A 144,179-nucleotide genomic window follows, 5' to 3' on the forward strand; every position below is an offset into this window, starting at 1 on the left:
TGCTCTTGGTACGCTACTTGATTAATTCTTGCTAAAAGTCAATACAACACTCTAGTGAAGCATCCCCCAAATTAAGCAATACGACCAATGCTGCCATTCAACCACTGTATTTTCTGTGGTGCTAAAGCCATAGATTCCTTGAAGAGAAGAGGGCAGTGAGGAAGCGTAGTGCCCTCCCACAGCTCGAGCACTTTGCCATGGGTTTCTTAGTCACACACTATAGTTGCAGCAGCAAGGCTGCCCACTTCCCACAGCATCTTCTTCTCTCTCTGCACCACTTTTTTCTTGTATCTAGTATTAATTCTTCAGCACAGAAGCCATCGTTTTAATGTGTTAGATCTATTACTTGTTCACAGTAGTATAGATTGTAAATGTGAGCAAATCTGAGTACTTCCCTCATTACGTACTCCTCAGCACACAGGTGGATAATAAGATCATAACAATCTGCAACTTCTTATTAACAAGATTAAATTTAATTAACAAGAATAAATCTGTGGAAGAAATGCATGTGACAAGAGCCTGGTGTGAGAAGGCCCTGCAGCCTCCACAGATCCCTTTCCTATTTCTCTTTCTGATGCTCAAAAATCAATGTACAATAAAGTTTCAACAGCCTTCACATGTAAATGCCAGGTAACAAGGGAAGATCTTGGCCAAATCAAAGGCTTCTTTTACTTTGTGGAGCACTGATTTTAACAAGGTCATTTATCTTTCTCTTTCTGTTCAATCACAGAATGAAAAATTGCAGAATTTACAGAAAATAGAGAGTCATCAGCACATCATCTTGTCAGACTATGATTTGTCTGGAGACAAATAACAGGTTTTAGGCTGAGGTTTCCTCAGCCTAAGAAACTAATCTGAACACTGTCTGCAGTCTAGTAATTTTGCTAAACTTCCCAGCGCTCACACCAAGCCAAATGTTCAGATTACTAAAATGAAGATATTTAAACATGTGATTTTAATTAAAAAATATTCCAGAGCAAGTGCTTGGATTCTCAGATCCATCTTCTTTAAAGGTATTATTTGGAACTGTTTTGCAATTTTTTCTATAATATGAACTAAATCTTTGTGGTACACCATAGGCTTGTCTAGTATGTAACTGTCCCCCCCCTACACTGCATTTTCCTTGGTCAAGATTATTACTCCCCTGAGTACCTTACTTAGCCTTTTGCCATCTGACAAGCCAATTAAAAAGTTATTTGAAGTTGTAAATAGAGATGTAGAAGATTTAGAATTTTTTTGTAAAAACTAATCCATATACTTCTGTAAAAGCACCTATCTGGGGAATATTAAATGACTGCAATGTATAGTTAGGAATAATAAGTACCACAGCAAATTGGAGCTGTCGCTTCATCTCCCAATAAGAGATTAATTAATTTTCCTTTGACAGTGATAGCAGTTGAGCTTCAACATAACGACACATGATACAAAAGCATAAAAGCTTCTTTTAGAAGAGTGTATTGATAGTTATCTGCCTGAGATCCTACAAAGTACAGCAGGAGGTTTTTTCCTCACATTTGACCCAGCAGGACCATTAGGTGGTTCGTCAGAGGCTGCAGAAAGGCTCAGGAGCTCCTGAAATCCGACTGAATCCCTATTTCCAGGGTGGGTTTTGTTTTTCAAGATGTTGAAGATCTTACTGTTCCTAAAACGCCTGCTTGCTTAAGGGCATTTTAAATGTGAGACTTCTCACTTGTGTTTGGGATTGATTAACCCTTGGGAGAAAAAAGTCTTCTTGCATGTCTAACAAAATGACCTGAAAAGATCTGTATTTAAAAGGAAGCCTACCAATGGCATGAAAACCTAGTTTTGTGCAATAATCCTGTCACAGCTGCATGGTGGCTGGTTTTGGGGTTCCCCCAATGCCCCCAAAGATTCCACTTCGCTGCAGCAAGCCCCAGCTCACAGCTCAGTCACCTAGTTTAAGGGGCCTGATGACTTCCAGGAACTGGAATGAGTTTCTTGGGAATTCCAGCCTGGTTTTCCAGCAGATGGCAATAACCCATAAAGGGAGAGTGGGAGCAGCCCTGCGAAATCCTGGTCGGCAGGGAGAGGGGAAAAGCAGGGAAGAGAGAGCAAGCCGATGAATAATAGATTACTAAAATCTAACCAGCTAGAAAGTGCATACACAGGAGAGGGGAAGAGTGCATAATTCATCCATAATTGCTCGAGGAGGGGATTTTAAATAAAGAAGAGTTGGGTTGCACATTCCCTTTGTTTCTTTTTTAAGTTTTCCAGTGGTGGAAATGTGTTTTTATTCATCCATCTTGGCCCTAGGGCTCAAAGGTGACCTAGCTACCATCCTGCCATCTGTCAGGTGACACTGCTGGTCACACACAGGGTGCCAAGGCATGACTGAAGCATGACCTAAAAATGACTGTTGTCTGTAATACTGCAGGCAAAAAGCGGCGAGCATAGAGGATGCACCTTTAAAAAGACAGGGACAAAACCATGGAACTATCTTGTTGACGGCTATTTGATAGCTCCTGAAAATACACATGAGGAATTTCTATCTCGTGATTCACTGTGAATCATCCTGCTCACTTTTCAAACCATCACATTTATGTGAAGTTGGATTTTGTCAGAGCAAATGGAAACCATTTAACTTTCTTGCGCTTCTCCAGAATAAACAAGGAAACAGGAGAGAACAACACAAGTTGGCTAACCAGGAGTCTAAAAAAGGATATTTCCTTGGGAATTGAGCATGTGTGTGCCTAGGAGTGATGATTTTATGCAATAAACTTGCTTACATTTGTCAATGTTAAAAGTTTCAAAAATTGCCGTTACAGAAAGCAATATGCAGACCCATGCTCTCAGCTCAGAGGTTTGTTTGTGCCAACATCCCGTCCCTGAAAGTCAAAAAAATCAAGCTCTTCTGGAGGAATAGCAACTGAGACAACCTGCCCTGGTTTCCTATTCACTGGAGGGAAGCACAAAAGGCTGGTCCATGCTGTAAAACCTGAGCGTTTATAACTGCTGCCATTCCACAGCTACCTGCGTAAAGCTCCTTTTGTCTTCTCATCTCACTACACTCTTGGCCTGAGTGAAAGACTTTGGCAACAAGTTCCATGTTCTAGTTTGTGTGAAAACCTTTCTCAGTTTCTACTCGGTAACATTTCAGTATCACTGAATGTTCCCTTCTTTTTTCTTTTCTTTTTATAAAAGAAACTTTAGAAACTTTTAATCTGCTTTCTCCTTGCTGGGATGTTATATTTATTTTACAGTGTTTCCTTGTGCTGGTCTCTTCCAAAGATAATTTATTTTCAATCTCACAAAAAAAGGCATAATAAAGTGGAAAGAATGGGTAATGCCCATCCATAAAACATGCAGAAAAATACTGAGCTACTGCGATAAGAAAAGTCGATTCTTTCATTTTAATGTCTCCCTTGCCCTTTTCTAAGAAGCAAACTAAAAGGGATGAGGTAGATAACTGTTTTGGGTGGGTATGTGGCTGAGATCCTAATAATGTAGTTGCAAGAGCAATAGTTGAAGGCTTTATCTGTTAAAAACTCGTAACTATTTATTATTTATCCACTAGTGTATCAGTGGACCTGTTCTAACTTCTGCTGGCAAGACAGCTTCTTGGTCTCCACCACAAGAACCTGTTTAATGCCTATTTTTGGATTATTGTGTGTTCAGCACCTAGTGAGACATTCAGTTTGTGGCTTGCATGGAGTATGTGGTCCAGATTTACCAGCTCTGTGTTGATTTTACTGTTCTGCTATGACAAAGCTCACGCAGGGAGGTGAGCGCTAGCATTATCATTCAGTGCCAGACGGACTGGCACAGAAAACTGCAGTTTGAGACCTGCTCAGAAGTAATTGTCTTGTGCTTTATTTTCCGACCAAGAGACAAGATGCCTATAGAAACTGTGTTTCTTTCAGTGCTAACTTGTGGTTATTAATGCACTAAACAATTTCCATCAACCAAGAGCAGGAATGGATGATGTGTTTCCCAGTGAATAGTAAAATCACAATAAATACAGTCTCATTCATTCAAAAACTTCATAGATTTGATCTGAATCTATTTGAACGATGCTGCCTAGGGAGAGTAAAGGAAGAGCAATGTCACTGTATTCCCATCACGGAGCTGGGGGAGGGGGCCGTCTCTCTTTGAACATTCACTCTCAGCATGAAAAACGCAGGTTCAGTGTCTGCTTGAGGGGATTTAAGCCCCTCAAGCTTAGTTCTTCATAGCTAACTGCCACACCATTGAATATTCTAGGGTGCCTACAATCCTGTTGCTGCTGTTCCGTTTAGCATTAATAATTAAATCTGGACTGAGCTTCAGATATCTTCCATCCTCGAGGAGTGCTCCAGGCTGAGAAACATTCACATCCTTTGTTGAAATGACTGCTCATATATTTTCCACACACCAAGACTGTGCCAGGCAGAGGGACTGAAAGTGGCCCACTTTAGAGTGACTGTCTCATGGTAAGGATGCTAATCTAGAAGAGATGGTAAACATGACTTTAAATCCAGTTTCTGCTTCATTTGCACTAAACTACAAGCTCTTTGTTTTACTCTAAAACCTCTCACATTTAAATTTGTTTTGACCCAAGTCAGGCCCTGGTTTTAATTCCACCCCCCCCCTTTGTTTTTTTGTCTCAGCAGGAAGCCTGAGAACTCTCACTCCCTTTTCATTAGTTGCAAACATAATGATAACAGAACTCTGAGCCAACGAACACCTCTAACTTGGCTTTGGAGTTTATTCATCCCTAAGGTATAGCTATTATTTTGTAATTAGAAGCACCTTCTAGGTATTCTTTTATCAGCAGTATAATAGATACTTACAGCTCTGCTACTACTTCCTTGTGAAGCTGCCTTGCTGTTAACAGCTTTTATCTTGGCTCAGCTGTTTGCAGCAGCTCTGGGGCTCCTCCCTTGCAGGACACAGTTTCATCCTGACCGAAACCAACATCCTACACAGCGTTCACTCTGTCACTAGGGCAGACAGGTGCTGCACCATTTTTCTTCCCACTCTGCAGGAAGAGATCATGATCTCAGTTATGTAGAACAGTGGATGAAGCATACATATTATGTACTGCTGAAGCCATGACCTAGTATGGACAAGGCTTCTAGACTTTATAATTAGGAAATGAGCTAATTAGAACTGGCTAATATGCATGGTTCTATTTCACAGGCTTCCAAAGAGACTTTCCCCATTTCAAAAATATTTGTATTTGCCATCAATATTTTCATTTAAATGTTTAGCATTTATTAAATTGAAGCCTGACTTTCCAAACGAAGCCTGTGATTACACGAATCAATGATTTTGATGAAAATAAGAGCGTCTGGGGACTGGCTTAATGACAGTGGTACACCTAAGAAGTTTACCTGAACGCTTTAGGGTGTGCCAGCGCAGTGAATGGCTGAGGCTAGGGGAAAAGGCATTAGGTGACAGCTATGGTGAAGAGGTGCAATGCAGAGTCACAGCTAACACGATCTTTCTTGCCCCCTTTTTCTAACACGGAGCAATTATAAAGTCAAGCTATGATCTACCCAAAATGCGCCACAGGATCCTTCACATCAGCTTGGGGTGTAAACCCATGCTGGTCCAGCTAAAATAGTGCAAATTTCCATTCTTTCTGATGACACATCACTTTCACTATTTAAAAAACACATACAAATAATGAAAACCCAGCCAACTGCTTTTGATTAGTTTTTCTCCTGGTTTGCTCTCTAGTGAAAAACTTGAATGACTCCTTTCTGGCTAGAAGCAGCTGAGGCAGCAGAACTAACGGCAGCATTGACGGCGTCACCTACAGCGTTATTGCTACACCAGCCCTAGAGCAATGAAATACTTTGTAAGGTTTTCTTCTCCTTTTTCAATGGAAAACGATTAGGCAAACAGAAAGGGCAAGGAAAACAGCAGAGAAACTTGCAGGAAAGTAAACATAAGACCAAATGTGGACTTGAGTTTCTGAAGATATCTCTATTTGAAGAAGGAGCAACAGGATTGGAAAGGGTTTGGTCCCTGAACTCCAGTGACTCCTTGGGAATGGCTATGATATGCCGAAATTACTAAGAACTCTGAGCCAGCACATAGTTTCCTTCATACCAGCCCACTCAGGGACTTGAAATAATGTTTTTGTCAGAAGCAAAGCACAGGACTGAAAGAAAGAAAGATACAGCATGTCATGGAAATGTCATAACCTTCTACCTGATTCTTTCTGCAGCAGCTATTGGCATGGTTTTGTTTTCTCTCCTATGAAGCAGATAAATAGAGAAGAGTCAGTGCAGGGGGTATAATCAACAGAGGAATCGGAGTAGGAAGAATAAAAGGTGGCATCTGCGCTAGTAAATTAAACATGGTCACAGGCACTGAACTTGATCATTGATACTGTGAAATTGTTAGAACAGTCCTCCCCATGGTTTTGGGCAGAGGCTAGCTTGCCGTCTCCCACGCGCATCCTGCAATGAGACCTTCCCCAACAGGTAGCCTAGATGCAAACTCCAGATTTTGAACAGTAAGAGCTCTGTGACCTTGTGGGCCAGTTGGCTTACTATCTGAGAGCTTAACCCACTGGTGCAGGCACAGGCCCCTTCACATCCTTCTTCCTTTGGCATAAGCAATCAAGTCACGCCTTTTCTCGAAACGTATCTAACAGCATCTTGAAATGAGTTATGGTTTTCCTGATTCTAGTGCTCTCTCTGAGCACCCTCCTGATGACAAATAGTTTTTAAAGAAAATGATAATAATAAAAAAAGCCAATATGCATCCATTTTGTTTAGACAGAATAGCTTTTGCTGGTGTTTCCCCTGACATACTTACCAGAGAGGAATCAAAATCCCCCTTCACCTTTGTTGTGTTCAACTAAATAAGAGAGCATGGAAATGGTTAGAGACCTCACAGAAGATGGAGTGTACTGTTCGTATATTTCAAATAGTCTCTTCCATGCTAAATGATAGAAAAGTATTTTTTACCTTCCTACTACTGACTATTCTAGTTTTCATTTCTGTTACGGGAAGAAAGAACCTCGTAATTTCCAACTCACATCTCTTCACAGCTCAAACAGGAAAGACACTCTGCACATACAGCATTTCATGCAGCAGAAGTTTGCCCAGTCACACAGACAACCCTGGACTCTACAGCTGTGTCTGTACTAGTAATAAAACAGGCTAAGGCTGTCCTTTGGCCCTGGCAAGCTGGCAGCATCCACCAGCTAAACTCTTTCACTCTCAAAAACAGACTGGGTGCGTCCAAAGTGCCTAATTCCCATTCCACAGTCTCTGGTCTGTGCTAATTCTCAAACTGCTTGAACATGGAAAGATGTAGTTTGGCCAAAACCATGCCGGGGAGCATGCTAACAATTTAACACGGTGGGTGGCCTCATTTGTTTACCAGCACAGCCATAGCCTTGGACTGTGATCTGCAAGAATGTTTATTGAGTTGAACATCACAGTTACCAGATGAAGTATTTTTCTGAATCACTGGGATCCCTAGAGTGAAACCTCTTCCATTAGGAAGTGCTCTCCTGCTCTAACAGTCTTCTTCAAGACCAACCCCATGGTGACCAAGCAACATCTTTAAGAGAAAATATCATGGTTATAGAACAAAAGATTTCAGAGAAAATTGGAAATATAACACATAAATGTCTATTTTTCTGAGGATAGGTAGGGCTAAATTCACTTCAGGCAGCTGAAATTTAAAATTCTAATTAATTTTTTTCTCTGTGTAAGTATTTTTGAACATGCAAACTTTTTCCATTCACCAGTTCCAGCAGCAATGATTCCCACTGTTCAACTACATCAACAGACTCTAGAATGCAATTGTTCTGATCACACATAGGCACCTATTTTAGGACGAGACTAATTATTCTCCAGACTCTTTTGACTGTAACAAATAGAACTCCACTGATTCTCAAGGGAGTTTAGACACCTAACTTTGTTGTAGATACATACTAGTAGACACCCAAAACACTTGGGTGAACCTCTCCCCTGACTTTACGCTATGCCTGTTAAGCTGAGATTGAATCCCATCTGGTCTATCAATTTCTGCTGTTCCTCAGAAACAGCATTCAGTATAAACTGGACAGCCTCATATAACTCCACTTTGACCATCCACTGGGAACGTCACTGGACCTTGAGAAGCCTCTGTGGGATTAGCAACGCGCAGTACGAGTTTGAACTTCCAGTTTCAGAGCACCTGGAAGCAAGTGTGCTGCTTGCTGGGCCGTGCCAGGCCCTTGCACTGGAGCGAGTTCTGAACTCGTGTGATTTGGGGAACCAGAAACTCCCTTGTGTATCTTCTCTAAGTCTGAATTTCTTGCAATAATAAAAAGAACTTCAATACAAATAAGACGTTTAACATACAAGGTTTTATTTCATTGTTTTGCACAGCTCTGTAATATCTATATATTTATTTTGATTCTGCTTATCGGTGGTTCATAAATGCAATTCCCCCCTTTCCACTAGACAAAAAGTAACCAACTTAGAAATAAAAGACACTGGTGCCGGACTCTCCTAATTCTCCAAGGTATAAATGCACATTTACATTGTGCTTTTGCAATATCAATGCCTTTCATTATGGGTTTATCCCAGGAAAGTGATATTACTATTTAAAGGATTGATTGTGCCTTCTCTATGTTTTGCTTGTTAGCTCAAACCATGTCTAGATCAAGACATGATTAGTGCAGAGTTGACCAAGATTTAGCTTAGGTAAAGGTCTTAAGTCAAGGTAGAACAAAGAAACATCCTCCTTCACCCGTTGTCTGCTTTGGCAATCCTGTCAGAAAATTATTCAATACCTTTCTCCACTTTTAATTCTGTGCTGTGGCTCAGAGGCGTATTTTCACGCTCAACACAGAAGCAACACAGTTTGGAATGCTATGCTTAAGAAGAGAAAAGTGATAAACAGTTTAACTTCACAGGTAAGTAGTGAGCCTGGTCTTGGCAAGAGCAGAATTACAGGATCAGTTTGGCCAAAACAGATCTCGCTTTGTTCTTTAGTAATGCTGACAATCAGATAGTTGTAAAAAATTGTTCTTCACCTGCAAACTGAGACTGCTCATACAAACAATAAGCACATTTGAATTTTTGTCACAGCTTCTGTTGGATGATGTCAGGGAGAGATAAATACTGAACACCACCACAGTGACCATGTGGCAAATGAACAGAGCAAAGTAAAAAAGCACACACTGATGCCAGGCCATTCTGGCTAATAGGATTTATAAAAATAATCTGCTGGCAAGATGGAAGAATCTTACAAATTCCTCTCTGCTTTTTTCACAGTAAACCAAATAATCTTCTCAGAACTGTGAATAAAAGTTCCTCCTTAAGGCAGAGAACATTCCTTTGCAGTGTCATGGTGAAAGACGTTCTTCGCTGAACTTCTGAGAAATCTGGGTTCCTTTTTCTCTGTTCTTTATTTTTTTTGTTCCTTTGTCAATTGACTTTCCTTGTAACACACAGTTATATAAATAAAGGTGGCTCATCTGTTAGTTGAGTCAGGAGATGGGGAGTAAATTGACAAGTTCATGCAAAAAGCCCACAGTATCTGCACTTTGTTAAAAAGTGTTTTTCTAGTAGCGAGAAAGAACAGAAAGGAGGAATTGATTGTGTGTAGATATGTAGGTGGGAAAAGTATTTTTAGACAGAGGTGAGAGGCTAGAAGCTGTCAAAGACTGAGAGTAGGAGCAGATTAGACAGGAGATATACCAGGTATCAAGGCAAGTTGAACCAATTTATAAAATACACTTGTAAGTAGTATTTGAAGTAAAATAAAAATATTTTCTATTTCTACCAGAACCATTTGCTTATTGAAGTGCATTTCTTTGACTAAATTTAGGTTTCTCTAGTGCATATCACTACTGAGGTTATAAGACCAAACACAGAGAAAAAGCCTCTGGAAAAATGGAGTGAAAACCCAAGGAAACAGCAAAATGAGCAAGGTGGGTATCTGAGCATCTGTCTGTTAGATGTGAGAGAGCTTTTTGTATTTGCCTTCTCACTCATTTCCAAAAGAAAGAATCAACATAGTTCATAATGAGATTAGTCTGCTTGGTAAGGGGGGTGGCAAACAATGAATAAACAACGCGGATTTAATGCCAATCCTGTTTTAAGCAGCACATTTCTGTTGGTTACCTAACATCAGTTCTGGTATTCTGAGTAACAGGACAGCAATGTCCAAGCTCAGATACACATTTCAAATTAAATTAAAACATGACGTGCATCTAGAATTACTGCAACTGAGGCACAAAACAAGGGACAGCTGAACTTGTAGAGGTTTGAAATATAGGACTCGGAAGAAAAAAAAAATCAAAAAAGTAAAATGGGAGTTTGCCCTTCAAATTTAATAGTCTCAGATCTTATACTCATGACTCTGGTAATTCAGAACTCTGTATCTAAGGAGAGAAAGCATCCTTTCTATGTGTAATTCAAACAGCAAAAATGGATTCTTCCAAGACTAGATTTTCAGAACTATGAAACATGTTCTCCATGGATTTGTATTTTCTGACAGTTGGGTCAACCTTTTCTCCACAACTGTGGCATTTATACTGTCAGTTTCTTAAGTGGCTTCTCCTGCCCCTCTATACAGCTGCCTGCTTTCAGAAAACTTGTGGGAGCTTAATTACTTGGAGACAACTCCCTTTTGGCAAACATAGTTAAATCTGGACAAAGGTTTTGAGTTAGGCGTAACAGGACAGACGGACACAGTCCAAACACTGACTTTTCATAAGGAATCAGCTTACAGAGATTGATGTGTGTGTGCGTGTGAATTACGATATAAAACATTCAAACACAATAGATAGATACACGAATTAAGAGTCCTGTAGTTTCTACCATAGCTCACAAATACCACATAAAGCAATTGTAGTTGGCAATTCTTTCAACTTGAGATTTGTGGTTACTACATCTACTAGATCTTTCCACACAACATATGGTCCCATCTGAGTTGTCAGTGTGACAGCTGTCCTACATCTCCAGGAAAATCAAGTCATGGTGAGTAAGGGTTGTGAACTCTAGCGCTTTCTACTCCAGTGAAATGGTAGAGAAATCCTTCACAGGCAGAATATGCAACAGATGCTAAAATTGGAACTTGGGCTGGACAGTTTATTTGTAATGAGGAATCTTTCATGACTGCATTTGGGCAGGGACTCAAAATTACATATCTTCTGGCACCTTTGTCTCTATTATGCATGTTGATATTATGTGGGACCATTGGTTCAACACTGACTCAGAAGGAAGAGTGCCTCAGTCTGAATCACTAATGCCATATCCTGCAGCACTCCAGTGAAGCCTTGGCAGCAGCGAAGGATAATTACAGTGTGGTTACTATGACTGATTTTTAAGATGCTTTTATGTATACCTCAGGCATGTCAGTAGGTAAAATGCAGTCAGCTTGCTTAGAAATACCCAAGTGTCCCAAATATACTATTTTCTACCACAAAATTGGGCATAGAGCTAGAATCTTGTTAGACAAAAACCATACCTTCAATTTATCTCTTTTCCCCATACATATAATTTACAAAAGAATAAGTATGACTACAACACTACTGTCCTTTTACATGTTTCTTTTGCCTTTCAATGATAAATAATGGACAGCTACATACAAGCTGTTGTTTCCTTTACAACAGAAATACTAGCCTCTGGTCTGTTTTTCCTGACTGTGAATAGCTGCTGAACGCAAAGGTGTGACAGCAGTATCAGCCTCACAACATCAACAGAATTTTAATAATGATGTTTTGCAGAGAGGCAGGCGAAGGTCAAACGATCCTTGGTGTCGAGGGGACATTTTCACAATATATTCAGGCTAAGACACACTGAAGCAAAGCTTTAAGATATTTGCAGTGTTTACTACTTGTCTTGCATGTTGTCACATGCCTCCTAATACATCAAGGAAATACTGATAATGGAAATATCATTCAATATGAATGTGTCCACGTGTTCAGCATCTATTTTTATCTTTTCCTCAAATAGAGACTCAGTTTCGCTTCTTTCTTTCTGTTCCTTGCACGCCTCAGGTCTCTTCCATTGCCTTTCTTTCCCTTCAGAAAACCTGTTCTTCCAACCTTTTGAGGATTTTACTGTCTTCTTCCTTCTTCTCTGTGTTAAAATAATCAAAGAAAGAGTTAAGGCCAACATTAGTCTTGATCAGATTAATGGAGCACGGACAGTTTACACATCTCAGTGCCATTGTTTCAGGATGTTTGCGGATTCCTTCAGCTACCACTGTATCAGTTACAGTCAGTTCATGCTTTCAAGGTTATCTTTGCAGCCATGAGGACTAGATGCCATTTTTTAAAAAAAAGATAAGATTCTTACAATTTGAAAACGCCGTGAAGGCCACATAAGTATGCCCAAACTGGATGCTTGACAACTTTTACTAATATGAGATAGCAAGCAAGTCAACTCGGAATAGCTGAATAGGACTATTTCTTACCGTTTCTTTCTGGTCAGCCTATTTAGGAATTGTGGTTTCTTCAGTTTTCAACTATTAAACACTCAGACAAAGCCCCGGTTGCAACGAAGAAGGGTTGTGGTTTTTGCTTTCCATCTGTTCTTTTTATTACGGGCAGAAAGGCCTAGATATTCCACATTACCATGTGAATTAGAAAGCGATCTTATCACTCTGGCACTGGATTACTTTAGCAGGCTCTAACAGAGACAGCACAGCGGACGGCTAACCCGGGTCATGCTCACCGACCCCAAATTACGAGCAACCCGCTCTCCGGGGGCCAGGACCCGCACTGGCCGCCCCTTGAGCTCTTGTTCCGGTGGGAGGGTGGCCGCGCCAGCCCCCGGCCCCAGCCGTGCCCAGCGCTGCCCGGGGCCCCGGAGCTCAACTCTGGAGCACGCAGCGGGCGAGGGGCCGGGGCTCAGCCACTCGCGGGCGCTCTACCCGGAGCAGCCTCAGCGGCCGATAACCAACACCAGGCCCGGGCGCGGGTCCGTCGCCCCCCGCGGCGGCAGCGGCGGCGCTGCGCGAGGCGGGCGGCGGCAGCAGCACCGCGGGGCCGGCCCGGCGGGGCTCGGTGTGCGCTGCGCCCGCTGCGCCCGCCCCCCCCGCCACACCCCCCCCACCTCCGCCGCGCCCCGCCCCCGGCACGTGACGGGGGAGCGGTGACGCCGCCGTGCCCCGGAGCTGACACTGGGCGCGAGGTGGGCGCGGAGCGGGAGCTGCCGCAGCAACAAGCCGCAAACCGGAGCAGGGCCCCGGGTCTGGCCGCGCCGCCGGAGCAGGTGAAGGGCCGCGCCGTGCCGCTTGGCTCCGCGGCGGGGAGGAGGAGGGCGGCGGGCGCGGGGAGGAGCGTGGCGGCGGCGGCGCTGGGACAATCGGGCAGCTCAGGGCAGGGTGTCCCCGCGGAGGGCACGTCCGTGCCGGTTCTCGGCGCCCCGGCCCCCCCCCGGTGCCGCCCGCCCTCCCTCTCCCGGGGAGCGCCGACCGCGCGGCCGGCGGGGGCTCTGGGCGGCGCCGCCCCGCGGTGCCCCCCGCGGCGGTTTCGCTCCGCAGGCGCCGCCGGGAGCGTCGGGTTGGCGGCGGCGCCCGGAGGCAGGTCCGCACCTGGGCGCTGCCGGGCCGGGCCGGGCCGGGCCGCGCCGCCCAGCCCGCCGTGTGCGCAGCGCCGCTCACCTGTGGGGCCGGCGGGGAACAAAGCGGGGCGGCGGCGGCGCGGCCTTCCCCGGGCGCCCCCGGTGACCGGCGGGGGGGCGGCCGTGGGGTGAGCTGGGGAGGTTTGGCTGCGGTGGGTCGGCGCGGGTTTGCTGCGGTGTGTGGAGCCCAGGACTCGAGGAAAGCCCGCGGCGGGGAGCGGGGGGGCCGGTGATGTGCCGGGAGCGCGGCAAGGTGCGGGAGCTCGGCGTGGCTTGAGAAGTTGTCCTGACAGCTGTGTTTGAAAGGCATCGCTTGTTCAGGGCTCTGAGTCATAGACGATTATGAAGTGGTTACTTATTGTGCCTTTAATTTTTAAAGGACGTGTGATCCGGGGGAAGCCAGTTTATTTGGAAGTGGTGCTCGATTTCTAACCTGTGTTAGTAATCTCTGAGGAAGCTGTAAAGGATTAAGCTTGTTTTCATAAAGCTGAGAAGTTGCGTTTTGTTTCTGACTGTTGTTTGCATTTGCATCTATTTTTACACAACTTTTGCATGCTTCAGATGCACGGTTTGCAGGCAGTCGTGAAGGCTGGTTGTCTGTGTGAAAGCATTAGCTGAGGAGTTAGTCGTGCTGGATAAAGAGGGGTGCCCCTCGGGAAGGAAGGTAGGAACAGGGTCGAATTCTGGCAAGGTTATGGCGGGATCAGTCTCTCAATTAGTGGTTATGCAGTATAGCTTGAACCCCTAAAAAACCGCCCAGGGAGAAGCAGCATCACAGAATACAGTGAGCTGCAGTCAGAGTGTTTCATCTGGTCTGAACTGTTAAGAATTTGTCCTCATTTAGCTTCAGTAATTGGGTTTATTTCTGTATCAGCGCTGCGGAAGGGTTCATTTCAGTAGTGGGAGAAGTTTGATGCTGAAAATGGAAAAAGATTACACAAGTCAACTGCTGCTGCTTTGTAGGACACCGTGAACAAGGTCACATGAAGAATTTTAAGGTGATTGGTTGATGTCCTCAGTGGCATTTTTAATAGCTTATCATCTGTTTGTGTTATAAAATAAGTAACAATTTCATAGCCTTGGTAAGGATTTTTCCAAGAAGAAAATAAAAGAAATAGCAAGAAGTCTTTTTAGTACATCTTGAGTCTCAATTACTTGGTTCTATACTCTGTGCCTGATAATTTCAAAAGAGAGATACAAAACACCTATTGTGTACGTACCCTCTGATTTGTATTTTTGGTCTTGAGTTCTAGGATAATGTTGAAGTTAGGGGAGATTGTATCTAATATTACACGTATGTATTAGATTAGATATTAGGAAGAAGTTCTTTACAATGAGGGTGGTGAGACACTGGCACAGGTTGCCCAGAGAAGCTGTGGCTGCCCCATCCCTGGCAGTGCTCAAGGCCAGGTTGAGTGGGGCTTTGAGCAACCCGGTCTGGTGGAAGGTGTCCTTGCCCATGGCAGGGGGGGTTGGGACTAGATGATCTTAAGGTCCCTTCCGACCCAAACTATTCTGTGGTTCTATATCACCTATGACCATACTTGTGATTCGATGCCTGTGCATATTAGGGACATGCTTTTTGAAGACCATTTCAGGGTCGGTTCAGAGCACATGGCTGTGCAGTTCAGGTGAGTGCTGCCAGGCGGTGACAGTGCTGCCGGAGGACATCACAATTGGCTGTCCCCTGGGCTGTGTTTAAGGTACAGGCAGTCTACCTTCTGCGGCACAATGGCTGCATTACAACAATTCAAACCAACTAAAACTTAATGCATTTGGATCTGTGAAATCAAGGCCATGGTAGCCGTTTGCAGACCTACAGGGCTAATGTTGACTTGCTGAGAAAGGTTCCCCACCTATACGATAGGTATCTCATGCTTCTTTCTGCTGAGGGGGAAAATCAGAGCTCTGCTTGATCCTGATGATGTGCTCTGTTTATAAAACTGTTTTAGTGTTCAGGCCAAAGACAGAACGCAGCCTGTCTCTTTTTGATCGTATGCTCAACATTACCAAATGTTTGCTATTGACTTGATAATTTTGCAGCTTGGATGGAAGAACAAAAATCGGGCTGCTTATTTTTGTTGTTTCATTCTTTTGTTTTGTTTTGGAAAGGGATGAGGTTGCAAAACTGACTTCAAAAGCGGATAGAGCTATTTTTGTAGCTACTGTATTTTATTTGACTTGTATTTCTCAAAATTCTGTTGTTGTTTTTTTTTTAAAGCATAAAATGCAACTTAGTGAATCTGTCTTGAAGACATGTTAAACATGCATTCTCCATAAATAGTTATGTGGAATTGGCAAAAGAGAAATGAAAAAGCCGAGCTTTTAAACACTTGGTAGCCCTTTGGGAAACCATAGGCTTTTGTTCTCTTTCTGATTTCTGTATGGGAGAAGGAGAAAGAATGTGAATGGGTCCTTGTCCGACATTTCAGCTTCCAAGGTAGCAAACCTTTAGAGGTAGACTGGAACTCAGAAACGCTTACATTTTTCTGGTATATGACCTTGAAGCTGTGAAAGGGGCTGGTAGCAGCTTTTGAAGAAGTGCTGGGAGGAGTCGGGTTTAGTAACAAGTAAAAAAATAACACTTCTGTGGCAGAGCTTCCAAAACTAGGAAGAGAGTGGGAATAGCTGCTGTTTGTTCATGTTTACCTTCTGTGACAGTTGCTAAACAACTACAGAGCTGCGCTTAAAATACCTATTTATGTAGAACAGTAGGTAAGCAAGTTGTTTTGTACTGAGGCTGTAAATAGACTGTAATGCTGTGAATTTTGATGTGCCATTTTGTGATAGAGAGAGTAAACACCAGAATCCTGGCATTCTTTGCTGCTGCTTTGTCTTCCTAATGTCAGCTTTGCTGAATGTGGTACCATCATTCCTCCTGCAAAGTCCTTGATAAAATTGTAAGTCTGACCTTGTGATTCCTTTTGAAGTCTTGTAAATGAGGGTAGCTTTCAAGTTACCTGGAGGAAATGCTTCCTGGAAGGAAAAGAAGATGAGACTGGGGGAGAGAGAGACACAGTTTTAAGATGAGAACTTCTGTCTTGGCATCATACTTGAGCTTTTTAGCTTCTTTTTCTAATGAGTTAAGTGGGAAACGCATTTTCAGTAAAGGCTCAGACCAAATAGCAGAAATAGTGAAGGAAAAATTGAAGAACTGTTAGGCTTTCTGCTTCAGCTCTCCCCAGAAGTCCTTTTTTGTTGTGGTTTCTGTCCATAGCCCTGTTGAGGGTAGCTGAGTTCACTTGCATGTGTGTGCCTGCATGGAATTGCATTAGTTCCACTCTGGCAGGGTAAACACTACAGATCTCATCACAAAGTCTTAACTTGCAGCTCTGCAAGTTTCTACATATTTTTTCTCATTCATGAAACATGCATTTTTAAAGAAAGATTTATTTGTTAATCTTTATAAGATTAAATGTGGCAGTATTTTGCTTGAATTCTCTCAGGTTCTGTTTGAATGCTAGATATTTTCCCCTTTATTTGCATGCTTTTTCAAGATGAAGAAATCATACCTTTCATGATAATGTACTGTGTTGTGTTTAGTGTAAGTTGGCAAGACTGATGTTTGCCCACTCATGGATTGTGACATTGATGCTATATGATTAGGGAGAACTTGTAGTTCATGGGTGCAGATACAATGGTGGTTGTCTGGACTATAAGATGCTGAAATTCTTTTTCAAAACTTTCACATATTATTTATTAATCACTTTTGGTTTTGGTTCATAGTCTTGTTTCATTATTAGTTGGGGGTTTTTTGTGTTTTCTGTTGTAACCCTTAAAGTTTTGGTTAGTACGGGTTTTCTGTAAGGTAAATACTACAAAAAGCTCACTTAAGAGCTAAGTAAATATGCAGAATTTAAGCCACTGAAACTAAAGTGTCTTGGAAGCATTGAGTGCTTTTATCTCATGCTGCTATGGTTATAGATAAAATTCTATGTTGTAGTTATACTAGCAATTTAAAGAAATAAATTAGAAAGTGATTATTCCACCTGTTTTGCAGACAACAGCTAGATGCAGAGGCAACATGATCTGCAGCCTCAGACAGCGAGGGTCACGTAGCTCCCTAGTCAGCTCCTTCTGTGGCTTGGTGAAGGTTAGCGGGCTCTGTAGAGCGTGCAGCACATGCACCGGAGCCAAAGATTGTCAGCCCATACTAAACCTGATGGCTGCGGTGTAGCATTGGAGGAAGGTTTAAAGGATTTTGTGTGGAATTTTGAACACTCTGAAGGGACTCCTTAACTGAAAGAAGAATCAAAATAAGCAAATAGTAATGTGCTCCTTGTGAATATTTTGATTAAAACCAATGTAGTAACACAGTTCCATGAGGAAGTTAAGCCTGTGTGTATGCAGGAGACTGACTCAGACTAGCCCCCTTCTTCCCTCCTCCCCCAAGCCCCTGATGATCAATCGACATTTTTGGTAATAGAAACAACAGGCTTAATGAGCCACTTGATAGCAGGAAAAATGTGTGAATAGGAGGGTTAAATCAGTGACTAAGTTGTTCTCCTGACTTTCTGTTTTATCAATGAGAGAAGTATCTGAAAATCTTGCATTTTCCATCGGTTGATTAGTCTGAGGTTGGTGTAAATTGAATAGGCGAGGTTGCAAGGTTATTCTTGAAATTTTCATCTCAAGTGCTCTTAAATGATTACTTTATTACATATATATATGATTTTTTTTTCCTTACAGTTCTGATTATTAACAGGAAGATAACGCTTCCAAAACAGAATGTGGCTTACCTTTTGCCTGAGAAGGTGAAATTTTTTCAAATAGAAATGGCTGATAAAGGTGGGAAGATCCTGCCAGGACAGTTGTACATTGAAGTGGAGTACGACTATGAGTATGAGGCCAAGGACAAGAAAATTGTGATTAAGCAAGGGGAGAAATACATCTTAGTGAAAAAGACTAATGATGATTGGTGGCAAGTCAAAAGAGACGAAAACTCCAAACCCTTTTATGTGCCAGCACAGTACGTGAAGGAAATACCACGGAAAGCGCTGATGCCACCAGTTAAACAGGCAAGCATTCTGCCAAATAACGCTTTGAAGTTGACACATGGATTACAGAGATCAACAGAGAATGTGAATAAGTCACCAGAGCTTTCTAGTTTTGGAAAATCTTCTCCAGTTCAAGTGTCTTGCTTAGTTCGAGATGCCAATCAAAATCTGGGACCAAACAATAGCCCCGGTCAAACTCTTGGTTTGAGTCTGGACCTTACCCAGAACAATGGAAAACTTAACAATGAGTTGCAATCTCCCAAGGTTTCTAATCAGTTTAGAACCATCTCCATGGGTCATTTCCCTTGTCCAGAGTTCTTGGAAATAGAGAAGACCAGCTTTTTGCATGAACAATCTTGTGATTCAGCAGGAGAAGGCTCAGAAAAAATTCACCAAGATTCAGAGTCTGGGGATGAACTCAGTAGTAGCTCCACAGAACAAGTGCAGGTAAGCTAAAACCCCAAAATAGTCCCTGTAGATTTGTGTGTGTGGCTTTTTTTTTTTTTTTTTCCCCTTTTGTTTCCTTATTGCCATAATTGCTCACTACTGTTTTGAGAATTATTCCTAATAAATCCAGCTTGTTTAAGTAGAAATGTGTTATCAGCATAAACTGCTTATTAAAGTCTAAATAGTTGATGCTTATAACTCTATTTCTTGCAGAAATACTTTGCTTTGGGAATTAATTCCATTTATGTTATCCTGTGATTGAATGTTACAGAAATGCTTTTGTGCGTTCTTTAAGATTTTTTTGAGATGGCACTGAATTTGGGTTGTATTTTCTTCCAGAGGAAGGGAGCCTACTGCAGTAGCTCCTCACTTCCTGCTTGTTGAGATAATAGTGCTGGTTACTGTCAGCTTTTCCTAAGTACGTGTATAGATAGTTTAAGAGTTTTAAATTGATGTATTGGTGGGTTTAATAGTTAAAAAATGGTACTTAAGATTTATATAGAGTTTAATTTCTGGCTTGAGTATTTTATTCATAAACTCTTGTTGTAATGAGTCAGCCTTGCCAGTGCTGCTTCTCATGACTTTACTCTGGATTAAAACTCAAAACATGTGAGTTTGTTAATTAGTATGGAAGAATCTCAGGAATGATGTACTCTCACTTCAGGCTCAAACTGAGCATTGATGGCCTTTTTCCTTAGTAAGGAGATTTCTCTCACTTTTTTATTTTTAATCTTTTTTTTTAAATTCTTTAACAGGCCTCCCCCACCCCCAATGCAAGATTAACACTCTGCCTTAGATAATCAGGTCATTTCTGGTAATTAGTTTATTGTAATCCAGGTTGGTTCTTGAACCAATAATGTATGTGTACATACACATAATATTGTGTGTGTGTATATAGATAATGCCCCCCACTCAGACACCACCCAACCCCCATAAATTCTAAGGTTAAAAGCTCCCTAGTCTTGAATTTTTTTACTCTCTAATGTGACACTGTTGTTGCTTGGGTATGAACTGATCCCTAAAGTAAAATCCCACTTGTCAACATGTATTCAGAGTGCCAAAGGCACTCACTTGAGTGTGCTATTCAAATAAAAGTTGATGCTAACTTTAGAAATAAAACTCTTATGGAGAGCTGTGAATCAGTACTTTGCTTATAAGACACAATTAAGACAAAACTGCTTAGTTAATGAGTGAGTGTGGGAAGATCTTAAAGATACAATATTGTTTGGGTGATTTATGTAGTCTTGAACCGTATGAGATCATATATATATATATAGAAATACTCAAAATTGGTAGTTTTTTCAATATTCTGCTCTACTCTTGGCCTCATCCTGGAAATTCAGTTTCTCTAGTTACAGGACTTCATATGTCTAATATTTGTATTTTTATGTAAATTTTATTTTAACACTCCCCCCCAAATAATAAGGAATAAATAGGATTGCTGAATTTATTTCTTTTCATAATTTCTCGCTAATGCAATGTGAAGATTGATCAGTTTGCTTGCACTTTCTGTACAGCAGGATCCTATCTCACTGTAGTAGATATGAGCCACTTGAGACTTGGAAGGATAAAATCATTATTAGGTATTTGTTTTAGTAGCATGGATAGTAGCCCGTCTATGCCATACTAATCAATTGCCACACAAATTATGAAAATACTAAGAAATGTTTAGAATGTATCCTTTAAATAGTTTACCACACTAGAGCTTATATTGTATGTTAAGATGGTTCTTTCTACTGTGTTGACTATAGGTCAGTGCATCTCCTTCTGTAAAGATGAAATTAATGTTACATGGGTGTCTTTTGCCAAACAATAAATGGCCTGCTGCTCAGTTCCCACTGGACTTTGTGACTGTTGTCGCAATGTCTTTTCACCTTTCTCCTTGCTCCCACCCTCCCAAATATACTTGACTCAATGCTACAACTTGGAAGTTTGTATTTGTGTGGGGCAGCCATGCACATACCTGTAGGCTTCACTGGGTTACAGAAGGTCTGAAGGTGGGAGTTTTCACAGTGCTTAAAAACTACACATCCTAAAAATGCTACATTTTGGCTGTGGAAAAAGCATGGCAGTTTGATGTCGCTGAAGAACTTGCCGTTATTGTGGTCTTGGGTGACAAGAGTGCGAGTGCTCACTGTGCCTTGCAGTTGTTTTATTTTAAAACTGAAGTAACTTAATGTCATTGCGCGCAATCACAGGAATTTTTAAATACAATGAAAATGTTTGACATTTAGTAACCATAGGGATTAGAACCGTAGTAGCACTGATGTCACCGTTAGCTCAGTCTAGATATTTGGAGTGCCAGCCTTCTCACTGGAACAGCCTTGTGGTTTTTTTAGAATTCTTTCAATAATGAGCATTGTTTAGTAGAAATCAGCTGTGCAGAAATTAATGGCTCAAAAAGCTGTTTTTATTGCTCTTAGTCTGTAGTGAGAACATCAAGTTCCTGGCTTTCACGCATAAACCGGATTTCACTTCACAAGGCTGACTGTGGTTCTCCCTCCCCTGCCTGCTGTGGAGTTCAGTTTTATGCACTCTGCATTATAATAAACTCCAAGCTACAGGTGTTTACCCTTAAATTTGTAAGATTAGAAGCTAGAATAACCCTAATAATAATATCTTTGTGTATGTGATTTTTTTCTGGGGGGATTAGAGGTGCTAGTGTTCAGCCTTAGCCCAACCTTCAGTGTATTTTCAGTATCCCGAGCACAAATGTATGAGATGCGAAGGAATGCTTCTGTTATGAGGTTCTTCTAAGAGGAGGTTACGTTATTATTTATTCTCTGAAGATTATCTTCTTTCTCCTTTCCAGTAATGAAATGCAGGTTCTGCAGCTGTACAGTCTCAAGCTTGGGCTCACTGGCTGTGGAAATACTGGAAGACCCAGAGTCTCCAAAGTACAGTGTAAAAGAAGGATTTTTTTAGCAGCCAAAATATTATATAAAATGAGGGATAGAGAGGTGAAGAATTTGCTAGTGAGGATGTAAGCAAATGATCTGGTCAGGGGAAAAAGTCAGGGCTGGGTGATGAGTATTGCTGACATTTTGTGCAAAAATATTCCAACTATTGGGTGCAACTCTGGTGCATAAGGCATTGTAAGAATCAGGTGACAGTTTGTGGCCTTGAGCTGTGGGAAGGTTGGAGGTAATTAGAGGAAGTAAGGCTTGAGAGGAAACAAGCTCCAATTTAACTAAATTTCGGCCTCTGGTGGAGACAGTAACTGCATGTAGAATTGGAATTGAATGTTCAGGAGTGCACAGCTAGGCATAAGAATTACTGATAGGGTGGTGGTGGCACTTGAAGCCATGAGAATCAGTGAAATTCAATAAAATTTTAGGAAAATGGTGTCAGGTGTGATGTCCTGATCCCACAGGAAAAGCAGAAAATACTCCTCAGAGAGGGCAAAGATGGGGGTAAAGGGAAAATTTTGAAAGAGGAGAATTCTGTGGCAGAAGATGGACAACATTTGAAAGAAGCAGATGGGAGGTCCCAGTGTTATGCAGTAGGACCCTGAGTAATTGTTCTGCAGAAAAAAAAAAATTACATGTTGAGGCATGCCTGAACAGGAAAGAAAAGTTGAAACAGAAGTGGAAGACATTAAAAGTGGTCTTGAAAAGGAGCTTTGGGCAGTGTTTGTACGTAAAATCTACTAATGAGTTTTGAGAAAGAAGGTGTGCAGATGGGGGAAGAGTTGGGTAAGTTTAGAGATCATGTCAAGAATGGTTGGGTGTTATCTTTACGAATATGATGTTTTGGAATGAAGTGTTTACAGACAGAAATTAATATCTGCTTTCAGCAATGCTAATGCATAACCTATGTGAAATAACTTTGTTTCTGATGAGTAACTTCTGTCATTGTAGACATGGAATGTATTTAAGAGTAAAATACATGCACTGTCTTAATGTTACTTTTTATGCTTATTAGAAGTTACTTTTAGCAGCAGGCTAGTTTTAATCATTATAAATATAGACAGTGACCTATTTGCAAAGATTGTTCTGTCTTTCATCCTCTTTAGTAATTGACTATTGCATAAACTGTGAAGCACTAAAGGGGATTATCAGTGGGATGGCCATTTTGCTTTGATTAATTCTGAGTGGTAAAGATCTTGCAAAGAGATCTTTCTGCATTACCTCTGCAGTTTCTGTGGGATTGCCATAACTTTCTTTAACTGAGTAAACACTTTTTTCTTTGTGTTTCTGTAGAAGATGTGAGAGCGTGTCTTCTGGAGATCTTGGTGTTCTTGAAACTGTCACTCAGGTGAAGGACTGGTAGCAAATCATTAGTGTTAGACTACCTTGCTGTTCAAACATTAAACCTCTAAAATAAATGGCTTCTGCAGGTTTTGTGGGGCCCAGAATAAATTTGCTTCTATTATAAGAATTTTGTTTCTTTTTCATTCGTTTGCACAGGGAATAAATAATTCAACAGTATGAAGGAAGCACGCTATATACAAGAGGTTTTTTTTCCGTCATGAAACTGAGCATGTTTGCAGATTCATGGTGGCATGTATAATGTAATATTTTGAATTAGGTTTTAAGTACCATCTTTTTAACATCTTAACTCCTGAAAATCAGCGTTTATTATCCTAATGATGTTAAATGCTGATATATGACAATTTAATGAGGTAAAGAATAACTTTCAATGACAAGGAACTAAAAGCTCTATAATTTAAGGAATTTTGCAAGACTTCCTGTAACTGCTGCTGGAACTTTGTAAGCAGCTTGAAATGTTTTCTAAATTACATCAGTTGTCTGTCCAGAACTTTAAGGAATACTTTTTCTGGCTCTTTTTTTCTTCCTCTACGCAGTGACAGCAGGTCTGGATAGTTCACATTACCATGGTGCTCTTTGTGATCAGCAGTATTTTTAACATGCAAGTCAGGTAGCAGATGGTTGTACCTCTCGGTCAAGTAATTCTGGATTTAGGCGCCCCAAAGTGGGAAGGAGCTGTGTCCTGCTAACACTACCTACAGCCAGTATGTTCCTCTGAACTTCCCTGCTGCAAATCAGATTGATCTTTAAAAACACCCAAAAAGCAGAAGTATTATCTATATGAGGCAATTATCAAAAAAAAACAAACCAAAAACAAACCTGGAAGACAAGTTGGTTTTAGTTGGCTGGCTTGTTCTCATACTGGTGTCTGAATGCTCAGCTGAGTAAGCTACAGATCTACTTAGTACATACAATTTCATGATGTGCTTTCAGAATTGAAACAAACAACTAGAGCACTTTTAAATTTTTTCAAGTGCCAACACAGTCTTCAGATGTTTCATCCCTATTTACCTTAATTTCAGGCAGAAAATGATAAAATGCCACTTCCAGCACATCAACTTCCGTTTACAAACCTGTGCCTTTCATCCTGGTAGAACGTCGTATTAGCTCAAGTGAAGCTCAAGCTCAGTGCTTAAGGAATAACAGTCATAGTATGGAATTGTTTTTTCTTTCTTTTCATCTAGAAAAATATAATTTCTAGAGTGCAGTATGAGTTTTGGTGTCTGCTGTCCCACCTGCCTTTTCTTCTGAAGTAGTATAAAATACCACCCTCAGCAGAATCTTTAGTTATGGTGGAGTAAATGCTTAAACAGAAAAGCAGCCGTAGGAAAAGGAACGGGTGTTTTGTCTGCCTGCTGCCTAAACTGAAAGCAGCTGGAGATACTGGGGACTTGCTTGTGCTCTGTTGGCAGTGCTTCTGTCGGTTTTAAGTCTGGAACCTCCAGACACAGAACAAGCTTAAATTGCTTTGTAATAATAAGTTTGAGAATATTTGATCATATCTTGTTCTCTCACATAGCTCTGAATATAAACAATTGCGTTTGGTATGTCTTTACCTAGTTACTATCTAGGCAGTTTAACACTGCAGTGCTTGCCTATGGAATAAACGTGCTGTTCTTTCGTAGAATTCTAAAGAAAGTATCATTTGTTTCACAGCAGTGTGACAAAACAGTAGGGAACATATGACTCGGTAGAATAAAATGCAGAACACTTTCTTTTTTTTAGGCAGCTCTCTCTGGAATAGTAGACGTTTGTTCTTAAAAAAAGAAAGCAAAATCTATGCGTATCTAGCACCCAGACAGCTGATATTTCTCTGACGGGCCTCACCAGATATGTTTGATTTAAAAACCTGAGAGAAATGGGTTTTGCCTTTATGTGGGGTTTGTTCCAATGCTAAAGAACAGTAATTTTTGGACAAAACAATCTTTCAGGATAATAAGAATTGATGATTTTCAAAAGACTTTCTTGATGGTGAGTAATTGGGCAACGTAGTGTTAGATTATGTTAATCAAATTTGAATTTACCTTAATATGGCTTCTGAGCTAGTTCTTGGGATAGACAGTAACTTTTTAGTTGATTGTTTTAGGAAAGTGCTAGTTTAATGCAGAGAAGCAATCAAGAATAAAGAATATCAGTAATAGGAAATGGAGCAAAACAAAAATGCAGAACTCCAAGTCCATTGTATTTCTGTATTTTAAGTAGTGTGCAGTTGCCGGCCTCTCATCTAGAAAAGGAAGTGATAGTGCTCAAAGTAGCATAGAAAAGATGAAAAGTGTGAGCAGAGACATGGAATAAATAGTTCCCCTGTGAAGGCTTTGCACAAACTTTACATGCTAGTGGGTGCACATTTAGTAGGTAGTGGGTGCATGCAGAAGACTCCTGATTTTTAAGTTAGTGTTCTAATTATTGATGCTGAAATGGCTGATTGTTGAGAAGTAAAGCAACCTTAATTCCTCTCCCAGTTTTTATCTGCTTCTCCTGTCTTTTCTTTTGTAAAGTCTTTTGACAGAGACTTAGAGCTTGTGTACAGTGATGCTCTGAAGACTGGCATAGATGTTTGGAGTCTATATTTCAATTAATTCTAGTTCTGTCTGCTAAAAGTTTTGTAAATGAAAGCTAAAACTTAAGGAGCTGTCTGAATGAATTGAGCTTATTGCCTATGTTGGGTTTTGATGTTACATTATATGGCTTCAAGTTCTATTTGTAATCAAATTCATCATTAGAATTTACTGGCTCCTATCTTAAATCTCAAATTACATATTCCATTCTGAATTTAATTAACATAATAGTAATTGTTCCCCTTTTTTAATGGTTTGCTTGAGGCTTGTGGATAATCTTTGGATCATCCAGTTAATTTAAGTAACTTCCCTGTGTTCTGTTTCAATGCAGTGCTGAAGAGCAGAGTTTTATGTATGTTTTCTGGCCATATCTAGCATATGTAGTTGCCATCTTTCTTATGCTTCTGTGGATAATCATTCAGTTGAATCACTTTGCTCTAGTTAACACTTGGCTTGAAAAATTTATTGTCAGTACAGCACTGAGATGGAATGGTGCTGGCTTAAGTGGTATTGGGATCAAGTATGTCAATAGCCAGTATATATGCCTTTATTGCAACTTGAGTAGTCACAAATAGTCTAGTACGAAGTCTGCAAATTGATGGATTAGAGGACATGCTTGCCTTTTTAGTGTTATTGGTGTGATGGGACTCCTGCAACAAATTTGTGAATGTAAAGAAGTGTTGTAATAAAATATTATGTCTGATAAAACCAAAAATACTGTTAACAAACTTTCTGGACTCTCAACTGGTTGTTAACATATCTAATAGTGTTGTGTACGCATTTCTTTTCTAGCCAGCTTGACAGATTGGCAGGATATTGCTTAGAAATGATTCATGCTATGACAGAAGCTTTATGTCATGTTGCACATAATCATTGTTTGTTCTTTGAGTATTTAGAAGAAACTTTGCCCTGTGGTACAGTGTTGTAACACTAAATATAAGCTTCTTGAGCGACTTTGGTTTGACTGCTTTTCCTGTTGAAATTGGATAAAGGTGCTTTCCTGCCCTGCTGATGGTCTGTCAACATGCTTGACACTCTCCATATCATAGAATGGTTTGACTTTGGAAGGGACCTTAAAGATCATCTAGTGGGTCTTTTGTGTGGGTTGTGTGTTGGGTTTTTTTGTGGTGTTTTTTCTGTGGTTTTTTTGGTGCATTTTGATTTGTTTGTTTGTTTGTTTTGGGGTTTTTTTTGTGTGTTTTGTGGTTTTTTTTTTTTTTTTTTTTTTTTATTTTATTTATGTGTGTGTTAAATCCTCCAAAAAAGTCCCCTTATCCTGGCTGTGACTTTGTTCTTATCATCCCTCCCAGGTGCTGCACTCTAACTTTTAATGGCATCTTCATGCTACCCCAGGGCCCTGTACTTTCCATACCATGATGTGTGTTACTCGTTTGTGCTCACACCCAGAAGCTATGCCAGAGGACTTCACTGCTTCCTCCCAGGCGTGGTTTCACAGCTGGGCTCTGTGGCTGGCTTGCTTTAGGTAGGGAGCTGGAGCCAGAGCTCTTGTAGAAGGGGCAGTGTGGCCCTCCTTGTCTTTCAGACCCTTCACTCATTGCTCATTCACTTGCTGAGCTCAGCTGCTCACTTGTGCTAGTGCCCTTGGCAGATCCTAATCTGCCGTCCACTGTGGCCTTCACAGTAACAAGCTACAGCCTTCAGCTTTGCTTGCCTTTGCCAGCATGAAGGGTTATGTTCTTCATGTGACTGCCGGAGAAGAGAGGACGTTTAGGGTGAGGGAAGTAAAGTTTTAAGCTGTATTTTTGCTTGTTGTTCTTCCATGCTGCTCTCACAAGGAGAGACCTGTCTCAATTCCTTCTTTTTCCAAGTTTGAGATGACTTGTTCCTTGAGCAGGTTGTGGGTTGTGATGCACCAAGATGCAAATTTTCCTTTAAGCTTGTTTACTTTTTGTTTAACAGTATGTGTAAAACTATTGCATCCTTTTTTCCTTCTCCTGCTCATGAGTTGCTATAGTAACCAAAACTTGGGTATGTGCTTGTGCTCAATTATATTTATTTATTTATTTCTCATGCCCCTGTATGGAAAACCTTAAACTAATTGTTGTCTTAACAGTCATCTAAAAAACCCCAAACTTGTTTAATATCTATTTTTATTGAAGTACAGTGGTAGTTACAAACTTACTTGATTTTAACATCTGTTTTAATGTTAAAACACAACATTAAGCGACAAAAGTATACCTGTTAACTCTGGATACTGAATTGCAGAAATAGTGTTCTTAAAAATGAAAGCAATTCTTGCTGGTGTAAGGAAAATAAAGGGGAAGAAAGGGTGCAGAAATGCATGGCTGAGTGTTTCGTGCTTTCTGCCCTGAAACTGAGTGCCAACAAACTGTCTCCAAGTAGAGAGAAACAGGCTAGAAATACAGTCAGAGGACAAATATATCTATTTTTAGTTGGGAGGAGAGAAAAGGGGGAGAGAGGGAGAGAAGGGAAAGATGCAACCTGTTTGAGGTTCCCCTGAGAATTTTATTGCTTTGCTTAGTTCTGCTCTAAGCAATATATATAGTCTATTGCTGAGTATTTCCTGGTTTTTGAGATAGTCTTTAACAGTACAGTTGTGTACTTTTAGCATTAAAAAAAAAAAGTTGGTGGTTTTTTTTTTTGGTTTTTTTTTTTTCCCCAAGATCACTTTTGGGCATGGGGATTTGGATCTATTTCTAAAAACATTCATCCTGGTTTTTGGTATGCTTCTGCAAAATGGAATCACGATGCTAAAACTGGAGTGATTGCAGCCTGTTGTAGCTCAGTTAAAAGTTGAGAATTAAAAAAGGTCTTAAAAGCACCATGGCATAATTACTTACAGGGTTTTTTTACTTTGGTCTTAAACAACTACTAAAGGAAATATTTCTACTTTGCTCAAATGTTGATATAACTTATGTATATACGCAAACTACTAACGTTTACTGTTCATCTTATTATGTCTTTTAAACCAGAATTTAAAACCAAAGTCTTGAGGTAAACTCCTGTGTGTGTATCTTGTCTGGCATGAGACTTGGCTTTCTCCTTTCTCCTTCATTACCAGGAAAAAAAAGATGATGCATGATGTAATAGTAGATGTTCTTTGTCTTAAGTCATTAAAATACATGAGTTTGAGGGGGTTCAAGCAGCCCTAACAAAACTTCCAAGTTTTGATTGTGTGCTGGAGCATGTATATAGTGAGAGGCAGTGTCTTCTGAATTTAGAAGTACTTGTGACATTTTGTCTTAATTCCTCACGTCTCTCTCCCTCCAATATAAGTGATGGATGCTGATGTATGTGGAATTTTTATGGTTTATTTGGAAACTAACATGCAAACTGAACAGCTGAGTAGATATAAATACTGGAGATGACAATATATAAACAGACAGTTTTCTTGTCCTCTTAAGAGCCCAACTTATAATGGGAATTTTATTTTAAAATACCTTTCCAATGAAGCTGTGAACTTCATTTCCCTAAGTGCCAGAATTGGAAGTATTCTTCCTAGTCGAAGGGGTTTTAAGCACAAAACACATCAAAAGTATTGAAAAAACAAGAAATGTATTCATTTTAATGCCAAACATTTGTTTTTCCCTCTTTTGCTTTTTGCTGTAAGGTTTGTTTGCTCCAGTCAGGCTGGTGAATATCCCATTCCAACATACTGGGAGACAGCAAGGATGTCAGAGAAGTGCAGTATTGTGAAATAGCAAAGAGTCCTGTCAAAATTAAATTGCAGTCTCTGCTCTAAGTTGTTGTAGAGTGACTTTGTCTTGCACCTTGTACAAAATCTTGCTGTCTGTCATGGAACCCACTAATTACATTCAGTGTTACACAGTAAACATGTGAGAAAATACTGGATCTGAATGCAGATTTAGTAAAGGATAATCCAGTACAGGGAGTGGTGGTTTTTGAAGATAGGAAAGTCTAATCTGTTCACCACTCTGTTTGAAACTTGCCAGGTGAATATGAGTTTTTGTTGTTAAAATAACAAAATTCTAGATCATCTATTTTAATGATGAACAAATAAATGAGAGCTTAACACATAATTTTAATTTAACCATTTAAAAGATTACTTGTTAGTTGAAATTATGTTTATGTATGTGAAAATGGTACTGGTGATGCTTGATGCTTACATGGAGAAAGAAGCCCACAGAAACAATCTATCAAAACATATCAAACAGCTTCTTGTTCCAAATCCTTTTCAAGCTGCAGGATCTTTTCATATTAATTTATTACCCTAAGCATCTCAATAAAGGCATGCTTTAGGACAAGTGACTTTTTTTTTTTTTTAGTTGATATTTGTAACTTCCAGCGACTAGATCCATTTTATTATGGTATGCCAACATGGCCAAAAGCTTTGTGCTGCCTTTTGCAAAAGGTGGTCTAAAACGTCAGTTTCTGCTCAATATACATGACTCTGTGTGCTAAAATGTCAAGTACGCACATGTGGTTTTAGCAGAGTTTATCAGTTTAATATCTTCCTGTAACTCTTGACTTGTATTCCTTCTGAGAGGAATGATGGCTGTGAGGCTCGTTGTACCTTGCGGCTTTGTTGCAGGTTTTGTTATGATTGCTGTACTGTCGCAGTGCCAGATTTCTTGCCCATCCTCTAATCCCCCATTTCAATGGCAATCCAAAAAGCACAGCTCTTAATACTTCCACTAAGTGTTACTTAGAAGATGTAGCTAATCACCCTACATACTCAATTGCTGCTCTTGTGAAGACAAAAGCATTTTGAATAATGTTATTAGTCTAAAGCCTGTGCAGGTATTCAATTTTTTCCAGTAAGTGTTATGTTTTTAATACAGCCATTGTACTAGATGTGACTGAACAGCAGTGTCTGAACAGTCATCAAGCAGAATAAGCTATTTATTTACAGCAGTGTTGCAGAAAGCTCTCTGGGCAGTGGGCTGGTCAGCTTTCAGCACTGTTACTTTACAGACCATGTGGGACCTGGAACCTGGAGCTCCTACAATGCCTGCACCTTTTTAGAGGAGCTCAATGGAAATGTCTCTAGAAAACAGCATAGAAATTGATGGCAAAGTATTCTTGTATACAGTAATTTTAAATACACTTGCTTTTCTGCTTGCTTTATTCATGGCAAATTATTGTTTTTTCAGAAATAGTAGTGCTTTAAATGTCACTAGTTCATGGTGGTCTGCTTTAGCTAAATAGTCAAACAAATGCAACTGACATCTAAAGGTGCATCATTTACTGATAACCATAGTAGAAAAATAACACACCCTTTACCCTAGTATATTTTTTTTCTTGGAGACTCCTAGAAAGTTCACCTTCCAGTCAACCTGTTCTGTGCAGCTGAACAGCTGCTTTCTGTCAGCTTTCAAGAACAGATTTGTGTGCTGAGCTTTGCTGTATACTTCAGCATAGAGATTTTTAATGTCTACATGTCCTTAAAAGCATTTTTGTATTTTCCCCCTCCCCAATAGCTTGGCAGATAGTGCTGCAGTACTTTATTATACTTGTAGTTTGAATGAGAATGTTCTCTAAAGGCTGGTGGCTCCAGCTGATCCACGGAGTGCTGAGCACGGAATTGTAATTCAGCTGCATGGGGGAGGGCCATAGCGAGCTCAGGGCACTGCTTACTGCATGTTGCTTAATCAGCATGAAACTATTAGCAAATTCTTGCTGTCTCAGCTATAACCTACTGTTAATAGGTTTGCTTTATTGCATAGGATTGTCAAAAAAGCCTGGAATGTTTTAGTAATTTTTAAGTAGCATAACATTCCTCTTAATGAAGTATGACAGCATTTTCAAAACTCCCTCACACTGTATAACGAGTAGCATAAATGCATGCCTGTGTACTAAATGCTGGTACTTACCTGTGTATTTTCCTAATGAAAGTTTTCTTATGGGAAAACGTTTGCTATAATTTTAAATTCTAATGTATTATTTAAAATAGATTTCTGGCAACAAAAGTATCCATATAATTGGTCCATTTTAATGCACTCTCTTAATTTTGTAGAAGTCTCATATCTGTCAGATGACGATGTAAAACTTCAGTCAAAAAAGAAAAAAACCCTAACAACTGTTGTGATATTTATTTATTTATTTATTTATTTCCCCTTATATTACCCCTTAACCCCAGTATTTTAGAATGTGCTTGTAGTCTGAGGAACACAGTGCACGGGGGTTAGTGTGGCCTCCTTCATTCCAACCATCAGCAGTAAGTTTCAGAGAGGGCTGGTGGCAGACCTGAATCTGTCTTTTTCTTTTTCCTCTCTGCCTTTTGCTTTAGAGGCAGTATTAATTTAATTTTTTCAGTGGCAGTTAAATAACTTCTTCATTTTACTGATCAATCGGGATGGATCTCTGACATCTAGGGATTGCAGCAATTTTAATTTTTGGTTGTCGGCAGTGAAAAATGGTGTTGCATGGCAGAAAACCAATTGAAGCATGTCAGTTTATTTTACATCTTTTAATAATCTGTGAATGTCTTACAATCATGGGAGAACTGGGAAGGGTCACTGTGTTTCCTCACTTCCCACCTTGGTACGAGACAGACAGCATGGGCAGTCTGTGTGGTGGGCAGGCATCTAGAGAACGCAGCTTCCTATGTTTATTGCAGGGTCTGGTTCATTTCCAGCCATGTTCACTCATTTCTCTCTTACATCTAAGAGCCTTATCTCACTTCTGGAGCCTGACTTTGAGAGTGGTTTTTACAGTCTTAATCCAGCAGCACTGCTCGTAGTCAGAGTGGCTCTAGTTTGAATGTAGTACCATATGTGGGAGGACCAGATGCCATCTTTACGTTCAGTGCATCTTTAGCAGACCCTGTCTGGAACTGTGACAGCAGGCTTTTGGAGATGGAGCCTGTGCTTGAAATACCAAAATACTTGATCTCCCCCCTTATTTGTGGCAGGCTGTACCTTTTTGTTTTAACTCCTCATATAAGAGGTCTTTCATCCTAGGAAAACTATGTTTGAGAAGGACCTGCAAACAAACAGGAGGATTTCTGTTAAACATGTAATTACGATTTGTTGTTGATGCTTGTCTGAAAGAATGAAATCATCACAGAAAGCTGAAATAAGATAGTTTGTGTGTGTGGGCGCTGTTACTTACACAGTTGGCTTCTACAGCAAACACAGCATTTTATGTCGAACAGATCTTTCTAAGCCTTTAATTGAGAATTTTCAACTTAGGATGTCAAATGTTCCGTAGCAGGAAAAGTTTATTTTCTTTTCTTTTTTAGTTATCAAAGGAGTTGGCTGCAGCAGTCAGGGGTAATTGTCGTGACTTTGTAGTCTGATATATACTAAAACTTGTAGAAAAAGTATAGTGAAACAGAGGAAATATACCTGTGTACCATGTTATCTGTCAGTCCAATCTATAATTATCAATCCAATCCATAAATGTTTTCACCTCAACATACCTGCCTAAAATGGGTGCTTAAAAAAAAAAACCAACCAATATCGTGAACTGTGTTATGGGGAGCTTGGCTGACATGCTGTACTGTTTAACATTCCTTTGTTTCAGTTTTCCTACCACTGTACAGTTGGAAGTGCTGAAGTGAAGCTGCTTCCTATTAAGCAGATTGGAGGAGTTAGAAAATAAAATATGTATTTTGATTTGGTAACTGAGAAGTTGATGAGATGCTAATTCTTGAAACACCTAATTTCTTATTTAAAATCGGGTAGTTTTTCTACGGAGTGGGCCTGTAATCTCTTGTTTCTGATGGTGCTTGATCACTAATCTATATGGCTGCCTATCCAACAGTAGTCATACAAGCCTGGCAGGGGAGTTACTTTCAGTGGGTTTTTTATTTATTTTTTCCCTTTGTCATATAGTTGAATCCTTTGTCTTCAGTTGAATATTAAGGTTAGATTTGGTTTTATTTATTTATTTATTTTATTTGAATTGCTTAGTAGTTCATGTATGGCATAAGAGACAATTGTAACCTGTTCTGACACTTCTTTTGTAACACATAACAGCAAACATAGTACAATAATTTTTTGTGTGACACCTGTAGCTGTTACATTTAAGGAAGATTGTTGGAGGGGGGAAGATGCTCAGATTTAGTTTTGGCTGTTGAGGGTGGGTGGCTGTGCCAAGCTTCTGGGGATAGGCTTAGTCTGTTGCTGAGGAACAGATTATCATTTGAATATCCTAGCATACACTTAAAAGTAAGTTTCTAGAGCATGTGACACTTCCATAGTTCCTTCATCAGTTCTTTTATTTAAGATATGATAGATATACTAGAGGCTGTATGCACTGGTGCTGTTTTGTGGTTCTCTATCAGTGATGGTAGCATGCAATCTACAGAACTTCTTTTTTTATCCTAATGGCCACATTGAGGTTATATTTGAACTGCAACAGTTGCAACTAACTGCTTTCAAACAGATAAATATTGAAGCTTAGATTACACTGCAGTTACTCAGAAGTTTAGTGCTGAGCAAAAGCCCCTATGCCCAGTACACTTAGTTTGCAAGACCTCTACTTTGTATTACAAAGCGCAACTTGTTTCGTCATTTGCTTATTTGCAACTTCTCAGGCAAGAGAAGTGACTTGAAGTTTCCTGTCGGTGCTGCAGCTGTGAAAGCAGACCAGGGGAAATGGCCACAGGTCTCAGTAAAACTGTTCTTCATTAAATGTGTGGGGTTTGCGTTCCAACTTGTAACATTTTGTGGGTTGGTTTTTTTTTTTTCCCTACAAGTTATAGCTGGGAATTGACCTGCCCACTCCATTTCTGAGGGCTGTGAAGTGATAATTCACTGTCAAGGAAGACTTTCCAGTTGTTCGGCTCATTTCAGGATATTGTTTTGGATGACTTAAATTCTGTGCTGCAAAGCTGCTTAGTATAGAGATGATTTCATTGCTTTTGTGGTTATCTCTAAACACAGAAGTGGGTTTGTCCATTGTTGAACTTGTATAAATTTTTCGGGGCAGGTATTAATCCCACAAAGTATAGCACTGTGTATGCTCTTCCTGTGTGGTTTGGTTTGCATCTTACTAAAACTTTGGGCTAACCATATAAGTGAACAGGACAGGAGCCACTATGGGGTTGACGTGACTGTGAATGAATGGGGGCACATCCTTATTTTTCTGAAATCCGAGATGCTTGATTCTCCAAAACTCATATCTGTGGGAATGTCTGAAATCAGAAGCATGACTAGATCTGGTGGAAACTTCTTTATCCATGTAATTTTTGCTACAGGCTGAAGAAAATCGTCCTCAGCTGCCTTTTTTATCCTTAGTAGTGGGGTGTTGGTGTTTCTCCTCTTTTGTTCCTGGTGCATTTCTGAATGTTTTATGACTCTTCTGGGCTGTAACTTATTTTAGGTATTGATATACCCTGAAGGTTTGCAGAGGAGAGGAAAATATAGCATCTTTTCTTGCTTAAATTGATTAAGATATTCCCATCATACCTGACCCAGGTTTTTCTATTTAAAAATTAGTATTAGTAACTTTTTTTTTTTTAATTTTGCAAGAAGTGACTGACTATAAGCACTCTGAACAATGTACTGTTCCTGTACTTCTTGAAGAAAAATAAAACAAAAATTGACAGACATAGCAGTCTGGCATCGTTAAGACTATATATTAGTTCTTTGCTTCACTACACTTTCCATTCCATTCCATCTCATTTGATGATAGCTGTGGTGAGAGAATCCCTTTGCTGTCTAATTCTGTGAGGTAGTTTATTAGATGGCAGTGTGATAGGCATTTTGTTGTGCTTGTCCACGCAGACTGGTGGAAGACCTTCAGCATTGCCAGAATGGGTGAATGCCTCACTGGTCGGTGGGCAATTCACACCCTAGTATGTGCAAGTACCTTGGTTTACCTGTTGCCTGAGATAGTAGTAACAAGTAAAGCTTATCATCAGGTTTAATCTTGTAGGCACATGAGTCATCAGTATGATACCCTTTTTCCTGTGGTTGGACGGGCTTGTTTGGGTGGCTGCGAGAAAAATACTTTATTTTATGCTGCATGTATGAAGTACTGCGTATGTGATATTTTCTGTTAAAATAGTTTTTCTCAAAATACTAACAAAACCACTTTCTTCAGAGATTCCGCCCGCCCCCCCCCCCAAGTGGAGGACTTAAGCTGGTGAGCAGAACTGTATTTCTGCCTTCATTCTTCTTATTCATACTACTACTGTGTTCTGTACTCTGAGGTGACAGGAAGAGCTGTCCTTAATCAGCTTAAAAATCTTTGTTATTCTTTGTCTGAGCTACTTTGGATCCTTGTTTCTTCCTTTGATGGCATGAGGCCTCTTCTACTTTAGGTATGTTCTTTAATGCTGGGATCACTGTGGTACTATATTAATTGTTTTTATAGGCTCTTGATTTTTCTAGGGGAAAAAAAAGACTTAAGTTGAACATTCCAGGTATTCATTCATACTAGTACGATAAAACAACTTCTGACTGTACATTTTTAATAGCTTGCTCCATTTGTTTCTAACTTCAGATGTGAATGTGCTGCCTTTCAGGATGAGGGTTACAAATGTGTGCAGCTATATAAAACCTTGTGAGAGTAATAAAACCAGAGAGGAATCCCAATGTGGTTGTTTCTCACTGCACAGGGGCAGAAGCAAGAATACCAAAAGTGCCATTGAAAGTTCTTGACTAACCTGCACTTAAGCCTTCTAGCTGAGTTCCCTATTTTCTCGATTCTGTTTTAGATTTTCCAACTTAACCACTCTATGATTCTATGTTTGAAGATAATTCCTTCCTACTAGCCACCTACAGGGTTTAATGAAGTAGCTAAACCTCCTTAAGAGCTAACAGATCTTGAGGTCCGGCTCTCTTAAGTCAAACACTTTAAAGGCATCTCTGACTGACCTTGCAATGACCTGCAAACACCTAAAGGGTCTAAATATGGTGGGGTTTGTTGTTGTTGTTTGTTTTCTGTTTTACAGTCTCAGTGGGGTTAATTTACTGACCTTCTAGTTTTTCCCATTAGCTGCTGCAGGGTCATACAGCATCAGCGGGGGGGAGGAGATGGAAGATGGGGTTGCTCCTGTTGGTAGTGGGTGGCCAGCAGACCAGCTTAGTTACATCTTAAAACTGTATCAGTAGTCTTTTATTTTCTGAAATAAATAAATTTGTGGTGGTTCTTGTTTTCTAAACATTGTGAGTGTTGGCTGAGTCCTTTGAACTGTGTGCTTTATTAATTTGGTGATACGAATGAATTAGCTAAAGCATTTGCTGAACTTCTGGTGTAAGCAGAAGTGTCAGTGTAACTTTGCCTTTCTGCACAAAGGAAATTCTTTGCTTATGTGCATGGGGAGTTAGGGTAACTAACTCGTTTAATATGGCAAATTACTTTAGGTTTTCCTTTCTGCTAAGATGAGCAAATCAGTTTTTCCAAAAGGAAAAAAGAGCAAAAGAGATATTTTTTTTTAATTTTTTTTTTTTTAATTCTGATGTGTTAAAAAGGATAGCTATTGAAAAATGTTTCTGAAATTTGAAATATGGAAACAATCAGACTTAAGAACATTTGCGTCTTGACATTTGTGTTTCCTTACCTTAGGTCTGTTTTGTGTTAACATATGGATAAATTATTTGATGGACAGATTTAGTAATAATTTTTTCTAGACTTTGGATATATAATTTGATTCTTGATTTGTAGAGGTATAGAGCTAGCATGACACTATGTAAAATGTGGTTCGTCAAATCACGTATTTTGAGTTGTGTGGCCAGTCAGGATCCCTAGAATGTGCTTTTCAGATATTGCTTTCAGTTTATAAACTGGGCAGTATTGAGACTCATTTCTCAGGTTTTTAATATAATGTTTATGGAAGGTTATGTCAAAAGCTACACTGGCTGTTTTCTGAAGGGGTTGCCTGTTTATTCCCAAGTGGGACATTCTAATCAAGGGAACTGCCCACTAAAGATTTGGGGCACATGAATAGCGCAGTACCTTGGGAATAGTAGTTACAAGTAATAAACACGGGGAAAGCTCTGAGAAGCAGATGTGGAGGGGAGCAGCTGCCTGGGTGGGTGTTCAGGAAAGGATAGACCCTACCGGTTGCACAGCAGTATATATGCTTGCTAATAAATTAGTAAGGCAAGCCAACAGAAATTATTCTAATATCTGATTTCATACTATACCGTGGTTTCTTCCTAGGCCACTTAGCTGTGTTATTCACAGGAGTTTGCCACCTTTATTTATTCCCATAATATATTTCCAGTATACCAGTAAGTGTGATGATGCTTTAGCATTGCTCATACTGTTAGAATATTGGTGACGTTCTGCAGCTGTATGTGTTGTTAAAATCTTTCAAGTGCTGCAGTTCATAGGCTCAAGAAGATATTTTGGAATTATTCTGTCACCTAACAAAGAAATACTAGCATAACAAATGCTTGCAGAATTGCTGCCGCAAGCAACATTTAGTGAAGCAGAGTTTCACACAAGTGAAATTTGCTTTTACAGCAGACTAAAAGGACAACAGCTGTAAATGGTGTGGGAGGTCTGCATTTTCTTGTCGAGTGTTTGGAATTAAATAGCCTTTCTGACAGAATGCAGATTCGATGACTGCTGTGTTTTGGAACTTTCTCTTGCAAATTGTTCTTTTCTCTATTTATCCCCTCCAACTTAATATTTGTAAAGTGAGCCACTAATATGCACATATATAGTTTTTAAATTCTTAATGGCTCTGCATTTTTCCTTCTCTTTCAAAGACTAGAATATTACAATTTCTGTTCTACTGAGTATCATTTTTTGGTAACTTGCATGGTAGTAGTTAGATTACATTCTGTTTGATCAAATGGTGCTCAAGCTGGGTTTTTTTAGGCTTTTGAGCTTGCCCAGTAATACAACTTTAGTAACTTTTGAGTAACTTGGCAATCTTATCAGAAGTGATGTTTACTTTCCCATCTGCACTTTCCATGGTTGCCCAGATTTACACTGCTTTGTGTAAGCACTGGACTCTCACCAAGTATGCTTTAAATGCTATGGGATCTGTACTTCTGAAAGTGTAAAGTGTAGGAAAAATTGCTGTTCAGTTTGAAGTGACTTATACTAATGGAAACTTCTTCTTGACCCTTAAGTTATTAGGAGTTCAGATAATACCGTTCTGCCCCCTACTTACGTTTCATAGGAGCTAGGTTTTAGATGTGCTATGGTACTGTAATGGTGAGAGCATAGAAGTGTTCCATGAAGATGCTAATAATCTGTCTTAAAAACTTTGTCCTTTCTGAGGCAAATGACATGTATAGCTATACATTAAAATAGCGAATGGGTTATTAAGCGAGGGCTCTCCAGCCCTCCTATATTGGTTATTCTGCTGTAACACTTCTAAAATGACTTGTGCTTTTGTGATACTGCTCTTCTGAAAAGCAGTAATTGTTGGCATGTTACAGGACAGTTTCCTACTGGAGAAAGCAGCCTAGGTTTTTCTGATGTTTTCTTAGTGTACTTAGTTTTTTATAGAAAATAATCGCTGAGAGACATCACAAATTATTCCCAACAGCTTTATTCTTCATAAATCTGCATTTGAACAGGTACTGTGGGTTCCCCAGAGGTCAAGAATTGACAACAGTTAAACTAAAATACAGAATAAACTTGGTGTTTCTACTAGTATTGTTGAAACAACCTTTATTACAGAATCAACTTCATACCACTTCCATGAAGGTGGAGAAAAATATAGATGTGTAAATCTACTACTCCATGACATGTCCACATTGTTCAAGATATTGGCTAAATTTCTGTATGTTGAATGTATCAGTGTTTTTTGTGGTGAAGTGGACAGGACTAAAAAGGAGTGAAGGATATTTACTGGCTGACTTTTCAATATTGTTAGATTTGGCCACTTTTACCTTATTGAAGTAAGCTTGCTGTGTGAGCATGTATGAAGTGAAGTGTTTCATACGGTATTTAGATTTTCTACTATAGGAAAAGCAGCTTTGTCTATATCCTTGGACAAAAGCTTTTTTATGGAAGGGAGAAACTAGATTGTGCAAGTAGCAAAGTACAAGTACGGTAAACACTGTCATCTTTGTGCATGTTTTACAAAGGATCCCATTGTAAGATCTTATTTCCACTTTTTAAAATATTTGACATCACTGTTGCAATCCTTCAATCAATCATATACTTTCTTTTCTTGCTATAAACTGCCTAAATTCATATGTAATAGTTTTACTCACTGAGATGGTTATGAGCACTGCGGAAGTGTGAATGGGAAATCTGTAGCCTGTACGGGGGAAAAAAGGTTTTCCATCAGTTTTGTTTGATCGGTCTCTTATGATGGATGATCTCTGCTCCTCAGAGACCCAGGCAGCTGCTCCCCTCTGCAGCAGGCAAAGGCGTAACAGAGAGCCCTGCTGTCACAAGCCGCTTTCCACTTCTGTTCATAAGAGCTTGTGAATGTGATCAGAGAAGCCACCTCTTGGCTTTCTATGCTGCAGGATTTTTGTAGTGTCATTTAGTAAATCACTGTCTTGATGAGTATGAAAATAATTAAAGTAACTTCTTTTGGGCTGCCAAGAATAGGGAATGTATTTAGTTTCAGAGGCTTTTTGCTACACATCTAGCTTCTTTTTTTAATTTTATTTTTTTTTTTAATTGATAGGGTTTACAATATCACCAGATAAACATTTATATTTTTGGCAACTCTGGGAATTTTATTTTTTGCCCGTGTTACAGGAGAGCTAAAGCAGAAGGGAACTTAAATGGCTGAAATAACACAAGCGCATTCTGGCAGAACATGATGTCCTATGTACTAAGACTCTTTGTTTCATAAAACAAAGTATTAATAGATGTATTTATATTAAAATGAATTATATGTAAATGTGTCCAGAAATAGAAGTAATAGCTCAGCCTGTAATGCAGTCTAAGTAAAATGCAAAATTGACTAAAGACAGAACTAGCAAACTAGATCAGATGCTTAATTTTACTGTTTTCAATATAACAGAAAGTTAGTAGCTAGCCATTTGAAAAAGCTACCTTGAATGTATCTGCTTAATTTTTAAATGAGGCATTTAAAATATTTAACTGGTGAATAGCCTTTACAAAGCCGTATTTGAATGATTTGTACAGGATGATTTTAATTCTGCATTGCTTCGCAATGCCATTTATTTTTAGTTCTACACCTGGGTCGGGGCAATCCCAGGCACTGCTACAGGTTGGGCGGAGAAGAGATTCAGAGCAGCCCTGCAGAGAAGGACTTGGGGGTGTTGGTTGACGAGAAGCTTAACATGAGCCGGCTTCAGTGTGCGCTTGCAGCCCAGAAAGCCAACCGTATCTTGGGCTGCATCAAAAGAAGCGTGACCAGCAGGTCGAAGGAGGTGATCCTGCCCCTCTACTCTGCTCTTGTGAGACCTCACTTGGAGTACTGTGTACAGTTCTGGTGTCCTCAACATAAGAAGGACATGGAGCTGTTGGAGCGAGTCCAGAGGAGGGCCACGAGGATGATAAGCCGTCTGGAGCACCTCTCGTATGAAGACAGGCTGAGAAAGTTGGGGCTGTTCAGCCTGGAGAAGAGAAGGCTGCATGGAGACCTCATAGCAGCCTTCCAGTATCTGAAGGGGGTCTACAAGGATGCTGGGGAGGGACTCTTCCTTAGGGACTGTAGTGGTAGGACAAGGAGTAATGGGTTCAAACTGAAACAAGGGACGTTTAGATTAGATATAAGGAAGAAGTTCTTTACAGTGAGGGTGGTGAGGCACTGGAATGGGTTGCCCAGGGAGGTTGTGGATGCTCCATCCCTCCCGGTGTTCAAGGCCAGGTTGGACAGAGCCTTGGACCACATGGTTTAGGGCAAGGTGTCCCTGCCCATGGCAAGGGGGTTGGAACTAGATGATCTTAAGGTCCTTTCCAACCCTTACTATTCTATGATTCTATGATTCTCACTTTATAATTGTAAAACAACTGAACATGAGAACTTCAGTGCAGTTAAATAATATTTATGGCTTGTCTGACATTTATAATCAACTATTAACAGTTTAATAATATTTACTGTCTTTTTTTTTTATGTACTCCTTAGGCTTAGGTAGTGAATTATCCAGTTAAAGTTGGAAAAGGTTAGTGCATAAAACATTGTTTGTGTTCCCATTTCAATTTGGCTTGTTAATTTAGTTTGCTGTCTTCACCTCTGAGGTAGTAGGGGACTTGCTGAAAAATCCCTCTCATGGGTTTTTGGATATTACAGAATATTTTAAATGTGCCTGAATATGTTAGAAAGAAAGTAGAGTTCAGAACATGTTTGTAAAAACATAAGCCAGCAGCAGAAAGAGGAAGGAGGGGATGAGCTAATTATTCCAGTTGAAGCTGTCACTTTGCGAAAATGAAACTGTAGAGTTTTTGAGATTTCTTTTATATCATTCCTGTTGAATAAAGCTGGTATTGAAGTCCCAGGCCTTCCTAAAAGGACAGTGGCAATTCCTTGGCAAGAAGCTTGGTTGTTGAGGGAACCGGGATGCTTCATTCCCTGTTTCAGGATGCTGTGGGATGTGCCTGGTTTGCCTTTCTTTGGTTTGCTTCTGCAAAGAGCCAGTATTCCCTTGTTTTCCTTCAGAGTAATTCTGTTCCTTCACATGAATTTGGACAATCTGTTGCTTGTACATAAAAGAGTATTAAGATGAGATTTGCTTTTTTCTTTTTTTTTTTCTTTTTTTTTTTCCCCATTTTTAGTAGCTAGTTTCAGCAATTCAAGTGCTGCTGCTGAAATGGAAGCTTTTAATTTCAAATTCATTACACTAAGAAAAGCTGCAAATAGAGGCACAACAACTAAAGCGATTTCTTTGTAAAGGAGGGATAATGTTGTGTGGTAGGTCAAGTTTTGCAGGCTGGCACTGCAGTTGTTCTTTAAACAGAATTTTTTGTCTTGGATTTAAGTGCTGTAAAAGGAAAAAAGTAATTGCCAGTTTCAAGGAAACTTTGTTTTCTGTCTTTTTTAATTGCTGGCATCCTCAAGGCAGTATGTTCTCACTGCATGAAAATAAACCAAAAGCGTTTTTAGGTGGTGGATAGGGAGGAGATCTGTGGTCTTTGTTTCTCCCAGAACTGCAGTTCAGTGTGCTGAACCTTTTTAAAGTTTGCTTTGGTTTTGAATGCTTAAACAAATACTGCCATCTGAAAAAAGCCATTTGTGTAAGGTAACAGTGAAATTTAAGGTATCCTCTGAGAAGTTGATGTGCATTTTGGTGATGAAAAGTACCTTGTGAAGTATACTAAGTTTGCTTTTCATTGCACTGAGCTCAAGTGTTCAGAGGCCTGATAGACTATTTGCAGCCTTTGTTGAAAATGTTGACTGTTCATTCATGAATGATTAACAGGCTGTTTTATTTAAAGGCACGTATCTGCTTCCTACTGTGCCAGTGTAAAAACTAGCTTCTGAAAAAGCTGTGTGTACAGTTCCTATTTGAAGAATGTTGGAAACTTTGCCCTGCCTGCATGAAACTCTCTTCCTGGTCAATTTGCAAGGATTTAGTGCTAGCGGACTTTTCTGTGAGACTGAACTGAAATATGGCAGATTTCTAAAGTGTTAATACAGAGCATTATTGAGCTCAGAAAGAGGTCCTTATGTTAATAAAGTTGTCATAATCCTTAATGCCTGTACAATTTTCATTCAAGTTGTAACACCATAGAAGTATTTCTGCTTTCTAGTTTTTCACTCTTCTAGTAAGAGTCCTTCACTGTTCTTAGCAGGAGAAAGCAACATGAAAAACTCTGAAAAGCATATCAAATAGCAAATGAATGTTGAAATGTTTTGTGTATAAGGCATTTTGTGTGCGCATGCATGGGCATGTTGAAGGACGTGTTCTTGTGATTCTGATAGTGAGAAGGCAAGGAGTCTCTTTTGGTAGATTTATTTCCATGTTTATGAGCATTCAGAGCTTGTTAGTGCAAAAACAAAACTCGGGGAGTGAAGTTTTAGCCAGAAGTCCCTATGTGTGTACAAAGCTGTTTAGTGATCAGCATATATTTAAGTTTCCCTTAACTGCATGTGTCTGGTTTTGGGAAAACAGCCATTGAAGTGGTCAGAAACTACTTTGATATAGATAATGCTTTATGTACTCAGATTTATACCTTGGTAATGAGTAATGGGTTTGGTAAATGAAAGGAATATAGTTAATATGCTTTTTGGCTTGAAACTATTAAAAGTTTTTGCAGAACGAAGTCTTGAACCTGAAATGGTCATTTGAAATGAAACAGCTAGGCATTGCAGGGCCTGGGGGCTCTACAAGCACATCTGATGGGACCTCCCTCTGCAGGGCTCTCCTTCTCGGGCTGGGGGGGAAACCATTAACCTTCCTGCCAACAGTGATGTAGAAAGTACACTGAAGTTAATTTCAGGAAACTTTGAGCTTTCTAAAAGCTGTTTTCCTCATCCATAAATGAGAAATTCTTCACAAAATGAGCCTTAATGAGGTTGGGTGCTGTTGAACTGAGTATTATTATAGACACAACAACATAACCCAGTTGCGTGGCTTGAGGTATGAGGAAGTATTACTGTGTGCCGTGTGGTTATTTAACACAGCTCCTGATAAGAAAGTTGTATCCCTTAAAGACGTACTTATGAGCTAAGCTGGGTGTTGTAGATAGATTAATGGCTTTGCATTTTTTTTATGCTTTGCTGAAAGCAGTAACCTACAGGTGACTTTCGGATGTATTGTAATTCTCCCTGAAAAGTCTGTCAGAAGAGAGAGCAACAGGGATTGAGTATCTGGAGGCTTGGTTGGCAGGACACTGAGCTGTCTTGTTTGCTGTTCAGGAGAAAAGTTCTGGCTTTCCCTTGAAAACCAGAAATCAGTATATTGAGTTTGGAAGTACTAAGCATTCAGAAGAAAACCCCTCATTACATGTTACTGTTTTAAACTTAACTAGTATGCTGCCTGAGTTATGTGGCAGTATCTTGGCTGTGGGCTTCCAGTATTGGCTTAGCACATAGATGTCCTGCAGTTTTATCTGGAGTTGTTCTGGTTGTAATGCTGAAGGTGTTGAAAACCTCAGTGTGAAACTTCTGAGCCATATTCCAATGTGTTGCTTGAGGAAAATGTTCTAAGAACTGTATTGAGTGTTCTTTTTCATAGGCTTTCTATTTGGAAAACACTTTTATTAATACACAGATTTTAATAATGGCACTTCATTGTCTGTCTTTAAAAAAGCAATTGGCAGATACAGGCCAGACAGCAAAGCATTCTTACTGTCTTGTGGGGAAGAGCAGCTTGAGGAGGACATGAGTGTTATGCAAGCCACCAGTTTCCTGCCACAGCAGCCAGGCGCTTGATGGAGCTGCTTTTGCTACTTCCTTGAAATAGAGGAAGAACCTGGGGCTTGTGCATTCCCCAGTGCAGGTGTATGTTGTAGATTCAAATAACAAGCCCAGTGGTTTAATGGTAGGACGATTTATGTGGGAAATGCAGCTCTGCAGGCTGATAGGACAAGGGGGAATGGCTTTAAACTGAAAGGGGGTAGATTTAGATTAGATATTAAGAAGAAATTCTTCACTGTGAGGGTGGTGAGACACTGGAACGGGCTGCCCCAAGAAATTGTAGCTGCCCTAATCCTGTCAGTGTTCAAGGCCAGGTTGGATAGGGCTTGGAGTAACCTGGTCTAGCGGAAGGTGTCCCTGCCTGTTGCAGGGGGGTTAGAACCAGGTGATCTTTAAGGTCCCTTCCAACTCTAACCTTTTTATGATTCTGTGATCAGGAAACCAAGGCAGAAACTGTGCTCCTGAATGAGGAGACCTCAAAGTTACTCTCCCTGCATCCTGGGAAATTGATATTCGTCCCCGAAGACAGTGAAGTCATGTTTTGTTCATAGTAGCATTCTCTCAAGGGCAGCCATTCTACCCTCATCAAAAAAACAAGGGGGGGGGGGGGGGGGGGGAGGGGAGAGAGAATACTTGGGTAGTAGAAAAATAGTCTTCTACTGTTCATCAAATTTTGTAACAGATTTTTATTTCTTCAAATTAGGTAGTGGAGGATACTAATTGGTTTTGGCTCTATGATTTTGTCGGTGCTGCAACTTTTTTTTTTTTTTCCCCTTGTGGTTTGCCTTAAACATACTGTACTTGCTATATCTAGTAAGCTGTGTTTTCTCTTTCAAAGGCACAGAAAACAAGTCTGTGCCTGTTTTAATCTCATTAAGTTCCCCTCTAGCTGTTTCCCCTTTTGGTTGGGGATATTGCCCATATTTGGTTCTAGCTCTGGTGCAATCAGTTTATATCTGATCGTGTGGTACGGTATGCTGCCTTGCCTGAGCAAACCCTGGTCTAATTTATGAATAGATGTGGCCTAGATTAGCAGCTTTTGATTTTAATGTTTAAAAGTACATTATAAAAGATCTTTTATGTAATGCAATATGTTATTTTTTTTCTTGTGAAAGATGCAACAAGAGGCACAAGGACTTGCCTGCAGCAAAGCTGCTGAATTAAGACTAAGCAGGGGGAAGGGATGGTATAAATTACAGTTACTTCCTTTAGAGCGCCTAAATAATATGGCCTAAAATAGAGATGGCAGTCCATTACCAGGAAATTATTCAATTTGGTTTAATAACAAGCCGCTTTCACAATCTCTTGTATTCTGCATGGTGTGTTTTATATGTGTATATTATACTTCTAAAATTGAACGTCTGAAAATGTATTTCTCTCCTAAACATTTTAGTGGCTTATTTGAAAGTACTCATGGTTTCAGTGAGGGCCATGGACTTTTAACTATGCTTTCTGCCAGCCTCCATGTTAGCAAACTATTTATTAATGAGAAATTGTCATTGGTGTTTTGGTTTTCTTCTAGTTATTTGTTGTTCTACTTGGGTGCATGTATATGGATAAAATTAGGTGAGTAAGATTATCCAGTTCTGTTAGAGGAGTGGTAATCAGAACACTGAGTGCTATTGCCTAAAATATTTTTAAATAAGCATCTGTTTGGAAAGGCTTACAAGTAAACCATCCAGGTGTTTTCCAGGGTTAGTCACAACACTGTTCATCTTTCCAGCTGAACTGTCTGCTTAGATCTTGCTGAGAAGGTAAAAGTGCTGCTTTACATTCCACATCTGTACTAGCAGTGAGGGGGAAAGGTTGGGGAACCATCTTTGCCTAAGAAGTGGCATCTCAGAAATGCTATGTCTTGAGCAAGATCACATTGTTTACAGTTCCTGAGCAATACTTGCACTGTAAAGCTGAAGTTTTTCAACAAGGCAAGCATATAATTATTTTTAGATGATTCCAGTGTATTTCAAGTCCACTGTAAGACATAATAATCAGCTGTCATCTGGAGAGATGCTGAAAAATTGTTTCAGTAATAAATAAATATATCTTGTGATATCTACCTTACAGTTAACAATCTAATGTTTTCACACCCCAGCATCTTGCGGCTGTCCTTTGTGCTTTTGTACCTAACAACAAAAAAGGGAGTTTGTTGGTTTGTTTTACTACTGTAATATATTCTGTTTTGTAAGGGAGCATTCTAAAATTTGTTTGCTCTTTAACAATACATTTTTTCTCTCAATAGCCAACTACTCCACCAAACCAAGGGAGGCCTGATTCACCAGTTTATGCTAATTTACAAGAACTGAAAATATCTCAGTCTGCACTTCCACCACTACCTACAAGTGCTCCAGTCCAAATAAATGGGGAATGGGAAACCCATAAAGATACGACAGGACGCTGTTATTACTACAACAGAGGATCACAGGAACGAACCTGGAAACCTCCACGGTGGGGCCGAGATGCAAGCATTAATAAAGGGGATACCCAGAGCCATGCAGATCATGAGGTAGTTGTTCTGAGACCACAAGCAATGAGATTGTAATGCACGTGAATGCTGTTTTGCTGTGGAATTTGGTATCACTGAGTTTTGAGGTGTCAAGGAATGTCTTCATTTGTCTTTTTGGTCATGTGTCTTGGTATGAAGTAGTAAACAATTTAGCTCTTTAATTGCTTTTGTGTACAAGAATGTGTACATGAACTGTGTATGAGAGCAGTAAGTAAGTAGTAAACAGGTACTGCAGCTTTTCTTTTAAAGGTAAAGGAAAACTAAGGAAAACTAATATTTTGAAACTTAATAGGACTATAAATGACAATAGAATAAGACAACCATTGTAACTTCTCTGACAGGGAGTGTGTTCTCTTTCCCAGTGCATTTGGCACATTTTGGGGGGAGAAGGGGAAATGTGACAGTGCTTCTAGGAGCAGGATTTATGGGGATGCGTTGAAAAAGGCAAGGGGGATTATTTATTTTGATCAATATCAGTTGAATACATGGTAAAACAAAGGCAAAGGATATACGGGTGTTTGTTACTGCTGGGTTATTGCTGTGGCAGTAAATATAAATGAGATGTTTTTCTTAGAGGAAAGTATTTTTGTAGAGGGGAATTAAGATGGATTTAGAGATCAAGATGGATGTAGAGAACTCCAGAGTTCTGGAGTCAAAACCGGACTTAATAGAGTTTGACAGCATTTTTCTCCCACATGAAAAAAAAACGGACATAATTGAAGCTTCTATCAAATTTAAATAGATTTTTATTTTTGTACTTAGATTTATATGTACTATTAATAATATGTCCTATGATGATTTTAAAACTTTTTTTTTAAATGTGAGTGTTCAAACTGAAATGTTATTTAATGAATTATTAAAAAGGTGGAATAATAATGAATATAAAAAGCAAGTTTAGTTGGATAGCTTGTTGCAGCTTTTTATTTGACCATTTGCTTAAGAGATTTGAATTTACTTACTTGTCAATGGTTTCTGCCTTGGATAGATGTAGAACAAACTGGGAGAAAGGGCAGTTAAAGGAGCAATATTTTGTTGTCAAATTGTGTTAACTCTGAGAAAATGCCTCTCTTCATTCTGTGAATGACACCCTAGAGAACAGAAGACAAGATCATTAAAATTACCATGCTAGAAGCTCTGCCTAGCCAAGTGTCTAGTCCCAGGGTAGCAAATGCTGATGGAGGGAGCATATCTACCCCAGCTTTTGGCAATTGGCCATAGGAGCTTTTGACTGTACTACATTCAGGCTATGGACATGTTCTGTAGGTATATCAATGGATTTTTTATTTTTTTTCCATTATGCAAATCTTTTGCAAAACCTTTTGGCAAGGCTTTGCCACAGACCTTGCTTAAGAGAGTTGAAGCGTACCATGGAGTTATTTACCTTAAAAGCAGATTTGGGCTAGTATTTGAGGTGCAGATATATTCTGTGCAGCCAATTGCTAGGGAGAGCCAGGCATTGGTGTGTGTTTTATCTGAACTACAGTGGTTCAGATAAAGTAAAGGAATAGTTGGGAGATAGATATTGTTATTTAAATATGCTTAAAATTGTGCTCTTGTGTTTAAACAGTACTTAGGTTAATCAGTTTTCTGATTGAAAGAAAAAGTAAACATTTATGAAGAAATCTTCTACATGTTTCACTTTTATATACCCTTTTCAAATATGAATAGTTTAGGTGGATTTCCTCCTGAGCCTATTACAGTATTTAGTTTTAAAATTTAATTGTGGAGTGCTCAAAGATTTTAGATTGCTGGAAGCTCTGTTGTAGGAGTCTACCTCTGGGATGGTAGTGCCAGAAACAGGAAGAAAGGAAAAAGGGACCCTTTCATTGCCTTTGGCAGTGCCCTTCATAGCAGCCCTGACGTCTGCAAGCATTTAAACAGCCAAATTTTCTTGCCACAGGCTGGTGGCAGCAACAGGTAAACTGGTGAAATGTTTGTGGCTGTTACTTTGGTATCTTTGACAATGGTCTGTTAATTTATCACTGGCTGTCCTTTTGCTGGATAAGACTCTTGTTTTTAGTCTGGATAAGGTGATTGCTTTCCTGAGTAGTTACTCTCCTTGTAATAAGTGTAACTGGATTTCTGTTGTCATCATTCTTCGTCCTTTTCATGGAAGGACTTCCAGTAGATCTTTCTCCTTCCTCATCTGCAAATGATCCCTCCAAACTCATACATCTATACCATGACTTCACTTCGTGGTTGCATGTTCAGAAAGCTTGATTACTTTTCTAATTGCCCATAACTTATTTTAGCTCAGTTCTTCTGTTAATTTGTTATGTTTGAGGTATCACAGATTTGCCTTCAGACAATTGTATCTATGAAGTTTTCAGTCTTTGTAAGACCAATGGATGGTGCATGTTTTGATTAGTTTTTAACAGGACACAGGTTTATATTTCCAGTAGCACAAGTTCCTTAAGTAATTTGTGTCTTCTCTGACTGTGTTGTCAGAGCTTGAGTCCTGGGAGATACATGTTGCAAGGTCATGTCAATCCACTGTCCAGCAGTTGTGTTGATTTTGAGGCTGCTTCTCCCTGTCTCCCTTTTCTCTTCTGCCTTTGGGAGTGTACATCACACTCCACTGTTAATGTTCATCTTTTCATTTATGACCTCTGAGTACTTAAACAAAAATACTTAGAGTGAAGGTTGAAATCTGAGCCCAAGATACTGTAAAATATAGGACATACCAAATTTTGTCTGATTATGAAGACTTAGAGCAAATATGTCTTACTACTTAGTAAAAACAGATTTAATTTATTATATACATATTGTTGAATTTTACACAGTAGTCTGCGTTATGCTTATTCCCTTCAAATGGGGGTGGGAAAGCACTTCAGAATTTCATTTTACCCCACATACAAGAGAGGTAGCATTGTTTAATCCATAGTTTACATGCTTGCATTCTGTAGGCTGTAGAGGACACTTAAATCTTTTTGTGTTACTTTATTAATGACCTGAAAATTTCCCATAGGTTTTGCTCTACTTGGTAAGCTGGCTAGTGTCAGTGTAGAGAGTTTGTGTCACACAGGTTGTAAGGTACTCAGAAAAGTAACACCCAAAAACCTATGTAATTATAATTTGGAAATGTCACCAAACATGTAGTCTTCAAACCTACCGACTTTCAAAAACTGGTGAGTTTTGGATATCTGGATATATTTTTGGTAGGATGTAAGTTTTTCAAGAGAAGGGTTTTTTCCTTCTTGTTTAAAATGGAAATTCTGCCTTTTTCTTGCTTTATAGTTATCCTCAAAACCCTTATGCTTGTGTTATTGAACCTTAGTCAATATTTAACTGTTGTGATTTCTGAATAGCAGGATGTGTTCCCTCTGAAATGCTATGCCTCCTACCAGCTGAGGATCCAAGATAGTGTGAAAGCCAATCTGCACAGAATTCCTCAGGAGACTGTGGCATAGATATTGTTTTGGGAGATGAATGCAGGGAGATTGATTTTTTTTTTTTTTTTTTAATTTTATTTTATTTTCTTTTTTTTGTGTGCTTTTCTTTCTCTTTGGTGCATGGAATGGATGCTTTGAATAATACTACATTATTAGCAAGGAGATGAACAAGGTTGCAAGGAAACAAATTGACGTGTCTATGCAAAATCTTTTCTACTTTACACATCAGACTTGTTCCTTACAATTCACTTCTACCTTCAGAAAATAATCTTAAACTTCAGCTAGCTGTGCCTGGTAGAAAGCCTTGCTTTTGCATTGCTTGTTGTGACATGCATCAGAGTTAGAAGGAGAGTGAGTGGAAACTCCTACTATTTCAGGAGACATTCATACAATCATAGAATGGTTTGAGTTGGAAAGAACCTTAAGATCATCTAGTTCCAACTCCCTGCCATGGGCAGGGATGCCTCACACTAGACCGTGTTGCCGAAGGCCTTGTCCAGCCTGGCCTTGAACACTGCCAGGGATGGAGCATTTACCACTTCCTTGGGCAACCTGTTCCAGTGCCTCACCACCCTCACGGTAAAGAACTTCTTCCTTACATCTAACCTGAACTTCCCCTGTTTAAGACCATTACCCCTTGTCCTATCACTACAGCCCCTGTTGTACAAAAACTGTTGTACAAATACCATGAAATACTGGGATCTACAAAGGTGCAACTGGAGTTTCAAGTTGTTCTTAATGATTATTGTGTTTCCAGGTACTATTTGGGAAGGGAAGAAAAGGGTTTCACTATAAAAGTTATGATGTTGGCAGAAAACCAAGGTAGCACGTCTCCCAAGATTTGTGAGGCAATCCAGATTACTAAAGCTAAGTCTCTTCATTCAGTAATGTAAATTTGTGGGAGTAAAATTTAGATCAGAGTTTAAAATTGAGTAGCTGAAATCCGGTATAGTAGAATTAAAAATTATATCAGTATAAACCAGTTATTCTGAAAATACTTTGAGTTGCCCAGCAATTGTCAAATATTTCTGTACTATAAAAATACTACTCTTGCTCTCTGATGTAAGGTATAAAAATGTGAACTCCCTGAATTTATTACTATTCTCTTTCTAGTCAAATAACCTTTGATCTTTCATATTTTAAAGCACTTTCATTCTCAAAATTGCCTTGTATGTTTCTGACTACTTGTAGCATCTTTCATCAGAAGAAAACGACCACAGTTCTTGTTACAGCCAGTCAGATAGTCAGTATGGTTCTCCTCCAAAGGGTTGGTCAGAAGAGTTGGATGAACATGGTCAAACCTTATATACCAATGACTATACTAATGAAAAGGTACCTTTTCCTTCTTCTCGTCATGTGTTCTAAATCTTTTCCACTAATTCACTGTTAAAAATACAGATTTCTTTTCCAGAAGTGCATACCTCAGCAGTATCTCCTCTTGGTTTTTTTAAATATGCATGAAACTTTAGCAACTGAACTGACTTTTTTTCTTATGTATGTTCTTTACTACTTAGAAAATGTTTTCTTATTTTCAGTTGGGTATTAGATTATATTAAAAGAATATATTATGTATAATTTTTCTTAATTCCTGCCCTCCTTCATCATCTTAGTTACACTTCAGGAATGAACTTCATATCAATTTAATGTTTTTCTTATTGTCTTTTAAAAGCTGTTCTTGTCTACATAGGCCTTCCAGTTAGGATGGTTTCGAGCTGAAAATAATACTGCTTTATCAGTTTCGTCCTTTACTTTACCAGAGATTTTCAGTACTGCTTTCAGATGTAGGCAAACTTCTTAATTGAACTACAGCTGTATCAGCAAATTTATGTTCTGTTCTAATTATCTAATTGCTGCTGACAGCTTAGTGTGATTCTGGGCATGGCATAAAAATCTGTTCTGCATAGGATAAATGACTATTTGTTTATATTTGTAAGCAGTCTGTTTTTGTAACTCTTGACCAAAGTTGTATTTTAGTTTTGTTTTTTAACTTCAAAAAGTGATCACTGAAACAGTTTATTGTATTATAGCACCACCTCTTCTGCAGGTGATATATGCAAGTTTGTTTTGAAGTTTTTAAATAATTGAGTTTTATGTCAGTTTTGGAATCTTATCCTGCTTTATCTACTGCTAAACATCTGTAGAGCACTTTCCTATGTTAAAGCAAACATGCGAACTTTTTTTTTTTCTTAAAATTGCACTGGGATTGATAGAAAACAGTGTTTCCTATCACAGTTTATTGGAAGACAGTCTTGTGAAATCTGCTTGACCCAAGAGCCTTGTTGTGAGTGTTTCTGTGCATGTTTTTGTGCAGTCTTCTTGTAGATGTTTGCTCATTACAGTTATTCCCTTTCTGCATAACTAGTCACAGTTTTCATATTTTTCTCTCTCTTATTGTGAGAGCTGCATATAGAGGTTACATAAATAATACCTTTTTCATGATTTATTTAGGAACTGCATTTGATGTTCCTGTTGATGTATTAAAAATGGAGTTGTTCATGAAGTGCAATTATGTCTTAAATTATCAGCAGTTGCTGGCTGAGCTTCTTGTAATTCTGTAATTTGATGCATAAAATCCTTATGCAGATCTAATGCAAAGATTGTGCCTCCTTATAAGAGTGAGATATGGCGTCTTCAAAAATACCTATTTATCACAGTCTCTTGGGTGATACTGCAGGACTATTTTCTGAGGAATCATGGAGAAAAAATATTAGTGAAACCAATTCAGGAAGCTGAAAACTGTGTTGCTGTCACTGCTAACTAACCTTGGTTAGCTAATGGAGGTTGTGCACTAGATGCTGCTGAAGTGGATGGCACTTAATTAAAAATTAACTTTAAATCCAAAGTGTCAGAGATTTACTATTATGACTGTCATGCTGATTACATTTCCTATCATACATTTTTTTTCTACAGTGGATAAAACACGCAGATGAACAAGGTAGACCATACTACTACAGTGCTGATGGTTCCCGATCAGAATGGGAGTTACCTAAGGTGAGTGACCTAAAAAAGAAACTTTGACAACTTGGGACTTTCTGCTCCTCTTCAGTAAATGTTCTGTAGGGCCTTTAATGCGAGTTATTCACAACAAGAGGTCTTACATATTGCACTTGGTTATTTCTTGCATTATTTGTGGAATTTCTGATTAAGAGGAAAAAAAATGCTCTCAAGGGCCATGAAAACTGGATGTATGTAACTATTCGGATGTCAAAGAAGATCTTATCTTTGCTGAACTGAGGTTTTCATGCAAGGCCGCAAAATGATATATGTGATCTTACTGTGATAAAGAAAGCTCTATAGGAAAAAAGATTTATTTATTTCTTTTTTTTTAAATACAAAATGTTCCTGAGAAACTGTAGTCTATTTTTATTTATGCTTATACAGACAGGTGTTGAAAACCAAAACTTTCAGTAGACTTTTCTAATATTTTTGAGGATGACACAGTTTCACTAGAAATGTGTTCTGGTATTTATTAATTATGTAAGGAAACCAGGAATTTGTAGGAAAGTCACACAACTAGGGACACTTGGTATGTGAGGATGTACCTAATATCATAATCCATAATGATGTAACAGTACATGTCTTTCCTTTCACTAGGCTGTTAGTTCAATCCTATGTAGTAAGATGACTATTAAAAAGGAAGCTTCACTCACAGTTGTGTGTCTAACTATATGAAAGAGCATGTTTCTCAATTACTGTTCCATCAGTCCAAAAATTGGTGTCCTAAGTGGCTTTCACTTAGAAAGGACCAACCTTAACAGACAGTGCTTTCATAATATTTGTGAGAAAATACTTACAGGTGAAACTTATGAATGAAGCTGTATGCTAGACTGTTTTGTTATATCAGTAAGAGAATTTGTATTGGAATCACTGAAGAGTTGAATTAGGTTTGTGAATTCTCCTATGTTGGTCTGATGTGTTAGATAAATTTTGTAACATACATAAACCTAACAATATAATCTATAACTATTGGCTTTAAAAGCTACTTAGTTATTGATTAGCTATTAGATTAAAAGTCTGAAAAATCTGCTAGATCAGGTTTTACCAGAAGCAGTTGTTAGTTCAGTCAGTATAACTGCAGTTAGTTTTGAGGAATAATGTCTTGGCTACTTCATTCTGTGACTTCTGCAATGCAGAAAATTTTGACTGTGAAGTTGCTTTCAATGAAAATAGATTGAGTTGGATTTGAACTAAATAGCAAATTAAGTTGGCTTTAATCCAGCTACAATAAGTCATAAAGATAATTGAGAACTATTACTTGAGGCATATCAGCATAAAGGGATGGGGGTCTAGTATTTGTGTGTTAGCACATGAAATTCTAAACAGAGTGGTTCTAAACAAACATCTGAGCTCCATTGTATTAATAGCTACTTACAGAATGAGGCATAGCCTCTGTTTTGGAGCTTATCTGATTTAGTTCTTGCTTTTATATGAAGATCATCACATATTGGTGTTACAAATTTTCCTCGAAAATTGCTTCTCATGAGTTATTTGGGCAGAATGTACTTCTTGAAACTAGTAAATCTTGTGTGGCAGCAAGTACAACATTAATAGAAGTAAATGAGCAATTGACTCTTGGTTTCATGATCTGAGAGCCTATGGTATTTCCAGAAATCCGTAGCTTTTAACTTTAAATGCTGTGGAATAGATAAAATATTTCAGAAAAAGATCTAGCTAGTTTGTATAACTATGTATCTGAAGAACATCCAGCAGAGATGTTACGCTTCTAATTGAAGCGTGATTGAAGAGTAGTATCTCAAATGTTCCTGAAGCTGGTTCCAGAAGTGCTTAGGAACAAGTGAATTGAAAAGACAATGTAGACCGCAGAACAGTTATGAAGAAAAGTAATCTATATTGAAAACTCATGAGTGGTGAGAGAAAACTGTAGAAAGACTTCAGCTCTTGTTTAAATGAAAATTAAGTTACTAGGTGTCCTGGTTTCAGATCTAACAGTTTTGTGGTGGGTTTTTTGTTTTTTGGTTTGTTGTGGGTTTTTTTGTTTGTTTGTTTGTTTTCTTTTTCCTTGCTATTAGCTGGTGCAGTGCTGTGTTTTGGTTTTGGTCTGAGAGCAATGCTAATAACACAACTATGTTTTAGTTGTTGCTCAGTAGTGCTTATCCTGATCAAGGACTTTTCAGTCTCTCATGCTCTGCCAGTGAGGAGGGGCACAAGAAGCCAGTAGGAAGCACAGACGGGGCACCTGACCCAAAGTAGCCAAAGGGGTATTCCATACCACAGCACGTCATGCCCAGTATATAAACTGAGGGGAGTTACCCAGAAGGGACCAATTGCTGCTCAGGTCGGGCTGGGTATTGGTCGGTGGGTGGTGAGCAACTGTATTGTACATCACTTGTGTTTATTGGGGTTTTTTCCTTTCCTCTTTTAGTTTAGTATTCTCTCTCCATGTCATTTATATTATTAGTAATAGTAGTAGTGTATTGTACTTTAGTTATTAAACTGTTCTTATCTCAACCCGTGGGGTTTTACATTCTTTTGATTCTCCTCCCCATCCTGCATGGAGGGGGAAGTATGTGGGGGTGAGCAAATGACTGCGTGGCACTGAGTTACCATCTGGGTCTAAACCAGGATACTAGATAAAGCCCCCTACTTTTGGTCAGTTTCTTCCCCAGTGTATTTAGTTCAAATATTGCCTTCCAAAACTTGTTGTGAAATAAAGTGATGGAATACCATGGTCATGCAGTGCTATTAAACCAGCAAAAGAAGATAATAATTTTGTTACATGTTTCTTAATAATTTAGACTTCATTAGAACTAAAAATTGGAAATAGCATGTTAGCTGAGCTAATACTAAAACATTAAAATTTTTTACTGTTGCAGCATTAACTGTAAATGTGAACATTCTTGGGAATAACATTTTTAGTATTCCTGAACATGTCTTAAAAATGGTGAGGTGATATATTGGGGGTTGGGGACAGTTGCAAAACAAATTACTGTAGACAGTCTCGTAGAAAGCCCTCCAGTCATGTATATTTAAGTAACATCTAGGAATAGCTGAATGCTTCTGACTAAAAATGATGTCTCAGATGGAGTAGCTTTGACATCTGCTGAAAAGTCTATTAAGACTCATAAGGAGTGTGACCCAGAGAACAACATACTGAATTATTCCTTAAAATGGAGAATAATCTTTAACTATAATTTGTACTATATCTTGCAAAAGACTTTGAGTTTTCTCCTGTGTCTATGGATTCTGCTACATTCAGTTGTTGGTTCTTGCCAATTATTTAAAAAGTAAAAAAAAAAAGGGGGGGGGGGAATAAACCAACAAATAGAAGTCCATTCCTGCATAGATCACTATGCTAAAATACATTTATTTCCTTTGTAGTGAATAAATGATACCTAAATTGTGTTGAGAAAGGCTACAACCCTATTCTAGAAACCTACTTTTTTCTACTGAGAGTTTTATAATTTAAACAAATGAGGAATCTGTATTAAGAGGGGGAAAAAAGTTAAATTGATCTCAGGAATGAGATCTCTCTAATTTCTAACGGGTAAAGAAAGTAATCTATCAAAATTACCAAAAAAGTGAGGAAATATGTAATAAGTATTGGATTAAGTAGCTCAAAGGGGAGGTAAAGACGACAAGCTAATGAAAAATAGAAATTAAGTCTCTCAATTTTTCAAAATGTGTTCCTAGGCTGATATCTAGCATGATGTTTGGCCATCATTGGACTGAGCTTTCTGATGCAAGAGTAGACTTTGAAAGAAAACATATACACTCTAAGCCTCTGGACTGAACTCATAGTTTTGGTGTTAGTATTTATATAGTGCTGTGTTGGAATTACACTTTCTCTTCTCAGAAATTCCTGTAGCATTAGCTCTCCTTGCTGTATCCACAGAGGAAGATAGAAGAGCTTAATTTTTGGCAGTCTTAATAGACCAGAAGTCTGTTAATTCACTCGGCACTATCAGAGTGCAGTATGAGCTCAAGGCCTCAATTCTGATATTCAGGTGAATGATTTTCCTGCTGGAGACCTGAATGCTGGCAAACAGAGCATGCTATCTGAAAAATTTCAATAAAACATGGAAAGATGGTGCAGATAATACCAGGAAGATATCATGCAATCAAATAGGAAAAGAAAATAAAGATGAAAACATGTAAATGGGGCCTGGTTGTCTTACAGTAAATTTGTCTTGTTCTGAGCTGTGCTACTTGGTTTGGAGGTAACATATTATTTGTGTTGACATTCATATCCACTGTAAGTCAATGCACTAAACAGTATCATTAGCAATAGAGAATCCTGTTCACATTCTTGTCATAAAATTTGGGATTGCTTGGTAAAAGTTGAGACAGTCTCAGCCGATGTGAGGATCTAGATGGTTTTTAAGGACAAAAGTGCAAGTGATATGACAAACCTGAGCTAAAGATGAGAAGGTAGTCAGTTTTAGTTTTGGGGTTTTTTTCCCCTTTACTCTTTAATATGTATATTTTTACTCAAGAGGCCTGGTCTGGTCTTCCTCATTTGTCCTGGTGTTTGGTGGTTCCCTCACCTCTCCCCTCCTTTCCAAATGAGAGGGGAGGAAAAGTGTCTCCAGCTTTTGCTTGGGCAAGCAGCAGGACGTGTGGCAATCAGTGCTGACTTGGAGTTCTTCTGCAAAGATTAGTAGTCTTGCAAATATACAAGTCGGTCACTTGTATATTGGAGGTACAGCTGCTTGTTCCAGTGGTCTCCTCATTCTGCGTATGTTCTGTTTATGTTCTGTTCCTTCAGCGCAGCTGACACCTCCAACTGCTGCCACCAGATGTCCTATGGCAGAGAATGAGGAATTTACTTTCCCTGCAGAAAAAAAGACAAAAATTACTATTTTGTTGTTGTTGTTTGTTTATGTAGGTGTAAGAAAAATGTTATTGATTTAGTTGGTAAGAAAAGCAAAAGCTGTAACATTGGTGTTATGTCCATCACAGCACCAAAAAAGTTTATTCAAAGCCAGTGACAGTAGTAGCACTGAAAAGTGGTTTTGTTTTGAGGCAATGTGTAATTTATTTTTTTTTTTTCCCCTAAATCTTTTGGTTTCAAACAGTTTGTTGGGACAACTGCAAGTAACATGGCAGAGTATATAAGATGCTAAAGGGTACTAGGATACCAGAGTATTTTTAAACGCTGCTCTTTTGATCTTTGATCGCAAGAATGTAGAGTAAAATGCTTTACAAACTTTCACTGTGTATCTGTTGCTTCCCACTCTTTTCTCCCTTCACCCACCCAGTTCCTTTCATCTGGCTGAGGATGTTGTTAACGCAAACCAAGAAGAATCTTTTTCTGTTTCTTAAAGCTGACAGATCTGTGTCATCTCTGTAAGAATGGGGACAACTGCTACAAATAACTTGGAGCTGTTACATTTATTTCAGTCACAATTGGGCTAGGACAGAGCCTTGAGCCATCCACAAATGAGGTTAAAATTAAATATAAATCACTCGGCCAGTTGAGAGGGTTAGAAAATTTTATACCAAGGCAAAGAAAGCCTTTAAGTAGCTGGTGAAGGCATTGGATAAAATCAGCAATGAAAATAACCCCGTGTGACCTAAATTTATACCACTGGTGTCCTTACCCTACACCAAGAGCTGTTGTAAGAAGAAGTCTCTGTAACTTAATGTGTGCAGTCAGGGTATGAACAACTGGTTTGTGTCCTCCCTTCCTGATAGGAGATGCTCCCAATGAAATGGGGAACAAACTGAAGGGATGTGTCAGTGGGATTCGTGTAATGGGACAAATTTGAGTTTGTGGAGGATTTTCAAGAAGCAGTAGTGTGTATGTTTGGAGTTTTGTGCTGCATAATCAAAAGCTTTAGAATTAAGAAAACAACATCACACCCTTAGAAGGTGCTGTTAAGGTACATGGTGTAGCAGAGATTGTCCTATCAGGCAGTGCGTAGTCTTGAATGGGTCAGTTTTATTGCAGTGTACAGCCCTTGCCTGATCTCTGTTTTCAAGATTACACCAAGGCTTAGGCACAGAAAGCCTGCTTGGAGTAATGAAAAAGAAGATCCTGCCTGAGGGAAGAAGAGCCCAATCTAGTTGTTTATCATTACTGATAAACAGTGGGAAATATTGCAAATGCCTGTAGCAGGGACAACAGCTCTGCAGGTGGAGTCCTATACAGTGTTAATAAATCAACCTGATTTGAAACTGTTCTGAAAGGCTTTTTGAACCAAGATGATTGGGTGGTGGCAGACCAAAATGTCACAGGGGTGGTGTCATCTGACCTGGCTGGGCTACTAGCGCTGGCTGCTTCTCTCTAGCCAGCGGATTCTACCTGATCCAGAGGATGGCTAGTTCAGTTGGATAATGCAGAGCCTGCAACAGTATCTGTATCTCACTGTGATTCTCTTTGAAGATCACAGATCAGTCCATTTACTTTAAAAGTGGAGGCTTGTCTTGAGTCCAGAAATACATAAGCTTTGTCTTTCCTTTCCTGCTTAGTAGTGTGTTTTGCTATTTGTAATGAATAAAACAACCACCACCACCGCCCCCCCCAACCCTCATAAACACCTGAGTGAAAGATGTTTACTTTACCCATTTGCTGAAAAATGGGGAAAAAATGTCAAATGTTCCCTTTAAAGACTCATCAGTTTACTAACACTGTTCATATTGCCAATGCAAATTATTTAAGCTGCTAAGATATATATAGCTCAGTGTTCCTGAGTTGTTAGCAGTGCTTTGTTAATGAGCTCCATACACTGTTGCTTTGCTTTCTTGTTAAATATGCTTTGTAAAACTAGAATTTCATATTATTTTACAGTTTCTTTCCCCTTCAAGATGGGGTTGTCTATTAAATAAATGAACTCTGGTGGCTTGTGATGGTATCAAAGGCACCTTTTAAATAGAGATCACCTGTAATTACGCTTGTGTCAATACCGTAATTCTTAACATAGATTTAAATTCAAGACAACAGTCTTTGTTTAAACTTCAATTCTTCCAGTTACTCAAATGGAAAGTGCATAGAGGATTTCCATAAATAATATTCACTGGTGTCACTGAAGTGTAAGTCTATTTCTGAAGTAAGTGGTTCTCTTTCATAGCAAGAAATAGGTTTGAAATGCCCACTTAAATGTGTTAACTCTGCTGCAAGGAACACTGTGGCAACCTTCTGTGATTTAGATACAGTTTCACTGAAAATTGTTTAGATTTAGTTGTAATACGGGTGGGCAGTTTTGCTGCATATTGCTTAGCTTGCTGCCAGTTTTGAGTTGTAGGAGCACCTGCAGAATGGATGTTTCCATAACAAGAAAGTAAGCTAGTATTCGATTGCTTGCAGTGCGAATGATGGTTCAGCTTTTGATATAACAAGGGGACAAAGAGAGAGTTATTAATCCTCACCACTGTAACGAAGCACTTGTCATGTGGATGTAGATGTGCTGAACCCAATACAAAGTCAGTACAATCTCAAGTGAATTTCTGCAATGATAACAAATATGTTTCTGTCTGTACAAGAACTACCAAGTTTTACTCTCAGTACTGCTTGATTCATTCACCTGGGAATATTTTACTACTCTTGTGCATATTGAAATAATTCAATGAAATGCTAAAGTTACTTACCTTTTCAGCATCTTATTGATGTACTGGAGCATTAACTTTTTTCACAGCAAAATACATACCTAACACAAGCATAGTTACGTAGTAGTACAAGTGTACTACTGCCATGGCGGTAAGTAATGCTGGTTCTTTGTTTGGGCAATAAACATAACTGTGTTCTGCAACTTAGCTTAAGTTTAGCATTTATGTTATTTAGGTTAAACCTTGCCATGCTTTGTTGGTATGTGTAGGTATAGGTTAGGGTTGTCTTTAATGACTGAGGCTCTGAGCTTAAGGTAGGAATCAGTAACAAAACTGTGGAGTTCAGTGTGCTTGCAGAGATTGTTGCTTTAGCCTTTTTAAGGAAAAAGGACACTTGACTTTCCTTTGTTACTTCTCACCTAGTGGATTCTAGTCTTTTACATGACTCTGCAAATGCTGCCTTATTTTTCTTTCTATGTGCAGATTTTAGTCTTCTGATGCTGAGTAGAAAGAATTTCTGGTGACTTGAAAAAAAACTTACACTGATATTGTCTTTTCTTGTTTGTATTTTTAGTATTAAACTTTGTTAGAAATTTTTTTTAACAATTCTTTTATAATTGATTATAATTCTATATAATTTAAAAGGACAATGCTGCTAATAAGTATGCTGCAATGCTGGTATCTAATTAAATGCTGGGTCCTTCTCATGACCTTCACATTTTCTCAGCCTGTACTTTGGATGCTCTTCTGCTATTAGAAAACCTGTATTATGATAAATCCGTTTTCTCCTCGGCTATTACAGCTGTGCTGAGTCTTAAACTTGATCTAAGCACGTTACTGCAGGATAATAGGGCTTTCCTTTTCTTGCACAAGAGCTGGACAGGTGGTATAGTACTGTCAGTGCAATATGCAGAATGAGTGTTTAAATCTTTTATTTATTCCAGTTCCTTTGTAGTTCTTAATACACTGGTTGGTTGCAAAACCAGCAGTAAGCTGTTGCACAAGAAATCAAACATCCATCTGCCAATGGACAGCATTATCCCAACAGGCCAGTCTTGGTTACTGCGTTGGAGATGACTACAGCAGAAAGAACAGTTCTTGAAGACTAAATGCAAAATAAAACCAAGGCCATTTTCAGAGCCTTGGGTGACATCAGGAATCTGAAAACTTGCACTGTTAAGATGTATGAGTGGTATGTTCAAGTCTTGTTTACGTGAATTAGATTCTACTTACAGTTCAATTTTTCTTTTTTCTCTTATTTAGTATAATGCTTCACCACAGCAGCAAAGAGATATAATAAAGAGTAGGAGTCTGGACAGGAGGCTACAAGAGCCAATAGTTTTAACAAAATGGAGGCACAGCACAATTGTGTTGGATACCAATGATAAGGTAGGAGCAAGTTAAACAGCATCCTGGAATACCAACTGCTTCTGATGTGTGAAATATTTAATGTAACAGAAATAAGTATGCATGAATTTCTGAAATACCATTTTTCTTCTGTTGTATCATGTATAATATTCACTGAAACCAAGGGCAGTTCAACAACTTTACTACTGTTACTTTGTGAGTAGTAGATCTTTTCTTGTTATTCTTCAAGTATGTTAAGTAGTGTTAGTTCAGGGTTTGGTGTGTATACAGCTGTTTTTCTTATAATTTGGAATTTCCTAATTCAGTTTAGGCTATGGAGTGTAATTAGTATTTGAACTCAAGAATTATGGCTGTGGGTGAGGTGCTCATGTAAGGTAGAGTGAAATTTCATGCCTCAACGTTTCAATTATAGGAAACACCAAGTAGGAATACACTTGAAAGACTGCAGATGGGTAACTGAAATATTCATAGAATTGAAATAAAAGTTGCACTTGCTAAACTAAAAACTATGCCTTAAAGATGTAAGTAGTAGTATTATATACTGGATTTATCCCATTAATGACTGTTTCATTGGCCTCCACTGTAATATCTTGAGGAAAGAAGAAAAGCTCTGTGTGATTACAGCAGAGTTGTAATGTTGTTTTTGAAGGACAGAGTAGAGTACTGAAAGTGCTGAAACACTTGGCTTTGGTCCTGTCCAGAGCTGAGCTGGGTGTTTAGTCTGAAAATAGCTGTGGGTCAGTAACAACAAAAGCTGTTTTCTGCCCATTCTTAGGGCATGTTCTTGATAGTCTGTACAGTAACAGATGCTGTTTAGGCCAACAAGGAGACAGAGCCTCTCCCTTGCTTTCTCTCTGCTCATTTCTCTCCAGTTTGATTTTTGTCCCAGCTGTTTCTGCTTCTGCTGAGACATTCAGCCTGTGGGTGGGGAGAGTCAGTGTGAGCTGAGTGGGGAGGAACTGAGATGGGTTGTTGTAGGGTGGTGACTTGCTGGCTTCTGTAACTTCTCAGCAATCCATCCCAAGATTCTTGGAAACTGAAATACTTTGTAATGCTGAAATGATAGCACAGACTACTCAAAATGAGATACCAGGAAGACAGCATAGTAGCTCCCCTTTTCTAAAGATACAGGGGAAAATGGGATGAATGTAGATTTGGGAGTACAGAGAAAAGCCTATAAGTGGGCCAGTATAATCACAGATGTCAAAGAAAACTTAAATAGGCAAAACACAGTAGCTGTAATGAAAATGGATCTGCTACCCAGAATATTACTTGCTTGACCTGTTGCTTCTGGTATGTTTTAATGGCTTTCCTTGTTGAAATGGAGTATAGGAGAGCAGGTTGTCATGAGTTGTCTTAATTCCTCAGAATAGGATTTATTGGATTTGATCTTAAGCTTTTGAGCTGTCAGTTTACAAGATATCGTATGTGGTGCTGAGGAGCAGTGGACCATGCTTGGCTTAGGCTTTGCACCTGTACAAATGAGTTTAACTCAAGTGATTCTGAGGTCCCTGTACTGCTCCTTTCCCCTCCCTACTCCTCCTTATGTATCCTGTATCAAGTGTGTTGTGGTATTGCATGAGAGACAGTCTAGATGGAGGAGTCCTGATAAATCAAAGCTGGGTAAACACTTCCAGCCTGGTGCAGCTTTCTCTTCACAGGTATGAACAATTCTATTTTGGGAATGGCTTAAAGTTTTGGCCTCACTTTTAAAGGAAGACTTACCTTTTTATTTTTCGGCATAAAGTTAACTTCTGTTTTGGAACCACCTTTGTGTAGTGCTGCACTGAATGGAGAAGCTCTTGTAAAACACTGAATAAGTTGTTTTACTTTTCTGCAAGACTCAATGTTCAAACACTGAGACCTTAAACCTAATGAAGCAAACATGAAAGTGTACAAATGCCTAGTGTAATAACCAAAAGAAGCTGTGTATATGAGCCACATTTGTTAAGTCTAAGTCAGTAGCTTAAAGTTACTTTTAACAGCTTCAAGACATGCAAGCAGCATGCATTTTTTTGAATGGTAAAGAGACTATATGTAGTTCATATAAAAGCACAATGTTAATGCTTTGAAAAAAATATTAAAAATGTGTAGTGGAGCAATAAACTAGTATTCTGTGGAAAGATAGGATTTTAGTGCATTGGTGCACCTGTTTTATTACCACTGGTAGGCACACTGTTATACATAGTGCTTTAAATTAGTATGTGGAGAGGGAATAATTCATGACCACAAATAGTGGACTACTTGTTCCAGTGTTGCTTAGTGCATGAAAGCTGTCTCAAATTCGGAATGAGACAAAGAAAAAACAAGCAGGATTGTCAGGATAGGTACACCGGCCCCAAGTTAGTTTTTCAGCTGGCTCCTAGGAAAGCTGTTTTGTTTTTATCTTACTTATTTGTTTTTCCTGGAAAATCAACACTGTTCCATGAAAATAGGCCAGTCAAAAGAGTGCTTGAAATGTGCCAGGGTGAAAGTATGGGTTTCCATGGCTGATGAGAATTTGATGATAGCAAGTGTACTTAACTGTTTATTTGCTATAGCTGCATATAGCCATCAGCTGAAAATTTGGAAGAAACACGTTCCTGGGAGGGACAATGTTGTTTTCCTTAATATGAACTTTCTCTCTCTCTCTCTCTCTGAATTTTTTTTTTTTTTTTTTAAAGACATCTGAGAATATGAAGCATTTAGGGCTGTTCTTAGGATTGCTAATGTTCTCTGTTATTATACTACTAAAAGAACTAATGGGCTACTTCTGTAGTTAGATTTACAAGTGCATTTTAAAGCATGAATGTGCAGAGTGTTATGTAATGCTGGAAAAGCAAACTGAATTTGGGAGAGCTATAAAGGAAATTAAGAAGAGAGAGGGAGCGAAATGTGTTAACGGTAACAGAGAACAAGTGATGTTTTTCTTCCTTTTGAAATTCCTTACCAGATTTTCAAGTGTTGTATTTGTGCAAAGCAATCATTACTTCAGAGGAAATGCACATGCCTTTTCTTGTTCTAGATGGGCAATTTTTCCTAATTTTCAGAGATTCAGTACTTTCTTTTGGTTTGTAGTTAGTCTAGTTTAAAAGAAAAACCTGAATCTCCAGAAATGTTCAGTGCTTAATTACAAGGAAATTAATGATCATGACTCACAAAAATTAATAGAGCTGGTGTACACTTTTCTACGTATAAAACAATTTGTTGTACTAATCTTATTTGCTAACCACACAGAGACATAATCTATTCTTAGAAATCTTGATATTTGTATGGTGCCCTGTAATAAGGTTCATAATTTGCTAGCAATGGCATACAAAAAAATCTGCCCCTTGATAATCATCTTACATTAATGCAGAAGACCACTATTTAGTAAGCAGGTCTATAATCTAACTATCTAAGAATATAACGAATGCTTGATAGAAGTAGTACATTATTTTTGTAAGGAGTGTGTATAAAGAGAAAATATCTTCAGGGTTAAAAAAAAAAAAAGAATTATAAGAAAGACAGTAACTTCTGTTGCCTATTTGAATTTCATAGGAATCATCAACTGCTTCTAAGGCCAGTTTTCCTGAAAATGAGACCTCTCCTTCTTCACCAAAGCATCAAGCCACGGTCAGTATGCAAAGCATTTAAATAGATAAGCAGATGTTGTAGAAACCAGGCTATTCATTATTAGAGAATTGAGGGTAAGCCTGCTTGGTATGGAGAAAAATAATGGGATAAAGCAATTTGAAGGCTTTACATTTTAAAAGGAATGCACTGCATCCAACTGTGCTTTCAGAAAAAAAAATTAAATGTCTTTGGTTTAAATACAGCTTGGCGATAGGAAATTAAGTAAAAATTCACTGTAGAATAAAGTTATGTCAGATTACTTAGAACTCAGTTTACTTCTTCCAACAGCCATGTCTTCTCATCTAGCAACTTGGAAGGTAAAAGCAGAAATAAACTCCCCATCTCCACAGAATCTCTCACTGTCAGTAGTCAGTAATAGTTTCTAGTACTCGATATCGCTATTTTTCTCTTGTGTTTCAGTCTCCTTGAAAAAGCATAGAGAACCTGGCATAAGTAAACTATGTCTTTTTTTTGATTTAGTAGAATAAGTACTGGAAGAAAAACTTAAGCTTGTTAAATTTGCTATGGACATTTCACAGAATTTTTTACTTCAGTTTATATTTTAAATGTGATTATTGCTTTTTAAACAGTGGGAAGTAGTTAAGAAGGTTTTATATTAAAAAAAATAAATTTGGAACTGTACAGTGCTACAGTAGCATTGAAATGTGTGCCTTGATCAATTTTAGCAACCCTTTAGTAGGTAGCTCAGGGCATTAAAGGCACAACTTCTGTTTCATGCTTATTGAGCACACAGAGGAATGTTTGTCTGGCTTATTCATGCTAATCCATTCTTACAACACTTCAAACAGTTCAAACAGTTTTCCACAATAAAGCAAATATTGTTTATTAAGCAAGCATAGTTGATAGCCTTATACACAAGCAGTTATTGCTGCATATATTCTAATTTCTTTAAATACGGCTCAGACCTTGAATTATTAAAATCGTGTTTTTCAGAAGAAAACACTGCTGCTTTGGATAATAGAAAAAAAAAATAATCTGTGTTTTCTTTAGCTGTCCCCTGGGATTTAAATATTACAAAGCAAGCTGGTGAATTGTTGTGTCTTTTGATCCTTGTGTCTTTCTACTTCCCTTTCCCTGATTACAGTAATTTTCCCATTAGTACCCCCTAGTGTTGCTGTGAAGTAGGGCATTATGATACTTTTTCTGAATAATTCTTTTTTTGAGCATTCCCACAGTTTCTACCATGAGTAATTTATTAAAACCATAATTTATTTGAGAAAGTGGGCATGGGTTGCTCAGTCACTGTGAAAAATGGTGACAGGCTGTTCCACTTACTAAAGCCAAAGGTTGTTAGAAGGGTGCAGTGCATAGGATTGTTAGTGGTGGTCTGCACGGATCACAAATAAAGTAATATAAAGAATAGGCTAGGGTTTTTTCTGGGAGGTGGGGGGAGTGTCTAATTTCTTCTATTGAAAGTGTCATTTTGGGAAAATAATATATACATATATATTGCTGGTTTTGGGAAAGTATGCCAGCCCAATGGAGATACTAGATTGAGTAGGAGTAGCAGTTACCACTGGAGTGAAATAACATCTGAACCACCAGCTAAATGCTATTATCCTTGAAACATGTTTGTCTTTTTTGTATTTCGTGTTGTGCTTGAAACATGTAGGTAAAATTCTTAAGGTTCGTGAAAACCACATCTATGTCTCTGGTAAGAGTGTTGTCACAGTATTCCAGAAAAAAAATTCTCTTTAATATTGTATTCTGCAGTTATGGTCCACTTAAACTTGAGATTGAGGAGAATGCTGAAGAGACTACATCTTCTATTTTCATTGCATCTAGAATTGAGGACATTTTTGTTTTGCTAAAACTAATTTGGTTCCTTTCCCTAGTTGATTGTTTCAAGTAATGGCTAAGTTCTTAAATTAGGAACTCTGTTACAAGCTGTTACTGAAAAGGAATTGATTGGAAAAATAACTTAATATTCCTTTAACACTATTCACTGGTATGACAAGGGTGAGGTGACAGGAGCAAATGATAGAATTTGTTACCTCAGCTTGAGAATCACAAATGTATAAATGGATGGTTTTCCTTTTTATCCTAGAATATTTTTACATTCCTTTTTTTTTTTTTTTTTTGGTGCATAGAAACTAGAAATATCCCCTCCAGATGTTTGAAACTTGCAAATAACCTTCTTGTTCATCAATTGTCTTTTACCACTGTTCACTGACTGATCTCCACATTTGTACAGAGGCATACCAATGTAAATGATTTTCATCAACAAGACATAATGAAGTAGTTTAAAATTCTAATAATTTGCTTGGGGATAGAAAAACATAGGACATCAAAGAAATGTTTCACTCATCTGTTTTTAAAATGAATATGTTAATATTTTTATGCATTTCAACCATGTTTTATTTAAAGTATGCAATTACGTTAAAATAACTTGGAAGAATTTTGTCAGAGAATTTAGGCTGTTTGTCAGCCATCTCCTTTTTTAGTAAAGGACACAAACATAAATGTGCTATTACACAAACCATTATCAATTTATGTTTAAAATTTCCACTGTCTAGTACCACAAATGATTTAGTTTGGCTCGTGCAAAGAACCTAGGCCTTGAAGGAAAGCTTTTTACCCTCCGAATGGTAATGAGTGCTTCCCCAGAGGAATTTTGATTTTGTTGGTGTCTGCATATTTAAATATACTTAAGACGATTTCTTGAAGTTGTAACATAGGCAAAGATGGCTCATTGCCAGAAACTGATTATTTGAGGGATTGATTCAGTGTCATGATGGCAATAGAAACAGATTTTCTTTTATATTTGTTATGTCTTACTCTTATCTTACAGGGTCAAGAGAAGTATGGGCTATTGAATGTGACAAAAATTACCGAAAATGGGAAGAAAGTTCGGTAAGTTTGGACTTCCAGAAGTACATGCGCATAAGGGTTTGTGTAAGGTATCTGACTGCTGTAATAGGATAGCATACCGGGTTTTGCGCTTTCTTACTTTTTGTCTGAATTTGCCTTAAAGGTTTTCCTGTAGGACACAATGTTTCCTTGTCCCAAAATATGTGTCTCTCCCAGTGAGCTAAGATAATGGACTTCAGAGAGCCAGAGGCTCTTGTATGCCAGGCTTCAACATAGGGCAGTGATTTCATGAAGGTGTACTGGTGAGAGGCGGCTTTATAAAATAGGATTGATTGATTGATTTAAGAGAAAATCTGTATAGCTGATAGTCTGTCTTGTTCCTTGGATAGAATCAGTGTAGGAGGGGCTTTCATTTGATCTCCTTTGATTTCCAATGAGTGTACGTGTAACATCTCCTTAGTTCTTCCTTCACTCTGCTTGTGAAGGGTTTAAAGCAGAATGCGAAGGGTTTAAAGCAGAATGTATTGGCCAACCTTGGTCTCCCTGTAGGTGATGGGTGGCCTTATTTCTAACTTCTAATTTCTCTGCTTCACAGACAGGCATTTGCATTATATATCGTAACATATAATCAAGGAATGCTGTCTAACTTACATTTCTGGTATTTTGCAAAGAGTCAGTGTTAAATACTGTGCAAGAGTGGCATATCCTCAGGTTTAATTTAGGTTTTTTACTTTTTAAAGATTTAATCTTTTGGGTGGAATACTGTGTTATATCTGTCTAGTTCGGTGTTTCCCATACACCAAGCACTTTTCCATAATCAGCACCTAGCTGATACTCCAGACCCCCCTGACCTAGGCCAGCACAGCTGGGCAGCACATCTGACCACCAGTTTGGTTCCTCATTGCTGCTTCTAAGAGCTTGGTAGGAAAGGGTAGACAGTGGCTCATGTAAGCTGCTACTGGTACAGTATGCTCTCACCATTTATGTTGCATCTGTTGGAATCATTGATCTGGATTACTGCGCTGCTGTACAGAAAGATGCAACATGGCCATCCTGTCACTTTTAGAGCTGTTGAATAATAATTCATGTTTGGGCAATGGAAATTGTCAGAGCTTGTCAAGACTTCTGTTTTTAACCTCAGGAGGACAGGTACTCAGGCATAAAATCAAATAGACAGCTGGAACAACTTATTTGTTCTTTCTGCAAATTTTAAATGTGTAGCAAGTATTTTATTGCCAGTGTAAATGAGCTTATTTCATAGATGTGGGACACTTGCATCCCAGTTAGATGTGATCAATCAATTTTAGAATTATGCAGTACTTTGGCATAATTTACTAAGTACACAGTAGGCTGAGCATTCCAGATTAGCCGCTTTGAAATTATAATTGTATGGTTTCTCCTTGTGAACTGCTTCCACTACTAATTAGCTTTGTTTGATTTAGACTTTGATGGTCAGGCTGGGACTGTTAACGTGTGTCTCTTCTACAAATATAATACCAATTAAGACTTACTGATGGCACAAATGACTGTATATATGGTTAAGTATATTAACATAAAGGTCATCTGGGCAACAATGATTGGCAGTTTATCTACTTTCGAAGTCAATTTACCTTATGTTTATTTACCAATATTTACAGAAAGAATTGGATGTCATCATGGGCAGTGTTACAAGGTTCATCACTGCTGTTCACTAAAACCCAAGGAAGTGGAACTGGCTGGGTAAGCTCAGGAACAACTCCCCATCCTCATTTAAGTGTTAATCACATAAAGCACAATAAATTGAAGTAGTCCTATTTATAGGGCATAAATACTGATATGTGTGCATAATTTAGAAAAAATAAGTGTAAGTTACCAAGGAAATAGTTTAATGTAACAATTATGATATAGAAAGAGAAGAAGCCCTGTAAGTTTTAAGTTTTTGCTCAAAGCCGAATGTGTTCCTTACTAATATGTTTGTGTAAACCATTTGTTTCATTGTTCTTGCATTTTTATTTCTTTTTTCATACACTCCAGGTAATTTTGAATGTAATAGAGGTAATGAGGAAAATAGCCTGACACTTGCCTAGTTGCATTAGACTTTGAATAATGTAGTATTATTGTCTTAATCTTTGTCTTGCTGGATTCCTTACTTTGTTTTGTATCTGCATAGTGCTTGACAAGTATTTTTTTATCTATTTTGGTGTCTAATGAAACTCTCAAGAGAAACACCACACTGAAGATGATGATTGTTCAATTTTTATATCACCTCGAGTTTAATAGCACTATAATTAAATGTGCTATCAGCTATTTATTTATACATTAATAGGTATAGAAATGGTTCTTTATCTACTGCTTGCTTAATTTTGGAGGTCTGATTTTAAATTGTGTGGATCTCCTAGAATAATTAGAGAGGTCAGATTCAGTATTCATTATTCCAGTGTATTATCATGTGAATTCCAGCAAAATTGCATCTTACAGATATATGCTATCTTGCTGTGCTTTGCTGGTCTTTCTGCTTGGCTCACTTTCTCCTGCTGTGCTTCTGTTTGGGTAGTGAATTGGTATTGACAATTCTTTTCTAAAGCATTGAGTTCATTTCAGAGCTGTAAACAGAATTTTTTTGCCCTACTGTTGCTGTAGAAGGGGTGGTTGGGGAAAAAAATGGGTGCGAATGAGCAAATAACATTTGGGGCAGACGAGAATGAAGGAGTAAAGTTGGGCAAAATGGTTAAGCAGAAGGAAAAGAGAAGAGAATAAACATCAAAGGCATGAGATAAGGCTGTCTGGTAGGAAATGGACTTGATGAGTTCTGCAGTTTACTTTCATAGCTGTGGATCCAAAACGTACTTTAATTTTATAGGTATAAATACTGTGGAGTATTGGAGTAGGGTCAGAAAAATAAATGTCAACAGTATGGGCAGAATAAAGTGAAGCTGGATATACTTAAGGGAGAATCCCTTTCAAGGACTCTCTGTTGTATACCTGCATACTTGCAGTTGGCTTTGGAAAGATGTAATTTAATATTTAGCACACACTCTTTTTGCTGTTTGTATAGGATTTTTTTTTTTTTTTTTTTTGTGGGGGTAGGTCTCAAAAATTCCACCTCACCTCAAACATTGATGTGTGTCAGTATTTTAGTAAGGTGAAGTCAAGTCTAACAGTTTGACATATGGTAAGAATTACATTTCTTCATCTTATGAGGAGAATGTGTTTAGCATTCGTCTAGTGATTGATATAACCATATCTTCTTTTTTTTGTGCATTGTTTTGTGACTTCATCACTTCTCTTCCTTTTTCTCATCAAGTCATTTTGCCAAGGGAGCTCAATTCCTGAGCTCTTGCTCTCGCTGCTTTCTTCTTGGAAAAATGCTCTCAGTCGTCGACCTGCTGTCACCTATGTAAACTCTGACCAAGTTTCAGCTATCACTGTATGTGTTCTTGTTGCATGCCTCTTGTCACTGTAAGGCTATTTGCCACTAATCTTGAAAGTCAATTTGAATTTTTCCAAGGTTCCTGTTTTGTCACTTTCTATAACAACTTTTGTATCCTGTTTGCTGTTTTCTCAAAGTCATCCAAGAGGCAGATTAACATAAGTGTAGTGGAATAATCCTGTAATTGTTCTAATGGAACAAAGCAGAAAGAGTATCTGGTTCATCAGTGCCAGATTTATAATCCCAAATTTGCCTACTATTTGAGCCACTAGTGACTTGACTAATAAACAGCATGATATGATCAGTTTTTTAACAGATATTTTATGTCTAATTCTTTCTAACACAACTAATTTAGGATGTTTATAAGGTGCACATGATGCTTTTGATACAATGATGTACATGTTGCTAATTCTAGCTATAAGTGGAGTACCCAAAAATGTAAATGCTATGCATAAAAAGCTGAAAGGAAAAGAGCTTAAGGATGTTCTGGCTACATGCCATAAACAGAAAGTTGATGTAACTTTGTAGGACTCTTTGTACATAATTTAAGTATCTTGTGTTAGTCATGTTTTGAAGTGTAGATGCCAGGCATGGAAGTGCTGCTTATCATAAACTGATGAAAAATGTTAGTAGGTAATATGGTAGCTTGTTGCTCAAGGTGGATGAGGAGGAATTCGGATCATTATAGTGGTGTTAGAAGAAACAAACAGGCTTGACTGGTTTTCTGACTGGTTTTTAATACTGCTTTTTCAGCACTCATCAGAATCAAACTAAAGATTTCATGGGGAAAAAAAATAATGCTGAAGACACTAAAAGCAATGTTTCAATAATTTGACTTTTTGAGGATTTTAGTAGGTTGGTGATGTTTAAAACTATGTCAGTGTCTTGGCTTGTATTTCCTGAAGAGTGGTGGGAGAGCTGTACGTTTTGAGTTTAGTTATGGTTCCTAAGACTTCTAGAATGACCATTTTGATGACCAGTACCTTAATTTTTTTACATTTTTTTTTTCTTGTAGGGGAAGTAATTGTAGGCTTATTCAATTAACCTTCTGCTGAAAAGGATGCAACTGCCTTTTCTTTGTCAAATTCATTGCTATGTATGTGGAAGCCTAAACCACACAATTTATACACAGTTTGGTAGCCTTTGCAGGGCTAGTTTCTGTAAGGAAATGTAGATTTTTATTTATTTATTTTTTTAATGTCCCTTTTCACAGAAATTTGAATTTTTGACTGTTGAAAGAAGGTGTGTCTCATTTTGGTGTGAATGAGTTGCAATAGCAGTTGCCAAATTTAAGCTGTGGGGCTTCATAAAATACAGCAAATGGTAACTGCTGGGGACACTGCAATAACACTGTGTTTATAGCCAAGGATGTTATATTACTACTAGGACAAGGATGTACAGTTCATCAGTATATACAGTTAATACAGTTCATCAGTATAGCGAAGCTGATCATACAGGAGCTCAGGTGATTATCATGAAAACTATTTGGAATGCAAATATTCCCAAGAGAGTTTCAAAAAATTTCCTACATTTTGCTATGACAATAAAGAATATCTTTATATTTGTCTTGTTTTGGTAAAGCTGTAAGTTCTGAAGCTTCCCTACCAGCTACAAAGGAGCATGTCTCCCCAGCATTATTTCTGCAGTCCATCCATGAATGAGGAGGACTTGGAAGTAAATCGTTCTACTCAACTCTAATTAGAAACAGAATTATGAGAATGGCAGGTGTCATTTGTACCTCCAAAGTCTTCCCATAAATAACATCCAGTCCTGATTCCAAAGAATGATGGAATATATCACAACACAGACTGTGTGGCTTGTCCCGTGGAGGCTTCCGGGACTTAGAGAAAACTCCTGAAAAGATTGAAAAGACTTTCTATTTGTTGATATCGCCACACATCTTCAAGTCAGTCCTTAAGCTACACAACTGCTACCATGTCTGAAGCAAGAAATCCCTCCTATTTTTGAAAAAAGGAGTTATCTCTGCCATATAGCTAGCATAAGCACATCCCATGTCTAAGCTTTTTTTCTAGAAAAAGCTGTCAGATGTGACTCTAGGGCAGCTTCGTATCTAGGGCAGTTGGCAGCACCATGTATAGACCTTTCCTTCTTTCCATCTCGCACTGCTGCCCTTTCCAAACTTCTCAGACAGCTCAAAAGAGAAATCCAGTAAGAATAAGGTGCCAATCACCAAGACCTAAATTTATCCTGACTAGTGCTGACCTGGTAGCTCACTCTTGTTTGGAGAAGGCAGACATTGCCAAAGGGAAAGGTTTTCTTTTTGCTGCTCTCAACAGAATCTGCTTGCTTCAGGAGGTTTCGATTGCCTTTAGCTAACTTTTGTATGCGTAGTGTCGCAGCAGCCCTGTACAGGACTTGCTCCTGGCTGTTGGCATCTTGCTTCATACATTTTTCTTTCAGGAGCAGAAAAGAACCTTGACAGAAAAGCTTATAGGACAGCCAGCATGCTAAACTTAGATTTTCCTTGCAGAAAGAAATTAAGTTTGTGATGAGTATATTGGTATATCAGAGAAGCTTTACAGAGAGGCTGGATTATTAGTGTGAGTTTCCCCACCCTTAGATCTGGCACAGAAATTTGAGCTCTATTTGTGTGAAGGAGCTAAGGAAGATGTTTTCCCTTCTGAGAAATTTAGCTTCTAGTTTCTTGTTTGTTCTGTGCTGCTCTGAAATGCTGAAGGGAGTCAGGCCAAAAAGATGGGTAGAGTGCAGAAGTGTTTGAGGTAGTTCTGTGATCTGTAAGGCAGGGAGTTCAACAAGCTAATGTGTTGGAGGGCTGTCCTTTTGCTCAGAACAGCAGTGGCCGTTAATGTTTGGGGTTTTTTTGGTCATTGTTAGCTGATTTCATCTGTAGCAGGTCATCTCCTGTGCTTCTCAGCATCATCTGAGTGGTGTTTTTAACGAATCTCCCTGGATCCTGCAGAGGACGTAGAGGACTTGATTTTGGCACTAGTGTCTCTACTCTCTCCAGTGCCAAACTCTAGAAATAGATTTCTGTTCCCACCCCCCCGCCCCCAACATGCAGCAAGATTGATCCTGGCTGTCAGGAAGTGTGTGGTTGGCGTGCTTTGGCTGTATGTGAAGTAGTTATGTGAATGTCTCTTAAATAGGCATTGCCACCTACAAGTGCAAGAGCCATAAGGGCACAGAGATTGTTCCTGTGGTCTCCACTGCCGAGCTGGGCCTCTCTCAAAAACTCTGCTATAATTAATAGGAAATGTTCATGGCTGAGATATCTGAGAATGAAGTTAGAAAGCAGAAGGTTGTGGGGTTTTGGTTTTGGTGGTGGTGGTTTGTTTTTTGGTTTTGGGGGGGGGGGGGGTTTGTGTCTCTTCCACCTCCTCCAGACCCCAAGTGCTAGTTGGCATTAGGTAAATTAGAAGTATTCCCCAATTCTGATTTCATGGGCAAAATAAAGAACTTAAGATGCTACTTTCCATTCAGCACTTAATTGCCCTTAGGACTCAAGGCAGGGAGATTTTCCAGTGGTAAACAGCCTTTCTAAAACACAATTAGCATTAATTAACATACATGCTGGGAATTTAATCAGAAGCAGCAGATTAGTTCTGTTTTCTGAACTGTTTTTTTCTCCCCTTGGATATGGCTGTTCTTGTACAGGCTGGAAACTTGCGTTCGCAGCAAGGAGCTTGTCCTGGGGCTCACGTCCCCCAGAGCTGTCACATGAGCAGCATTTGCACATCAAAGACACTTTAAAGAAATAGAAAAGAACCTTTCTGATAGATCTGATGCTACAAGCTTCCCCTAGAACTACAGCATTAAATTTCTGTGCTACATCCAAGTGACTTACAGCTTTCTCTGTTCTGTGTTTTACTTATTTTACTCACAGTTATAGCTTTTTGTCTGTATGGGTCACTGAACTGGTTTCCCTGAGGAATGATTTCAAAGCTGTGTGGTGTAGGTTGAAATCCTAATACAAATACTTTGTTTTAAAAAATTGTGATACCTAATGTAAAGTAGTAGGTAAAAATAGCTCCCACATGTCTTCATCTGCATTGTTCAAAGGGTTACTTGTGGGTTAGATGCTTTTTTTAATCACTTTAGTTACTTGCTTTTTGTTCAGTAGCTAGACTGTGAAATTGAGTTCTGTTTACTTGGTAGGCTGTGCTCCAGTATTGCAGTAGAAGCACCACAGAAAAATATGAAATAATGTGGAAGGCATTATTGGAAATACATATACACAGGCAAAATATATAGATATTACAAAAATGTAAAAAATGAAAGTGCTCTTCCAGTGCAGGAGGGATGTGATTCCTCTCTATCAAAGCCGCTATTTCTGGTTTGATTTTTTTGTTTTATATAAAAACCATTGGTTAACTGACAGAATGGGGTTGTTTTGTACAGGTACTTATTAGCCAGTTTTGTTTAAAGCCTGGGGCTATCTTGACTAAAGTCAAGCTACAGTCAAATGCTGTATGGACTTCTACCATTCGTGATAGGAGAAAAAGCTTTGCTGGAACTTGGCATGTAATGTTATGGAATTTTAAGGGCTTTAAGCTGAGCAGGTTTTAATAGGCATGCTTAAAGGGTATTTTTTGTGATTTCTGTTTGGATTTTGTTTTCCTGGTATCATGCCTGTTGATTTGTGGGAAAGTACTGTATTTGGGTTAAATTGGATGGACTGTAAATAATGTATGTTATAATTAAAGGATTACAAGACTTGTGTACCTGTTAGGAGTTCCTTTGTTTTAAGTTTGTCATCATTGTCCCTTTTTTTCCAGAAGTTTGGTGTCAATCAGTCTAAGCCAGAATTTACAGTGGATCTCAAAGGAGCATTGATTGACTGGGCCTCAAAGGACAAATCCAGCAAAAAGAATGTTATTGAGGTGAATTATGTTATTTAAATGCAGCATTATCTGTCTCTCCGTCTCTCTGTCTCTCTATGTATGAAACTTTCAAGTTGTCTACATTTCTTCCTGCTCAAATGTAGATGTATCTTAGTACCTGCAAGAAATGTCCAGTTTTATCATGTCTGCATGGGATATGTTTTTAAATTTTAAGCAGACTGTTATTTACTGTTTTCACTGGTAAGTGTTCTTGGGTGGCTATATGTCTAAAAGTTATGCCAGGGAGAAATTTGATTTAGGTAATTTAACTTCTGAATTCTAGTGTGTTTGTCAATTCTGATGATAATCTGTTTTTATTTCTTTAAAGCTAAAAACCCGCCAAGGAACTGAGCTTTTAATTCAATCTGATAATGACAGCTTTATTAATGAATGGTATAAAGTTCTTAACTATACCATCAACAATCAGGTATGTGTTTGAATTGTGAAGGCTCTATTTTCAAGGTAATGTTATTTAGTAAAACAATTGTGTAACAACTCCTAGTGCTTTGCGTACATCTTAATTTACTGATTGTCTTGAGTGTGCAGCAGGAGGTTGAGGATATGGCAGTTTCTGGTGGTGACAAGTGAAATATAATTAATAGCGTCAAAGGAAAAAGGATGGTCCACTGGATTAAGAACCAGGAGACGTGGGCTGACCTCCAGCTTGGAAATGAGTTTCCTTCTGTGGCCAAATACTTGTTCTGTCTCAGTGACCTGAAAGAGAGAGGGAGGATCCTCTCTATCTCTGATAGAGAGGGAGAAAAGGGGGGAGGATGGCCAAGGGAGTGCTTCATGACATGTGTTAATCAGCATTTAATACTGCTGTTCACTTAATAAGGCTGCACTGAATTGCAGATTAAAAGCCCTGGCAAAACACTGTATTATCTCTTCCTATCAGGCAGTGTAATGCCAACTATTTAATCAACAGGAAAGTGTTCAGGCGTTTGCTCTTGGTATTGCCAAACAGGATTTACCATCTTCGAATTCAGAAGAAGTTGAAGGAGATCTTGGAGAAAATATTCCTCTCATATCAAGTTGACTTCATGTGTATTCTTAATTTTTATAGTTACAAGCCTGGCTACTGCTCATATGCTGTATTTATGTTGCTTTTGATGTAATGCCTTTCATTTCTTTTGGCTCTGATAGTGTTTTCCACATATAGGTGTTTTCCACCCAAACACAGGCAGCTAATATGAATGGTTTGGTTTCTTTGAGTGCTTATGGGTTAGGCTCCCAATCTTCTGCTCTTTCCTGGTATGAAAATGTCATGACCCTTAATAACCAGGCAAGGCAGTGACTCAGCAGTACCCTCCTGTCTGCCCTGTGTAAGGCAACTGAGGCTACTTCCCTGCTTAAATATAAACTAAGTTGGAAAGGCTGAGATATGTTGAGATGAGAGTGAGGTATTTATATGTTAGGTTGAGGAAGTAAATGGTGGAATAGGGGTGGTTTGTCAACACTCTGGAGGAAGTGGTATTACTGCTGGGAGCTGGTAGCCAAGAGACCCAAGATTACAAGGGAAAAGTTAAAAAAATACATTATCAGACCATCTGATAAGCTGGAGCACTGAAGCTTTGGGTACAAAAGTCCATCAGATCTGAAGCAAACTTTTAGTTTTGGGGATCTTTATGGCAACAGCAGCTGTGAATCTCTTTCCCAGGACAGACACACGGTAGTTGCAGTGTGATGAGATCTTCCTCAAAAGAATGTACAGATTAGATTCTGGTCACTGTCTCTTCAGGCTGCTCTTGTGGCAATATGCTGTACAAGGGGAATAGCTATGTGAGAAGGATGTGGCTGCTCTTTTTTACATACAGAATTTCCAAGTTACTAGATTAGACTTGTTCCGTAATACAAACCAGATTCCAGATTATTTTTTTTTTTCCAGAGCAGTTAATGATTTTAAAATTTATCAATCTGAAAAAGCTTTGAGGCCTCTTGAAGAGAGCACTGTCCAAATGGTCTCAGCTGCAGAGGGATCCTTAGCAGGGATGTTAATTGGGCAGTTGAATATATTGATTTTTGTGTAAAAAGGCTATTCAATGCTTTTGAAAAGCAACAAGGAGTGAGTTGATGAATTCATGCTTCTGCTTGTTCAGTGCTCTGGAGTACACAATCTTGCCTTATCTTTAAAATGTCTTCCTTGTAACAAGACACTGTATAGTCAGATTTTTGTAACTGCATAAAGTCAAGTTTGCTTTAGAAGAAGTGAAGTAAGAAATATGCAGTTTTGGAAGGGAATATGTTGCAATGAGACCAGAGGAAGTTTCTTTTCCTATTTTCTGATACGTCTGCAGTCATGCATATAGCACAGATATGAGCCTGCAGGTGGGCAGTTTAACAGTCTCTGGTATCTGCCTCCACACTATCACATGATCTACATTTTCTCTTGGCTGCGTTTAATGGCTGTATGCTGAGAGCAGTTACACAGGGCAAGAATTTCTGGTGATGGTGTATCTACTTTCTCAGAGTGAATTCAGTGTATGTTTCAACAGTAGTGAAATTTTCCAACTGGTGGTTCTATTTTCTATTAAGAAAACTTGAATTGCAGAGATCAGGAATAGGATGAATGCTCTAGGAATGTTGTGAGGGTTACCAATCAAGTGATTCTGTAGCAGATCGTTGTCTACTGGATTCAAGAAAAAAAAATCACGTTGTTTATTGGTTGATGTAATGAAGTGATATTCTAAAAGGCTGGTTGTACTTTGTTCAGTGTCCAGAAAACCTTACTTTATTGGGTCTTATGGTCAAATAGTGTTTGTCAAAGTTATTTACTCTGCCAGTGAGAATGGTATAATTTCTGAAGATACTTTTAGCATCTAGAGTTCAGGAAAGAACCAGATGAATGTCATTATAGGGGAAAAAAGTATATTTTAGAACTGTCTACAGGAAATGTTTGTTAATGTTCTATTCTGTGAAATGGGAAACTGATCACTCTATCTCCTTAAATCTAATAGGTAGTGGAGTCTGACGAGGCATTAGAAGATGAGATTCCAGATTCCCCAGGGGTGGAAAAACAAGACAAAGAGAAAGAGAATAAAGACTCTAAGAAACTTCGTTGTGAGTTGAAAATTTTCTGTTAATTGGTTTAGCAATGCCAATTTTTTTTTTTTTTTTTTTTTTTTTTTTTTTTTTTTTGCATCTTCAGTATTATGTGTAAGGAGAGAAGAACTCAAAAGGACAGCTGGAAATGAACCTACTCAAGTTTTGGGACAGGTTTTTATATAGTTTATTTTAGATCTTGGTGCCAGTTGTTAGGTTTTCTTCCATGTTTTAATAATCATAAAAAAAAAAAAGAAAAAAGGAAATAGGGAAATAAGAAATGTACAAATGTCTTTAGCTCTTACTGTATGATGCCTGAAAAAGAGGAGGAAATAGGCAGTGGTGAAATGGATTATTTTCAAGGTGTTGTCAAATGCCCAGAAGTTGTTTGGTTTTTCTGACTTATGTGGTTTTGATTAAGAATTGTTTAGTCCTTTTGCATGTTCAAAATGGAACATGTAAAAGGATTACTTGGGTTTTGTCTGAGGTACAGCATCTGTAAATGTTTGCACTGTTAACGTGAACTGCAATTTTGCTAAGTTGCTAATGATGTTACATTGGCTCATTTAGAGAAACTAAGCATTTTTAATTACACCTTCAGAATTTTGGAGCTTAGTTTAACTTACCCTCAGAAATTTCTTCCTATGCACAGAAATATATTAGTCAGACCATTTTCTGTCTTTTACTTCCGGGCCTCATATGTAGTTTGCAAGAAAGTATTTATTTCTTCCAAAATAGTTAACTTAAGGAAAGGCAGGACTGGATTTGAAACATAGCTGTATTTTAAAAATTCCACATCAATTCCAGATGTCAGCTACCATTTAGTTAGTTTCATAGGCAACACTTGGATTTGCAGGTTTTTTTGTGAGAGAGTTATCTTTTGGTGGTTTGAAAAATGGATGCTATTTACTTGGAGTTCCAAAAGGAAAAAAATGTGGATACATTGCAAATTTGAATAGGGTTTTTTATGTCGTTTTGAGCTTAATTTTTTAATGTTGGTTCCTTGGCGGATAAATGCAATGTTGATTCATTGGATGTTCATGCTAAATGCGTTTCTCTTTTCAGCAGTGAAAGCACCTAGCAATATAGATTCCACAGATCAAAAAAAGACCAAAACGAAGCTCAAGAAGTTCCTTACACGGCGCCCTACATTACAAGCTGTCCGTGAAAAAGGCTACATTAAGGGTAAATGAACCTTTTTAACAAAGGAAAAAATTTGGAAAGCTGGATTTAGGAGTGTCTGTGTAGAATGGGGCTAAAATGGTCTAGTTTTGGAGTAAAACACATGTATATAGCTGGTTTAACAAAAGTCTTGGATGTATAGTGGAACTGGTGTTTTATTGTGATAATCGTTTGTTCATACAAGGGAAAGCAAAGTCCTTTGGGTACAAAGCTGAATGTGCTTACCTGTTTCACAAGGATGTTTTTGTCTGAGTGGAACCAGACAATCATGTGCCATCTCATAAGAAAGGAAATATTTAGGCAAACCAGGATGAGGGTAAAGGAATCTTAACTTGAACATCTTTCTCCCCTAACCTTTTCTGAATGTATACCTTTTTTAATTGTTTCACAATGAGTCTTACAGATATTCTTGAATCAAACTTATGAAAGAATTGATTTCCATTTGTCACACTTGTTAAAACTTTGAGAGAACAGTATTTGCACAGGTTTAAGTTAATGTGTTTGTGTAAATTATTGACTTGGTACTCATTGTAAAACTTTATTTGTATGCTTTGGCAGGACTTGTAGGTGGTGCTCTACTAGGGTCAGAATAGTGTATGGGTAGGCAAATATCAGACCAAATCCTACTGCGATTTGCCTAACTACGTACTTTAACAAGTGTGCTTCTGTTGCATGTGGCATTTGATATATTTGTGTATCTGCAAATATAATTTAACTGTAAATTATGGAATTTTTGTTTTGGATAAGGAAGTATTATTTCCAGACTTTGTTTTGCTCTGCTTTACAGCTTAATATTCATGTCATGGCTCAGTGGCATAACTTCTGACATTAGCAACAGTGAACACAAAGCCAAGTTTAATTTGTACACATGCGTGCTGATGATTGGATTTTTTTAATAAAGACATTAAGGAATTAAGAGTTTGTTTTTATTTAAAAGCATGGTGTAAATTTTAAAAGTTGGATCTGTGCTGTACAGTTTAGCATTTACTGTATGAATTAAAAATACAGAAGTCTTTATTTAAAAGCCCAGTGTACTTTTGTGGCTGCTACAGAACAAGCTTAGTACACAGAAAACTTGGCAAACCCAGACTGAGCAGAAAAAATAATGAAAAACCCCCCACTCAAAACAGCATGCACTAAGCAGAGAAGTAACAGTGGTGAAGTTTTGTGGAAAACCAAAATTACAAAGATTACATTAAGATGAGGGATAAAAGTATGATTCTTTAGGTGGAAATTATTGAAGTCAGAGGTAATCGTAGCAAATCAGTTTGCTACTGCCTAGTATTTTCTTGTGCTATGTAATCTGCCTTGCTTTATCTGCTGTAGCTGCATGCTAGCCTTGCTTTCTACTGTGTGGGCTTTTTCAATCCTTTGCTACTGATTCCGCTGGAGTAGCAACAGCAGGACTGAGGTGTTTTGGGTCACCAGCCTTGTACGCATACAGCTAATAATGCCATTATGTGCCAGTTTTCATACTGTATAATTGGTTTGGTGTGCTGTTTGCATTTCCCAAAGCAGTAGTCAGATGCAAGTGTTGTTAATGAATCTACTTAGATTACTAAACATGAAAAATGGGCTAGATGCTATGCATGATGCAAATGCAAGAGCAGTTTCTCTCTTGCATTAAGCTCTGAAGTAAGATCTCCTAGATACTGCGGAGACTGCCACTTACATACCTTATTTAACAGATTAAAATAAACTAAAAGCTTTCTTCCCTTTAGGAGTGTGAGCTATTTCAATCTCATGCATCTGAACAGGGGAGGCCATCTATTATTTGGTCATCTTTGAGGAAAACCATAGAAATGGGTCTCAGAAGGACTTTGGTGATAACATAATCTGAACATGAGGAGTTAACATGTTATTGAAATACACTGAGATGTTGCAAGAATCTGTTCTCTGCCCAAGCTAGTTTTTATATTTGCTCCACTTCATGATAAAAAACAATCCCACTGGATTGTGTAGTTTTGCAAACAAGACTCAAAGCTACTGTTGTCCATAAATATCTGTATTGACATTCCAACCTTGAGGCCAGGTTGCCTATGTCATACTTGCATCCATTCAGAGCTCTTTGATGTAAAGGTCTGTCACTTACGAATCCATGTCAGAACTTAAAAATGTTGGAAGTTAAAGACTATGTTGAAGTAAATTAGTATGTAATGCTGGGTTAAACAGCAAGTGCAATGGAAGATGAAATTTTACAGGGTTTTCCACCAAACAATGCCAACAGCTTTCATTTTGGTTAAAGTTTATTATCTCTGTTCAGATTTTGAACAAAGGTTGCAGTAAACGTATTTTGAACTCAGAACAGGAATGGAGTGTAACAAGGCATTTGAATCCATTATATTTCTCATTACTGTAATGACTGTATGACTCTTACAGGTATCTCCTGCTGGATTAAAATTATTTCAGTAGCAAAAGTTCCTTACTCACTCTTTCTTACTGGGTGCTTTTTCTTGCTGGGAACTGCTGGGAGCTCTTTTCAGAACTTTCCTATTTTCACTCTAATACTGCGACAATTGTATCCAGTAGTCTTTGCCCTTTGTAGAGGTTTGTTTTAACCTGAACTACTTCTGTCACTTGAGTCCTGTTCCACTGTAAATCAGTCTCTTTACTTGGTTCCAGATCAAGTGTTTGGTTCCAATCTCACCAGCTTGTGTCAAAGAGAAAACAGCACGGTGCCAAAGTTCGTGAAGCTGTGCATTGAGCATGTTGAGGAACATGGTATGATTGAAGTTTTTTGTTTTGAAATCTCTCTTGCTCACCACACTATCTGATTTTGAATGTTTTAATCCTTAAAATGCTGTAGATTTATTTGGGGAAAATAATCTGAAATTTGTATCTGTAGTTAGCAATGAGTTTTCAAGGGGGGGGGTGTCGGTGAGATCCGAAACGGAGAGAGGGAAGGAAATCTTATTTTGGAGAAATTGATCCTCTTCAGTATATTTCAAGCTCAGGACAAGGCAGGACAGCCTCCTGGCAGCAAGGCTCTAAGGAAAGAGGGATTAGAAGAAGTAATAGAAGAGCTCAGCCCGTCAAGGTGTTTTTCCAGATGAAAAGAGAGAGACCGTCAGAACGCAACCATTCATTTTTGGAAGGTTTAAGCATACTAACAGTCATTTATATGAAAACTTCCTTGAAACAAACTTCAGGAAAAAGTTGTGTTCCTGCTCTATATATGCCCTGAAGAAGACAAATCTATCGGTTTGATGCCCTTCAGCCAGTTACACCAATTGCTGTGTGAAGTTTTGTGCAATTCTGGACATTATCAGTATCCACATATTGACTCAATTTTTGTTTGCTTTCATTGAAAATAAGTCTCTCCTACTTAATAACTGAGAAAATTGTTTTAAAGCTACATGTGATGTTCTGGGTTATCTGATACAAGGGACATCTCCACATTTTTGTTGAAAATATGTTGGTTGTGGCTCCTGGCATGGCTGTAGTCTCTGCTGGTTTTCTTGCTTGTTTCTTGCTGTTGTTATTGCCCTATCTCTTGGAAAAGATGACTGAGAGGCGATTATGGAATCTCCATAATCCTCATTCAGATATATACCAGTCTGTTAATCTGAAAACATTGTCTTGAGAATCAGGGTAAGTGTTACAGGGGAACACTACATGAGAATTTTAAGATATCTTCCATGGGAACTTCATTTAGGTTTTTGTTGCAGCCCATAGTCCTCTTTCTCAATGTTGCTGTCTTATGGTCTGGGAGGGACAAATAACTGCTTCTAGTGCTGTACCCCAGTTCAACAAACTGCCCCCTTGCTTGTGACAGCAGGCTTTATTCCATTTGTGATCTGCAGCTTGTGAGAAAGGGGTTATTTTGCTTTGTTCTTTTTTTATTTCTTTTTTTATTTTAAAGGCAGGACTGCAGTGAAGATAGTGGTGAAGTTTTCCTTTTTTAAATACCTGAGGGGAAGCTGACAGAAATGAACAGCTTTTCCCCCCTGCTTCTCCAACTCTTCTTCCTACTGCCAATACACTTCAAATCAGTTCTTTCTGTAAAGGAATGACTAGTGGATTATGGGGAAAAGGGATATGTCAGATGGTGCTGTTTACGGTGCTGTGTTGCATCAGACAACTCCTTGAGGAGCTACAGGGACTTGCAGGTATTCTGGCAACACTCACCCTCTTAGTGGCACTGACTCACATGCTGCATTCAAGTGGCATTTCAGTTAAATTCTTTACCTCCTAATCACTTCTGAGTAACTACAGTAGCAACCACAGAGACACAGTTTTGTTTTCTGGTTGAGTGTGCAATACTGTAAAGACAAAAGACTACCCATTTTATTTTGTAGGCTGTTGGGATTGATGGGTGTGCATGCACATATTTACTTCTCCGTGCAGACCTGGTCACTTGACAACTTTGAGATGCTGTCTGTGCATGACTTGATTTTTCTTAACCATACATTAAAAAATTGAACATCCACGAAATACTTGGTTCTTGCATGTTGGACCCCCATATACACCCTGCCCACCCGCCAAGAGCATCTAAGAGACACCTAGTCTCATTGGGGAAACTTGGAGCTGTTGCCTCATTACTACTGTTATACTGTGTAGGAAGTTTTAGAGATTACTTTCAGCTTGATGCTGCCAAACCTGCGCAGGCAAACTAAACCTCCTCTGATATGCCCTCCCCATCAAAAAAGCTAGTTTAACTTTTTTGTTTTGTTGTTGAAGTGAGTGTTCTTTGTTACAAGATGGGTTTCTTTTAATTTTACTGGGTAGACCTATAAAGAAGCAGCATAATGATTCCAGAATTCATGCATGTGCAAGGTATTAAAACAGATTTAATCCCTTTGTTTTAGGATTAGATGTTGATGGTTTATACCGAGTTAGTGGCAATCTTGCAGTGATACAGAAGCTAAGATTTGCAGTCAATCATGGTAAGCTTCCTTCAACTATATTACAATTGTGTATGCTTTTGGATTATTGAAGTTCATAGAAAGTTCAGAAATAAGTTTTCTTAATGTATAACTTCAATCTTTCATGAGAAATGATTGTAATTTTTAAAGTAAAATTACTTCAGAATTGCAGAATTTGCTAATGCACATAATTTGAAAAACCTAGCATTCTGGAGGTTTAGTGTTCTATGGAGCATAGAGGCGTTGCTAGAACACAATTCTAAAGAAAGATGGTAATAGAACCCGAATCAGAATGGTTTGAGTTGGAAGGGATATTGAAGACCACCTATTTCCAACCCCCTCCCGTGGGCAGGGACACCTTCCAGTAGACCACGTTACTCAAAGCCCTGTCCAGCCTGATCTTGAACGCTGCCAGGGATAGGGGCAGCCACAGCTTCTCTGGGCAACCTGTGCCAGGGCCTCACCATCCTCACAGTGAAGAACTTCCTAATATTTGAATTTGAAGGGCGGGGATTATTTCAAACAAAGTAACTGGAAAAACAGTAAGCATATGAAACATCCACTAGCATTAAAATCTTAAGTTAATATTTTTTAGCAGGATTTGCTGCTCCTTTTTAGTATGTGGGTGTTTAGCTCCTCTTTGCCATACTCTGTGTATAAAACCCTTTCATATGGCTGTATTTCAGTATTTTTTCAATGAGAATCAATAGGCAGCTTGCAATTAGGAAGAGGACAGTAGCCCACCTACAATCTGACCTTTCATTTCCTGATTGACAGGATCTAACAGTAAATTTTGTGTTGCATCAGCAGCTCCTGTTCCCCTCTGGAAAATGCCCCTTGTGTAGAGGAGCGGCATGTAGTGCAGTAGGCAGAGTTTGGCCATCTCTGTCTGTAGAGGTTGAGCTTTTGTATCCCCTTCTATACTGCAGCAGGGCTGGAGTCTTCACTGCTGTAAAAGCAGTAAGAACAGAAGAGTAGTTCAGTTTATTTGTAAAAAAGCTTTTATAGTTAAATTATTAACATTAACACTATTCATTTTTTCTCTTTCAGATGAGAAACTGGACTTGAATGACAGTAAATGGGAAGACATACATGTCATCACAGGAGCTCTGAAGATGTTTTTCAGAGAATTGCCAGAGCCACTGTTCACTTACAATCACTTCAATGACTTTGTCAATGCAATTAGTAAGTCTGGAAAACCTGTGTGTTCTTGATTTTTGTATAAGTTCAGCTCAATATGTATAATTAATTATTTCAACAGTAAAAAGAATGTTTTGGTTATGAATGTCTGTAAGGTTTCCCTAAAATTGCCTGTCAGTAATGCACGGTCCTGCCAGGAGGTGTCAGTATTTTATCTCTTATTAGCACTGCAAAACGTTTGCTTTTATTCCCTGTCTGTTAAATTTTATGCTGAAGTTTTAAACAAAAATACTGAATTATTGTTTCTACACCTCATCCTTTTGCAGAACAAGAACCAAGGCAGCGTGTCCATGCTGTTAAAGATTTAATCAAACAGTTGCCAAAACCAAATCAGGACACTATGCAGGTACTCTTTAGACATCTGAAGAGGTAAGTAGCAGATAGAAGGAAAGGTTTTGTATTGCAGAGCCTCTCTTAAAGCTAACTAGTCCAATTAAAAGTACTAGGTGGCTGTTCCTACTGCATATTTCTTGCTTATATTTGATTTGATAAACCAATATATCAGTCTGTATTTATACAAGCTTGCAGAGCACCAAACAGACTTCAGAGAAAATGTAATAGTTGTGGTGTTCACTGCCAAGCCCTTGTGTTTGAGGGATTGAGAGAGGATCAGGAATAGCATTTCAAAATAAAACTTTTCCATAGAGGAAATCACAGCAGCTGTAGGTCCTGATAACAAGACTACTTATTAAATAAATACTGTGAACGTTCATTTGCTTAGGACTGTGTCTTTTTGCTGTTATCCTTTTACTCTAGCACTGATAAATCCTTTTTTATGTATCTTTTGTTTCTCTTTCAGAGTTGTAGAAAATGGAGAAAAGAACCGAATGACCTATCAAAGTGTAGCAATAGTTTTTGGTCCAACCTTACTAAAACCAGAGAAAGAGACTGGTAACATAGCAGTCCATACAGTATACCAGAATCAGATTGTAGAATTAATTCTACTGGAATTGAATTCCGTCTTTGGACGCTGACATTTTTCTTGGAGTAGAAACTGGAAGTGATGGGTTGGCAGCAGTACTCCATCAGAAGGAAAATCTCTCGCTGTACATGATGTATTATGTTTGTGGACCAAGCAGCAACTTGTTTTTTGCACTTTTGGGAGGGGAGAAACAGGAGAAATGTTTGACCACTTTAATGCGAATTAAAGGCATCGCTTTGGTTTTCTTTGAAAAGTTCAATGTAAAAAGTGAATTGAAAAGTTTATAGTTCGCCTTTTTTAAAGTAGCATTGGAAAAATGTAATATAGGTTCATACACTGGATTTCTTGGAGAGTAAAGCTATTAATCTCAAACTGGATAATCTGGAATTTAATCTTAAAATTCTTCCACTTTATAGGGAAACGTCCTACCAACTGGTATGGAAGAATTCAGTGAAGTTACATCTTAAGCTTGTGTATTACAAACCTACTCAGATCTGTATGACACTTTTCCAAGGGGTTTCTGCATGCAGTGACTGTCTTAAACTTGTGCTAACAGCTTGGTTTAGCTATTCGAATCTAATTCTTCACTTGGTATCTGCTGTCCTTCCCTCCCCCCCCCCCACCCCTTTTTCTTTTCTTCCTTTCCTTTTATTCCCCAGCAATCTTTCTGAAGCTTTAGTTTCTTTATAAAACAGCACACTATTTCAAACACTGAACTTGTAAGAATATCCAGCAATGGATATTTGTTTTGTGGCATAATAGAAGTCATATTTAATAAACATGTTCTTTTTTTCAGGGTGTTTCCTGAGCTTAGTTTTGTGTTACACTGATTTAAAGCTAAAATCCTAAGTAAATACCAACTGTAACACTGTGTTGAGTTCTTGGTATAATGCTGTGGTAGTGGAAGTTTCTTGATGTAAATACAGGCTGTCCTTTTGATTCTTGTATATAATTCAGGTCCTGTATAGTTTAAGAACACTTTAGTCACACATTTCTAATCATGGATAGATTAGCTACAGTAGCATAACGTTACCAGTGGATGTCTGGGTTTCAGCAGGGAAACAGGTTTTGGGGAGGGAGGGGGGCCTAACTGTGTGCACTTTTAGACGTTAATTACATTTGCGGGCAAATAACTGTAATGCAAATGGTACTGGAGAAATACTGAGTGTGCTTGCTACATTGTTAATGCACTACAAGAGGAGCCTTTTAGGTTATTTAATATGTACAGGATACGTTAGAAAAATGTATTATGAATTCTAACATCTACAAATAGTGAACTGATGTTCAAAACTCATGTTTTGATAGATAGATGTTTGATGGATTCCATGATGCTAAATTTAAGATTTTCTTTTTACATTAATGTAGAATAATTTGTAAAATTGGTTTTGAAAGATTTTGTTACAGGGAGCATGGTCTGCTGAAGATTTTTTTAAATGTATTTTTCTAGACTAACTGCTGTATCTGACATATTTGTTATGTCTAACCTGAATAAAGAAAACCATTAGTTCTTTTAGAGTTTGCCATTCCCGCTTCAGACAACATGAACCCCCTTTAAACAGTAAGACCAACATATCTTACTGCTTAGCATGGATACTACTTGTGACAAAGGGTTGTCATGCTGGGTTAAAAGACGAGTGCTTACTTTGTAGCCTGACAGTTTTAGGAACTTCCCAGTCCCTTTCTTTAACAACTTAAATTCTAACATAAGGCTCAAAGGGGACAGAAGTAATTTATTGATATAAATTCTTTAAAACATATCCCAGCTTACAGTAGGTTCCAAGTACAGAAAGCAGGTACACTGGGGAAATAATTGTGTTTTGCCTTTGATTTGTTGTATTCCTTTCACAACACAGTTCTGGCTTACAGCAGAGGGGATGTGCAGTGAAGTACTGAGGTGTAACCAGATGAATGGTACGAGAATTTCATGAGCATAGGGCTTGCATGAGAAGTCTTCGGAGATTAAAGAGAAGACGAGTTACCTTGTGGCTTTCTCACTGTCTTCTTGTGGTAATGGTGAAGTCTTGTGGTTTATTGCAAAGCGACCTGGGTGAGAATTGTGAAAGCTCCATCTCCCGTTGCGTTGTCAGCTCCTGGTAGGCTGTCAAACAGGAGCAGTGCCGAGTGGCAGGTGTGCCTCGGGCTACCAGAAAGTATCAGCAAAGCTGAAATCTGTTGCTGTGGATTATTCAAATCCCAACTTCAGCTGTGAAATGAAAAAGAATTCCCACTGCTAAATGAGAGGGCTTATCCACAGGTCACCTTTTCTGTATGAGTGCTATGTTTTTCAAAGAAAGAATGCCTTTTTAGAAGAATTTGATAATGAGGATGTCACACTTTTCCTTGTATTCCCCCAAAATAAAGCATTCTGTTACTACAATTTATGGTATGGTTTTGTGCGGTGAAGTTGTCATGGTTTAATGTTATCATTTTTAGTTTGGGGAGGGGAGCATATTTTTAATTGGAAGGTGTAGCTAAACACTTGAAGCAGTCGGGAAGAGGAGGCTGTCCAAGCTCATGGTATGCTTGTCGTGACCAACTTGAAACTGTGTCAGCACATTGGGTTTCTTCACTACTTGAAATGCTTTGTCTTGTTCCTGCACTTACCTTCCTTTTAAAAATTCAAACCCAGATTTTTGCACAAAGATAGCAGGGGAAAACTCTCTGTATTAGATGAAACATAATTATATGTTTCTCAGTTTCAGCTTTAAATCAGATTTGGTTTTAAAACCATTTTGCTATTTTAAAACCAGCTTGAAGACTGAATATAAACTTTTGCAGTCATAACCACTCAAAGATACCGGGGGTCCAATGTAATGTATCAGTGCCAGCTGAAATTTTGCTCCAGCACTGCGTTCAGCTCTATAGACCAGTTACACAACATTAGTACCAAGCAATTCTCAGATGTGTACTAGATCTATACCAGTTACGGGTTTCTTCACTGTAAAGCTTGAGAGAGAATGGGCACAAAAAAGGGAAGGCCAAGAGAGTCATTTTGTGTAAAGTAATTCTTTTAAATCGGAGTTGCATGTAAGTGAAGCTTCCTGTGTGCAAGTGGATCAGTCATGCTGCCAGCCTAGGCCCAGACTTTCCATTTTCACAGAAAGGCATGATAAATTCCCTTTGTACTGAACCCATTGTATCCTGGCAAGTGAATCCTCAGCTTGCAAAGTGAGAGAGAAGGGAGTTTGTAGGTAAACCAGCATCAGCTTATTCCGATGTGGAGCCCTGACTTTTTCCCCTTAACGAGAACAGCTTTTTTTTAGCCCCAAAGTAGTGATATTTTCTGAATCAATTGGTTAATTCATAAGGCATCACGTAAACTGAGCACAGTGGGGCATTCTGCTGGGCGAAGGGGGAGGTACAGCATGTCTAATGAGGCCTTCTGCAGCCGCCGGGGAGAGGAGAGCTTCTCTGAAGAATCTTAATTAGCCTCCACAATTGCGAAGTTTTGTGGGCAAGCAGCTGGTAGGACTGGATCAGACCTTTACAAAAGTAGCCCTATGTGATTGTGGGACTTAAATGAACATCTCCCCCCCAGCATTCTTGTAAACAGAGCACTTGTAAAACAAGATCACACTGTGTAACAAACCAACATGAAAGACATTCAGAGGCCAGTTGGCCTCTTGGTCCTTTTTACTGCCTTGAGAATTAAATAGCAGCTCTAATATTAGAGTTTACTACAACTGGATTTGAGTTTGTTAAGGCATTTAGCTACTATCTTTCAAAAGAAGAAATCTTGCGTTGCATTCAGCAAACTCGGAGCTGAAAATTGGAACACGCAGGGAGATCATCAGGTTTGTTTCTCATAGAAGCTCAAGTTGCAGCTTATTGCACTAAAATGTAATTGGCTACGGAAGGGGAGAGCGGCTCCTTAGTGTGGGAATAAGTAAATACAAAACACTGAAGGCAACCAGACAAAGCAGGTGTGATGGACAAGCAAGATGGCAAAGAAACAGTCACTTAGAAAATCTGCAGGAATCCAAGCCAGAGACCTGGGAGAAAGCCAGGCTGCCAGGAGTGCGGGTTTGGGGTTTTTCTTCTCTTTTTCTCCTTTGTCCACTTCACACAATGCAGATGAAGGCCTGGTTATGTTTTGTACCCGTAAGTTGCCCTGTAAACAGGTGGAGTTCAAGTGACATTGCAAAACAGCAGTGCCCACCTTTCTCTGGACTTTTCCATAGCAGCTTCTCTGTGTCAGCTGATGTGCTTCTCTTCAGGTTCAATTGACAAAAACATCTGAGTGCTAATGGGATTCAAGAACTATGTTCCTTCGATATAATCGTGAATGCACAACTAGCATCTGTGCGATACAAAAATAAACTTCAGTTTGGCAGCATTGTGCTGGTGGCAGTGGGTGCACCATCCAAGATCCTAACCAGATCCTGAAGAGCACAAGATTGCTGTTACAATCTCAGCACACCAGAAGAAAGAAATGTATGAAGCTGAAAAGTGGAACTATGCAGAAAAAATAAAACCCCAAGCTAATCTATCTCCACAACCAGTTTAGATTTGCGTGTATGGTATCAATCTCCTCAGAATAGTTTGAAAATTCATAGTGTGAAAGAAACAGCTGTCCTCACAAAACATAAATACTGTAATTAAAAGTTGTCATTTTTCATATCAGGCACTGGAAGATAAACATTAAACATTAGTCTAGTTATCATAGAATGGTTTGGGTTGGAAAAGACCTAAAGATCATCTCATTCCAACCCCCTGCCACAGGCAGGGACACCTTCCAGCAGACAAGGTTGCTCCAAGCCCCGTCCAACCTGGCCTTGAACACTTCCAGTGATGGGGCAGCCACATCTTCCTTGGGCAGCCTGTTCCAGTGCCTCACCACCCTCACATAAATCTCCCGTTCATCATGTGCTGAAGCCCGATGGCTGAATGAAAGCACTGCTGGTGTGCTACCTGGCCACCGATGTGCCAGTGCCCTCTGCCTTTTCTTTACCAAGAGGCCATCCTGCTGCAGGGATACTCTCCCTGGGGCTAAGTGAGTGTAGCTTCTGTGAGTGCTGGCCTTGGCAACGCTCCTGCCAACACATGTGTGACCTGCTCAACTTCACAGCTTGCTTCTGTGAAACAAAATGGAGACATGGCTGTGTAAGAGGTGCAAAAGGTCCTCTGGCATGCCCTTAAAGCATTATGTACAACGAAGGATGCCATGGTATTTCCTGCTATGAAATGGCTGTTTCATAGCTGAGGTGCTGTTCTCATCAGTATACTGGTCCTGCTCTAAGTTTTCTCTTCGAAGTGCTAAGGAGAAAACTTTTTTCCTGTTAATCTCTCCCTTTCCCTGCATCCACCCACCTGCTATTCCTGTTGCACTGAAAGTCAGTCTGACTTGGACCATTTGCTTCCTTATTTGTACAACAGCCCGGAGCCTGGGGATTGGAATGCGCTGTGCTCTGCCCAGAGCACCACTTCGCCTGCAGAGGCTGAGGCACCAGCCACTCTGCCATAGACACTTCATTAAGATGCAGTCAGCAGCGTTAATGCTGAATGGTGATGTAAATGGGGGGAAAAAAATAAAAAAAGGAAAGAAATATCACAGACTAGAATAATAAAAGAATGGTGCTTTCCAGGTAATAGTTAAAGCAGGCTGCGTGCTGCTCCCCCGCTTACCAGAGTGCCCATTCTTCTTGTGTATTGCAGCAATGTATATAAGCCTAGGAATGAGGTATTATATTTGGCACGAGAGTGAGGGAAAGCAGTGTAACTCCACCATCCATATTGCTTGTGTAGGCTGAGCTGTGAGCCACCTGCCAAGAGGATGCGTAGTTTTCAGGTTTGCGTTAAAACACTGAGGCTACAGGCCAGGGTCATGCTTGCCCCTTTCTTTTGCCTGAGCTTCCCAGCCTGCCCCATTTAAATGCACGAAAATAAGTAACTTTCTCTCAACCTTTCCTGTTTGTGGATTACAGCAGCTGCGTGCAGCAAGCCAAGTGCTCAGTGTGTCCATGGGTACAGCTTCTTCCCCTGTATATACACAATTTAGTTAAGAGGGGAAGAAGACAGTTTATGATAAACATTGAACAGTGGGCGGCATCATTACCTCTTAAATATCATAACTAACTCCCCAGGTGGTTGTCCTAATGCGTTCTGGGCTCTTTGCATCCCTGAGATAAAAGGAAAGCCTGAGCACGTCAGGGCAGGATGCTGCACAGTGAAAGGTTGAGTGCTGCTGTTGCTGGCAAGGCGAGCTCTGTTTTGCCATCATCGGTCTCAGAAGTGATGCCTGTGCTGTGCGAGCCAGAGGTGGGGACTCGCGCCTTTCCTTCCTTCCTGCTGCCTTTCTAATTTACTAGGTCATGAGCTAAGGTTTGTGGCATGTTGCAGGCCAGACAGCACGATTATAATGGTCCTCTCTGGTTTTAAAGAATCTATGAATGAAGTTGGCGCGTAGCCTTCCATTTAGCCATTGGTTTCCTTGTTCCTGCTTGGCCATTCACAACCTATATCAAATGAAAGCGCTTTTCCTGGCCAAAGCTTCATTCCCCTTTCTCTCCTAACGTGACACTGCTCAATGAAACAAGCCTGTCTCATTACCCACTGCAGCACTGGCAGTCCCACTGTGCTGGAGCATTCCTGGGGACTTGGATGGCCATGGTGGTACCAGGTACTGCCACTGGCCCCGCTAGCGACCATGAGTTCCATAAAGTCCTGTTAAAGTTACTCTTTCTTTACTGCAGCCTGAAATAGTAGGTGGCTGCTTGCAACCACAAAGGCTTCCATCTTTTAAATGCTTCACACCAGATACAAAGAAATCCTCAAAGCCATGAGCCCTAGCAGCACCCACCAGCACGGTCCTGCCGTGGGGTGTGACACCAGCACTGCAGTTTCCCCCCCAGCCCAGCAATGGAAGCCTCTCTGGGACTTAGGCAGAATGTTCTATCAGGCAGCCTGGAGAGCCCCTGGTGCTCCTGCCCATCCCTGCCTGGACACAGCCGGCACACAGCACTCCCTGGCCACAGGCATGGGCACCAAAGCCAACTGCAGAGAGAGAAGCCAGGGCTGGGAGACACAGAGCTGTGTTTCTCCCAGGCCCAGCAGCAGTTTGAGCTGCTCTTAAAGACCTCTACTGATGGAGAGGGTAGAGTCTCCTAGACAGTCTTATCTAGCATGTAATTCTCATCCCACTCACAAAGCTTTTCTTTTTGCACGTCTAAGTAGCCCTTGCAGCAGTTTACTTTCATCTTGTTCCTTACTCTATCCTTATCCATTGCTTTTATCCCATTCTGCAAGCTATTTTTCCCTGCATCTCTATGTACGCAATAGCAGTCCATTAAACTATAAAAGGTTACTGTGTCTCACTTCTCCCTTCTCTAGACTAAGCAAACTCAATCCTCCTAATCTTTCCTTGGATGTCACACAGCCAGCTGGTTCAAGCATGGGACAGGGAAGTGTGAGTTCACATCTCCTCCAGGAGAAGCCTTCAGCACCCACCTATTAAATAAAAATAAGTTGCAGAATACTCTGCTTCACTCTTTGACACCCATGCTCCAGCCCCAGACCCAGCCTTTTGCTTTGCTTGTTCAAGCCCACTGCTGTGTCCTGGAAACTCCCACTGTTGGCTGACAGAGAAACTCTGGTCTGGGTGTCCCTGAATCCATCCCTGAATCCCTGATTTCCAGACACTTCTGGGAGTAGATACCTTACAAGTCCTGAAGCTGTGCAGTAATCGAGGCACATTTTGCTTCCTGAAGCAATTAGCCAGCAGTTAGGTCACTATGCCCTGTTTTGGATAGAGCATAGTGGCTTAAGGGCAAGTGCTGTAGCTACCATACCCCAGGCTGGAAGTCCATGCCTGCCCTGGTGGGGTTTTGAGGGAGAGAGGTGTGCAAATCAATCTGCCTGACATCTGTAGGGACACATTGCTGGGAGAAGCAGAAGGTCAGATTAAGAGCTGATAATTCAAAGTGCTCCAAAATTTACGCATCTCCTCAGAAGTGCTGGCAAGGAAAAATGGCCTTAGTTAAGTAACAGGGAGGAAAGTGAAAACCATCATGGGCAGCTGCACTAGGACTGTGCAGCTGAGGTATTTACTCTTACTCCTTTCCAGAATGTCAGGTTTGGGCGATATCAACACCCAGGTAACTGCAACTCTTGCTATCCATGCAAACAAAAGCTTTGCTGAAGCGCCAGGGACCAGGGCACTGGTAGAAAGCACTGCTCCAGGGCTGCGCTGTGGGCAAGGGCCATATTGCCTAAAGCAGCATTAGCAAGCTGCCTCCCTGGCTGCCACCAGAGCACTACAAAGGGACTGCACTGACCCCCAGAATACAGACCCTGGAGTTCCTCTCCCTGGCTTGCTGCCATTACCGCATCCCTCTGTGCCTCCGTGGTACCCACAGCTGCTGCCATGCTGACCTGCCCTAGCCTATAGCTTCTATGAGTCAGGTTGTCTGTGCAAGAGCTGGCCTGCCAGCTGTGCACCAGGGAGACAAGGAAAAGCTGGAATTACATTTCTACTCGCAGCAGGAAAGCCAACACTTGAAGGACAGTTAGTTATGTTGTGGCAGCTGGAAGAGGTTTCTTGAAATGGAAGTACCGAACACATTTAGCTTGACTATAATTTTCAAGACAAAGCTTGTTGTGACAACGAATTATTTAACTTGGAGAGGTTCTCAGCATCTTATAATTACATACAAAAAATCAAGGCTCTGAACATTAAAAACCAAGGTTAAAGAAAAAGGAAGATATTAGCAGATTTGGTTTAGTCTAGCAGATTTGTCTGACAAATTAAAGCATGTACCTCTCTATTACTATTTCACCTGAGCTGGTGCTCAGCATTACACCTGCATCATTGAGAAGAACATGGCAAAGCCTGAATTTCCTTTTGTTTCCAGGCACCCACGAAAAGGCTGTACGCTACTGAAGAGCTGCGATTTAAACCCTGAGAAGAAAATACTGTAAAACTATGCAGTGGTAGTCTGGGGACTAGTAATAATTTACCCCATTGCATTGCTGCATGGAAGATGTGTCTGAGTCCCCTTCCTGACAGATAGCTCAACGTCTGCAAAGCAGAGTCTCAATTCTCTTCTTATTCACACAGTGTTCTCCAGTCAAGCCACAGAACTCTGGGTGAAGTCGGAAGAGCTGGAAATTACAACTGAGGGCAGAGCAGATGGTGGAGTCACAGTGATTGAGTTACTGCTCCTTTGATATCACCATCTGGGCCCCCTCCCACCTGCCTGCAAACAAGCCCTGGCAAAGTTTTTGTCCTCCCTCGCAGCCCTATTCTCCACCAAGTTGGCCAACAACATCTCACACTCTTGCACAGAGTCACCCTTCACATTTAAAGCACAGAAAAGAGAGGAAACACATAATTAGGAGGACTCTGGTTCTCTTTTTGCAACTTTAACCCTGCTCCTGTTCAATGTGGCAGAACGGTGCTGTCACCTTCTCCCAGGATAATGAACTGGGGTCTGGCAAACTCTTCCCTAGGAAGGTGAAACATCTAACAGATTCTGGCCCCTGTTACCCATTAATCACTTCAGAATTGCCTTGACCTGATCACATCGGTTTGTCCTTAGTAATGATCATCGTCTTTATTACCTCTTCTTGGAAAAGCACGCTCATGAATCATAGAATCATAGAATCACAGAATAGTAAGGGTTTGAAAAGACCTTAAGATCGTCTAGTTCCAACCCCGTGCCATGGGCAGGGGCACCTCGCACTAAACCATGTCACCCAAGACTCCATCCAACCTGGCCTTGAACATTGCCAGGGATGGAGCATTCGCAACTTCCTTGGAGAACCTGTTCCTGTGCCTCATCACCCTCACTGTAAAGAACTTCTTCCTTATATCTAACCTAAACTTCCCCTGTTTAAGTTTGAACCCGTTACCCCTTGTCCTATCACTATGGTCCCTAATGAAGAGTCCCTCCCCAGCATCCTTGTAGGCCCCGAATGCTACCACCAAACTAAAAATCTCCCCTTCCTATCCCCCTCCTTGAGCTGTACACTGGATGCAGCTCCACATGGGCAGGAAGCCCTGGCTCCTTGCCAAGCCATCCATGACAACCTGCAACAAGGCTCCCAGGGTGGCCATGGCTCACCCCATCATAGCCCCTGTCACTCTGGGCATAAGCAGGAAGAAACAGCCCAGGCCAAGGGTGGGCTGGATCCTCTGGCTGAAGAGTGCCTTGGAGAAAACAGGCGATGCTCGCCAGCCTAGGGACAGGTGGGTTTTCCAGGGAAATTCTGGACAAGTCGTCTCCTTGCCTGAGACCTCACACTTCTGTCTGTCTGACTGTCTTGAAGGACTTGGCTACCAGCAGAATAAAGGTTGCAGCTTGGTCTGTTAAAAATACCCACCAATATCTGTTGGGCCATGTTTACCCTTTATTTTCCTGGCTGCAAGTAGCCCTGGAAGGCACTGGACCGCTCATCTCAGTGAAGCCAGCTCATCTGGGCATACGGTTTCATTTTTTCACCTGCTTTCTCCCCAAAAGTGCAGTACAAGGGCTCTGATCTCCCCTTTAAAAGGGTTTGATGATAGCCTTCTCTTTGAGAGTGCTGCGAGGTCTCCGCCAGCAGCAATCTGTGCACAGCATAATTATTCTCTGTTAAGGCCTCAGAGACGGTGAGGCTCCTGACATTTTTCATTGCCTGAAGAGGTGTAATTTTTCATTGCTTTCCTGAGGACTCTTGCACTTCGCAACAGTAATGGAGCATCCAGCCACACCGAGCTGCAGCCTAGAGTTTATTTTTATCTCTTGATGGACTTAAGCTGAAGGACTTCCAGCTCAGACTGGGAAACTGGGGAGGTGTAAGCAGAACTATGAAGCAAATTATTGCAGAAGCTCATAGCAAACCACAGAGTTTTTCATAGTAGATTATACATGATTTTGAAATTGGACAACAACAAAATACACTTTACCAAATACTAAGCTATGAGCAAAAAGCAGCAGGAGAGAAGGGATCTCAAGTTACATTAAAATAAATAAACTCTGAAATGCAGTCAGCAATATCATACATGCCTCTAACTTTATCTGTCTCCAGCTATAGATCTAGAGGCCAGATTCCCGGCTGCAGCTGGTATGTGATTGTGTCAGCTAAGCTGCTGGTGGAGGGAAGATATCACTTCATCTCTGGGATACGCACTAAGAAAAACAGAGCCTAGAAATTGTACTTTGGCAGGATGATCTGCACATCTCCAGCTAGTTGTTGCATTCTTTCACATAGTCTGATTAAAAGCAAGTAATTGTAACAGAAACTGCTCTTGCAAGCATCTGGTAAGCAAACAGAGCAGAAAAGGGTTGAAATTTTAGTTCAGATTTGAAATGCTCTTGCAAGCAAGAAGTGTTTTCAAATAGTTACTTCTGAAACCTAATATCTAATTTAACTTACCAAAACAGATGACCAACAACCTACAAGCCTGGAAAATAAAAACATCTGAGTTTTGCCAAACCTTTCCAGTGATTTGCCAAAGAGTATTTTAGTTCAAGCTCTTAAAGGGAATTAGCTCTGAGAACGAAACTGTAAAGCAAAAACAAAAGTTCTCTTTTAATTTAATTTTCTGGTAGCATTCCCAGTGGTGCTGAAGAAAGGCAGGCAGGCTGGGCTGCTTCTCCCTCTTACAAAGAGTACAGTGGGCAGGGCAAATCCCTGCTCCTGAGTCAACCAAATGCCTTTCTGTCCTGCAATTACTTCTCCCTTTTATGAGACAATCCGCACTTAGTCACGGAGCAAAAGTCAGTCAATTTTTGTCAGCACAGTCTAGGGCAAAACCGAGTATGATGCTGCTTTGCTCCAGACAGGGGGCTTTTTTTTCCTTTTTAAACCCAACCCTAAAATTCAAATTAGCCTCCAGCTCGAAGCCTTTACCACCAGGGCATGAATGCTAAATAGCCTGCTCCTAGTCCAATCTGTTCACTGCCTGGCTAATGATTATTCTCCATAGAAACCCTACCAGAGTCAGTTATTATTCTCTCCTCATGCTCTTGTATCTCTCTTGTATTTATATAAGATTAAGTAGCCCTGTTAAGTTTTTACTTTCTGATTGGAGCTTATTTTAACCTCAATTAAGCCATCAGCCTGGCTTTCTGAAGGCAGAGCAATAGCATAGCCATTATCATTCTCTCCACCTTTTGTATGAAAATGATGTTGAGGATTGGTTGCTTTGGGGATTGCTCTGTGGCAGGTAACCAACGCCGAGAGTCAGGGAGGATAAATGGTGCCAGACTCCCAGAGGTGCCGTGGCACTGTGTAATTATTGTTCCAGACAGCTGAAAGCAGCAGGGTTTCTGGTTCCCCTGCTTAGTTTCAGTCTGCCATGATTGCTGGCACAGAAAGATGCTGATTATAAGTAAACATTAATTATGCCCTGCTATCCCACTGCTAGCATCACTGGGCTTGCAAGCAACAGAAGCACAGCGCTGTGCTTGACTCCCACCTCTGAAAAATCCTCTATACAGATTTTCATCTTGTTTGGTCAGAGGACATTGCTCCTAAACATTATCCTCATGCATAGCTAGAGTTATGGTGCATTTTATACCACTGCTTCAGTAGGGTACTTCAATGCTGTTGCTAAAATAATTACTAAAGTACTTATTCTTTGAAGAAGGTGAGCTCAGGTGATGCAGCAAGCAATTCTGTTATCTATGCCAGAGCAGAGGAATCATTTTAGTGCCTTTAAAGGGAAAAAAACCCCAAAGGCAAATAAAACTTATCAATCATTCTATATGTCAGGGTAATTTTTTTTCACATGACGTGCTTTATTTAAACGGCAGCCTATTCTTTCCTCTTTTTTATGTGGCTTTGGGATTTCTTTTTATCTTTGCTAAAGGAGGCTTAAAAATGCGGAGCCCACAGTGTTGCAGATGGTAAACACTGCTCCTCGAGTCCCGTGGACAGTTACAAAGCGATTTCCATGGCACTCGAAATGCAGCCTTCGATGCTGATGGAATTTCACTGTGCTGTGATTGCACTGCACTGCAGCGAAATAGGTTCAATTTCATTATCTGGCTATTTCATTTCGCCTATATTTACAACCTGCCTGACCTCTGGGGGAAGGGGAGGACAGGCAGCCAATCACGCCGGAGACATTTCAAAAGGTCAAAGCAATACAGCGTTTACCACCGTAATTCACAGGCTCTACAATTCGGAGACCCTGCTCTCATGACAAAAATTGGCAGAAGAACATAGTTAATGTGAAATATTTGTCCATTCCCAGAGCAAATATGGAAAATAGAGAACGTCTTAAAAATTTGCCCCTTTCTCTTTTTGGCAGAAGATGATGCGCAAGTGCATAAAAGCAACGCACGGCAACACCACGCTTTTTACAAGTTGCCCTTGGCTGTTGCTGAAAGGTTTGTGCTGGACTGGCTACCTGGGAGCTGCCCCTGCTTGTAAGCAGCCTCAGCTCTGACGTTAACACATTTACAGTCCCACGGGGATGCTTTTGAGCTTGCTGCTGCTTCCAGATGGGTGTTACCCTCCGCACCTCATCTCCGCCATCCCCAGTCGGCAGCAAGACCACGCCGTCCCTCCTACATCACACCAGCAGCTCGGGGGCCTCAGGGGCAGAAAATGCTTTCAAATTTTAATTAAGCTTCACACGCAGTCCTCCCTTCCTGAAGAACAGATTCATTAAGGTCATAAACAACCACCACCGGTTCCAACTGGTTAGCTAATAAAATAGTGTGACGACGCCAAAGCATAATTTTTAAAATCCTGTATACTTAAAAGGCCCCCAAAGTCAGGAAGAAAGAATAACAGCTTCAGGCCCATTCAAGTCACTGCAGCTAACCAGTTCTATTTTTTCCATCCCTCCAAGCCTGGGTCCTGGGTCTGGGTGGCCACGCAAGCTGGATCCACATCTTGCACCTCATGTCTCTTTGTATTTAAACACTGTTTAGTCTTAAATCTCTGCTCAGGTTAGGCTTGCCAGAGCTCCTGGGGCCAGAGGTGCTGTGAGTTACAACAGTTTCATTTTGAAAACTGGACTGGTTTATGTTTGTTTTAAAGTGAACACTTTGTATGACATCTCCTGAGAACTCCCGTCTATCATCTTACATGTTATTGGATTAATATGGGAGAGAGCAGAGTCTGAAAGGCAGCTGTAAGACATACTTCTTAGCATGTTTTATCTTTGCAGGGATGATCTATTTGAAAGGCAGCCTAACAGAGCAGACCTGCTAGAAATAAGGTACTGCATCAGCTCCAAGAGTCAGCATGGATTGGAAATAGAAAGTGGTTTTTATAGGGAGACATTTCATTTAGATGCTGCATCACATTCAAAAAGGATCCCTTGAGGTTCGTGCTGCCTCTCCGCACAGCTGCCATGAGCTCCTGGCCCTCATCTTTGTCCCTGACAGAGGTCTCTGGTGATACCCTGCCACTGTGCAGAGCCAAGCAGAGGAGGTTTCTGTCTGGGACAGGGATGAGCCCTGGCTTGATTAGTGCTGCTTGGACTGTTTCAGGCAGAAAATACTTCGTTCACGTTGCTCCCTCTGCTCCAGTCCACAACTCACCATCACCTTCTGCCCAGTCTTAACAGTAGTATTTGATGGGACACCAAAATAACAGCAGCTTGCAGGGAGGGGAAGAAGAGGAAAAAAGACCTGTGTGCTGTCCAACATGATAAGCCAAAAGAGCAAGGAAGAAAAAAGGAGTGTGCCAGAGACACAGACCATGCTTGTAAAGCATGTTCAGGTCTCACACACAGAGCATCCTCCTCACATCCCAGTTCACCCTTACAGGAGGAAGTACCCAGCTTGGGATGAGGAACAGCTGTCTGGTTAGAAGGGGGTTGAAAGCAGCTGCTGCGCATGCGCAGAACTTAAAATGAGCTTTGCACCAGAGGAGGTAAATACTGCTTTAACATCACAGCACCTGGCACTAGCTGGGTGTGCTGCAGGACCACAGAGCAGGACACTGTTACGTGAGGTGCTTAGGGGTGTTTCATCCAAGCTCAACCACTGGCATAGGTCTGGGTTTTTTCATACATGGAAAAAGCTACAATTTGCCTTCACCTTTAGTTCTTTTTAGTAATTCTTGGTTTTCTCTATCATCTCCTTCCGTTTCTATGTCCTCACTCTTCATTTTATGATTCCCAAGATTCAGCAACAATCACTGACCTCTCCCCAGCCCTTTCCCAAAGCATCTCAGTATTTATAACTATAAAGAGTTCAGGCTGTCCAAAATTCTTTGATACAACACCATTTTCCAGTGGATTATAAAACCACCAAAAGTGGAAAAGTTTAGCAGGGTTTGCTATATGAGATTTCTGCTTTGGTTGGGAATCTTTGAGAGGAGCCATCACAAAACCTACCCTGAGAAGCCTCAGAACAAGCTTAGGGGAAGACATGAGGGTAACAGACACTTCGTTAGGGAGCATTAACACATCTATTGTTTGAGGCAGACATTTAGAAATCTGCTGAGATCACCCTCACTTTAGTGATGGGCCTTTGTCATCTCCATACAGCCTGACCAAATTTGGCCAATTTTTGAGACTCTGAAAACTCTCAGAATGCACACAGGCAATAAATGCCAGATGGAGTTTGACAGCTAAAATATCTTTGCACTGAACTTGCTGCAGCTGAGGGGCAACGAGACACTAGCTGAGCTTTCCACATCTCCCCTCGTGGGGCACAAGCACTGTGGGGCAAAGGACAAAATTAAAGCTGTTTTAGCAACCTGAATTTTGGAGTTAGTTACATTTATTTCAGTGCTTGGCTCAACAACCCTACTTGGAGCTGTGTGGACAGAGAAGAAAAAGATTCCTGCCGTAATTGAGCCATTAGTTAGTATTGAATGTATTTAGAGTTAAAATATGCAAAAATTAAGGCTTCTGCAAGAAACATGTTCATGTCACCAAAATTTCTTTATGTTCGTCAAAATAATTGTTTAATTATTTATAACCCTACACTGCATTGCTGAGATTTACACAGTTGTTCAAAGAACAGACTTGCTTAAAAGAGCAAGATGATGTCTTTATAGAAAAAGCTTGTGTAATTGGCATAGCCTCATCTTGGCTGGACTCTGTCAGATTGTCTGTAATATTAAATTACTGGGATATGGAGTCAAGAGGAGATAAGCCCAGTAGGCTAAAGCTGGGGGTGGGGAATGTCAAGCAGGGTGAGAGCCTCGCAGAAGCGAGTTTCTCCCCACGAGCAGCCTGGAAACCAGGCTCAGCAAAACCTTTTGTAAACGTGAAGCAAGGGATAAAAATAACAAGGGAAAAAAATAGAAAACAAACCAAAACTACCCACACCAGGAAGTGAATGTATCTCCAAGGCAGGATGAGAGAGTAGCTCAGGAAATGTTTCTGCAGATAAGACAGCTCAGTAAAAAAACCCTCCAACCCCTCCACCCTGCAACTCACGTATTGATCATGGGAGGGTTGCGTTTACCATGACTGTGAAGGAAGGGCGCTGTGCTGCTTTCACAGCTTACAGAGACCACGGCTGCTGCAGAAATTGGCCTGCAAAAAAGGGTTAAAATGCAAAAAAGGGTTAAAATGCACAAAAGTCTGCCAAAGCCATCAGCTGAAATGTCAGATACATGCAGGTTGAGCAGGGATGGTGAAAGGTGGCTGGCTGACGTGGAGCCCCAGCCTTCAAGTGTGAGGCCCTGGCCAGCCCAAGTAAAGAAATGCCTGTAAGCAACACGAAGAAATGTTATACAGTTAACACAGGTTACTTATAGAAAGACTATAAAGGAAAAAGTACCCTGTTGTACTTCTTGCAAGTTTCCTTTCCTAACTTGTTTCTATTTAATTCCAACAAAGCAGAAAAAAAACTTTAAGAAGAAAGAGGATAAAGCTCTAACCCAGCACAGATTCCTCTAGGCCTCCAAACAACTACAGCTACACAGCCTTGACATTCCTGATCTTTTACAACAAACTGGGCACTGAAGCAAGATTTTCCATGTTTGCTTTCTTCACGTTACAAAAATTAGAAAGGAACAAAAAAATTGCAGGCTGCGCTGAAACACACAGACCCAGAGGGACATTCCTGAGCGTCCGCCCTGTGTGTAACCCTGGGCTGGCATGCTTAACTTGAGCTGCTCTGGAAACGCCAGCAACGTTGATGGCCATCAGGAAGCATTCCTGCCACAGCTGTAACTCCAGCAGGTTGGTGAAAAGCCACAGAAGCATTACAGGAGCCTGGTGGTCCAAACAGATTCCAGACAGGTCCAGTCAGTGCCATCACCCCTCAGAGGCACTGACATCTGTGGCTTTAGGGTTTCTGGAGATTTGCCCTGCTGGAAACAGTGTCAGAATGACAGAATCACCAAAAGCTGGGGCTGGAAGGGGCCTCAGGAGGTCATCTGGTCTAACCCCTGCTCAAGCAGGGACACCTAGAAGAGGATGCCAAACCTGGCATCCCACTTTATACCTGCCACTCCTTATAAATGCAGTCTAGGAGGCTTGCTCTATACTCAGTTCAGATCCTACAGAAAACACATCAATGTGTGGAAGTCCCCTTTCCCACACAATAAACACTCACGGCAGTATCAGTGCTGCTAGTACCTTCCTCCCTTTTCCTCCAGTTTTGCTGTCAAGCCACTCATGCAGCATGGATGAGCCCATCGTTCAGCTCCTTGCCTGGCCCAGAAGGTACTAGAGGCCCACACGCTGTGGATGTTTTCCACTTGCTGTTCATGTGATGGCCACAGCAGCAGGAACAGTGGTCATCCTCGAACACAGGCCACATAACACAGCACCTCTTCCTGCTGCTCATCCCTCCTCTAGATAACCATGGTGCTCTGCCTCTGGGATTGGAGCACCTTGACAGGTGGCCTGGGATAGACGAGAGCCCAGGGGAGCAATATCAATGTCATCTAAACCCCACTTCTTCAACTGGTGCTTCTACCAGCAGCATGGCGCTGGAGCCATCCTGTTTTCCTTTGGCCAGATCTGGAGAGAAAAGGCTTTTCTCTCAGCCCATCCCCTATGACTACTTCAGGGAAAAGTCTAGGCAGTGAACTCGGCAAATGGCAGGACCCGCTGCCCTAAGCAATACACCTCCTGAGTGCCAGGTCATGCAACACCCCTTGGATTATCCTTTTTTGTGGGGACCACATGTCCATCATAGGGAAAGCAGATCTGAAGAAGGACTTTTCATTACAGGTGGCTGAAGACCATGTGCTGCAAGGAGTGGCACTGTTTTGAGCACTTAGGCTTTAGGTTCTTGCAAAGAAGCAGCAGCAGAGGTGAATAAAACCCAACCTGCTAGGGCTTCCTCAGCGGCTGGCAGGAGGTGAGTCTCCGGCATCCTCCCTTCCCATCATAAGTTTATTGACTACTGGAATTGCAGCTGTACCCACTGCCAAAACAAAATGAACATTTGTGCCCAAATTGTTCACAGATGTTGGGAACATCTCAGATAATACATAAAGCCCTAAATTGGTCTTTCACTGAGATTAATATAATGTCATCCTGGCACTGTGCCACTCAGTAATCTGCCAAGCCAAAGAAAGTAATTAGCAAAGTGAAGACCGTGCTGTAGGTCCAAATAAGGGAAGAGGAAAAATGAAAGTTTATCTTAAGCTATCCTTAGCTCACCTTTCTGTGTCTAGATGTGGCAGGTTGTCAGAGAACTGTTTAAGCACCTTGAGAGTGGGTATGCAGCAGATCAAGTTCATCAGCTCCCAGCTGACCAAGACGTGACTGATGCTTGCAGACTGGAGCTCACTGGGAACCTCATCAAAGCATGGTTGGACTGTAAGCCTGCATTTTTCAGTCTCCTAATGTACAGAGACAGAGGGTGAATTTGAGAACAAACCCAACATTACAAGTCTTATGCAGAAAGACATGAGACTTCTGCTGCTCTCTCACTGCCTCTTCTGGGTATTTCAGAAGGGTCTGAAGAACAGCTCACAGGAGAGACTTCCACAAAGCATCCTACCACCTGTTAGCGAATTTATAAAAGGAAGGCAGTTACATGTCAGCATAAGGGCAATACAGAAGCCATGAAATCTTGCATTAACTACGATCTAACACCACAAACCCCCTACATGTACACAAAACCCACCCTCAGGAAGGAAGATCACATTGGGTGAGAGGGGGAAGATGGGTAGTAGGGTTGTAGATTCAGCAACTTCAAAAGGAAATAATTCAGATTAGATATTAGGAAAAAATTCTTCACTGAGGGGGTGGTGAGACACTGACACAAGTTTCCCAGAGAAGCTGTGGATGCCCCATCCCTGGCAGTGTTCAAGGCAGGGTTGGGCAGGGCTTTGAGCAACCTGGTCTAGTAGAAGGTGTCCCCTCCCGAGCAGGGGGGGTTGGAACTGGTTGAGCTTTAAGGTCCCTTCCAACCCAAACCATTCTGTGATTCTATGAATGAAACACTGAATTATTCAAAGAAGAGTTTAGTTTTCTCCTAAGTGCTGGTGCTCTTTTAAACTATGTTTGTGCAAAAGAATTCGCTTTAGGCATGGGGTTTTAAAGAAAGGATTTGACATGTTTGGCCTTAGACATTAGTATCTAAGGTGCAGCAGTAGAAGAAGGTCATGGTGGGCAAGAGTTGGTGACAAAGAAGGAAAAAGGCAAATGGAGCTGGGAAAGATCCATAAGCATGAGCAGAGCACAAAGCAGACTATAGCAATTACATCGTCATTTTGCTCTTATGCCAGTACTGTATTTTGAAAACACAGTGTTTTTCTGTTCCCTGCGGCATAATCCACAAAGTCACAGGCTTGCTGTGCCAAAACCCTTCAAGTTAACATGCTGCATATTTATATCATTAAAGAAGTAAGAGGCCACTTCATTCATGGTATTTAAACCTGTATATTTTAAGATCTAAACAGGTTTTGAGTGACAAGGCTTAGTAAGGTTATCCCATAATTACCTGCTATGAAATTCCTCTAAAACTTCTGACTGACTGCTGCTACAGACACATACTGGCATAGCCTGATCACTCAGTACAGCAAATTCACTCTCCTGCAAGTCTCTATTACTTGCACACATCCTTATGCTCTCCCCCCATCCCTATCTGAGATCAAAGACACTGCCATGTCCTGGTTCACAGCACGGCAGGAGCTGAAACTGGAAGTGACATGTTTAAAGAGTGGTCATTTAGCACTAGCACAGGCTTCATGAGTTTCCACTAGCCTTGATACTAAACAGGTGTTAAACAGTAGGCAATTCTGTAAGTTTCTTCTAATTGGAAACTGTCTTGAAAGCAACAAAAACCTCACAGAGGAGGTTTTGTGAAATGTCAGAGGGAAACAGCTGTTACTCAAAAACCCAATAGGAGGGAAGCACTCCAGTTAGAAATGTCTCTTTTGCACATTTTTCCCATGCTGGGAAGTGCTCCTCTGGGACTCCCACTCTTGCCTGTCTGCAGCTTTGCTGGTTCAAGTCTTGCTTGCAAGAGAGGTAGGATCTAGAGCTGCTAGAGGTCCGGTCAGGACCTGAGCTACCAGAGAGCAGCCAGGGTGAGGCAGTTGTTTGGCATTACACATACAAGGCCATGCAACAGCTTAGCACCCCTTTGCCTTTTTATTGTGCTGCACTTTAAGCAAAATCCGACTTTTAAGCACTGCTGCTGTTCATCAGATTGTGCTGCTTATCAGAAAAAAAGATTATTTCAGAGTCTGTCCTTTAAATGAAGTTTACTGTGACCATCAAGGAAGACTCCAAACACAGGGAATAACAGGTAGGAATAAATGACAAGTGCTTGCAGTATAGACAGATTCATCATATTCCTCCCCTCAGCATCTGCTATTGGTCACCAACCATAGGCAGCTGGCAAACTCAGGCAGGGATTATCCTAAGGGATAAATCTGAGATGGCTCCCAGAAAGCCACCATTTCAGTTGCAGATGCAGCCCCAGCTGCTCTGCAGGAGCTCAGGGAGGGAAAATGATACCTTTCAGAGCATTATGCAACTAGTGTTTTCAGCCTCTGCTGACATCCTTTCTTTTGCTGCCTCAGGCACAAGGATGCAGTGGGTCTCCAGTTTCTCACAACCTCAGAAACTCTTGATAACAGCAGTTCCAATGGTGACGCAGTGGGTGCTAGGAGAAGAGCAAAGGGATTGCTTTTCTATCTAGACCTGGGGCTTGGGATATGACTTAGGTCTGATGTACACCTGGATATTACTCATATGCAAAACAAGAGGATCTGAAGTAGATCAGCAAGACAAGACATACTCAGATTCTTGTTTCTACAGTCATTTCTTTGTTCTTCAACTCAGCCTGAGAGCAGCAGGGGCTGGTATCCTCCCACATCAGGGGAGGAAGGTTAGCAAGAGGAACCACAAAGTTTTAATTTTCTGTCCCATGAACAGATGATGGCCAAAGCAGAAAACAAATCCAGTCCCAGGGGACTTCTGTTAGCTCTGTTTGGCTTAGGGCACACTCTTAAAGCCAAAGACACTGGTTGTTTACTGTTGTGCTGTCCACTTTAAACTGCTCAGTGTGACTGTTTCAGGTAGAATAAACAGCTTTTGTTTCACTCCTCAGCTGTCTTCGGCTCCTGCATGTATGGTTTTATTGGATTAAAACACACAGATTAAGGGGATAAGCTAATCAACAAACAGGCATCGAACTCCGCAAGGATGGAGCAGATGGTGGTGCAGAGCGCACCGTCAGCTCAGTCTCCACACCTAGAAGCGTTGGTCCTCGCAGTGCACACTGCAGTTGTATAGAGGTGGGTTTGCCTTAGCTATCCCTGGGGCATCACACTCAAGGGTAAGCACCACTGCACACACCTGGATGAGAAGTCACATCCGTGTTCTATTTGCCTGGACTCACCTTTTAGATTTCTGTGGTCCTGTTTGATCTGTGTCTGCACCTGCGTTGAGATCTCCTGGCATAATTTTAGACCCCAAGTACTTGCAAGGTCTGTCCTGGCAAAAGCCTCAGGCAAACTCAGCCCAGGGCCTGTGACACGAAAACCTATAAATAGGACATGCAGACATTTGTTAGTCACACATTTTCGTGGGGCCCTATTTAGCCAACAACAGACAATTGGCATAGAGCAGAGCTCATGTACAAGCAAACCCTTACCAGGCATCCTTGCACTGATTTCCACAGGCAAAAGACCATGGGCTAGTTGTGGGTTGCTGGCAGGATAGGGGTGCTGGCTGACACTCATTTTTACAGTCCCCCAGCCTTTAAACAAAAAAACCAAACTGAACCAAAAGCCCTTGGGTTTTCTGGGGAAAGGGAAAGACTGACACACATACACACATAGGCATTTTCTGGTCCAGGCGTGGGCTCAGCCAGATATGCTCTTTTTCCTTTTCCTCTGAGTAATCTCTGGAGACACCATGCTTGAATTGCCCCAGCTCTTTACATGGGCTGTTTGTTGCTGTGTTACATCCCCATGGTATTTGCTATAAGCTAGGCTCCTAAAAGGCTTAGCGTAAAGTCCCTTACAAGAAAGTTATTTGACGTGCATCTGCTGCTCAGTTGCAGGAAAGGTTACCTTGGGTATGCTGCAAAGTTATGATGTAAATACATGTAGCTTTACATTTCAGAGCTAACAGCCCTGCCTGGGGACTCACTATTTGGCTTGCAGGGAAAACTCAGCAAATGCCTCTGCAACCCTCCTGCAAAGTGCTCTGTCCTTCCTGGACAGTAGCAAGACTGCTGCTTTGGTTGAATGCCATGCCTCATACTTCACAGCTGGTGCAGTGCCACAGCCACCTTCTTGCTGCAAGATACATAATCACAGCCATCATGATGACTTCTTCATGTGACCATCACAGCCACTCTTTCCTCCACATGCCTCCCATGCAGTCCTATTTCCCATGTCCTTCCCTGAACCACTGTGCTAGCAATACCATTGCATGTCCATCCACAGTCTGTCTACATGCTGGTTGTAAAAGAACATGCTGCACAGCCATCGGCTCAGAAGGTAGGCAGTGGCCTCAAGCACAGTGGATTAAATTCATGAATTATGAAATCTCATTTTCATTATTCTTCTGAAAACTCGGAGTGGAGCAGGAAACCTGACCTCCAAAATTGCCTTCTCCTCTAAGGCAGAAATATGAAATAAAACCGAGGCAGCTTCTCACCCAAAGGCATGCTTTTAACCTCTAGCAAACACACAAAGGTGAGGCAAAATGTCCATATTTTATCTGCAAATGTTGTATTGCGCGGAGAAGACAAGCTGACCCAGGTGGGCATGGGTTCCTAAAAGCAAATAAAGTGTCCTGAAACACTATTTCAGCATGTGTTCCTCTTAAAAGTATGGCCAAAAGAGCAATCCTAGGTGCAGCGATGGACAACTTCTTCACCTCTAAGGCAAGTCAAGCCTGCACTGTCCAGAGCTGCCACCACTGCTGCACAAACTTAAAAGCCCCAGCCCATTCCTACCTGTGCTGTGCAAGCCACTTTCTCCAGCCTCTACCCCATCTGACTCCTTTCAGTTGTCTTGATTTTGTGGACTGAAACATATGGGTGCTTAGTGCAGGAGACTTTTCCCTAGTGAAGACCCCAAGTCTTAAGCAAAGTCATGAGCTTTGTGTGAATTGTTTCACCTTCATGAATTAGGACCCTTTTTTTAAGGATATATTTTTTAGGCTATACTGACATCTGCAGGTGCACCATAATGGATTTTGGAAATTAGATATGTTATGCATGAAAAATCAAACTCCAGGTTTGCAAATAAAATGATGATTGCACTACTCTGTCGGAAGAGAGAAGAGGAGCAGTGCAAGTTCCCACGAGAGGGTGCTGTGCAGTTCAGCAGCCAGGCTCTGCTACCAAACCCATGATGATGCTGTCAGAGAAGACTTAATTACTCCTTGCTCATTAAATTGGTCTCAGGCCAGTAAATCACATCAGGCCAACACAGTAAAGCACCTGCAAGCTGCAGCCCCTCAGGATTAGCAGAGAGTTGTATTTAGGTATATTTTTGCTGATATTCAAACCTGTGTTGACCAATGTTGGCCCTAATTTAGTGTTAAACTATAGGCACAGAAATCTACATTTGGTAAAATGCAGGAGATTATAGGTGAGAATGAGGGCCAGGTTAACTTACGTAATTGTTACTTGAATTTAGAAACACAGGTCAAAGTTGTATTCAGCCAGAATATAATGTGCTTTACAAATGCTCCCAGTTTTCTACAGTTGTGGTTTTATAATGAAGTATTAACACTTCTGCTTACTTGCAAAACTGCAGCAAGATGTCACATGTTCTTCAAAATCAAGAGGGATTCACAGTGTCTTGCCTTTAATGCAAAGCAAACAACCCAGGAGAGATGGTAAAAAAACCAGGAGAGATGCAACTTGAAGGAGTTGAAAGAGAGAGAAGCCCAGGCACCAAGACAAGTGGGCATTTTTTGGCCTAACGCATGCCTGGAAGTTACAGACCTGAAAGATATTGTTTGATGCTTAACTACCCATTACAATACTATAGCATAACAGTTTTGCAAACATGAGTTGATCTTAGATAATTTCTTTATAAAGTAAACGCACACAGAGAAAACTATCCCCATTTTCCTCCCAAAGATTTTTCTGGCTTTTAAAAATATTCTCTTACCAATATAAGACTTTTTGTTTTGTCTCATCCTCAAAGTATTTCAAGGCATGAGGACGTGCACAGTCACTATGTCACTTCTAGACACTGAAGTCTTACAAAAGAACAAATCCCCGAAAACAACACACAGCCCTTTTAGTTTAAACAGAGAAACTTCCAGTATCTAAGCTGTGATTTGTTTGTCACACATCAGATTAAAATTCAGGTTCCTCACCCACTGCCTAATGAACTTCAACATACACCAAAGCCCACCTGAGTGCAGGAAGTCCCAAGGCAGGGGGCTACAGGGAGACAATCTGCACCTTCTGCCCACAGACCACTCTTGTCTGGTCCGTGCTCCGGATCTGCACCTCTGAGCCCACCAGACACCTCATGCCAGCGGTGGTGGGGACTGATCCTGGAAGCTGTTTTACTTTTTAAGATGAGATTGGCATGGTTTAGTACCAAGTTATAAGAGGAATTATATGTCGTGCAAATGAACCCTCTCAGATGACACACAAAACAGCAGGAGGAAGCCTGGGATTAAGACACGCCTCTCTCTCACCTCAAAGGCCAGACTCTGCTCACTTCGTCTTTCCACTGAAGTCAAAGCAGCCACTGAGGCAGCTAAAGAGGAGTTGGACCACGGGTGTGCTAACATTATATCTTTCCTCCTTCACAACCCAGATACTACATCTGAGTGTTGTCTCAGTGGCTGTGTGGGTGCAGAGCTGCCTTCGCACCATTTCTGAGACCTGATCGGTCTGGTGGGTGCATTGAGAAGCAGATGAGGTGCCATCTCCCCTGTGAGCAGAACAGGGAAAGGACTCTGGCAGCCTCCTCTTGTGCTGAGGACTAAGTGTCCCAATCACAATATACAGTGCTTAAAAATTACCCCAGCATGCATTAATGCTGAGTGCTAGCCAGCTACAGATCAGGAGAGTATAAGCGTGAGAAATGAACTCCTACTAACACTATGCATTTGGCATGCATCTCTCAGGGTTAGATTCACAAAAAAGGTTTTCAAGACCTTACCTGCCAGCTAGAACCCATCAAGTTATGTCCTTAAGCTCTCTGCATACTGTATGACTGCAGGGAGTCAAGCACCTATGAATAACAAGTGGCGAAAACCAAGCTGCAGGGTAAGGAGTAACCCTGCACAGCAACTAGGAAACACTTAAGACACTCCACCTTTTGTGCCTCCCTGTGTACTGAGAAAACATCTCCTACAGTGAGAGCAGTGGCTTATCTCCGTCTGACATTCACACCCTTGGAACTACAGAGCCTATATCCCTCCAGGCTCAGCTGTCTGCACCCTTTTATAAATCCTGTAATGGCATATTGTTTGATGAGGCAGAAGGCAGAGGTACAGCTCTTTCTGGCTGTGGCGGCTTCAGGCATGCCCCTCCAAGCCCCAGGTGCTCTCCCAGTGAGGATCTGAGGCAGCAGCAATGTGGTTCTTCTGGTCCTTGTAGTCACTCCTTTCGCAGCACAAGAACAGGATAAGGCTGGAGAGCTGGAGCAAAAGTGGAGCAAATAGACAGAAAACTTACTCAGCAAATCAGGTACGACAGCTCTGCAGCAGATTGCACCAAGTGTGAACTGAGCTTCTCCTCTCCATCTATGTAACTATCAGAATGAACTGCTTCCCCTGTGGAAAATCCGGTCCTTTTGACTTGGCTGCACTGGGGAGTGAGGCTTTCAAATATCCTCTAGAGAGGATGAAAGCCAAAATCTTCATTGCCGTCTCTCAGTTTATATTGGGCATCTGGACAGACAGAGGTCTTGCCCTACACATGAGTAAACTAGCCATGAACTCATCATTTCCATCACAGCTTTATACACGTAGAGGAAAAACAAATCGCCCTATCTTTTAGTTTCCACAGGAGAAGCCCTGGCACAGGTAAGCCCTGTACTACACTTGTCATGCATTGTGTGCAGCACAGCCAACAGCTGTGAACTTGTGCCAGCCATGAGGCAGATGAGGAGGAGAGGATGGGTCCAGTTCTTATACTGCCATCCCAGCAATGACAATTGTAGTACCAATCAACTTACAGACAGAAGTGGGGTCACAAAAGCTATGGCCATAAACACCAGGGTGAGCTGCCTTCTTCTGTTATGAAGACATTTAATGAAACAGGGAAAATTGACTGCATGCAAGACCATTGAAGCCCTTGTGCTGAGGCCCTCGCTCACTTGCTGATGTGACACAGCCATAGTTCAGCAAAGAAGAACATGAGAGGAGACAAAATCCTCATCCAAACCCTACTTGCTGGAAGTGATGGGGAGAAAGCAAAACAAACCTGCATCAGGAGCCAGAACGTATGTTTGGGTTTGTGTTTCGTGATGGTCTAAACCTGAAGTCTGATCTAAGAGTTTCTGAAATGCAAGGAATTGAAATTCAGGTCCAGACTTCATATTTGGATCCATTGCAAGTAAAACCAAAAAGGACTAAGTCTTCTGCTGTCTGAAGATTAAACACCTTTATCTGCCAAACTGTCTGTTGCCAAGCATGAGTTTAACCCAATTGAAAAAACAGTGTAAAAAAAGAGGGGGCAGTGTGAAGCATTTATCTGGTTTTTAAGCAGCAACTGAATAATCTACATCTGAAAATGCCACCTATGAGCCCAGCTCTGAAATTGGGAGTTTTCCAAACTACTAAAAAAACATGTAACATATTGTCAAAGCAAGCTCCAAGTAAACAAGAATACAACAGGTGAAAAATGTGACTGCAAGGGGTGTGATGACAGTTCTGTTTACACAAGGCATTAATTTCAAGGTACTTGAGCATCTGTTATATATTTAGTTCCTTTCTGCTAAAGACAATAAAGCAGGTGAGCATCACTTACACCTAAGAGACCATATGTTTGTGAGGTGCTGGGATATTCACTCAGCAGAGAGAGAGATGTATTCACTTCAGGGAAGAGCAAAGTAAACTGAATTTCTTCTTTACACAAACTGCTCTTTATTATCATAAATTTATTGATGCAGGTGATTTAAAATTATGTACACAGAATACAGCACCTGGGCTAAATGCCTCCTCTTCCTTGCCCTCAAGACAGTAAACAAGAATCTTGCTTTGGCTTTTGTTGACAATTAAATTATAGAAAGGAAAGTTAAAAGTGGTTGCTTTCCTCTACCCTTTGTACTGCATCTTCTCCTAAATTGTCAGGATGGGAAACTGGGCATGAAAAGGTGGCTGCCAAGTAGGTTTCTACTACTAAAGAGAAGCTCCCAGGTGCTTAGCTAAAAGCCTCAGCTGGAGACAGGAAAGGAAAAGGTTACTTTGTCTTAAAAAATCCTGTTCATGATGTCCCCATTCAGAGAAACACAGCAATGGCTGCTTTTGCTCCCACTGTATGAGGCATTTTTATCTGACTAGATAAATGCTGCCAGGACAATTCAGCTGGAAGGGCTCAAGTAAAGATACTGCCCAATTTCTAACTTCTAACAAGTTTGCCCAGCTCAAAAAACTAACCAGGTGAATGTGTCTACTCTTCATTGACCACTGCACTGCTGGGACAGTCAGACCTCAGGCTGGAGAGAGGTTATAGATTTAAAATTAAATTTAGCTGTGTGCACAAATTGGCCAAATGATTTCATATTGGTGTAGGTGCACACGCAGAGCCTCAGAGGAGATTCACTGCAGCTGAAGAGGCGGGTGAAGTCATAACAGCAGAATATTGCTAGCTGTGAAGATCCCCAGACTGCTTGCTGAAAGGGTTTTGAAGTATTTAGAAAACAAGCAAGATGATGCTTTTCTTGTCCAAGTCTAAGGAATTCAGGTGCTACACTGCAAATCATGCTTGTGCTACAAAGGCAGAAAAAATATCTTTGAAAGACATTCAGAAGGGGACTATGTTTATATATGTGTACTGAAGTATGGAAGTGCAACTTTTTTGGTGTAACCTTGCACAGCAAGTATGTGTAATGGTAACAAAAGGGAAATTCTGCATGAAAAAAGGCAATGGATTTACTGCTCGAATGAGCTTTATTTAAAATTAAAGCACTGGTATACCAAACAGTAGTCAATGTGTTTTTTAATAGTGTATTAAATGTTTGTTTATTAAGGAACCGTACAGTGTTCCCTCGCTGATGTTCATGGGGACTATTGACATCTTTAGTCAATAACTAAGATCCATGTAATGTTTTCTGAAAAGACAGAAATGAAGCCTGTGTTTCAGGAAAGGGTTAAACAGAGATCCCCAGTAGAGGAGAGCTGGATGGTTACAATAGGGCAGTAGGGCTGGCACTGAAATGGAGTTACAATGGCATGCACATGGGAAGGACAATTAGTATAGTTAAGCACTATCTTGCTGCCTCTTTCCCTGGTATCAAATCAGCATGATGTTACCTGAGCTATGAAAGCACTGTGCAGGGCAGGAGGTCTCCAGTCCACCAGATGAAGATCCCCACTAAGCTGCAGCAGCTGGGTAGGACAGAAACATGTCCCTGGGGAGCCAGCTGGTGCAGAAGGAGAGGTGGGAACCACCACCTTATTCCATCCCAGGAGAGGTGTTAGTGTAAACAGATCTGCCCCGTAAATCCTCATGTTTCTCCACAAGAATAGCAAGGGGAGCACCTATCTGAGTTTCTCTTTGTCTGTCCTGGCTATTACTGGGAGACTCCTGCTGACAGAAGGGCAAAGAGGAGCAACCTCCAGAAGCTAAGAAAACTCGCCAGCATTTTAGGGCTGGTGTTCTAGGGATGCACCTTTAGCACCCCCAAGCCCTTGGGGACAAGAGACAGGCAGGCCTGGGAGCTGCTTTGCTGAACCCAGGGGCTGGCCCCTGCCTGGGGCTCCTTGCTTCTCCCCATAGCAGTGCTCCCAGCAGGGCAGTGGTGGTGGAGGGGGGCGACCCTGAGGGGACACATGGCCGCTGGGCTGCTCTCCTCAGGCAGGCTGCTGGGGCTGCTGAAGTAACATGTTCTGTTGGCCTGGGGCATTTGGTGGGGAGCTGTACAAACTCTGCAGTGGAAAATGAATGCTGACCTCCACCATGCCACATCCTCCTCAGGGCCTCCAGCAGCGCAGAGCCCCCAGAGCCCTCTGCCTGCTGCTTATTTATTTATCTTGTAAAGATGAGCCTGGAGCGTTTTGTCTTTCGACCCTTCCTGAGCCCTTGAGGGAGGAGGTAATGGAAGACCTGGCAGGAGATGCAAATGCTCGTCATCCCAGGGGTCCCCCACACTGCCTTTAGAAAGCCCCCAAGCAGGAAGCTCCATCCCCTGGAGAGAGGATCACACCAGCATTGACAAACATTTATCTGCTCCGCCATCATTAATCCATATGCCTTTTAAAACAAAGAACATGAACCTAAATAAACCCAGGGAAAGCACATATATAAAAATAGCAGGAAATATGGGAGACTTGAAGTAGCATCTTTCCTATACTGGGGGGTTTCCTTCAGCAAAAACACAACAATAAATAACAAGTGTTTCAACTAACAGCTATAAATAGCATCTTGTGTGCACACTCAGATGATTTACATGCTTGCCCTGGAGTGATTGGGCTGGAATGAGTTGCAGACTGTTCCTCTTCCTACATGGCAGGAGTTGTCCCATTACCTAAGCTTCATTGTTTTTACACTTTTTATTCCAGGGCTTCACGCATGGCTTGTTTGCTGCTCAGTTCCTTCCCGTGTCCAGCTTCCCTCCTTGCCAGCATTTCCAGCGACGGAGATGACACCTGATGGTGAGCTGATCAATGGCTGGTTTCCTTCCTCTGAACTCACCCCGTCCCACACACACCACAGACCATCAGCTTCCCAGATGTTCCCACTTGTTTTGTTTTCATAGGATATTTGAAATGGTTTCAAATCCACCATGGCGGTTGGATGAAAATAATTCAGGCCTCAAGCATCTGTGCTGATTTTAATCATATGCTTCCTGTTGAAAAGGGGACACACACCCACATATACAGTACGCACTCTTTCCACATGTGCATGTATACATGTTTTCTCATGCAAATAACATGTTTCTTCTATTGGTTACTCTGATATGAAACAGTATCTTTTGAGACAGAAAAAATTGTATGGCACCGACAAGAAGTTTGTATTACTTGGATCATTATGGTAAAGGTACTAATGGAAATTTCCCTTGCAAAAAATACATAGCACATGAGATTTCTCCTTACATTCATGGACATATATCAATGAGTCTTGATTGTACTACTAATTGATTGAACTTGACTGAACTGCCAATTGAGAAGATGCAGTTCAACTCCCCTTGCTATCCTGACTTCATATCTATACAATTGCATTTGCTTTCTTTAAAGCTTTCCCACCACTCAACTGAACAGAGGGCAGATAAATACACTGCCTAAAATACACTACTAAATAAATACACTACTAAATTACTAAATTACTAAAATACACTACTGTCTCAGAGTAGGATTGACAGACTTTTTAATCTGATGTGCCAACTCTCAGCCTTTTGAACTACAGCTCCACAGATGAACGCCATCTCCTCTGCAACCCACATGCTGCTGGAGATGGTTCAAAGACATATGGGGAGTGAGAGCCTGTTAGAAGGAGAAGACAGCACTGGTTCTGCTGAAGGCAGGAAACAAGCCAAGTGAAAGCTCGTGATGTACAGATGAAGTCAAGACTGTGCCTGCTTAGCCTACTGCTCTGTCAGCCTTGGCAACTCCCACAGGCAACCACAGAGTCACAACCATCGACCGAGAACAGTTGGCCTAGGAGAAGTCACCGCTGCTTTGATATTTCTTGTAAGAAGATATGGAGGCAGACTTCCCAGTTCATCCCAGCCCCACGAAGACTCACATTTCTCAAGCAGCAGTAACAATTGCAAAGAGGATGTGCCTGTGCTGAGGCTCCACACAGCTGCAGGGTGCTGCAGAAGGGCTGGAGGCACTCCCGCTGACGACAATTGTTTGCCTGCAGCTGGATTATGCACATGGTTGCTTCCAGTGTCCACAAAAGGTTGAAGAATGTAGAGAAAACAGCTCAGACAGTTGTTTGTTTGTGTTAAAAAAAGGAAAAGAAAGAGACTTTCTCAGCAGAGAGCATCAATTCATGGCCAAGCACATGTCTTTGGGACTACAGTAAGTGGTGCCTCTACTCAAGGAAATGAAAGCTGAGATCTCCTGCTAGGCTGGGCCATGACACCTCCTCCTCACCACGAGTGACAGGACAGCCTCTCCCCAAGTTGAGTGCAGCAGAATTAGGGTCTCAACCTCTTTGTGCATCTGTCAGTAGAGGGCAATGTAGTTACAAATAATTGACCTGCTCCAGGTCCCCACCCAGCAGAAGGCACAGACCTTACCTAGTATTTTATATTGCCATGTGTGACCTAACAGTGTATCCTGCTGTTACGTGCTGTGTTTAACATACCAGCAACACTATGTCATGCAGCTGATACTAGAATTAATGTCTAGGGTATTTGTTTATGAAAGCAGGTTCCCTTGTGATCACTGCTATTTGTGGCAGGGGGAAAGGAGGGGACACAGCACTGGAATGGGTTTCCAGTGGGCGTTTGTTTACTGTACTTTCGATGCACTGGTTTATCAGCCCAGAGAATAAGTTATAGCTTCCCAGCCTGCCTGTCTGGTTACAAATTCCAGTCTGTTCCTCCAAGCTGAATATAGAGAGCAGCTGGCTGAAGCTAAATGAATAGTACTGCCTCACAGAACAATAGTGCTGGGTTCAACATGTTGCACAGACATCTATTTTGAGTTTGGATATTTAAAGACTAAGAGGCATGACAGGCACATTTATGGGGCAGCAATTACCAGCAGCTTGCGGACTGTGCCTTGGATGTGAACAGATTAACACCTTCCTCACTGTGTGTGTCAAATACCCTAGTAAAGAGCTCACCTCTACAAAGAATGTGTCTCTGAAGAGTTGACAATTCCTTCCACTTCTTGTACATCCAGCATTTGCATGTTCAATAACCAAAAGAAGAAAGCTTCTGTGCTACAATCAATCTTATCTAGAACAAAGTGGTGAAATTTAATGCTGTTATTTTACTCCATCCCAGACCTTTTATCAGTGGGAAAAGGCAGAAAGATCTAACAGACCGTTATGGTTTATAGTTTTCTAATGTCAGGGCAAACGCTTTACTCTGTAAGAACAAAAGCACTGCTAAAAACATCCTTAGCATACAAGGTACCCCAATACAGCAGTTACTGCTTTTTGAAAGCTAATGAACAAGGGAGGTTATTTTTCAAGACAATCAAAGCTAGGATGTAAGCAGATATATATTTTGCTTCTGGAGATACTTTTTGTCTCTCTCTGCTTCATCATCTGAGTACAGCTACGAATGCCTGCATATATCTATATTCCAGTAGACTGGATTCCTATTTTGGACAGAACCTGCTAGCCTCTACTTCAAATGAAGCTGAACCTGTGCAGAAGAGCGATGTGTATAACTCTGTGGCCTGGGCCTGCAAGTATGTACTGAAAAGCATAGCTCTCAGGACACTGTCACAACAGATTGAACCACTCTCATGCAGGGCAGTGCTAGGACAAGGCATTAAAATCTATTTGTTTTACAACTCGGGGCCATAAAACTGGATATAAGCAGTCATAAGCAGAACTTGCCAGAGGTTTTAAAAGCTTATGGTAGCTTCAGGTACTTGGAAGCTCCAAACTGACTATTCTCTTCAGCAGGAAGGAAAAATACTCTCATTTAAACGGTGCTTAAGGGAAAAAATTCAATCTCTCTTAACAAGCTCACTGGCCAGTGACCCTGGAGTTAAAGAAAGTTCCTGATCATAGTGGGAAGTGACACTATAACCCAGGTTTAGGGGCTGAGATCTAAATGAACACAGGATGAGAAAGCTCTTGATCCAGCCTTCAGCTAATTAGCTATGTGGATTGGCCTGAAGATAGCTTGTGCATTGATGCATTAGTAGTTTCATAATAAGGAACTCAAAATACCTAGTGAAAAACATTTAGACAGGTTAAAAAAAGAATGCTAGGAGATCCCAAAAAGCTAATCATTATGTCAGCATTTGCTGTCTTTTTCTGCAGTTTTTAAACAAGCACAATTCTCACTCTCATCATGTAGTTCTGTATGTAGCACATGACTAGGACAGTGAAAACAAGCAGTGGACAGAAAACCCCAGTGGAAAATTTATTATACCACACTTCTAACCTTTGTCTGAAGATGCCACATGATATAAATGCTTTGCTCTCACCGGTAATGTCTGTATTCATTAAGCTGAGCATGTGATGAAGTGCTTTGCAATACTATTTCGCGCAGGCTTTTGGAAAGGTGAAAAAAGTAGTATAAAATAATTTTGTAAGAAACAAAAAGATTCAGGTTCAGGTTGTGACTTCCCTAAAAAAGTAGAACTGGCATTGCAGCAGAATTAAACGTTCGCAGCTGCATTTGTGTCATAAGGCTTACAGCAGATAATTAAGGAGCACATTCCCACGATCCCATACTACACACCTATTTACCTGGCTAACCTCTCTAAGGACTCAGCAGGGAGTGAAAAGCTTCTTTAGTGGGCAAATCAAAGATCCTAACCTGGAACTGTGCTCTGGAGCACAGGCTTGAGGAGATCAGATGGCCAGTCTAGCCTGGACAGTGCCTTACAGCTGTAGACTAATTTAGGTTGGAGAGGACCTCTGGAGATCATCTTGCCATTCTGCCATTCAGAAGGTAAACTACAGCAAGTTGCTCAGGGTTTTGACTAGTTATGTTTTCAATATCTGCAAGGATGGAAACTCTACAACTTCCCTAGGAAACCGATTTCAGTGTTAGGACCTTCTGTCCTAATAAAAAAGGCTTTCCTGACATTTGGAATTTCCCATGTTCCAGCTGGGTGTCTGCTGCCTATTGCTGTGTACCACTGAAGAGTCTGACTCCATGGGCCCTTTTGAAGCCTTCTCTTCTCCATGCTGAACAAATCCAGCTCCCAGCCTCTCCGTGTACATCATCTGCTCCAATCCTCTCACCATCTCTCTGGACTCCTCTGGATTCATTCCAGTTCGTGGATGTACCGTAGAGCACAGAAGTGGCCACAGTGCTTCAGGTGCACTCTCATATCCCTCAGTTTACCGCCTCCACTCATGCTCGTACAGGTCAGTGTGGAGCGGGCTGCCTTTGCTGCCAAGGAACACTGCTGTCTCATGTCCCATGTGTGGTCCACCAGGACTTCAAGCTCTGTTTCTGACAAACTGCTGCCTGCCACTTGGCCTCCACTTGTCCTGCTGTATGGGGTTGTTCCATCCCAGGTACAGGACTATTGAGTCTCATGAGGTTTTTCTCATTTTATTTCTCCAGCTTGTTAAGTTACCGCTGCACAGTAGCAGCTCTGTCCTCCAGCATATCAATTATGCCCCCCATTTTTGGTATCATCCACAAACTGCAGGGTATAGACACAGGAAATAACTAGTGGGACAACGTGTTGAATGGCCAACCTTTTGAACAAGCCATGCTTGAGGTCTTCTCTGCATGACACGCTGTGTTAGCAGCCACACGCAGCCCTGCTGGGAGTCAGCTGTGGGGACAGACACTCAGCACCCGTCAGTACAGACTGTCCTGCAGCTTGCAGACAGTCCTTCTAGGTGCCTGTTGTGTTTCAGATAATCAGAAGCACAGGACCGCAGTGACTGAATGTCTAGGGTATGCACCCTGCTCTACCTGGAGGATTTATTGTTAGTATAATGTAATATTAAGACAGCAAGCAGGAGACAAAATGTTGTTATGTTTGTTATCAATCCTTTTGCCATCAGCCTTCACTGCTACATTTTTAACAACCAAGAGCATGGGAAGTAACTGAGAATCACTAATTGAGCCAACTGAAATCCCCTGTTTTCAGCAGTTCCCTATCCCACTTTTCACCCTGATTTTAAAGCGCTTTTGCTGGGACCAGCTCTTGACTCCACTAACAAGGTTGCAGCTAGTCCAAATCTGAAGGGTTAAATGCTCTGTTCTTATCTCTGTCAATGCTTTGCTCCTCTGGAAACTTTGCCAGGGCCATATCTCTAATTTGAATTTGATCTAATAAAAGGCACAGCATCTAGACAGTGAAGCAAACTGTGCAGGGAATGCACCGAGCCCGACCTCCGCTCATGGCTGCTGTGGCGCAGCATGGTGCAGCAGGGCTCCTCGCCACGGCCTCCTGCCTGGGTGGCTGTTGGAAACAGCTCTTTGTGTCCAGTGGAAGATACCAAACCCTCTTCTGTACCAGGGAGAGCCCTCAAGCAAGAACGAACCACTTCTCCTTACTCCATGCAAGTGTTATTCAGCACAAAAGGTTACGCCATTTCCCAGGGATGTGATTACAAAGCCGAGGAGACACACTCGTGCTGCCTATTAATAAACATTTGGTTAGTTAGACAACTGAAATCTCCTCTCTATATGCTGAGTTTTGGCAGTGCTGGCTACACAGGGCTCCCAGCTTCACTCTGTGGTGTGCACAGTGCTCCCTGACTCCGCGCTAAACAGGCTCCCACCTGCTGCAATACCCGAGGAATCACTTGGCGTTGCTTACGTATAAATAGCATACACCTAATCCAAGTGCTAAATTAAATTAGACTTAAAATAATCACACAGTCTGCACCTGGTCTCCTGCTAATGGCAGCTAATAACTATGTTTGTTGTTAGTAAATGCCCCTTTTCTCTACAAAATCTCTCCACTCCGAGGCAGCTCTGGCAGCGTTGCTCACTCCCAGCGAGTGAGGGTGGGATGAAGGATGAGCTCCACCTCTGTCCCTCGCTGGTGCCAAGTCTGCACCCCTGAAGCCTGCTGCAAATTTTTTCCCTCCAGAGAGTTTCTAAGAAGTTTGCTAATTTTTGCATCAGGCACAAAGTACCAGTTCCTTTTAACTTAAAATATTAAAAAAAGATTAAAAAAAGACTTATCTTGCAATTTTGGGGATGCTGAGCGAGCATGTACGGGGCACTTCTGAAACACAAACCAGTATTGTTTCAAGGTCTCCACCTAAAATCTTTAATTTTCTCAGTGACATACTGGATACAGAGATCGATGATGTGGCCTTACGGTTTAAGGATTGCTGCATAATAATTTCCATATAATAATACAGTTAAAGATGCTGTATTTTTAGCACCCAACTTTGGCCTAAAAGGCAACTTGCCCTGCTAGACTCCCAAGGAGCTGCCGCAGGAGGAAACAGCTACTGCCATACATGTGGTTCAGTAAGCAGAGGCTGTATCTGAGCAAGTTATGCCTAGCCCAGGCTACTGTGGCTGCCTTTACTAGCTGGGTGGTCCAGAAACTTGCAGGGCAATCAAATCTGTTAGCAGGTATGAACAGTGAACCACTGGGGCCAAACCCCAACAAAAACCATCTCCCCCAAGCAGGAAGAAAACTGAAACTTCTGGATAATTAATTTTTTTATTTAAAAAAACCCCCAAACAATATTTTTCATTTTTATTTTAACCTTGACTTAGCTTATCAGAAAGATAAGGACAAGTAATTCAGAAGAAAAATCCTTTATCTCTGGCCTGAGGAAAGTATTTGGGGGTTCACTCTTTTGTAACAGTTTTGGCTGCCAGAAAAAAATTCCATTATTCATGCAGCTCTTTTCAGGATCTCTCAGCCTACATGTCCCATATGGCAGGGTAGCAAATATCAAATATTTTATGCAATTTTGAGGTGGGGGAGGAGAGAAAGACTAAGTGAATGTTCGTAATTCAGGTTCTGTTTAACCCATGCTAAAAAAAAAGTCTTTGAAAGTCACTATGGAGGCAGAATTTAATGTGTTTAACCCAGAACTATATATCCTGGCAAGCTGGAACTGAGTGAGAGGCATTAAAAACAGCCTTCATGGCTCTATAAAGCCAGTTCCTTGTACAGTTCCTTTCTGCTGGTAGTTATGAACCTTGTTCTTAGTGGTATGGGAGCAGTGCCAAAAACTGTGTCCCTGTAAACAGGACTTCTGACTTGATCACTTTGGAAATGGCAAAATAGCAGTAGTGCTCAAGACACCTGAAGAATTGACAGGCAGAGTTATGAATAACAGGTATGAAATATTAATAATTTGCCATTACCTATTATTGGCTGAGTATTGTATAAAAATAGAGACGCTGCCTGTTCTGACAAGCATATGGACCTTGGTTTCTTAACCAGTAGCATGCAGCCAGACTGCTGTGGCTGAAAGGCGAACCACTGCTTTCATGTGCACTTTTCACCAGCAGACTCTGCTACACAGCAGAGCCACCCAGTAAGAAGGATGAAAGGGAAACCAGGATTTTGAAAACGGTCTTTCTATTCCTTGCTTTACTGTGGGCAAGCCAAAGGCTCATGTTCCCCACCTTTAAAAGATGGGTGACAGCACTTTGCTACCCTGCAAGGATGGTGAAGATATGCACATTTAAGTCTGTGAGACATTCTGGCACTACAAAAAGAGAGAAACATCCTAGACAGATACAGAGTAGACAGACTGCCCTGGAAAGCCCTGAGTGAGGAGTGTGGCTCGGTATTTGCAAATCATAGTTGACACTTTTTTTAGGACTTAGTATTTTCTGGCAACGATAATGTTCTCAAAGGAACAGACCCACAGTCTCTTGCAAATCATGCAGTAAAGCAGATGTCATGTTTTTGATGCTTTGGTCCATTACATATATTTTTGGAACTATAAGAACTCCTAAATCCTCCAAATCTAGATTGAACATCCTATCTGTGTTGTAACATAAACATGCATAGCTGAAACCCTGGTTATGACTGTCAATACTAACTAGAGAAACCTAATGTGCTTAAATTTTAGCCCACTTAATTTGCAGAAAGCTATTCAGGTGCTGTCAATCAAGCTGGGAATTTGAAGAATATTTAAGTTGTTGATTAAGTACTTAAGGTTACAGGTTAATGCAAAATTGCCTGTCCTACTTTTCTTGTGGTTACATGGTGACCTGTAGAAATATCAGAGTTCTGTTTCATTCCTTCAGTGCAATCAGATCCACATCACCGCATATAAGACAGGACTAGAGGAAGTGCGAATGTGTGTTCCCATGTCAGGCTGCCCACTGTCATCTCCCTTGTGCTGCTCATTTCTCTTATCGATGAGATGCAGATGTTCACTAGTCATCCATGTGAGACCCAAATAAGGCAGGAGGAAGAAGTAGAAAGTCCACAGAGCTGTTCCTTTTTCCAGACCTATAGTGAGGCGCCCTTGCATGGGAAGGGAGGACATCCAGCAAAGGCGTGGATGGGAACAGGCATGCTCTTCCAAGAACCTGGGTTTTATTAAAGTTCCAAAGTTCTATGAGTCAGTGTGAAATTGACAACACTAGATCCTTCTCTGCCCTAAACATCTTCCATCTGAGAAAATCCTGACCCTGTCACCATTTTACACATGAAAGAGGAAATGTTAAACTCTCTCTCTTCTAGAGGCTGGAGATCTGTGTGCAGGACAGTGTGTCAGCATCACGGAACAGAATGGAGCACTTGCACAGCTAGTGCCAGAGCTTTCATGGCAACGCTTGAAGTCATCGACTCTGCAACAAGGGTTACAGGATATTTTCAGCATAAACCAAACTAAAATACACACAAAAACTCCCCAGCAACTTTCTCACCCTTCTTCTTAAAGAGAAATGCCAGAAATGATGACCAAATGCAATGTAAAAGACTTAAAATTTAGAAGTGTTCCATACTTCTTGTGGGCTATTGTAAAATCTTGTCATTCTAGGCAGATGGACATGCTGAATGTTGAGGCTGCCAGCATTATTTTGTTGATCACTGCACAGGCCAGGGTGATTCTGTTCTTATGGACTTCCTTCCAGCCACTGTGTTAGCACTCTGTTAGCAGTGCTGTGCTACAAAGCTCCTGCACAAGTATGTTCTTTCTTGTGAACCTCATGTAGGGAAGAGGAAGCTGAAGACCTTAGACGCTCTCTGTCCTCACAGGTCTCACTTGATGTGTTTGAGGCCAGGAACAGTTCACATTTAACTCCCTCTGACATTGCTTCAAGAGCTGAAAAAATCCAGTGTGGGGGTTGAAACTCATTAACTGGTTGGAGCAGAGATCACCCAGTGGCAACATCCTCCACCTCCACATAAAGTCACAGAACCCACCTCATCTCCTTCAGCTACTGACATGACATCGCCATAGCTGCTGCAATTACTTTTCTATGTGACACCAGGGAAGAGTATCATTGATTTCTTGCTTGTTTTAATGGAGTTTAGCAGCTAGAAGGGAGGTAGAACAAATGCTGCATCATCAGCCAGTTCCCACAGATAAGCACCAAGTGGTCCTTAAACAGTAACTGGGAAACCAGCTGGTGAAGATGACATGTACTGACACATACATGGACTCAATGTGATGGAGGAGTTCCTGGTACTATTCAAGGATTAGGATTCTGAAGTTAGCTACACAAACCCTTGTTTTTACTGAGTCGGCTTCTCTGCAGTTAAGGAAATCAGATTACTGCCTGCCTGTTTGACCACTGGGCTATAAGGATGCAGTAGGTTGTTAAAATAATATATTCTAACAACCTGATACACACATTTATAAATAGCCTAAAAATCTAGGTCTTGTAACAATGACACATGGAGTATGTGCCTTAGGTTTAGTCCTAAATGTACACATGAACTGAACCAGTATGTTGTTCAGTTCAGTGTTAAAGGAAAATGTTCGTGACTTATTTTGAAGTGTTTATTCTAGTATGAGCTCACTTTCCTGGGAGTTGGGGTTTTTTTTAAACTGTATTCTCAGGGTAGTCAGGATGTTGGTAAATATTCATTGGCACAAACATCCCCACATGACTGGAATTCACTCCCAGCAGGCATTAAATTGGAACAGAGGAACAAAGAATATGCCAGACTTGATCAGACCACTGGTCTGTCAAGCCTGGTACCCTGCCTCTGGCAGTGGCCCATTCTTTACACTTCAGACAAAAGCAAAAAAAAAAGCACCTGTCTGGAAATGCATCCCAGATACTTAACTCAGACTTTTACTGTCTCATCTTAAAGTAGCTGGGACTGGAGTTACTGAGAATAAAATATACAGTGTTGCAGGGAATGATTGTACTCAATTTTTGCTGCACTTTATTGATTGTCTAATTAGGAGAGACCTTACTTTAATATTTATGCAGCCTCTAAATTTCCCTGCCACTGCTGAAAATGAGCTGTGGCTTCTCAGGGGTAATTCTGGTAGGTGAGTGTTTCAGAAATCAATCAATCTCACTCTGACAGTTTGACACACAAAACCTGCCTTTTACTTACAGCTCGACAATCCCAGCCCAGGAGAGCTGGGCAGTACCCTGAAGTCAGCATCTTGGGTGGCCTTTGAAGAAATAGATTCGAACAACTAGGTTATACTTTTGTTATTGCAATTTATCTTATATTAAGGCTTCTCCATGCCACCCTGTCCAGGACCCACCATGGTGGCCCATGCACAAGCCTAATTCAGATCTGACACCTCCTGCCCTCAAAGACTTTACAGCCCAGAAGAGAAATTGTAGCAAGCAAATGAAACAGGTAAGCCAGCAGGGAAGATGGAGGGCAGACTAGTATACTCATCAGGATAAAATTAACAGGTTTCTCCCACACTGGTACAATCTGACAGATCTGATCTGCTCATTGAGTATGTGGTTTTATTGGCAGTGTCAGCAGAAAACCTGAGGTCTGGGGCATGCTGATGAAGAAGGTGCTCAGCACCCAGTATTGGGTGGTAAATAAAGGCTCTTAGAGAACCTTAGAGGCCTCCAATGCTGAGTTCTTCATGGACAACACATGAATAATATGGGTATGCTGTAACTTTGCATGTACATGTGCAGGTCAAGTCCCTTCAGATCTGTGAGCAAGCAGAACACCTCTGTTTCCAGGTAAGGAAGAAGGGTCTTTAGGCATACTTCAGATTTTGAAGCCCCCTGCCTCAGGCCAGTCTCAAGCACTGCAGCTGAGAAAACTTCGATGCCCACTACCTATATTACACAAGGGATATGTGTCATGAAATCCTTGCTTTTGACCCTAACAAATTGTAACCACAATTGTATGTTGTGTGCCAGTGCTGTGTGAAACTAGCACGTGTGAAAAGTGATGTTCACAGAAGATGGGTGCAGTGAACGCTGCTGGCAGTAAATGACTGACTGTCGAGGGGTGCAGGCATGGTAAAAGGGACCAGCACTTTGACCTTAAAGCTGTTCTGAGCACGTCCAGTCTGTATGGAAAACTCAGTCAAGAACGGACATCTGTGTTTTCGGTCTGTTAACTTGTATTTGACAGCTTGGGGTTTGGCAGCCTGAAAAGATTAAAAAAGAAGAAAAAGAAGGCAGCCCAGTCAGGGCTACCCTTGTGCTAAAGCAGATAGCCACGAGGGGATTAGAGATGGAAGCAAGGCTGAGACGCCAGGTGCAGTGGTAGTGGCAGACCCAAAGCCCTGCAAACAGCCACGGTGCTCGCTTTTCCTCAGCTGGTAGCCATTTCTTTGAGGATTTGAGCTGCCTGGCTGCTGTGTGAGGGTTTGCAAAGTGCCTGCATGGAAAACATTCCCATCTGCGTTTCTGCACGCAGCTGCTGAAGGAGAAGAGCATGGCCCGGGAGGCCAGCAACATTCTGTGTGCCCCATCTCCCTCAGGCGTGCCCTCGGCTGAGCAGCTTTGCTGCTGGTTTCAAGCTCCTCCAGTGCTTTTAGAGCTGGTAGAGCTCTTCCCCTGCCTCTAGGGAGCGTTCACTTGCTGAAGATAATTAAAAAGAGGAGCTCGCATATCTGACTGCCGTGGGGTGTAAAACTGGATGAGAAGAAAAAATGTTGAGCCTTCAGTGGGTAACATAATTGTTATCCAGTGTCTGTACCCATGGTCTTAATTTGTCGGCAGAGTTTTTTTTGTTTCATTGCCTTAAGAAAGGAATGAAGATTTTTGCCTGATTGAGCCTGTAATAGGACAGCAGATTCAGAGAAAGGCACTTGTCAACTTTTTACTGCTAGATGTGCAAGTGCCAAGAGAGATAGATGCATGCAATACTCATGCCAAGACATTTATTAACCTTCGCCACTGTTAGCACTGTGTCAGACCAAAATACCCTTCATCACACTGAAGTACTTAATGGTGATATGTTGATGACAATGATATGTTAATAACAAAAGATTTTGCAAGCATCATCCTTCCTCAAGCAGCAAGAACCAAGAAGCTGAGATCGTTGTGTTGATTGTGGAAATGCATACACTCTGGTAAAGAGGTGCTCTGAGGTAGGAGCTCAGAGTACTGCTGAATGTCATTCTAAAACGTTGATCTGGTGGAGGGGGCAACTATTGTAACACCTAGCAGTGTTGTCTTCTGCTGGTGCAATGAAGGCAGGAGCCAGCTGGAAGGCAAGGGTCTGCAGGCTGCACTGCTCCAGAAACTCAGCCCGTATCTGAGCAGCAGCATTGGCTGAACCTTCCAGCCGCCTGACAGCCTGTGACCATTCCTGCTCAGGGTCATGTAGCAATAATGCCTGACACAGAGAGAGTTTTCTACAAGCTGACATGTGATTGCAGATGTTTTGAGGCTGAAAAATAATCCAGTCAATAAAGAGCAGTAGGAAATGCCAACCTGGTTGATCATTGCAAGTAAACCATTTGTTTAAAGCTGTGACTGGTAAGAGGGTAGGATTACATTCCCAACATCTGTACTGCCTAGAATGAAGTAAGGAATAGGAAAGCACCATAAAAGCCCAGTTCTAGTCTCCAGCAAGGACAGAAACGCCAAACATTTGGAATTATTTTTGATTACTCCTCTAGAACAGCATGCACAGCCCTCATGAAGTGTCCAAGCTGCCATGTGGCTTGTTCAGGGGAGTTGCGAGTGTCTGAGCAAGCATATGGTGAGGTGAAGAACCAGCCGGCGCAGGTTGACGCAGACACTGCCAACTCACTTTTTGCTGCTGCTGGGCAATTAGGCACATCAGGAACTCTGCGATTTTTTTTCCCCTGTCCATATTTGTAAGGGAAAAGACATAAAATGTCCGCAGGTCTCATGCACACTTTCCCTGCCGCTGTCTTCATCTGTGTGTCCCCCCCGGCAGTCACCAAAATAACACTGTTTGAGTTGAATGTATCTCTGTGCAAAGGGATCGTGTAATGCCCTCCGCAGTATTCAAGCCTTGCCTTGGGACTGCATATGGCTCATGGCTGAAGCAGCTGCACAAAGAGGGCTGTTGTATTGAACGAGTTCCTTCGGCACAATAAAAGTCTCTGCCATGAGAATAAAGCTCCTTTGTGCAGGGAGCAGAGCATTTCCAGTGTGCGGCGGTGAAAGGAACACCCCTGCAGATGGGGCAGCATCAGGCGTTTGCCTTCATCCTTTCCCAGTGCGAGGCATCTTTCTGTGACACTGCCTTCTTGCGGTGAAACAAGTAGCGGCATTGATCTCAAAGGAGCAGGCTATCCAAGGAGGCCTTCTCCTGCACCCGCCTCTCCGCACAGACCACAGACAAGCCTGGAGAGGCCCATGGTAGTCACGCTGCTGCGGGAGGGGGCTTAGAGGGTGTGGAGCTGAGATCATGCTGCGACACGGGTGTCTCTGAAAAAGGAAGGGTGATGGCTGAGAACTGAGGTTGTTGTATATCCAGACCATCCTGAGACCTTCTGGCAAGGATTCCAGGCATGGCTGGGACACCAGGAGCTTGTAACCCCTTCTCCTGAGTCTGCAGGGACAGGGTTACAACTCACATGCCAGCTGGAGAGCTGAAAAGACCCAAACAAGTGCTTACACCCTATGCAGAAATGCCTGTGCTGTTCTGACGCTGGTCCAGATCCAGGTCATGACCTAAGGGAGCCTCTGCTGCTGTTCATTCCCAAATGAAAAGCATTCTACAAAGGCATGAGCACTTCTGAGGCCTGTGCTCAAAACCACACCTAAAAACAGACTGTGTCAACAGAATATCAAACTAGACATTGGTTACCTCTAAAACCACATGCAAGGCCTGGCCTGACTTTAAGCTGAATCTGCCAAATGTGCATGGTGAAATGGCTGGTGTGACCACATTTCCTGTTGTCCCTAGGCCCAGGGTGCTTTGGTGCCATGAAGCAGGGCATTCATCCCTAGCAGTGCTGGACAGAGGATGGGGTGGCCTCAGGCGCCTCGGTACAAATGCTCCCATCGTTGCCAGTGCTCCCCAGTCCCGTGGCTTGAAAGCGGGCATGGCACAGGTTGTCCAAGTGCCTGAACGCTGAGCTGTGAAGCGCAGCAAGACCTAATTCCATCTGCTGTTGCCATTGCAGGGCACTTTGCTGGCTTATAAGGTGGGAAGTGGATAGGAGTGGTTCCAAAAGCGCATGGTCTGCAGGGAAGCAGGAGCTGTTGGGTGGCTAATAGCAGCAGGCTCTTTGGGCACCTTAGAATCTCATTGAGCAGCACAGAAGATGTTTTTGTCTGGGTCTAGTTACAGCAGGACCTATGATGGTTAGAAGGACCTTTCATAGAGGCTGCATGTAGAATGAAACATTTCAGTATTTCATGCTTCTCCTTGGTTTTGGGAAGGGATGCTGATGGTGGGAATGCTGTGCTGAAGAGATCTGTGAATGCCCCTGCTGACACAGCACGAGACAGAACCCAGTTTCCTCTCCTGGGCTGAGGAAAAGGCTGCTGGCTCCTGAGTACCTCTGATGGTGAGTGCCGGGTTTTTTTCTGTGAGCAACGGCTGCTCTTCACTGCTGGAATGCCTGGGGAATTTCTGCCTTAGAACCCACCCTGGCTCCAGAGCAATCAAGTGCGGGGACGAGAGGGACCAATTAGAGGGACCCATGGAGAGCAAGAGAGGCTGCAGCACTATTCACTCGCTGTCACTTCAAAAAGGTTTTCTTTTCTGTGTGTTTAATATGCAAATATTTAATGGGGTGTATTAGAGCATAACAGCCATAACTTGAGACCTTTCAGTCAAGAGTAAACAGGTGCCGGGTCTTTCTTTTCAAGGCCCAGCACAGCTGCGAGCCTGCCCTCCCAGTACGTGATTCCGGGATGCTGCTGGGGCCTTTTCCACATCCCTCCCCCACGATGCCTTGCCTGCTCCTGCAAAGACCCTTTTTTTGTTTTTCTGCGAGAGACTGTCCTCGCCATTGAAAAGGAGCAAGAGAAAAAGAATTGTGATTTATTAGCTCTGGCGTGGAGGGCAGGGCTTTGACCTCAGGTGTGAATCTGAGAAAAATACTATTTTCCTGACAGCCAGCCCTCTCGGAGTGAATTAAAACTGCTATTGTGAGGAAATAGATTAAAGCCATTTCAGCTTTTATGACAATATCAAGGTGGTTACTTTATAGAGTGCCTAGGATGTAGACTCGCCCCAAGGTGCTTTATAATCATTGGGTTAAAGGGAGAGAATTTGCCTGCAGAGATGAATCAATGGGTGTATTTTATGAAACATTAATGGCTGCTTTTGTAGATGTAAATTTGGGGGTATATGCCTGCATTTCTCTGTGCTGTCCTGCAGCTGCAACTTAAGCTTTTTTGCTGTTAGTGAGGATCATAATCCAGCAGCGCAGTTTTGCTGGAGGAGCTTTACATCATCTTCTAATGTAAACAATATTGTAAGAGAGCCGGACAGCCCCACAGGATTTTCATTGAGCGATGATTGATGTGGAAAGGGATGGAACTGCAGTGATTCTGCATCAGTCACAGCTCTCGCTTGGCTCTAAAACTGACCCTGTTAGCACAGTCTGACTTGGATCATTTGTCTCAGAAGTATCAAGGGATTTTAAAACAGCTGTGGATTCAACCATTTCAAATGGGAACATATTTTTGGTTTGTGGTAAGAACAACACAAACCGTATGTGTTTCAGAACTCAGGCCTCAGCATTCCTGGCTTGTTTTGTCAGCGCGTATTTGCTCTCCTCGGCACCATTTGCATATGTGGCTCCATGGTGGCTATTTTTTCTTGTTTTGTTTTTCCACTTCAGGTCTTCCTCCTTTCTTTTTTCCTCCCATTCTCAAAGAAAGACAGAAAGAAAGAAAATGCATCACCTTTGCTTTTTACAGCTAGGCAAGGTTTAAGCTGTGGGAATGCTTAAGCAAAGGAAGTATTTGTTTTTCAGCCTTTGATATATCCCACATATGATGTGTTTTCTCCTAAATGCTGTCGTCACACAAGTGCCCTTTTACATACTGGTAAAAGCAAGTATCAGGCACCACAGCAGAGCCCTGTGCATGCTGCCAGCCCTCTCTCTGTGTCCAGATGGGTATCCCATTTCACTAGTGCAAAATTACTCTGATTTTCTGCTCCTCTCCCCTTTCCATCACTCCTCCCTTTCTCCTTCGGCAGGTTCCTTCCCCACTGACATCTGTTCCAGGGAATGATGAACTGAGCTTTGGAGCAATTACCATGGTCTGCATTTCCTGAACCAGCTTGCAGCGTGTGTATTAAAACCACCAGCACTAAAAATCAACAGGGTGTAAAAGGTAACAGAGTCTCCCACCTCAAAGCTAATGATGTTTTGCTGTGTGAACAAGAGCTGTGGATCTTAATTTGCTGAGTTCTTTCTCATTTGTACAGTTTTCAGCCGTTACTTAATGAAGCCTGCCTGGTTCTCATGATGTGATATTGTATTATCACAATGCTCATGTTAAAGGCCTTATATTTCACCCCAAGCACCTGTGGCTGCTCAGCAAGGAGGAAAGCTCTAGTGTGCCAACTTGGATTCGGGTTTTGCAGCAGAAAAGCCTGATTTTGGAAATGCTCCTCCGCCTTCCTTGCGGCTGAGCGCAGCAGGGGTTGGGGAGCTGCCGGGCTGCTCAGGGTGCCTGCTGCCCAAGGCATTCCCTGTGCTACAGCCAGCGGCTGGGGATTAATATCACAGAGAGAGTGAGAGCCGAGTTATTTCCGCAATCCGTTCACATAATGGATGTGAATGTCAAGATGCCGCCATCTGAAGTATGAGCACCTTGGAACAAAACAAAAAATTACTGGCAGTGTCAGCTTTCAGGAATGCTGTTCAGAGTGGTGGAAAGCCGCACATGCAGCACCGACTTTCTTCAGCATCTTCCTTTCTGAATACAGGGGGTGCTCAGGCCCTCTCTTCTTCCTCCACAGTCAGTCATGCACAGATCTCCTACAAGCTAAACGCTGTGTACACCTACTACTATGTGAGCAGCTTTGTGGCAGGCAATTTTTTGGGCTGGCACCCTGCTCCGGGGGGATTTGTAGCTCCAGTGTGTGCGGACTCTGCCAAAGGGCTGCCAACAGACCAGAACATCTACAAACCCTGCCTGAGGTTTATCCCCCTCTTCACTGCAGACCGCCTGGAGCTCATGTTGGACATGAGACATGGGCTGGTTTGGCAGTGTCCCATGTACAAACAGACTTGAGACACCGTCTGATTTGGCAGTGTTCCATGCACAAACACACTTTGGATCTGGAGCTCCAGGGCAAAACTGAAACTGGAGCAGGATTTAATGCTAACCAGGAGATATCTGTAACCAGCCTGGCACTGAGATGAACCTTTCTGTGCTCATGAGCTTCCTGGCTGGAGGTTTAAGTACTGTCCACATCATCACCACCACCGCAGTTGGTCAGAATAACTTACTCTGTGAGCTCTGATTACACTTAAGAGCTGTCTACTCTCCAGCTGTTAAAATACTTATATCTCTATCTGCAGACACAGGTAGAGAAAGCTGCATTGCTCAGATCTTGGTCCTAGATGCCCAGCAAGCTTCAGCTCCCATGGCTGTAGCACTGCTATATGGCATTAGTAGGAAATTTTGACTTGTATTTTCCCTAGAAAAATGTTACTGATTTTGCAGTGTTTCAGCATGTGGGAGAGCACTTCTCCCCATATGGCAGGATCCAGGCCCAACCCTGTAAGAGCTTTGTAATAGGGCCATTTGGGACAGAAAGGGAGTTTTCCCAGGAGTTCCTGTATTTGATGCCTAAACCACATAGTGACTGATGTCCTGGAAATGAAATAGCCTGGCTGTTTCATCAAAAGAGCTGTGAAATAATCATTTTCTCCCAAATAGGCCCAAAAGAACTGCCCAAAACTTTTTTTGGTAGAGAACCCTCAAAGCCTGGATACTGCTCCCCCCCTGCCCCAAGTCAGCTGCAAGAAGATCATCAATATTGAAAATATTAGATGCAAAATAGGTGCTGGATCCTTCAGTCATCAGGATGCTTCAAGGGCTGAATAATACTTCTAGTCTTCTGTCCCACGTTACCAACTTTCCCATCAGGTAATGAAGTTTCCTTTCTAGGAGAACAGGAGTGCCTTGGCATTCAGATCTGATTGCCTGATTTGATTTTAGATTATTCCATCAAGGTAATAACAAGATCTGGGATCACAATCTGCTGGAATAATTTAGTAAGCCATGCGAGGTCACTATTGCTTCTTACAAATACAGCTTAGACATAATTTACCTGGCAGTAACTTGACCTGGAAGAGAGAGGTTTATCTTCTTGGCATGCTGTGTCTGGGTAGCTTGACAATCTCTGCATAAATTTGAGATCTTTCATTCTCCAGCTGGTTGTTATTACTTATAATCTCTTAATGTAAAAAGTATTCCTTCCAGAGGCCCCTTTCGTTGCCTTTCTTACCTTTTCTTAAAAAAAGAAAAAGATTTATAACATGTTGGTTTGCTTTAGGATCTCAGGCCCCTGCCCTTGCAGACATTGTAATTTGGTCATTGCACCAAAAGCTTTTGTAATATTTGAGGTGCCTCTTCTAAATGTTAGACTATACTATAACATATGATTTTCAGGAAACATTGATTAAAGGACCTACTTGAAAACCTTTTCTTGTGGACATATCCTGTAGCATTGCTTAGAAACCCTTTTGTGGGGAGATTACAAACAGAACAGAGGAATTACAGGATTACAGTAGAAATGGGGAAAAATTGCTGCAGGGATTCCTGAGGGAGGCCTGATCCTGGCCTCTCTCACAGCAGTTATGGTGCAGCTCTTACACATCTCACTCCATCCCTCCATATCACAGTGGGTCAGACAGCAACCTGCTATGTTTGACACCAGCTGTCTGTCTGCACTGTGAAAGTGCACTGCCCTTCTCTGTGTCTTGGGACACTATCCTTTGCCCCCTTACTTGGTGCCAGCAGGGACTAAGCAGCTCCTCATCACTGCTTCAGCCACCTGCTAGCTGCTTCCTTCTGATGCCTCTGGTGCTGCCCCTTCTCCTACACCTACTGCTACTGTTAGCTGAAGCACTGGGAAGTTTCTGGTGCCCTTTGAACTGCTGGGGCTGCTGGGACATGAAACACCCCCTCAGCATTTCTATATTCTAGAAAGGGTGGTTTCATTTCCCTTTTGGGTTTTTTAACCCCAGGAGGGCAGCCCACTGCAGGCTCTGCTTCCTGCTCCTTTACCAGAAAGAGCCACACTGAAGAGCTGCCCTGTTCTCGTGACCAAGCACTGCAGGAAGTCCTGTGACACCTTCACCATCATAAGGGGAGAGAGGGACAAAGCTCAGCTGGAAGTGAGCTGTGCCTCTGGTGTCTGCCCATTGCTGGCAAGACCCACTGTGTGAACTGACTGGTGTGTCCCTTCTTGGTCGCTGATGGTCCCACAAGCACATGGCAGCCACCCCGATCTGTGCACCAGGGCTTCCCTGAGGGAATCCTGGAGGCATGATCCATAGCTATGGCATATGCAGGGTGAGTCCTGAAGGACAGGGACGCTGGGGAGCACTGTGGGGCCAGCCTTCACTGCTGCAGAGATGCAGCTCCTTGAGAGCTGGAAGGTGTTAGACACTTGGTGTCCAAACTCAGCTTTACTGCCAGAATAGAGTGTCAGTGCCACTACATGTCTAGCAACAGCACTGGGCTTAGAGAATGGTCACCAAAATGCAGTCACCCTAGAAGGCAAGAATAAGCTCTTTGGAAATGGTACTGTTTGTTTGGCAGAACATATTGGCATTCAATAAAGTATACTGCAATGCAAACATCCAGTTGGATACAGCCATTACAGTCATTGTCTGGGCCGATACCCTTTCTCTCAACAATCTTTTTTCCACTGTGATTATTTGGACCACAGTCATTACCCGTGTCTCCTTCCCATTATCATTGTACCTCATTTTAGCGATGTGACAAGCAATGGCAGCCTCAGAAATGCCAGTTTTAAAGTGACTAAACCCTCACCCACACTTTCAAACTGGGACAGCAGAGAAAGAGCTTTTATGTAAGATGATGCAGAGCATTACAGCAGCCCCATCAGGTTCAGGTTTTTTTTTTCCTTCTCCCTCACCTCAAGATGTTGCAATTTTAGCTTCTATTTGCTTTTTTTCCAGCTCATGACTCCACTTCTGACTGGAAGGCACAGTCTCCGAGCAGGGCTCTGCTGATGTCTGTAACATTAGCACAAGGCTGTCAGGGAGCAGACGGCATGTGATTAGGAGAGGCTAAACCGGGATGCTGTGATTCAGATAACTGGCTTCCCTATTTCTGGCTCTGCTTGGAGGTCCAGACTCTGCTGCCCCACATCTTGGAGGTGGGGGTGCGGGGCCACCACAGCCCACCATGGCCAGCAGCCAGTGCCCAGGCCTGCACAGAAGCAGCTCATGCATGAAGCAGGGCAATGGCTATAGAAGAGGAACCAGCAAGGGGACTGGGCTGGAAATACCCCAAGGAACAAATACTTCTACTAGTCCCGTTGCAGAAGCGGAAGGATTTCCTGCTTCTCTGGAGATAAGGAGCGCCTGGCCCTGTGCGAGGGAGCTGCTCCGTCCCCTCTGGCTCCTCTCCCACTGCTTTTGCTTTTGCTGTGCGTTTCTCAGCAACTCTCCCAACAGTCTGTCATTCCTAGCTCTTCCTCCCACTGCTTAGTCAAGTGCCTGTGATAGATGGGAGGTAGAGGGGGTGCTCCTGGGAAATTTATCCAGCAACCTCTGAACTATGCAGAACCGTACAACTTCAGCAAAACTGTAATCTGCCCTTGGAAACTGTAGGCTATTTTTTATTGAAAGGGAGATTTAATAGAAAATTCAGGGCTGTGCCTCCTGTTGGGCTCTTATGATAAGTGTAAACACTTAAAGTGAATTTTACTTTTAAATTATGGGTCAGTGTCATAGGAAAGTAGCATAATTTCATTCCTCTAAGAGAGTTGCCCACAGACATCTGAGAGCGATGCTCTTCCTACGCAGCCTGCCAGAGGCTGGTGTCCGAAATGCATAAACCTACAAGAGGCAGAAAGCAGAAATGAAGCTGCTACACTGTAAAAGCTTTAATGGGGCAACAAACAGTGACAGCCCTGTGCCATGGTGTTGGCTGCAGACAGCCTCTCCCTGCCCCAGCCACTGAGCCCACAGTGCAGGCAGACTGCCAAGGCACATCTGCCTGAACTTCACAGCTTCTTCATCCCAGACCCTCAGCCTAAAGCCCTTGCTTAAAGGCTTCACCAGCCCTGCCTCTCTTCCCAGTCCCCTCTTCCCACTGGCCTCAGCCTGGTCCTGGAACAGGCCTAGTTTCCTTCCCCCCTACCCTTTCCTTCACAATGTCTTTTTTTTCTTTTCTGTCTCCTCAGCAGTCCTCTTGCTGTCTGTGCCCTGCCAGAGGTCTCTTCCCCACAGCATCTCTTCCTTCTTCCTCCATCCCCTCCCCAAATTTCTGTGCCCTGAGGAAATTTACTGCATGTGGGCTGCATTGCTTTGCTCACCCCCATCAGCTCTGCCCAGCTTCTGCTGTGTCTTCCCTCTCATATTTCCCCATGACCTCCTGCACTGAGGTCTAGTTCCACCACTGCCTTCCTGTGTCTGCATTTGCTTCAGGGAAACCTCCTGTTTCCTGGAAGCAGTATTAGACTCAAGAGGACCCAAGGAAAAGTGGAGATTTGTGTATCCCTCCTCTATCAGCAGATGGAAAGAAGCATCTTAGCTTGACCAGTGATGACCCCTCTATTGCCTTCACCATAGACAACTGCCCTAGAAAACATGGCTTTCTCTTCTGATTGCTTCTCCATCCCGCTCTCTTCAGCTGTGCTTTTTGCCTCTGGTTTCTCATATTCTTGCCGACCATCCCCCAGCCACCAGCCATTCCCCACCGACAGCCTCCGTGGACCACCGTGTGGTTTGACAGTAATAGCATCAATTGCACTGCTGCACCTCAGTAATTACAGTCAGGCTGTGCTCTGACTGTTCTCTGCACCTGCCTACTATCACCCCATGCCTGATACACACATATTTGCCTCCCACTATCACTCTTTGACTCAGACCAGCCACCCACCAAGGTGGCAGGATACTGCCAGGAAAATGGGGGGAAGCAGCGTACCCTCGGTCCTGGCCTTCTTTTTGCCAGGCTTTCGTTTCCTTTTCCCCCACCTTCCCTCACTCCATCACAGATTTTGTGTATTAACATGCCCTGTTTTGATTTTTGAGTCCACTCTGAGAGGTAACAGTTCAGTTTTCTTACTGATCTGGACAGATTTTATTTTATCAGGGGTTTTTGTCACCTTTTTAGCAACCTGTTCAGCTCCCTCCAGCTTGTCCTTTTCTGTCTGCCCCTGCGCCTGCCTCTCAAAGGATCCCTTCCATATTTTTTTTTCCTTCCCTCTTGCATCTTATGCTTAAAGGTGTATTTAGATTAGAAGAATTGGGGAAACTTGTGCCTTTTAAGTTCCAGCAATGATCTGGTCTTGGCAGATTTCAGTGATGTTGTAGCATTGCCCGGGAAACCAAAGCACCCCGTGTCCTACCCTGCCCTCAGCAGTGACACGCACTGGGACTTGGCCAGGTTTCATATGATTATTCCTTCAATATGTCTCTCTGGGCTGAGTATTTATCCCATGTAAGATTCACTCTTACCTTTTTATTTCCAGCACTAGCTACATCTCTCCTGCCTTGTCCTCTCTCTTATCTCCACATTAGCAGATCATTCCAGTTCGTTTCTTAGCAAAAATCATGTGTCTTCATAAGTCTCTACATCATGCTTCAATTTCCAGTCAAAAGAAAACAGAGTTGAAATGAAATTGAACTTTGGGTGTTCTTCTCTGCATATTTGTAATCTCATCTTGAGGAGCACTTCAAAAAAGTTATGGAGAAGCTTGTGATAACTAATATGATGCTGTCATGCGATTAGTACCATACTAATTTAATAATCTAGTTTTAGGAAAGAAATAGCCATTGTATCAAGCAAATGTATCAAACCCCCAAAACACTAACCATCCTGACATCAAGATGTCAGTTCGTCTTTTTTCTTCAGTCACTTGCTGCTATGTAATCTGGGTTGTTATACACAGCAAGTCTGCTTGTGTTAACCCTTTTCTTCTTCAGAAATACTGGTCTGCCACACCATTCATGAAGAACAACCAAGCAAGGAGGTTTTCTCCATCAATAATATTTGGTGTTGGAAGTTTCAGAGGAACATCTAAGCTTCATTTGCATTAAATTAGGCAAATTTTTTCTGCCTCTACCTGGCAATGAAGTTACACGCTTAAGGAGAAAGTTTGCCTCTGTGTAGTTTTACAATCCCTGGCATAACTACAGGTACAAATCTTATTGTGACCAGTACATGGACTCTATGTTTTTGTTTTGACTGTCAAAAAAAAAAACCCCACTAAAGCCTTACCTGAGCGGAAAGCTTTCACTTGTCCCTATGGTTTCTGGTGCTGTCCCTCTTTCATCTTACTCCCTTTCCCTACACAGTGTGCTGGAGGCGAGCCGGCTGTGCTCTGCCATGCCTGCAGCATGGAAAAACTATGTCTAATTCATCTTTCACCAGCGTGGTGGTAAGGAGTCAGCTTAAGTTCTATCAGGAATCGAAGTGGTTTTATATGCCGTGACTCTGGAGGAGAAACACATGCTGCAGCAAGTACAGGGTCTAAAATACTAGACACCAGGGGGAAATAAAAAGCATGTCAGTGGGTGGACTGTTAAGCCCAGACAGCCAAATCCTGAGAGGTCTTAACCCCTCACAAGCAAATCCTGTTGGCTTCAAGAGGACTTCAGGTGTTCATCTCCCCTCAGGATCTGGTCACAGAGCTTTTACTTAATGAAATGTTCTCCACTGACAGGGTGTCGTGGTTTGAGCCCAGCCGGTAACTCAGAACCACACAGCCGCTCGCTCACTCCCCCCCCCCCCCTTCTTCCTCCCCCCGCTCCCGGAGGGATGGGGAGGAGAACGGGAAGAATGCAACTCCCACGGGTTGAGATAAGAGCAGTCCCGCAACTAAGGTATAACACAAAACCACTACTGCTACCACCAATGATAATAACGATTAGTGAAATAACAAGGGGAGAGGATACAATTGCTCACCACCCGCCGACCGATACCCAGCCCCACCCGAGCAGTGATCTGGGCCTTCCGGGTAACTCCCCGCGGTTTATATACTGGGCATGACGTGCTGTGGTATGGAATACCCCTTTGGCTAGTTTGGGTCAGGTGTCCTGTCTCTGCTTCCTCCCGGCTTCCCCTCCTCCCTGGCAAAGCATGAGACTGAGAAAGTCCTTGGTTGGAATAAACATTACTTAGCAACAACTAAAAACATCGGTGTTATCAGCGTTGTTCCCAGGCTGAAAGTTAAAAAAACACAGCACTGCACCAGCTACTAAGCAGGAGAAAAATGACTGCTATAGCTGAACCCAGGACACAGGGTGAAGAGTGAAAGGTTTTTGAGCACAACAAAATGACTTTCCTGGATTTGTGGAGCAGACAGCATGGATTAGGGTTTGTAACAGCAGTACCTGTTTCTCTGGTGGTCATGACTTCTCATGCTGGGAATATGTTGCTGCTTTTGCACTTGCTATAGCGAACCAGTGTGTAAAATGGGGAACAGAAAGAGCTGCTGTCAGAAGGGCTTGTAGGTAGCAGATGATGCATGTGTGGCTCTCTGGAGGGAGGAAAAGCTCTTAATTCAGACGTCTTCTGAATTAAGACTCTTCAACAAACTCTGTATTGTACAACCCTAAACTTACATTTAAACAAAAGAGACTTCTTTGTTTCCATGTGGCGTGGTGTGGCTCCCATATGACTCCTTGCAGGGATGCAAAAGCGATTGCTAATAAAACAGCATTTCAGTGCTCGTACATCCCACAAAGGGCAAATCTTTACCATGAAACTGTCTTAATATTATTATTATTATTTAAAGACACTGAACAGGAGTGCATTAGCTCGGGGTGTTATTTCCAGTAGTTCCAACAATGTCTGCAGCACACCTGCTCTTTGTGGCCACTTCAAGCCAGCTCCTGCTTTGTTGTTGTTGGCTCCATACCAAGAGCCAGCAAAGCAAAAAATTTTTCACTTAAGCCCAAACTTACTGTTCTCCTGTCAGCTTCCCCGTA

The 144,179-nt window shown here is 41.1% G+C and overlaps 1 protein-coding gene across 10 annotated transcripts; it reads left to right on the top strand.

The window, feature by feature from the left end:
* Positions 1-13,027: 13,027 nt before the first annotated feature.
* Positions 13,028-91,010, top strand: ARHGAP12 (Rho GTPase activating protein 12). 10 transcript variants are annotated; one of them, XR_003991141.1, is made up of 19 exons: positions 13,046-13,181; positions 18,222-18,976; positions 47,192-47,455; positions 52,039-52,179; positions 53,758-53,838; positions 62,617-62,742; positions 66,241-66,315; positions 69,128-69,189; positions 70,785-70,866; positions 77,314-77,418; positions 77,747-77,845; positions 80,376-80,478; positions 81,526-81,645; positions 84,265-84,363; positions 85,505-85,751; positions 86,451-86,528; positions 87,558-87,692; positions 87,974-88,076; positions 88,507-89,006. XR_003991141.1 is itself a non-coding variant. In XM_030484216.1 (18 exons), exons 2-18 carry the CDS (start codon positions 18,308-18,310, stop codon positions 88,679-88,681), a joined length of 2,514 nt encoding a protein of 837 aa, XP_030340076.1. In that variant the 5' UTR covers positions 13,028-13,181; positions 18,222-18,307; the 3' UTR covers positions 88,682-91,010. The 10 variants fall into 10 exon arrangements, 9 of the variants coding, with proteins under 9 accessions (XP_030340076.1, XP_030340048.1, XP_030340065.1 ...); XM_030484216.1 differs by lacking the exon at positions 85,505-85,751 and having other exon boundaries at positions 13,028-13,181; positions 77,317-77,418; positions 88,507-91,010; XM_030484188.1 differs by lacking the exon at positions 85,505-85,751 and having other exon boundaries at positions 88,507-91,010.
* Positions 91,011-144,179: the final 53,169 nt, after the last annotated feature.

Source organism: Strigops habroptila, chromosome 1 (assembly GCF_004027225.2).
Source record: "Strigops habroptila isolate Jane chromosome 1, bStrHab1.2.pri, whole genome shotgun sequence".
NCBI lineage: Eukaryota > Metazoa > Chordata > Aves > Psittaciformes > Psittacidae > Strigops > Strigops habroptila.

Bases quoted from the DNA above. Each gene is read 5' to 3' on its own strand.
- ARHGAP12 (XM_030484188.1), top strand. From the start codon at position 18,308: ATGGCTGATAAAGGTGGGAAGATCCTGCCAGGACAGTTGTACATTGAA. The intron at 77,419-77,746 runs GTGAATTATGTT...ATTTCTTTAAAG, and splicing joins GCAAAAAGAATGTTATTGAG to CTAAAAACCCGCCAAGGAAC. The intron at 81,646-84,264 runs GTAAATGAACCT...ACTTGGTTCCAG, and splicing joins TGAAAAAGGCTACATTAAGG to ATCAAGTGTTTGGTTCCAAT.